This window comes from Puccinia triticina, chromosome 15A (genome assembly GCF_026914185.1).
Source record: "Puccinia triticina chromosome 15A, complete sequence".
In the NCBI taxonomy this organism is placed as follows: Eukaryota; Fungi; Basidiomycota; class Pucciniomycetes; order Pucciniales; family Pucciniaceae; genus Puccinia; species Puccinia triticina.
In genome coordinates this window covers 3,616,410-3,757,250 of record NC_070572.1, presented here as the reverse complement: position 1 = coordinate 3,757,250, position 140,841 = coordinate 3,616,410, and the positions used below count along the sequence as shown (strand labels likewise).

The 140,841-nt window shown below is 47.1% G+C and overlaps 21 protein-coding genes across 21 annotated transcripts; 12 read left to right on the top strand and 9 right to left on the bottom strand.

Moving 5' to 3' along the window:
• Window positions 1-11,516: 11,516 nt before the first annotated feature.
• PtA15_15A371 (uncharacterized protein) lies at window positions 11,517-14,030 on the bottom strand (the record flags this gene model as incomplete). Its single annotated transcript, XM_053163571.1, has 2 exons — window positions 11,517-13,887; window positions 13,969-14,030. 2 exons carry the CDS (start codon window positions 14,028-14,030, stop codon window positions 11,517-11,519), a joined length of 2,433 nt encoding a protein of 810 aa, XP_053027533.1.
• Window positions 14,031-14,492: 462 nt separating this feature from the next.
• Window positions 14,493-15,313, top strand: PtA15_15A370 (uncharacterized protein; the record flags this gene model as incomplete). Its single annotated transcript, XM_053163570.1, has 5 exons — window positions 14,493-14,691; window positions 14,766-14,840; window positions 14,935-15,045; window positions 15,112-15,186; window positions 15,249-15,313. The coding sequence occupies 5 exons, from the start codon at window positions 14,493-14,495 to the stop codon at window positions 15,311-15,313; spliced, it is 525 nt and encodes a 174-aa protein (XP_053027532.1).
• A 4,253-nt stretch (window positions 15,314-19,566) lies between these two features.
• On the top strand, window positions 19,567-22,940 carry PtA15_15A369 (uncharacterized protein; the record flags this gene model as incomplete). The annotated part of the gene is made up of 6 exons (XM_053163568.1): window positions 19,567-20,184; window positions 20,264-20,338; window positions 20,407-20,478; window positions 20,555-20,614; window positions 20,676-20,868; window positions 20,956-22,940. The coding sequence occupies 6 exons, from the start codon at window positions 19,567-19,569 to the stop codon at window positions 22,938-22,940; spliced, it is 3,003 nt and encodes a 1,000-aa protein (XP_053027531.1).
• A 2,590-nt stretch (window positions 22,941-25,530) lies between these two features.
• On the top strand, window positions 25,531-26,511 carry PtA15_15A368 (uncharacterized protein; the record flags this gene model as incomplete). The annotated part of the gene is made up of 1 exon (XM_053163567.1): window positions 25,531-26,511. The coding sequence occupies one exon, from the start codon at window positions 25,531-25,533 to the stop codon at window positions 26,509-26,511; it is 981 nt and encodes a 326-aa protein (XP_053027530.1).
• Window positions 26,512-34,390: 7,879 nt separating this feature from the next.
• On the top strand, window positions 34,391-39,044 carry PtA15_15A367 (uncharacterized protein; the record flags this gene model as incomplete). The annotated part of the gene is made up of 6 exons (XM_053163566.1): window positions 34,391-35,006; window positions 35,072-35,175; window positions 36,158-36,525; window positions 36,594-38,153; window positions 38,255-38,659; window positions 38,732-39,044. The coding sequence occupies 6 exons, from the start codon at window positions 34,391-34,393 to the stop codon at window positions 39,042-39,044; spliced, it is 3,366 nt and encodes a 1,121-aa protein (XP_053027529.1).
• A 2,220-nt stretch (window positions 39,045-41,264) lies between these two features.
• PtA15_15A366 (uncharacterized protein) lies at window positions 41,265-44,709 on the top strand (the record flags this gene model as incomplete). Its single annotated transcript, XM_053163565.1, has 9 exons — window positions 41,265-41,446; window positions 41,519-41,948; window positions 42,029-42,439; window positions 42,509-43,099; window positions 43,212-43,493; window positions 43,569-43,919; window positions 44,014-44,277; window positions 44,381-44,569; window positions 44,704-44,709. The coding sequence occupies 9 exons, from the start codon at window positions 41,265-41,267 to the stop codon at window positions 44,707-44,709; spliced, it is 2,706 nt and encodes a 901-aa protein (XP_053027528.1).
• A 928-nt stretch (window positions 44,710-45,637) lies between these two features.
• Window positions 45,638-54,274, top strand: PtA15_15A365 (uncharacterized protein; the record flags this gene model as incomplete). Its single annotated transcript, XM_053163564.1, has 7 exons — window positions 45,638-45,654; window positions 45,720-46,015; window positions 46,107-47,765; window positions 47,852-49,697; window positions 49,819-49,963; window positions 50,038-50,570; window positions 54,160-54,274. The coding sequence occupies 7 exons, from the start codon at window positions 45,638-45,640 to the stop codon at window positions 54,272-54,274; spliced, it is 4,611 nt and encodes a 1,536-aa protein (XP_053027527.1).
• A 2,103-nt stretch (window positions 54,275-56,377) lies between these two features.
• On the top strand, window positions 56,378-60,057 carry PtA15_15A364 (uncharacterized protein; the record flags this gene model as incomplete). Its single annotated transcript, XM_053163563.1, has 6 exons — window positions 56,378-57,995; window positions 58,087-59,095; window positions 59,171-59,315; window positions 59,427-59,738; window positions 59,828-59,889; window positions 60,027-60,057. The coding sequence occupies 6 exons, from the start codon at window positions 56,378-56,380 to the stop codon at window positions 60,055-60,057; spliced, it is 3,177 nt and encodes a 1,058-aa protein (XP_053027526.1).
• A 2,542-nt stretch (window positions 60,058-62,599) lies between these two features.
• PtA15_15A363 (uncharacterized protein) lies at window positions 62,600-65,967 on the bottom strand (the record flags this gene model as incomplete). Its single annotated transcript, XM_053163562.1, has 3 exons — window positions 62,600-62,614; window positions 65,323-65,664; window positions 65,791-65,967. The coding sequence occupies 3 exons, from the start codon at window positions 65,965-65,967 to the stop codon at window positions 62,600-62,602; spliced, it is 534 nt and encodes a 177-aa protein (XP_053027525.1).
• A 76-nt stretch (window positions 65,968-66,043) lies between these two features.
• PtA15_15A362 (uncharacterized protein) lies at window positions 66,044-66,385 on the bottom strand (the record flags this gene model as incomplete). Its single annotated transcript, XM_053163561.1, has 2 exons — window positions 66,044-66,172; window positions 66,236-66,385. 2 exons carry the CDS (start codon window positions 66,383-66,385, stop codon window positions 66,044-66,046), a joined length of 279 nt encoding a protein of 92 aa, XP_053027524.1.
• Window positions 66,386-74,133: 7,748 nt separating this feature from the next.
• PtA15_15A361 (uncharacterized protein) lies at window positions 74,134-75,888 on the top strand (the record flags this gene model as incomplete). The annotated part of the gene is made up of 4 exons (XM_053163560.1): window positions 74,134-74,382; window positions 74,452-74,497; window positions 74,654-74,807; window positions 74,901-75,888. 4 exons carry the CDS (start codon window positions 74,134-74,136, stop codon window positions 75,886-75,888), a joined length of 1,437 nt encoding a protein of 478 aa, XP_053027523.1.
• Window positions 75,889-84,144: 8,256 nt separating this feature from the next.
• On the bottom strand, window positions 84,145-84,429 carry PtA15_15A360 (uncharacterized protein; the record flags this gene model as incomplete). The annotated part of the gene is made up of 1 exon (XM_053163559.1): window positions 84,145-84,429. One exon carries the CDS (start codon window positions 84,427-84,429, stop codon window positions 84,145-84,147), a length of 285 nt encoding a protein of 94 aa, XP_053027522.1.
• Window positions 84,430-86,457: 2,028 nt separating this feature from the next.
• On the top strand, window positions 86,458-86,973 carry PtA15_15A359 (uncharacterized protein; the record flags this gene model as incomplete). The annotated part of the gene is made up of 1 exon (XM_053163557.1): window positions 86,458-86,973. One exon carries the CDS (start codon window positions 86,458-86,460, stop codon window positions 86,971-86,973), a length of 516 nt encoding a protein of 171 aa, XP_053027521.1.
• A 169-nt stretch (window positions 86,974-87,142) lies between these two features.
• Window positions 87,143-87,571, top strand: PtA15_15A358 (uncharacterized protein; the record flags this gene model as incomplete). The annotated part of the gene is made up of 2 exons (XM_053163556.1): window positions 87,143-87,177; window positions 87,271-87,571. The coding sequence occupies 2 exons, from the start codon at window positions 87,143-87,145 to the stop codon at window positions 87,569-87,571; spliced, it is 336 nt and encodes a 111-aa protein (XP_053027520.1).
• A 7,538-nt stretch (window positions 87,572-95,109) lies between these two features.
• PtA15_15A357 (uncharacterized protein) lies at window positions 95,110-96,515 on the bottom strand (the record flags this gene model as incomplete). The annotated part of the gene is made up of 3 exons (XM_053163555.1): window positions 95,110-95,124; window positions 95,484-96,205; window positions 96,305-96,515. The coding sequence occupies 3 exons, from the start codon at window positions 96,513-96,515 to the stop codon at window positions 95,110-95,112; spliced, it is 948 nt and encodes a 315-aa protein (XP_053027519.1).
• An 832-nt stretch (window positions 96,516-97,347) lies between these two features.
• On the bottom strand, window positions 97,348-102,045 carry PtA15_15A356 (uncharacterized protein; the record flags this gene model as incomplete). The annotated part of the gene is made up of 6 exons (XM_053163554.1): window positions 97,348-99,219; window positions 99,323-101,043; window positions 101,129-101,190; window positions 101,259-101,714; window positions 101,783-101,947; window positions 102,041-102,045. The coding sequence occupies 6 exons, from the start codon at window positions 102,043-102,045 to the stop codon at window positions 97,348-97,350; spliced, it is 4,281 nt and encodes a 1,426-aa protein (XP_053027518.1).
• A 2,312-nt stretch (window positions 102,046-104,357) lies between these two features.
• Window positions 104,358-104,723, bottom strand: PtA15_15A355 (uncharacterized protein; the record flags this gene model as incomplete). Its single annotated transcript, XM_053163553.1, has 1 exon — window positions 104,358-104,723. The coding sequence occupies one exon, from the start codon at window positions 104,721-104,723 to the stop codon at window positions 104,358-104,360; it is 366 nt and encodes a 121-aa protein (XP_053027517.1).
• A 315-nt stretch (window positions 104,724-105,038) lies between these two features.
• On the bottom strand, window positions 105,039-107,658 carry PtA15_15A354 (uncharacterized protein; the record flags this gene model as incomplete). The annotated part of the gene is made up of 7 exons (XM_053163552.1): window positions 105,039-105,218; window positions 105,414-105,556; window positions 105,625-105,783; window positions 105,859-106,482; window positions 106,780-107,135; window positions 107,206-107,535; window positions 107,606-107,658. 7 exons carry the CDS (start codon window positions 107,656-107,658, stop codon window positions 105,039-105,041), a joined length of 1,845 nt encoding a protein of 614 aa, XP_053027516.1.
• A 1,795-nt stretch (window positions 107,659-109,453) lies between these two features.
• Window positions 109,454-111,165, top strand: PtA15_15A353 (uncharacterized protein; the record flags this gene model as incomplete). Its single annotated transcript, XM_053163551.1, has 2 exons — window positions 109,454-109,723; window positions 110,824-111,165. 2 exons carry the CDS (start codon window positions 109,454-109,456, stop codon window positions 111,163-111,165), a joined length of 612 nt encoding a protein of 203 aa, XP_053027515.1.
• Window positions 111,166-129,315: 18,150 nt separating this feature from the next.
• On the top strand, window positions 129,316-130,750 carry PtA15_15A352 (uncharacterized protein; the record flags this gene model as incomplete). Its single annotated transcript, XM_053163550.1, has 6 exons — window positions 129,316-129,464; window positions 129,628-129,668; window positions 129,747-130,028; window positions 130,216-130,357; window positions 130,454-130,570; window positions 130,723-130,750. 6 exons carry the CDS (start codon window positions 129,316-129,318, stop codon window positions 130,748-130,750), a joined length of 759 nt encoding a protein of 252 aa, XP_053027514.1.
• A 2,473-nt stretch (window positions 130,751-133,223) lies between these two features.
• Window positions 133,224-136,736, bottom strand: PtA15_15A351 (uncharacterized protein; the record flags this gene model as incomplete). The annotated part of the gene is made up of 10 exons (XM_053163549.1): window positions 133,224-133,595; window positions 133,682-134,004; window positions 134,079-134,211; window positions 134,294-134,595; window positions 134,692-135,171; window positions 135,252-135,397; window positions 135,492-135,711; window positions 135,802-135,907; window positions 135,998-136,102; window positions 136,200-136,736. 10 exons carry the CDS (start codon window positions 136,734-136,736, stop codon window positions 133,224-133,226), a joined length of 2,724 nt encoding a protein of 907 aa, XP_053027513.1.
• Window positions 136,737-140,841: the final 4,105 nt, after the last annotated feature.

The following is a 140,841-nucleotide window of genomic DNA, read 5'->3' as shown; positions in this document are numbered from 1 at the left end:
GATGCACCTCGCAGAGCTGGCCAAATACCTGCGCGGGCCCAACGGCATTCAAGCCGGTTCCCCACCTCCCCTCCGCTCAATCGACGCGATATTTAACTTTGGAGAAAAACAGACTTTTTGGAGGCCGCGCAGCTAAGGTTCCGATCCGGTGCCCCGGAGCCGGATATCACACATCCCGCACCCTGACCCTGGTCTTATCCGGAATCCGGCCGGATTTTCCCGGATCTGAAAGCAAGGGGCATTTCCCAAAAAAAGTGCCAATTTGATTGGGAATGCCGGGGATTCCCCGGTAGAGATCCCGACTCATGCGGGTTTGACGACTATTCCCCGAGAAAAACCCGTATTTTCGGGTGTTTTCTGAGGTTTACCCGCATAAATCTCGCTTTTGGAGCGCTTTTCACTATCCGACCGGATTCCGGATCTCTCGAGCTCAGACCCAAACCCTGATCCGGCCTGCGGGGTTTCCGGATTTCTCCGGATCTGCGGGGTCCGGATTGGAACCTTACGCGCAGCCTTCCAAGTAGCGCTGGATCCCGCGGGGTACCTGATGATTTCATTCCCGCCCGTCAGCATACCCGCGGGTATTCCCGCTGCTTGGGTACCATTGCGCGGGTATCGGGTATGGGACACGGGTATTTTTTGTACCACGCGGGGTCATACAGGACACGGGTATACCCTGCCATCCCGGGGGTATACCCGGCAAAAACCTGTGAATGTGTCTTGCAAACGACTTGGAGGCAGAGATCCATCAGTACATTGCCGAGGTCAACAAAAGGCCAACCTGTGGCATTGCGTATTACTGGTCCCGCCAACAGTAATTATAACCATCTCTGACAATGATGGAATCCCAGCAACAAGTGCTCCTTCCAAGCGTGTTTCTTCTCAATCAAAAACCATTGTTGGATCTAAGCGGCAACGTCTCAGCGGCACTTCAATTGAGCACTTTTTGTGCAGCTCAGCAACTCAAAAATGTGAGAGGCTACAGCGGCAATGGTGAAGATGATGATGGGAATGACAACAGCAACATCAATTCCAGCTAACTATGTATTCAATCCACACATTCTGTTTCTCTTTCTTGTTTTTTCTTCATTTTTCCACATGTCCGTCCAATACACAAGAGAGGCTATTTTCTTGAACAGAAAGTCTCAGATAAATCCGGAGATAATTGCTGCTCTCCCTGCCCTGGCCTTTGAGGCTTCATGTAAAAGGATAATCCAGAAAAAAACATGTTTTTTTGTGCTTCTTTCCATGTAAGGAAAAAAGCTACACATTTGAGACATTACAAAAAAAAAACTTGACAAATTTGCAAGGTATAAAACACTGAGGATAATTGGAATCATGTGGATTTGGGTTGATTTGTGGCAGGGAAAGTGTGTTGAATTTTAGATTTGATCACTAAGAAACCAGAACCTGACTAACAGAGACAATGTTAGATAATCAACAAGGATAGAGTGAAGAATAAGAGAGAGAGTTTACCACATTAGAAAGAAATATAATCTTGACAATGACAAGTCTGAGGAAGAAAGAGAACACAAAGGAGACAAATTGGTGATATCACTGATAAACTGTTGTTGATGAGGAGAGGAAGCTTGGAGCATCAACAAAGTCAATTGTTGAGGTGAAGTTTGGGCAGAGAGCTTTAGCAATGGGAGTGAGGGTGAGGATGGAGAACAAGAGAGGTAAGATAACAGCCAGGATTATTTGAGTCCTAGCCGTTTCAAAATAAAAGTGTGTCGCCTGATAAGATAAGGTGCTCTGCCTCTTTTGTAGATGAACTCTGGTTTTGAATGGTTACCACCACCAGTGCTGGGCTTCTGCAACATACATATCTCTTCAGAGCTCCGCTATGAGCCTGATATGATCTGCCTGGTCTACACAAGGTCCAACCTCTCCGCTTCTGCACAGTAAACTCCGCAGTGAAGTAAGAATTTGGGTGGTAAAAACTCTCTGCAATGTATTAATACACAAAATTCAAGTAATAATAGCAGTACCTACAATAATATCATAAAGTGTGTAGTACATAGAATGATAGAATCCTAAGATCAACGGTGGGTAGTTATGTTACCAATAACGGTAACATAATGGTTTTTAAGCCGTTATTGTTACAGTTACTCTTGAAGGTGGTGCACTACGTTATTGCACCATTGCTTGGACCATTTTTTCTGTTTGTTACATTATCCAGGCCTGCAGCACACCAGATAACAAGCTGATTGCAGCACCAAAACGGCGCTTGAGGGCTTGTTATCACATTATCCAAGCAATAATGTAGCGTAACAGCGTTGGAAAAAGACCTGTTACGCTATCCATATGCCACTCAGACGGCCTGTTACTTGTAATGTAACGGGGTGCAGTGGATAACGCAGGTAGTTACGTTACACAAATAGCGCAGATAACACAATGTAACATAACTACCCACTGCTGATAAGATGAGTCAGAGAAAAGCCGCCCCCAAGTCCCTTTTCCTCCACTCCCTCCTCCAGCGTACCTCTGCTCCCAGCCAATGTTGCCCACGTCTGTTCTTTCCCACACTCGCCATAACTCTGCATGCATTGCTTGCCAGCCTAGTACCTCTCTGACACTTGTTCTCCCGCACCCTTTGACTAGCCTCCAACCCCAGTCTCTACCTGGTGCTTCTGCCCCAGCTTCATCTGCTTCTGCTGCCACCAGCTCACCTGGTGCTGATCCACACTATTCAGTCTGCCCAAAAGTCCCGCTGTAGTCCTACTCTGACTGATCCACTAAGTCCCCGCATCTGGAACGTGGCTCAAACCCTGGTTCCCTTGCACCCATGTTGAGTCCCTGGTCTCTCAGCTTGCCCCGTTTGCTGACTTTCCACATGCTTTTGTAAGTGGTACATTCAAGGTTTTCCTCAGTCTACATATGGAACACATAAGCACACCTGCTTATTGTTTGTTTGAATATGTAGAATGAGCATTTGCTCAGCCGCCCCACTGCATTTCCCCCTGTGCTGCGGTGAGCAGACATTCCACGCCGCTTGCCTAAATAAACCACCATAGCAAGTACTGGCAAGGAGTGAGCCGCAGATGACACAGTATCACAGAGACGTCACATCACACGTTGGACAGCAACACACGGGCTGTGCTCAGTCCCGCAGTTGGGCGTGCTCCATGGTGTAAGAATGTGGGATCCAGAAATATCTGCCCATATCCGCAGGTTTCGGAACCTCAGGTCTCAGATATCTAGTGTGATCCACGGTCCCTTACCAGAAATCCGGTCAGATTGGGCTCAGGCTCACCACAAGTATTTCATCAACTTACTCTGATATATTCTTGATCTTCTGCAATGTGGGGACTACTCCGTGGGATAGAGATAGCTGTGGAGGGGATGAGTGGGTGAAAAGGCTCCCCTCCAGGTGAAATGGAGTAGAGGACACTAATAGAGTAATGAAACTCAAGAAAAGGTGTGGCGCAGAAGATCAAGAAGATATCAGAGTAAGGTGATGAAATGGCAAAGTAAGTAATGCTCTCACACAGAATGGTTACTGGATGTTGAGCAGGGAAGATGATATGATTGTCAAGGCAGAATGGCTGCTGTAATTGACTATAAGGTAACTATGAGACTATATAACTATTGACCGACTACTGTCTGATGAGCTGATGGGGGACAAAAGTGTGGACAAAGGGACAGTTTATATAGACAATCTGGGGGTGGTTGACTTGTGTTTGTGGTAAATATGAAACAGTGAAAAACTTCAATCAAGGAGAAGTGTAAGAAAAATGAACAAAAGTGATGAGGCACATGAAGATGAGACAAGTACTAATCCCAAAGTAGGTGCATTAGTGTGAAACTAAAAGACAAGAAAAGGGCTGTTTAGTTGATGACCAATGTGGATTGATGTTTGATGCATGTCTGGACTTGGCAATGATGGAGTGTTTGATGTTGAGGCGCCTGGGTCCTGTGTCTGGTGTTCTGTGTTGTTGTCCTAAGTGGTTGGTTGCCTTGAGAGTTGATTCCTAGAGCCTGCGGAGAGTAAAGGTGCTTTTGATGAGGCTCACCACATCCACCCCCAAATTTGATGATGTCCCCATCATCCAAAGGGAGAATGAGACGGTCTTCATATAGTGGATGATGAGAAAAGAAGAAAAGAAAAAAAGAGGGAAGAAGAAGCAAGGGAAATGAGAAGGAAAGAGAAAGAGAAGAAGATGGGGCCTGGCTGGTCCACTTTGACTGTTGCTCTCACCTGGTACTTGCTGCGAGTTACTGCGTAGCGGCCCCCCGCAGCAAGTGCGGGAATAGAGGTAGTAAAGGTCTTTTACTGTCCTCAACCAGGGAAGAGAAGGAAGTCTAGTGGTTTCTACTCCCGGCAAACATCGGAACGTGAGGGTTCAGGCGCAAGCCCAAGCCCCCTCAAACTTTCCAACGGGCGGGTGGGTGGTGTCTGAAAAAGTGCTTGCAACTCTGCAGCAAGTGGCACTTGTGATCTGTGGTGGAGGGGAGGAGTCTGTAGCGGAGTGCTCTATGGCTCCTCTCCTCTTGGGGTTCATATATGGACCTCGGCATCATGCGCATAGCGCGAAGCGTCGGCCCAATCACACAGGTGCCACACGCTTAGCCGGATCCATGGACAGGGGGGAACTCGTTGGTTCCCTCCTTGATCCCCTGCAATACTATTTTTTTTAGGATTTTATATTATGCAGAGAATTTTCTTAAGTATTGTTAATATTTTCATATGTTTTATATGTCTTTTATAATTTTTATGCTGCTTTATAGCTTTGTATTAAAGGCAACTTAGATTATGATTTTTCCTTGGCTTAATCTCAATGAAGAGTTGCCATTTCCGCACTGGGTTGGTTTCAGGAGATTCGTGACAAGAGGGATTGTGTGACAGGTACCTCCGCAGCGTTAGATCCGACGTCCTGCACTGCGCCATCCGTAGTAGTAATTTGGGCTTGGGTCTTATTTGCTTTGAGTTCCACGACCAGTATCTGTCTGTCGGCCACCGCGCCGTCCATTTCGCGTATTGCATGCGCGGCTTGCGCTTCAGATTCAAAAAGGATCAAAGCTGATACTTGTAGCAGCTGTCCGTGGTAGCGCTGCTTGAGGACACAGTCTAATATTTTGCCAAAGTCGCTAAAAGCGGCTATTACATCATCCAGGCTGGTGAAGGGCGCAAGATTCCGCACTCGGATGGTAGTAAGAGTGCGCTTTGGGGCCTGACTGATTCTTTTGAGAACATCTGGTGTCATAGTTTCCATTCTGGGGTCGTGTTTTCTTGTTTTGGTTTCGGTCCTAAAGCAGGAAATGAAGGAAAATTTTAATGGAAAGATCTAGAATCAAAAAGGAAAGGTTACAAGGGGAGCTGAGTTTCCATTCGCCAGTGCGCTCGGGGTGGGCGCTGATGCTTGCAGAGTAAAGAACAGGTAAGGAACATGTCCCTTTCAGGCGAGGTACCAAAGAAACGGATTCGGGTACGGCGGCGACTCCTTGTTTCATAGTATCCAAGCCAGGCAAGGACGCCGAACTCATTTCATGGGTCCTCCATTGGTCGGGAGGCTTAGATCCGTTTATGTAGTGTTTCAGGAGGGTTCAAGCCGGGCGCAAAAGTCGCCGACATCTCGTTTCAAGTGTACCGATCCGTTGAGCAGGCAAGGAAGCCCCTTGCCTATTCGTGTTTCATTTGATTCCCAAATTAGTCAAAGCTCTCGGCTGGGCGTCTTCCTACTAAAAGCTCTAGAAGCTGGGCCGAGCTGTGGTTCCATCCGTTGATTCCAGGTCTATAAAGACGGCACTTCGAGCCGGTCCCATAGCATCTTCATCCGCTAGTCTTTCGCGTCCATAGCAGTATATTCAACCCATAGTCCTATTAGAAAACATACTCTATTTTCATTATGTTGATGCCTGGCGAAGTTGCACTGTTTCAGCCCCGCCAAATAGTGACCTCTAATGATTCTCTGCGCGATCCATCCGCCAATTTTAATTCTTCCTCAGACATAGATGGCCAAGTTATTAATGTTCCAAGTAAATCCGACGCGCAAGATCCTGCGCCGCCTAGTCCTTTATTCATCCCTAACAATTCCCCAAACGAATTCCCAAACCCTGGAAGCCCAACCTGGCCACGTATAGATAGTCCCATTCATGATCCTTATGACTTCTATGCTGCCGAGGCTGATGAAGAGGCCGACAAAGACGAGTGGATGCCGCCAAACGGCTCCCAAGCCAATCCCTTTTGCATACTTTCTGAAATAGCAGACAATTTCCCTACTACTCCTACTGAGTACGGCCCTGAAGCCTTTTCTATCATCCGGGCGTCCAGCGTCGAATTTGTTATGGGGCATAGCAGCAACAAATTCAACCAGATAATCCATCCAAATCAGTCCCAAAACCGCGCCTTCCACAAAAACCGTGCCGCCTTTGTTTCACTGATCAAACCTTTTGTACTATCCCAATGACCGCCGTCAAGCGCATAATTATGGGAATGTTGCGTCAACTGGTGGAACCAACACTGCAAGAGCTACGCTTCGCTACGAAAAGCGGCGCTTTTGCGTAGCGAAGCGGAAACACACTACTCTGGATCCAGAATAGCGTTAGCGCTAGCGGAAAATCGCTACTTTGAGCGGTAGCGAAGCGCCAGAACCGCTACTGCAGTTTTGGCCTGCGCGTAGCGAAGCGCTTTTTTTTGCCGCTTTGCTACAGTATAGCGCAGCGGAAAAATTGACGCTTTTTGGCGCTTTTTGGCGCTAATAGCGCTTTTTAGCGCCAAAAGCGTAGCGAACCGGGTCGCTTTTGTGTCAAAAGCGTAGCGGGCATCTCTGCCTTTTGGTGGAAAATGCCAGAAATAGTACACAAACATCAATCCTCCATCATTTTATGATGTGCAGTATTGATGTTTGAATGGTGCTATGGTAGCGCAGCAAAATCGCTACGGTAGCGTTTTTTCCGCTACTATAGCGAGAAGCGTAGCGAATTGCCGCTACTCTGCGCTAAAAAAAGCGCGCTATTTTCTTTAATTTTTTCCCCTTAAAAAATTTAGCAAATAGCGAAGCGCCAAGTCCGCTACAAAAAGCTTAGCGAAGCGAGGCTAAAACCGCTACGCTTTTGCTACGCTGCCGCTTTTTGTAGCGTAGCTCTTGCACTGTTGGTGGAACAGGAATCAATCCAGGCAGAGGTGAACTGTATCTAAGTTGTAAGCCTTGATTTTATGAGTTTTAAAGGAAAATGAGTGATAGAATGATATCCAAAAGAGAAATATGACTGCCAAACTAATCCCCATCTCTTGTTTTTTTTTTTTTTTTGTAAGCAGGACTTAGATACGGTTCACCTCTGCCCGGATTGATTCCTGTTCCACCATTTGGAACAACATTCCCGTAATTATGTGCTTGACGGCGGTCATTGGGATAGTACAAAAGGTTTGATCAGTGAAAGGAAGGCAGCGCGGTTTTGGGACTGATTTGTGTGGATTATCTGGTTGAATGTGTTGCTGATATGCCCCATAACAAATTTGACACTGGACGCCCGGATGATAGAACAAACTTCAGGGCCGTACTCAGTAGGAGTAGTAGGGAAATTGTCTGCCGTTTCAGAAAGTATGCAAAAGGGATTGGCTTGAGAGCCGTTTGGCGGCATCCACTTGTCTTTGTCGGTCTCTTCATCAGCCTTGGCAGCATAAAAATCACAAGGATCATGAATGGGACTATCTATACGTGGCCAGGTTTTTGGCCAGGAGGGTTGCACTTGAAGAAAGCCAGTGCATTGTTGAGCTCACAAAAAGATTAGGGTGGATAATAATCACAAGACAGCCTCAGAACATCTGCATGTCAAATTATCCAAACAATCATTTGGATTTGTCTTGCACTTCTGGGAAACCCATTGCCACTCAGTGTGCATATAAGCTGCCCTGAATTTTGAAAAAAATAAAACTTTTGAAAAATTGAAAAGGACAGGAACTTGCAAGAGCAGGGAGAATGAGATCACCAAGAAGTTTGACCATATATTATGGCAAACTTAACTAAGTCCCTACCTGAGGCTTTGCCGGAGGGACTTATGACTTATCAGGAATTCCTGCGTGAGAGAACCATATCTTTCAGTTCTCATGTTGTTACATCCACCATATCTCATGTAATTCTCAACCATCATTCACAAGAGCAACTTTTGATACATCACATGCTTTTTCTCATATTTTACATATTTTTCAGATTCTCTATTTCTTCCCTCAAAGTTTTTGATACCACTGCTGCTCATCAGTGACATCATTCAACTCATCTTGACCGAGGCTATGTAAGTCATCTTCTTCCCCATTCAAAGACTATGTACAAAGTCAAAACTGTAACCCTGGTTCTATCCCAAATGCACAGGAGCAGATTGTGTCAGCCACTAATACAATTGTCCTTGTGTCTACAATGACAACTATAATTCATGTAACCCACACTGCGGTCAAACAGGTGACGCTGCGGCCTGCAGCAACAGCTGAGGTAAGGGTCCCCCATTTGGGTTAGGTGACATTGCGCGCGGGAGCAACACCTATTTGCCTGCAGTGCTAATGGCTAAAGGCTACCTTGAGATTATCATGATCTTGTGTATGGTGTTGCAAGCGCATCTGGGCACATACCCAACTCCCGCTTGGCCAAGTGCCTCCGGGGGTTGGGTATGTGCCCAGCGGGCTTGATTGGGCTGGTTGCGCGGGGGGCAGAGCTTGGCACACAGCCAAGTCCCGCTTGGCCGAGATCAAGCTCTGGGCCAATGGGATCTGTGGCTTGGCATGCAACACGCCGGTCATCAGACGCCGGCCCTTGTCTCTGCCTTGAAAGGCAAGAACAACATGCCCTCAAGGAGGGGAAACGTTCTCCCTTCTCGACATTGCACATCGGACATCAACAAGGGAGCTTTTCCTTCTCAATGGCCGGTCTGTAGGCTGGTCATTGGGGAGGAAAGACTCCCTTCGCGGGGGGTGATACTTGTATTGATCATCAAGAAGGGAGTCTTCCCTTCTTGATGACCTGTTTGTAGACCGACCATTGAGGAGGGAAACTTCTCTCCTTGAAGGCCGGTGTGGTGGTCAGTTTGGTGGTAAATTTCAGATTCAGTTTTCCGCCCTCCAACGGCATCAGACCTCAAGATCCATAGCTTCAAGAAACCTCAAGACTCAAGTTTCTCAGACTCTCCCTTCTTCTCGTCCCTTATTCCTCATTCTCCTCTTTATTCTCTCCTCCTTCCCTTTCTTGGTCCTAACACAGCTTGTGCTGTGGGTTTTATTTCTTTGTCTTTGGTTTCTGATCTATTTCTCTTATTTCTTTGTCTGGTTTGTGTCATTTCTCCCTCATTTCTTATGCCGTGGCTTTCCCTTCTTTCTACTCTATTTCTATCCTGCTGAGCTCTGCTGTCCTGTTCTGTTTTGATTCTGTTTTCTGTTTCCTTTTTGTGTTCTTGTCTATTTGTGTTGTGTTGTGTGCGCGCGCACGGCGCGCAAGGAGATGATGAAATGTATGTGACATGTTGCCTCCCCAAGTCCAAGTTCGCAGAACTTGGAGGAGGGGAGCGGCATGGCATTCTGATCCGCCATCACGAGTCTAGAGAATCCAGAGTCCAGAGTCCGAGTCCCAAGAATCCCTTTCCCTTCAACAAATCCCTCAACCATCTCAGAATCCTCAACAAAAACCGCCGCCGAGAATCCAACCCTTGGCGAACTCTCAAAACCACCCAACCACAAGCTATCATTTCGAATTCGTACGACTCCTTCTGGACCGATCCGAGAGGGCAGCCTCCAGGCATTCTTTTCCCCTCCCAGCGCTGCCACCGGCCTAGCACCGGACGGAGCTCCATACCGGCACAGCGCTTGGCGTGCCTGGAACCCTTGCTTGAAATCGGCCCAGCGTGGCTTTGTGCCAAACCCCGCCCACTTTGCAATATGCCATGAGGATTGGCCAAGCGGGCTTTAGGGTCGGCCACGCGCGCTTGGCCTTTTTTGGGCCAAACTTTGGTGAGTGCCCAGACAGGCTTGCAACACCATAAGATCCTGTTTTCAAGTCCTCCTGTTGTCTTATAGTATTACTTTTGTTGCAATCATTACTTTATATGTACTAAACTATATGATTTCACACCTATTATGTATTTACCTTGATTGAGAATAATAATGTACTAATGGAGTATATCTCTCTATGGATTTACCATAAATAGAGAGATTACATAATTATTCATGTAACTCCTCTTCTGAATTCTGTGGACCTCTTCCCCTCCTTGGAGTTAAGGACCCCTCTGGGGCCTTGACTCAAAGCAGGATGAGGTCCCTGTAATATAAAAGGGGGGTGATCTTTCCTCTGGAGAGATCTTTCCCCCAGATTATTACATACAAACCCGTGCACCTTACTACAAGGGTGAAAGTGCTGCGCTTCAATAAGCGCAGCGCAGCGTGAAGCGCAGCGGTTTTGGTGGCCGCTGCGCTGCGCTGAAAGTAGCGGCCCCGCCCGCTGCGCTACCGCTTTTTGGGTCTGGCAAGAAGTGGGGACCTACTACTTTCAGCGGTAGCGCAGCGGAACCATTGCTGCGCTGCGGCTTTTTGAGCTGGCCGCGTAGCGCTCCCCCGCTGCCAGCCAAACAAGCGCAGCGCAGCTTTTTTGGTGGCCGCTGCGCGGCACTGAAAGGAGAGGCCCCACCCGCTGCGCTACTGCTTTTTGGGTCAAGGAAAAAGCGGGGCCCCACTATTTGCAGCGTTAGCGCAGCGGGACTGGCGCTGCGCTACCGCTTTTTGGGCTGACCGCGCAGTGGTTCCCCGCTGCGCTGCACTAAAAGACTGCTTTTTTGTAGCGCAGCGCAGCATTTCAGCCTTGCTTACTAGAATTGTAGTGAGTGGGGTTTTCCAATAATCTACTAACCTTTTCCTTTACAGCTTTCTGTCTCCTTTGTGTAATTTCCTAGGTACAGGTGGGTGTCATAACACCTGTATCCTAGAAGAACAAGAAGCTCGTTCCTTGTTTTGAGCAGCGGCGCCAGGCTTGATTTTGCGGCGTCCCCTTACTTAAGTAAGAGTGCTAGCCCCTCCCCTTCCTAGCGTTGAGGTGAGGTTTCTTCCCACTGGCCTAAAAGGCTATAGTGTGGCCCAAAAATCCCATCAATTCCATTTCACATAAGAGACCAGAGCTGGACTGTCTGGTGTTGTGGAATGATTCTTGTTGTGTTGAAATGTCACATTTTGGACTGGATTGGATGGATCCCAGCATTGTTGCCGGCCAACTTGACCAATGAAAAGGCCCATGGATGAGAGGTCGACTTTCATAAACAGGGAGTGATTAGCAGGCCCCATCATCACAGGCCATACCCGGTAGAGCAAATATCTTCAATTTTTGTTCAATAATAAAAATATAATTCTGCATTTGATCTCATATCTTGCGTTATTCTAATTTTATTTATGTAATCAAACAATGGAGGCGTTGCATGGATAAGATACGGGTATGATGATTGTACAAAAAGAAACATGCTGCTTTTGACGAACAAGAGGGCAAAAAAACAGAATACAAGCAAAGGTGGATAAAGATGATGATGGGCAGCAGAGGAAAGACGGATGATCAAGAATGGGATTTGATGAGGTCGATGACTTGGGAAATCTTCTTGAAATCTTTATTCTCGGCCACTTGACTATCGCAGTTCTCAACCTCGACTCCCGAACAGATATCGAGAATGAATGGATCAAAAGTCTCGATGCACTTGGTGACGTTTTGAGCGTTCAATCCGCCAGCGATCACCAGGTTATGGTGGGCGGTTGTGGAGGAAGCCAGGTGGGTTTTGACTGAGTCCCAGTTGAAGGTTTGGCCGGTCCCTCCGCATTGGCTGAGGTTGGCGCTGTCCAGTATGGAGAATGCGTGCATGCCGGGCTCGTTGATCATCGACAAGGTTTTCTGGAATCCTGATTGGAAAGACTCTTCACACTCGTTAATACTTCTCCCCTTTTCGACATCGATGTGGAAGGCTTTGATGACCGGTTTGGATAGAAACTTGGCCATCCGAACGTCTTCCGAGCCGTGTAATTGGATCAAGTCGATCGCATCTCCCAGTTGGTTGACGATCTTCTCGATCTCACTGAGGCTCGAGTTTTGGAACACGCCAACGATCAATGGTCTTCCCTGAGTCCTGCGTTTTTGAAGCAGCCGAGATAATTGCAAACTGAACCAATCGGTGGTGTCCAATTCGCTCTCTTCCGATTCTAGGGATGGTTTCGGGGATTCTTCACTTGACTTGCGGACTGCCTTGATAATCGCATCGGCTTGTTGCGGCGTAACGTAGCGTTTACTCTTCGGAACAAAGATCAAGCCGAGAAGGTCGGCTCCAGCCTTGGTTGCGTGAAGAGCTGCCTCGACAGTTTTGATCCCGCAGATCTTGACGAGTGGTTTCCGCTTGGTGAGTTTCGGGGCAGGTTTGATGCCTAGTAGCTCGTGGACGAAGCTAACTTTATCTTCGGCCTTCATCAGCGCCTCGCCAACCAATACAGCACCAACACCCTCTGCAGCGTATCTTTCAACATCAGCCCGGCCTGAGATTCCACTGAGAGCGCACATGATGATCTCGTCGGAGTTTCCGTTCTGAGTAGAGTTTCGCGCGTTTAGTTCATCCAACATCTTCGAGGTTGTATTCATGTCGACCCGGAAATCGTGCAAGTTCCGATTGTTGACACCAATCACTCGGGGCTTAATCTGGAGTGCCACTTCGAGTTCGGCGGCATTGGCGACTTCGACGAGGGGCTCCATGCCGAGTGATTTGGCGTGGTTGTAGAGGAGCCTCAGTTGATCAAGACTGAGGCAGGCGACAATCAACAAGATCGTATCAGCCCCATAACATCTAGCCTCGTCAATTTGATAAGGATCGATGATAAAATCTTTGCGTAGTATTGCTGGTCGGTTGGGCACGTTTTCGACTGACAGGCGGACTTCAAGCATGTCTAACAGGGTACCCTTGAACCACTTGGGCTCGGTCAAGACTGAGATGACGGATGCACCAGCGGCGGCATACGAGACGGCGATCGCGGGTGAGCTTGGCGTGGTTGGAGTCATGAAAGAGCCTTTTGAAGGAGATGCACGTTTGATCTCGGCCATCAAGGCTACCTTGCCGGTCGTGGTTTGGCGAATGCGTTCATAGAAGTCGATTTGGACCGGAGGGACATTGGCAGCAAGCTTGCGCTTGAGGTCGGTGGGGGATGAGCCGGGAATACACTTGGCCTCAATGAGATCCTTTGCTCTTTGCGCGCAGATTTTTTCCAATATTGTTTGTTGATTTGATGATTCGGCGGGTGCGGTGGGCTTGAACTTGGGAGTGGGAGACACTTGAAAGTCGGGATTTTCGGACCAGTGGCCGCCTCGAAGATTCAAAAAATTCAGTAGGAAGGGTTTGCCCTCTTCAGAAAGGATGCTCTCGGGGTGGTATTGAACTGATTCGATAGTCAGCAGCTTATGTCTGACGCCCATGATGATCGAGGATGTGTCGTCAAACGGAGCAGGATCGTTGGCCAGCTGGGCATTGGAATTGGTCCAGCAGGTCACCTCTAGCTCGGAGGGCAGGGTGCCGAATCGACCGGCAAGGCTGTGGTATCGGGTGCACTGGATGTGCGGAGGGAGGGCTTTGAAGAGACCTTTTGCGTCATGTGAGACGAGCGAAGTCTTTCCGTGGACGATCTCCCCAACTTTGGAGACTTGGCCGCCGAAGGCCGAGTAGATACATTGAAGACCCATGCAGATCCCAAGAATCGGAATCTTGCCAGCATAATGATGGATAGCTGGGATCGAGATTCCCGAGTCGGTAGAAGGATGACCGGGACCGGGTGAGATGACGAGATGGGTGAGGTTGGGGTAGGAAGCTGTGAGTTCATCCAGGGTACAGGCTTGAGAACGGATGACGGAGACAGATGCGCCGAGTAGACACAAGTATTGATAAAGGTTCCAGGTGAAACTGTGAGATGGCAGGAAAGCAAGTTAGTCAGGCTGGGTATTCATTGACTAGGATTCAGGTACTTTGATCGAAGAAGCTTGCCTGTCATAGTTGTCAATAATCAGCACCTTGACTTCACCGGCCGGCAACGATGTTTTGGTCATTGTGGTCTTGGAGGGTTTTCTGGGATCTCAATCGGCCAGAGCTGGGACAGTTGGGCTATTTGGGGGTCCGGGGAACGACTGCACTCGTGCGGAGCCGGAAGGGGCGGCGTTGGGCTGCGCTCAGCAGTGGCACCGGGACATCGACATGCGCTCTGGAACGGCCGCAGGGGCGGTGCGTCCTGGAGTCGTGCCAAAAAAAACGAACCGCCCCGGCGGTGTAACCAACTGAAAAGAATGGACGGCGGCTCGTTCCGTAGCAACACTCCATCCCAACCCGTATGTGGGCTTATCCTCAGGGAAATGGCGTGGCGGATAATATTCGTTGCACGGCAAGTCATACATATGTAGCAGCGCTGGCGTACTGCCTTGTCCGAAAACCAAGTGGTTCCTTCTCTTGGTGCACCCACGTAAAACGTCTCCGGATTTTCTCATTTGGTCAACGACTTAATCACTTCCTCAATCATGTTCAGCTTCAAGATCAGTGAAACACTTTTTTTCTTAGCTATTCTAGGACCCCTTGTCACCAGCATTGATGGCCAAGCAGAGTTCACCCTTCCCAAGAATGTGATACCGCCGCCAACGGGTCCTGTTCGTCATGCCACCGTCGACATCCAATGCGGGAACAACTACGGCACGTACCCAATGGGCAAAGGTTGGGTCTGTGAGCCTCCGGTAATTTCCATCTGGGCAGTCTTTCTACATCTTGACTGACCAAATCCCTATCTTTGCTTGCAGCATGCACAAATTATGGCGCATGGCAATACAGGTGTAAGGAAGCATCGTGTTACGTTGGACAAGAACGAAATAAATGTAAGACCTTCCTCAGTATTCCCTGAGCAATATCGTATACCACACACAAAAAAGTAACATTCATACGGTGAATTTTATGATTGAAATCATCTAGTGGCCACCAAGGAGCTCTACTTCTACGACTGTCAACGGCTAGGTATTGAAGAACTTCTTCCAAGGATACTGGCTGTGAGATACAAAGCGGTAAATCTGGCCGGTGCCATAGGTCAGTCATTCAGAACCACTGTGAGGATTCTACGCGATCATTTATACCGTAACACTTCTCACATAGAAATTATGGATACAAATGGCCAGGAATATAGCTGCCGATGGGTAAAGCCTACAGATCCGGGGAACGTCAGAGCTTGTAAGTAGAGGACTTTATTTGGTGTTTTGCAGGAAATTGACTGGTTGAATTTCTTCTTGCAGCATGCTCACAATGTGAGGAGCACCATTTCCTCCTTCCAATTCCTCCTCAAAGGAGCGAACTGTAAGGAAAATCCCAAGGAAATGATGTATCAAGATGTATATTAAGCCAATGTCTGGGATTAATCTTTGTGAGGACATCTTTGCAAGCACCTACTGGGAAGCTTGGCAATTTTTTGTCAATGTTGGTCTGGTCTGGCAAGGAATTGGAACTAGAAAGAAACAGCAACTACATTTCTCATACGCGCTTGGAATGTCTGGCAATTCACAATCAAATCAGACCACCAAGTAATTTTCATCAAGAAGCACCATCCAGGAAAGCTGGAAGCCGTAAATTGAGACTCATTAAAAATTTGTAAATAAAAATATGTAGACAATGCAATCCTGGAACATTTTGAATTTTTAAGCAACAGGAATATTGGTACACATTGAGTTAAGCAGCGGAAATATTGGAAGCATCAGAAGATAGCAATTTGTCATACAATGTCTAGTGTCAAGTGGTTGTATTTACGGCGGTGTTTGCTATTTTTGTGCTGATGCTTTGCGTTTTCAACTGACGAGTTCATCTTCTGGTATCCAGAGAAAGAGGATCAAGAAGGAAACATGTGGTTGGAGCAACCACTATCGAGAAGAATCATGATTTCTTGCGCCTTGCGAGATGAAAGAAAAGCTTTGCCAGCACAAAAGAAAACCCCATGTTGACTGGCAATCCTTTCGTTGTTGGAGTCCTCAATTTGTGCCTTGACCGTTTTTGCTTTTTGTTGTTCTTTGAAGCCTTCGGGCATATTGCTAGGGTGGAGATTATAACAGTTATCTTCCAAATGCCTGGTTTTTGGTTTATGCTTGCCGCCTGAACAATATTGAGTTAGGGAACATTGAGATGCTGCCTTCATCACCGATTCCAATTTGATCGCAGGAACGGAAGATGATTCAGAATTTACGCTTCTCTCTTTGAGTTGACTTCAAACAGTCTCCAATGTGAGAGGATGTTTAAGAAAGATGAGCTCCTTGGTGGTGTCAAAAGAGGCAGGAAGCTTGTCAAAAATTTGTTTGGCTAACAGAGTCTCATTGATGTTGGGTTCACGCCTACTGACCGCATGTTTGTAATACTGTTGTCAATTTGGACAAGGAAGTCAGGGAGAGTTGTCTTGAGACTGATTTTTAGGAATTTTTGATACACCTCAGCCTGATTCTGGGGTGTATTAGATTCCAAGTGTGCTCGCAGAGTCTCCCAGAGAATATGAGGTTCAAATTGGTTATCATCAGTGACAAAGCGTGCCTCGATGTCATCGCTGATGTTGCTGAGTATGACTCCGGCCGCTTGTTTCTTGCGTTTGTACCAAGATCTTTGACCGCATCCGTAGCTGCTGCCGCTTTGTTTGAGAGAACAAAATCGTCCGTGTTTTTTCATGGAATAGGCCACGATTTTCCTTTTCCAGGGACTGTAATTTCCTTCCTTGAGAGTTGGAAGAAGAGAAGTGGTTGACATGGTGCATGCGTGAGTGATGTTTCAAAGAAACGGAGAACGATTATTTATGTAAAAAAAAAATCCAGGGACGCTTTAGCGGCCAACTGGGCTCATAACCTATAAGACGAAAAGCTTTTAGGGGTTTGAGATGCTCGTGAGCAAGCAGGCAACGGGCGGCGGCGACAAGAGCACAAGACAATCCGTTTAGGGGTTTGGGATGCTCGTGATGAGCATCGTTGGGCGCTATCTCCGACCAAGCCCAAGGCATTCCCCTTTCTATGTAACTCACTCCTACTTACACAATCTCCCTTTGTTTTTAGAGAAGGAAGCGACGCAGGAACGAGCGCAATAAAGCCCGCGAGCATCCCCGCCATCGAGACTGGGAAAGAATCACCTCGGCCATCGAGGCTATAAATTCTTCATGGCCTAGAGGCTCCGGCCACAGACACCGTGCAGTCTCGATGGCCGTGGCGGCACTCGCGGGCGGTACCCGGGTTCCGCACCGCCAAAATCAACGTACCGCACCCGGCACCACCGCGCGGGCGGTGCCCGGCGGGTGCGAGCGGTACCCGCCAAGCGGTGCCGGATATCCCCAACGAGTACAGGTCGACATTCTCTACAGGACATTTTCTACTTTTTTCGAAAGTGTAGAGTTGATTTGACATACCCCACTAAAAGAAGGTAGATTAAGCTACATTAAGCATAAATACTTCCATGGGACCAGCCGCTGCAACCTGTTTCAACTCTACTTAAACACAGATGTTTGCCGATTTTACACACGCAAGTTTATTTCTATGTTATAAATACACACATTTCTCAAACTTTCCTCTACTACGTTAATTGTATCTACTTGCAAAAAATCTAGTAAACGACACGCTCGCTCAAACTTCACGCGACGCGTCAAAAACAGACTCGCGCGCTTTCTTGTTATAAACAGTTTCACTCCTTTCCTAGTTTATTCCCCATGCGATTTACCATTTCATCAAAAAAAATCTTCTCGTCGTAATTAAACCGTCAAGACATATACATCTGTGCACAGTGCCAGAACCGCCTCACCGCTCCGACTCCCGTGTTCTTTACAACGAGTTTCTTAAGGTGATGCCTAGGCGCTCAACCAACCCTGAAAACTTCCAGATTTAGCTCTTATATGGTATCAACCAAAGCATTATCTCTTATACCTGGCCCGATGTCGGAGCACGCGTGATGGACCTCCAGACCCTTTGTCCGATCGGGTATATGCGCCAGATTTACCGTCACCGGTTGGTATCCTATGGCGGTGTGATGTGATAATTGATTACCAAACCTCAAATATATTATAAATATTAGCTTCACGTCGGACTGTCTCGTCAACAAAAGCTCAACTCACTATTGCAAACACTCCATGGGTCCACAACTGCATGACTTAAATATGTGCACATTCCCTTTCAGATCAAATTACCCCTGATGAGGCTAGTCACACATCTCAAAAGCAACTGGACTCCACTTGATACATCTTTTGTGTAGCCATCAAGCAGACAGGTGGGGGGTCTCCGAATGTGTATATCATAGAGCGAACAGAATTTCATCAAAGTTATTCAGCTGCTAGCTCCTGGGTTGAGGGTAAGATGGAAGTTTGAACCGGCAGCTGGACCGGCAGCTATGTGTATAAAGCTTCGAAACGAGCGCAGTTAGTAAGAAGATTAAATGTTACCTTTTTAGAATGCGACCTCGCTGGTGGTGTGTTTGCAAGACATCTAAGGCGGGTTCTCCTCTTGATATTACAATTCAGCAGCCGGGGATCGGTCGCAGTATTATCAGTTTTGGAGTGTTGGAATGGACCTGAATGAACCCAAAAAGGACTACAATTGCACTACGGTAGGCCTGTATCAACCGGTGCCAACCGCTCCGGCAAGATGACGGGAATGCCGAGATAAATATGTAGGGAAGGGCAGGATCTTCCAACTCCAGAAAAAAAAAATCCAGGTGACTTCAGCTGGGCCATCTCGGATGCACTTTGTTCCGGTCTGTATGATATCCTGGCTAGCGGCAACTATCATCAAAAGGTTGTTGTCTGAGGAGTGGGCCTAGTTGGGCATATTTATATCCCAGGATGATGGATCGCTGGATTGCGCCGCAAGCAGAAAGAACAAAGGAGCAACCCATTTTGAATAAAGCGTCCATATGACTTCCTTTTAAAGGAGCCCTCGGGTCCTCTAGAAAATATCCTCACGGTCTGCCAACCCAAAGTGAGAACTTTAATAAGCTCCCATACTCTCAATCTCCCAGGTCCAAACCGGATAACCCATGTTTATACCGTGGTCCATGGTTCGTATCGTTCTACGCAACATACAACATACACACCGCACCAGCGCACCATAGCAGCTCACTGGTGACACTTTGTTTGGGGAGCCTCTCCAAGTCCCCAAAGTTCAAGGCCTCTGGGAGCTCCATCGCCCGTACAACACATCTCGGTCGTCTCCATCGAAACCCCCACCTTATGTACAAAGTTGCGAAACATTTACCTACGATTGGTGTTCATTCAGGCCAATACATACCTGCCTGAATGCCTTGAGGACGTTATCTATTCACCATCCCCAATCCCATCCGTCCCTCGGTGCGAATACAGTATTTTAGAATCTTCTGTTGCCTGTTCCGATTTTTTTTTTTCGACGACACCACATAAACTTATTTTTTCCAGTACCCACCCGCTCGATCACCGCTTCTTCCAAAATCCCTTGAAAGTTTGGTCCTCGACAGTTAGCCAACTATATTCGCAGATCGCCGTCAAGTTTCCTAATCAATCCATCGACGGCCCACAATTTGTAAAAATTAAGATCGAACACAGGGAGTTCTCGTCCGATTTATCCTTCCCATATGGAGTGTCCTTCTTTAAGCAGACGCGTCAGTACGCGAGCTGGTGTCTTCTCGGCAGTCCACCGCCACCTTCCAACTTCAAATGCATCGTGCCTACCTTCATCTTCTCGCCCCACAACGCCGATCGTCATCTCGCCAGAAGTGTTATGCACCGGAGCTAAACCGATATCCGACCCGCGGCTTTCCAGCCTGATGACCTCCGCCTTGCACTCATCCCCAAGCTCGTCACTCTGCCCCGCCCTCTCGTCGGCTCAAATTGCAAATGTTGGAGACGGCCAATTTTCTGATGCTGGCAGTGAGGAGGAAGAAGCTGCCAACAACCCTCACAGGAAGAAGAGGGTGAAATTGACCTCATCCCACTCGGCGCAAGACAATCTTTCCCTACCGACGAAGTGCAATACTCCAGCAGCGGCCTCATCAAGAGGCTTCACATCTAGTAATGTCGCAGACGCATTTGAAGATCAGGACACTTCAGACGTAGAAGTTGTTGGTGGTGGACCATCCGTACCATACAACACGACAAGTGCAAGTCTCGGCAAAGGTCTCCGAAGTACAAGACCTACGAAATCCAACACAACGACGGTCGCTAAGCAAACTTCACTTACTCATGACCGTAAAGTGAGTGTTGGAAATTCTTCGGTTAAGTATCTGGTGTTCAATTCTCGATCTCTTTTTGCTTGCTTCGACCCCCACTCAGGCTCAACTCCCTATGGCTACCCGGAGATTGGCTATGTTGGCGGGCATCCCTGAATCCTCGCAAGCCATCATTCAGGTGACGCTTACTCTTTAAACTTGTCGCGATTCCGATTCGAGAAGGCTAACGAGCTCTCAATCAATCAGAGTACCCTCTTCCCCCCCTCCAGACGCCCGAATCTCAGCAAGAGTCCTTCGTATGCTGCTAGTACTACACCTGTGGGTCTTCCAGTATCCTAGATCGCGCATTTCTCCGCAATTCATTGAGCGTGTCTCTTTCTCCCTTGAAACTCAGCGAGCCGGTACCAACTCCCAAGCCACGACGAGCCTTCCCACTTCGGACAGTTTGAATTGCGTCAGTCAACCTCTAACGCCATACGCAGTTTTACTATGAGTCTGATCCCAAAGTCATGTAGTCTCTTGTTTCCTCCTCGGCTCCCAACGAGAGCGCCTCCCGATATCCCAAGCCACCCTCTTCGACAAGTGCAGCTTGTAGCTCCCCAAGGGATTCTTCGAATCGGGGGAATACTGCCACCCTACGGCATGTCCCAGCACGGAGGTCCGCGTCAACCTGTCACGCAGACCCCGCTCTTACGGCAATGACGACAGGTCTGTCCTTCACTGGGTCTAGCCACGCGTCGATTCATGTTATATTTAATTTATTAAGAAGTCGTCACTTTTATCTGTTGCTAGTAGGCATTGGATCCCAGCAAGCGCCGCATGTCCCTCTAAGTGAATCGATTTGCGACGCGCGAGAGGTAAATCGCGATGGTAGCACGGAACTGCCTGCTCCGCGTTATGGTCGTCCATCAGATTGTGCCGGTGCTTTCACCATGCCCGCACCTGGCAGTTTCTCCATTCGTGCACCTCCTTCCACACAGCTGCTACGAGCTTACGATCCTTCGTTGTGCCCCGAGGCTTCCGAATTAGCGAGTCGCCCAGGAAGTCAGTTGGAAAGTTTTGAAGAAAGTTCCGAACTCGATACTTCTAGCCAGCCCCCGAGTACATGCCCTCCTCATAGTCCTAGTGCAAGCTCTTCGCATACTGTCATGGCGTCAGTACTTCCGTCACGTGCTCCTGGAAATCGTGGGAAGCGTAAGGCTGGCCAATCACAAGCGACATCACAAACGAGTGGAAGTGATAATGGGCGGTCCGAACTTGGATTCGTGAAACCGCCTCCAACGATCAATGGCAAAGTCTCACACAGTCGCAAGGTACCATCGGGATACATCAAGCGGACCCCAAACTCGTTCTTGATGTTTCGGTCTCATGTCATCGCCAACAAGTTACTACCGCCTGGGGTCGAGGGCGACAACCGGCAAATCTCTCGAGTCGTGTCAGGCCTTTGGGCCGGGCTGAGTGAAGAGGATCTGCAATCGTGGCAGACGGCTTCGAGAGAATTGAAGGCAGCCTCGCGCGCCATGAATCCGGGTATGAAGCATGCTCCGAATCAAAAGAGGAAGGAGGTGGTCCGGCGCCGCCGAAATGGCCAACTCCCAGGTGAAACACCCGAACAGCGAGTAGAGCGAGAAAAGGCAACTGCGGTCGCACTTGCCAAAGTGATCATCGATACTCGCGGAGAGAAACTTGGCAGGGATGCGATGGCACAATCGCCGGCTTCGGTACAGCGCTCCACTCCCAAGGCGCAAACGATTCCTCTTCGTGATTCAACGCGTGAAACAAATCGGACAGAATTCCGTGCCCCAGTCTACTATGGTGGCCAAGCATCGACTCCCCGGTCAGAGTACCCACGCTCCGAGTACGCCGAGTCTACCCTCACGACTTCTCCGGCGGGCGAGGCCCGTCGATCGCTGTCTGCTATAGAAGAGTCTCCAGTGCGACCCAGAACTTCCCTCCCAGGAATGTCGTCCGCGAGATACCTATTACCACCCGAGCGGTCTCACATGGTCAATCAAGCGGCTCAACAATCCATTGGGCTACCCCAGAGTACTATCCGACAGGATTTCGTGTCCCCAGTTTCTGCTTCCACTCAGTCTGCCAACAATCAGACCGAGCCCCCATTCAATCAGCCGGGTAACGAATCATACTCAGGCTTATTCTCAAATGTGGGCACTGGGCTTGATGCTTCAGCAAGTTTCACCGAGACGTTTTCCAATGAGATGTTGCGATCACTAGGCTTGACAGCCTCGGACCTAAACCTGACTCAGCCCGCATCAAGCTCTCTGCCACAGACCACGACAGGTGCGATGAATGACAGTATCTTTCAGGGGAAAAGCTTCGCAATGAGAGAGGGTGTTCAGGATCAGAGCTCTAGTATTTGGTCCCAAGAGACTGGATACAACAACCTGGTAAATTCCAGCTCGACCGAATATCCCTTCCGCGACACGACTGGCTCACAGCAAAACTCCCAGACCACTGCGCCAGGAATCGCACAGAGTTCATACCCCTCATCTTCTCAGCTGTCTCAAGCCGACACTTCTCAGCCGCTCGAATTTAGTGCATTGATCGACGATTCCTCCTTTACCGACCCGCTGAAGTCCGACGTATTCAACTTCGACTCGATGTATCTCAACTATCAGTCGAATCCGATATCGAACAAAGCTTTGGAAGAAGCTTGCCAATCACTTACCACTAACAGGAGTGAGAGCGCTCTGGGCAGCACAACTGGGGAGCCTACACCTAACCAAGGTTGCTCGAAAAGTTTTTGGTCAAATTTGTAGGATTTGAGAGATTATTCGAGGGCTGTGTCCTTCATCACCCTACTCCGATCGTATTCATTTACTGATCAGCACCTCGCGCATCTGAGACATCGATACCTTTGAACCCCACTTTGAGCCGCTCAAGATTATCTCCCCCGAACACTCATCCCGATTATCTCCTTCATCAATCATCCTTTCTGAAGCTCCAAAAGCTGTTCATTCAAAACACTCATTCAAGCTCTCAACTCTCATTGTCGCTTTCAATCGATCAGGCCTCCTCGCCCCACCTGCCCACATCAAATGAATTCAGAAATTTCTTGAAATTCTTGCATCATTGAATAAGAGCAATCTCACCAAAAGTCGAAAAAAGTAACTAATCACTTTTCTTCCTTCGCAAGCCCTGCAAGTTGTATGTTTATTTTGTTGTTTATTCATCTTTGATTCGTTAGACTTATCAATTTCTTCACATCATTCCAATCTATTTTGCTTACAAAATTGCACTAGTAAGCCGTACTTGCAAAATCGTTAGCTTTCAATGACTAGATATGAACTTCGTTAGCTTTCAATGACTACATATGACCTCCTTACGAAATTTCTCATGCGGCCTTTGGTGATCGTCAACTCTTGTGTAATTGTCTGTTTATCCTGCTTGATTGTTACCTTCCTTGTATGAAGAATAGCTTGTTATATTCGCATGTGATTGTTATCTGTTTTACTAGAACCTGATCTACTTAAAGTTGCTCTTTGTTTCTTATGTCTCGCTTGGGACAACCACCCACCAAACCAGTCCTCTTTTCCTCGTCTTTTTGGTTCTAGTACTTCTTCCTTCATCAATAAATATCTTGAAAAGTGTCTAGAAGACAGAGCCCGCTCCACACCCCGCTGTGTTTTGAATTGTGAACCGATTGTTTTGCATGACATAGCAATAAAAAACCGCTTGCCTTCTTTGATATGGGTCTACACCTCGGTCGTACTTCGACATGGGCCTCCCGCAGAAATCCACGAAATTTCCACTGATCATGGCCTTCTGGAAGGGTTGGACCGTCCGGTTCGACTGACCCACGTGGGCATCACCATGACCTTAAACAGGTGGTATCCACATAGAACCTGTAAGTCAAATCTGTAGCTGCTGGTAAAGGAGGGTTCCTCCAGTGGATCCAAATGCCAAACCCACAAGCGGCTTGGACAAAGAACTACCAAAAAAGACCCAGGGGAACATCGGACTTGATTTAGTTGGGGAAATCCACACCCTGACAATGGTTGGGGGGGGGGGGGGGGGGATGGAACAGCATGGAAACATTGTCCCTTGGATCTCAACCCACAAATCGGGCTGGGTTGTCATCCCAGGCAGAAGTAAATCTCAAAGTTTCACTTAAAGTTGGGTGATGATTTTTGTGTGCATGTGCTGAAAAAACCTTGAATGCAAGGTTTGCCTAAAGTTTGGTACAAACTGTGCTTTTAGGTTAAGTGCACAACAAAAGCAGAATTTTTGGAAAAAAAATCCAAGCATTCTAGAAAAGACAATATCTTGGGAGTCAGATTCCAATTGACCATCTGAGGATTCTTGTCAGATTTCTCCCAAACTGCAGTTACTATTTATATCCAACTCACAAGTAAAAACAAATAGTTGCCTGAGCACAGGTGATATTGAGCAAGCATGATTTCTGTTTCTACTTTTTTTGTGCTCCCAGTGAGCTATGATGGCCCATATATGTATGTACTCAGGGGGTTGTAATCAATCATCATGGGATAGGTTAGCAGGCTGAACTTGGACTGATGCTCACACTCTTTTTCCCCCTGCCATGGGCAATTTCCAAATCTCATCAAGTGTCTTTCTTTTCTTCCCCTGGAATTTTGGTCAAGCCAAAAGACTCCTTGTTGACCTGGCCATTGCTTTGGTTGAGGCCCATGAGGTCCTTTCCCCATTTGTGATGAGCTGAACTTCTGGCATTTGGGGTTTACATATTCTGATTTTTATTTTCTTGCCCTTGTGTTTGTGCTTGAGCAAGCCAGATGGATGAATGATGCTCATGTGGGTAGGTAGTTTTTGATGCTGAGCTTTGTGTCCCTTCGGTGCACTCAAGACTCTTCTTGAATCTCTCTTTACGTGTGTGTTTTAGAGTGTGTGAGAAGTTCCTGTCAGGTTTAGTTCTTGGCTGTTCTTGGAAGTGAGCTCACTCGACCCTTAATGAGGCTTGGACATTCCTGACTTCCGATTCTGCAGTTCTAGTGCACATCCACCGGCTCAGAGTCCGCTGGCCCCATCCAACAACTGGCTTCCCCCCATCGGTTCGTCTTTCCATCCTCGACAGGCCCATGCTTGGATTCCACAACTGATTTTCTGTCGCCATCGAAGCCCTCTCTGTCGCATAAGCAGCACAGCCCACGAAAATCAACACAAACAGGAAAAACCACACAGCCTCGGCCTTCGCTACATAGCTCCCTCCAGCCGCACACCGCCCTCAAGATCTCAGGCCGTTCGGCTGATCACTTCGCTTCGAAACTGCACGATACCATCCTCAAACAAGCCTGATTGCTTGCTCAGCCCGACTCGACCCCACTCTCAGCACGTCTCCTTCCTCCCCATCCTCAGGCGCGTCTCTCCTCGAGCATGTCGCATTGCACTGCGGCCGAAACGATGACCGCGATCAACTCGCGCATGAGACGGCCGATGAGCACGAGCATCATCCCCAGCCTCTCGCTCGACAGCCGCCCACCCCTCTCATCCTCCTCCAAACGCGCCTCAACCCCCTACCACATCCCCACGCCCAAGAGACCCTCGAGTACCTCCCAGGCCGCCCTAGCCAGCAGTCAGAGTCGTGTCGCGCTCAACCTCCTCAAACGGCTCTCCACCCAAAACTCCCTCCGCTCCTCAGACCCATCGCCCTGCCACTTCATCGTACGCGACTTTGCTTTCAAACAATCCGACCCGAGACATCTTGGCCTCCGCCTCGCAACTCCTGCCAATCATCACAGAAACGGGACCGATGATTCGTCTACCAAGTTTCACGAACTCAACAACCATCTTGCCGACCTCCAACAGTGTCCGAGCAAGCCGACCTTCTGGAACATCTGTGCCAGTCCGACCGGGCCAGGCTCGACGGCCGACTCGGAGTTCGAAAGAGACCAAGAGGAAGCAGAACAGTCGATGGAGATCGACAAGCTCATCCACAAGCATCGCCAGGACTCCTCCGACTCATCCACCGCCTCCACGACCTCTGTCGCCGACCCATCCGCCCAGAAGCAGCAGCTCATCCTCGGCGAAAACGGCGGCGAACAGATCCTCACAAGACTCACCGCCAAGTGCGAGAACCTTTACGTATCCCTGTACGACTTCGTGGCCGAGGGCGAGTCGGAGATGAACCTGGCCAAGGGCGAGATCGTCTGCGTACTCGAAATCATCTGTGACGGCTGGGTCGTCGCCCGTAAAACTAAACTGCTCATCGACGACGACGGCAAACTATTCACTCCTGAACTCTCACCCGTACTCCTCGACGATCTCAACGAATTCGTCCTGCCTACCTCTGACGATCATCATAATCTGTCTCTCACCGGCTTGTGTCCTGAAAACTATCTACTCAAGATCTCTTAACCTATCTCCTTCTTCTTCTTCTCTCTCTCTCTCTCTCTCCCTCTCTCTCTCTCTTCTATTTTCTGTCTCCTTCCTATCCCCTTCTGTTTTCTCAGTCTCTCTCCCTACACGTATCTTTCTTCCCCTTTGATTTATTTATCAGCTTTTATACCTTCAGGTTGTATGGATTTTTGCTTCCCTTTTCTTTCTGCTTTGACAGAACACCTTCTTGTTAGTTTTTTCAAATATCTTCTTTCTTATTCAACACATGCAGATCATGCACTTTTTTCCACCCTCCATCTAGAATTTTTCTTAAAAAAACAAAGCACCTTGACAAGAAGAGCTGGACAATTCTTATCTATCTATTTGTTTATCTGATTCTAATGACTGTTGATCTCTTATTTATTTGTTCAGTTAGACAAGCAATTCACTGAAAGCCAAACTGCCAGTCCTTTGTTTGGATATCTGCATGAGAATTGGTGAAGCCGCTATATACCAAGAAACAGGGCCTTTTATTCTTGTAGGTGGGGGTGTGCAGGAACTAGAACCTGTGCATCCTTGTATGTACAGTATCTTTGGTAATAGCACACCTCAAACACTTCAGAAGTTTGCTTGTCAAGTTGGGTATGTACAATATCTTTGGTAATAGCACACCTCAAGTAAACACTTCAGAAGTTGTCAAGTTGGTATATTTCAGGATGCAAGTGGGTTGGGTCATGGGGGTGAGGGTGTTGGGAGAGACAAAGAAGAAACAACCTCATGAGGGGGGTTCACATTTGGAATTTTTCAGCAACACAAAAATTTCAAATCAGCAGAGAAATTAGGGTTTTCACTTGCAACTTTCCAAGCCAGTTTGGCTGGGAGTTATGTAATTTCCAAGATCAGCAAGCAGTGCAGCATAAGCAAACCAGCAGTGCTCATGGAGAAATATCTTGATTCCATTATCTCTTTCTTCAATTATCATCCTCTTTTATTAGAGCCTCATTGTCATTGTATCTTCATCCCCCCTGGCACAGGGAGCAGAATCCAATTCCAGATACTGATGAGCAGCCCTAGTACAGATATGCACCAGGTAACTATCAATACTATTTGGGAATGAGTATTCCCAATCAAAGTTGATATTCCCTAAAGGAATATCTGCCCCAAGTGTAGATTTACGCAAGTAAAATGCTTAAAAGCCAGTGGTCCTCCCTTCCAGGAGGATCCACAGATTTTTACAAGTCAAATATGTAGACTCAAGATCTCTATCAAGCTTTCACTTCCTTGAGTATAGCTGTGAACCTACCAAGCCCAAGTTATTACAACATGCATGTTGTGATTGGGGCCTTTCTATCCCTTCTTCCTCTTCTCTTTCTATCCTGAAAGAATTCAGATGACTAAGATTTACATTTCTAGTCGGAACTCTGAATTTGTTAATTACAATTTTATAGTGATATTATAACACAGGGAATAGTTTTTTACCTAAGAGCAAGTGATAGGCCTCTGTCTACTGATGAGAATAAAGAAATATGGGAGAGTGAGAATGAATTTCTTCTCCTTTTTTGGGTATCTCAATCTGCAGTAGGTTGTTCTTCATCAGCATATGTGATGTGAGTGTGATCTATATAAAGAATATTTTGTTCCTTACTTGGATGGAGCTATGAGCTCTTTTTATCCAACTTCTTTGGCTTGTGAGAAACAACAGAGAAGTGCAGCCACATGATCTAATTCAACAATAAACATCCGCCTTCTTTTAGTCTTTTGTTTCTTAAATGCAGCTAGGCTAGGGACAGGACTTACCAATTGGTTCTCCTCATCTCTGGATGTAATTGGTGAATTCCGTCTGATCCTGGTTGACAATGTCTAAGGAGTTTGATGGGGCATTATATCTTCATCTAACTAGTCAAGACAGATAGAAGAACTCAGCCACTTACCTTTGGTGCTTGCTGAAGTAATTCTTTCTGTGAATGACTGGTGTATGGGATTTTCCTCAAGGCTAACCTTCCTGCTTGCATGGTTGATACCTGTATTCATCCAAGAGATGCAAACAGTTTTTTCATCCCTGCTGCAGCAGTTTTGAACTGTGGGACATGGTTTGATTTGCTTACCTGTATCCACAGCTATTTGAGATCCCAGCCTCTTTCTCAATTTATGAGATTGATGCCGTTCACCTAGGTGTGTAAATTTATTGATTCCATTAACTCTTTCTTTGATTACCATCCTCTTTTATTAGAACCTCATTATCATTGCAGCAAGGTCAGCCAGGGTCAAAAAATATAATATTGGTCTCCCAGAGAAATCTTTTGTTGGCAGGGCCCACCAATACATTACAACAAAGTGATAATTGTGAGGTATTGGTGGTCTCTGCCCACATAAGTATGGTCAGGGAGACCAATATTATATGGGTAGCCACCAGTTAACCTACTGGTGGGGGGTTGTAACCAATATATACAACCCACTTGGCAGTGACCTGGGCCATCAAAGTTTTCCCCTGATAAACTGTGGCTCAATTTGAGATACTCTCATTCACCTGCTTATCTTCCCACCAGTATCTAAGCCAGTTGAATATTATATACAGTTTCTCCAAGTTGGAAAAATATCTCTGGCACATATTTCAATATCTTAAGTTTGTTTTGAATGTAAGTCACACCTACTTACTCTTTGTGCTGTCAAGTTTGATATGAGGATATACAAATCCCTCTACATAACAAGGAAAGTTATGTAGCATAATCACGGAAAATGTGATTTCAAATTGTATAAAGTTTGGCAACTTCATGTTTCATGAAAGTGAAGTATCTACAGGGCGTTTGGCAATTTATTCAATTTTTTCATCAATCCCATGTTTCAAAATATTTTTAAAAGAAGGTAATCTGGATTTCACACAAGTCACATCAAAATTCCCCGTTTCATCTTGAAACTAATTCCTGAATCCATTTCCTATAAATTGTGACCAGATCGGCAGATTCCTAGTGGCACACCAGTGACATCACTCTATAACCAACCACCACCACTTGCCTTGTGATAAATTGGACTATTGGGTATCCCAAGTTCCCCATACAATTCATATTGTTATCCTCAAACATTCTTTGAATTTCACCATACAATATCCTATCTCCAAATCAATAACTGCAATGAAATTCTCTTTGGGTTTTCAACATGTAGTCCTGTTTTCAATTTGGCTCTTCTCTGAAGGAATTCAAACCATGAACTCCCTGGGTGATTACTTTCAATTGATTCCACTTCTCCAACTTATTGGAGAAAAGATAACTCAACCTGATTGCCATGGTTGATGTTTATTACCAAACTGATTTCCCTATTTTGAAATAGCAGGGAAATTCCACAATAGTGACATAAGGGGGAAATTGGGAATTTCAGATCCAGGCATTGGAATTCCAGATTGGATTCAAAATCCTCCAGAAAAGTTAACCTATACCTCTCAAACTGAAGAACAAAAAATCATGGAGTTTGTAGCAGGTGTCCCTCAGTTTGATAAACAAGATGGTACTTTTCCAGAAATCTGTAAGCAAAATATTGGATTGATTTCAACCTGTCTCTCAAAGTTCTAACCCCCCCGGCTTGTGATGGTCCTGAAAACTTTTCACAAACAAAACTTACTCTCTCTCCAGATCATCAGAACTCATTCAGGGATGATCTTGATTTCATCAAGGCAAGTCTGAAAAAAACAAGATCTGAATACATAAAAAGCATGGGCACAAATAATGAAGAAAGCTCAGAGTATAAGCTTGGCAGACCCATATGGAAGAAAAAATCTGCAGAGACTAGAATTGGATTGTTGAAACAGATCCATGAGCTGGAAGATCTCCATAAAGAAATTTCTAAGAAAGTTGACTCAAGGGAGCCAACCTTGCACAATGACCTGGGCCTTTATGGTAAGAAGTTTGATTTGGAACAAGAAAGTAATCAGAACAAGAATAGCTTCATTCACAATTCTGAAAATCTCTACACTTCCCAAGAGGTAGATCATAAAATTGGTTTAGATGATGAGATGGGGAAGTTGAACAAACTTTTGCAAACAATTGATTCATTCAGAAATAAAAAAAAGCAAGATAAAAATCTTTCATGCAAAGACAAGCAAGAAGAAATTACACTGAAACTTCAACACAATTTGTTTGAAACAGTTGATTATATTTACAGGCAAAAATTGACAACTGAGGAGGCTATGAGGAATTTCTATCAAGAAAAGAACACAAGGAATATTGCTGCATTATGCATGGTCAAAAACTTTCAATTTAAATATGGAAAATTTTCATCATGTTTTGATCAAACATGGTTTTATACCACAAATGGAATTCTCAAAAACTGGAACTCCTTCCCTTATAGGAGTGCATTGGGAGGTAAGATATTGCTAGTAAAATCTCTATCCCACTGTTCTGGAGAGCAGAGCTAATATTTATTTTCAGTGCTTAAGGGAAAAGGCTTCAGACATCTTCAATATTCATTCCTTAGGGAGTCGTTGGAGATATTTCAATTTGAATATCCCAGTACTACTAGTTCTGATGATAAATTTTTTGAATTATTTCAAAATGATATGCTATTTGAGATACTGGAAAAGTATACTCAGATCAAGTCAAACTTGCCAACTAGAATTGAAGAATCAAAGAAGAAAGATAGAAAATACATTTCAACAAGAAAAAATGCTCAATATCTAGTGCACCAATTCCTTTGACAGTCTTTTAGTCCAGAAGTCCAGGTGTTCAAGATGGATAGGAAAAAAATGAATTGTTTTTCTGTTCTGGAGTTTATTGGAGAAAATTATGGAAAAGATATCCTAGACATTTGCCCAGATCAGTCTTTGGAAGCAGTTTTCCAAAAAGAGATGCACTTTATGCAATCTAGCTTAAACTTGATTAATGACTCAAGAAATATTATGGAATATATACACAGCAGAGACTATTCAAGAGTAGAACACTGGCCCGAGACAGAGTGGGAAAAACTGTGCAGCCGTCAAGAGAATGAAATTGAGAAGTCCCGTGCAGAGACAAAAATGATTCCAAAATATCATGAATTTATTCTATCTAAAAATCAGGAGTTTTTATCTATGTTGAAGGAGGATCATTCAGATTATTGGGCAATTGAACCATTGGAAAAATTGGGGGAAGCTATCAAAACTGATGGTTTCCAACTAAATCTTCATATCCTGGATTTAATCCAGAAGAAGTATCCCTCCTATCTGGCCTGGCCTGGAGTCAATATAATATTTGAGTAGCCATGACCCTGATGAAATTGAATGGTGGTACTTAGTTCCAGTAGACTGTGAAAATGATCAAGATTTGTCCTTTTATTTTCAGTTTGATCAGCAAACTTCTGGTGCACTCTTCTGAATACAGAAAAAAATTGATCTCCTATCTCTGCTAGTCTAACTTCTGTTTCCTCTTTCCTTTGTTCACAATTCTTCTTATTCAATATCCGTACTTCTCAAGTTATCCATTCTACTCCTGTTCCCTCTATTTACCCTTTCTCAGTTGTTGGGTATATCTTCTGCTTGCCTTCTTGCTTTCTTTAACTTCTCAGCCCTTTTGTCTTGATTGAATCCAGAGCCTGTCCAGCCATGATCCAAAGGGTAAGTTGCTCATCCTGAGCGTGCTGTTTTTGGGTGAGTTTATGTATTTTGGTGAGAGTCCCCAGTTGGTTGGTTTCCACCGCCAAGTGCCAGAAAAAGTTGAACCTTAAACCAGAAAGGCTTTATCCCCCATGGCCAGCAACCAGCTCCCCTTCCCCTCTGCCTCTGCCTCTTCCCCCCCAGCCAAAGACCCACCCAGCTTGGCAAGAAAAATATACTATTGGTCTCCCAGAGCAATCTTTATGTTGGCAGGGCCCGCCAATACATTACAAAAAAAAAGGGATAATTGTGATGTATTGGTGGTCCCCGCCCAGCTTGGGAGACCATTATGATATTTAGAGAATCTGCCGTTGGACCCGGGTGCCAGCGGCACCCGGGTGCCGCACCCGTTTTACCTGAAAAATAGGCACCCGCACTCGTACCCGGCACCTGCCGGCGGGTGCCGCGGGGATACCGGCGGTGTACCGGCGGGTGCCGCCGGAAAGGATCCCTTCCGGGAGACGAGGCTGTTGTAGCCTCGTCCTCTACCAGGGATCCGGACGACGAGGCTACAACAGCCTCGTCTCACTGAAGGGATCCCTCCCGGACGACGAGGCTACAACAGCCTCGTCTCCCGGAAGGGATTCCTCCCAGACGACGAGGCTACAACAGCCTCGTCTCCCGGAAGGGATTCCTCCCGGACGACGAGGCTATGCTGTAGCCTCTTCGTCTGGACGACCCAAACTCCCCCGCATCCGGGGGAGCTGGGGCGGTACCTGGGCAGGTACCCGGGTGCCGCACCCGTTTTACCCAAAAAACAGGCACCCGTAGTACCCGCACCCGGCACCCGCGCGCGGGTGCGGGGCGGGTGCCGGAGGTACCTGCCAACGGGTGCCGGGTACCTGCCGCGAGTCCAACGGCAGATTCTCTAATGATATTGGCTGCCCCCAATAAACCTTATAGTGGGGGGTTATAACCAAGACAACCCCATTGGCAGTGACCTGGGCCATAAACAATTGCCCCTGATTGCCAAACTGTGGCTCCATTGGAGATACTCTCATGCACCACATCATTTTTCCAGAGGTATCTAACCCAGTTGAACAGTCTATACAGCTTCTCCAACTGGGAAAAATCTCTCTGGCATGTATTTACATATCTTAAATTCTCAAAATGTAATTTTACACCTGCTTACTCTTTGTGCTGTCAAGTTTGATATGGGGATGTACAATTTCCTCTACATAGCAAGGAAATTATGTAGCATAATCACGTAAGCTGTGGTTCCAACTTTGATAGGTTTTGGGAACTTCCTGTTTCATTAAAGTCATGTTTCTACAGGAATTTTTATTTTTGCATCAATCCCATGTTTCAAAAGTTTTTTTACCAGTAATCTAGATATCACACAAGTCAAATAACAATTCTGCATATCAACTTGAAACTGATTCCTGAATCCATTCCCTATAAATAGTGACCAGATTCCCAGTGGTAAATCAGTCACCTCACTCTATAACCAACCACAGCCACTTGCATTGTTATAAATCGGATTATTGGGTAGTACACAAGTCCTCCATCTACATCACCCCATCCATTTATTTCCTGACACATTCTTTGAATTCCACCTTACCATATCTTATCTCTGAATCAACAACTGAAATGGAATTCTCTTTGGGTTTTCAACACATAGTCTTGTTTTCAATTTGGCTCTTCTCTCAAGGAGGTCAAACCATGAACTCACTGAGTGATTAATTTCAATTCATTTCACTTCTCCTGCTTTTTTTTAGCAAATATAACTCAACCTGATTACCATGGCTGATGTTTTGTTCCAAACTGATTTCCCTATTTTGAAATGGCAGGCAAATTCCACAATGGTGACATGAGGCAATTGGGAATCTCAGATCCAGGCATTGGGATTTCAGATTTGATTCCAAATCCCCCAGATCAGTTATCTGATCCCCCTCAAACTGAAGAAACAAAAAACATGGAGTGTCTAGCAGATATAATACAGAAATTTTGAATCTTAGATTCAGGTATTGAAATTCCAGATTTGCATCCAAGTCCTCCAGCTGTTTTATACACTCAGGCTGAGGAGCAAAGAGTCAGGGAGTATGTAGCTAGTGTCCATAAGTTAAGCCAACTAGATGGCACATTCCCCAAAAAGGGTAAGCAAAGTGTGGAATTGATTCTGATCAATATATATTTCTCAATTGACTTCTTATGCTGAAATTTATTTTCTTTTTTCCTGAAAATTACTCTCCAGATCAACAGAAATCACTTTGGGATGATCTTGTTACTCTTAGTGAAAGTCTGGAAAAAACAAAGTCTGAATACATGCAAAGCATATCTACAGACACAAAATCAAGTCCAATGTTTTTAAATATAATGAAAATATGGAAGGGAAAAGACCCAGATGCTGAAATTGGATTGTTGGGACAGATTCAAAAGCTAGAAGGTCTCCAGAAACACATTGCTAATAGAATTAAATCAAGAGAGCCAAAATCCCACAATACCCCTGGCCCTGACCAGGAGTTTGATTTGGAACAAAGTAGCAAGAAAAGGCATAGCCTCATTGCCAATTCTGGAAATCTCTCTACTTTACATGAAGAAGACCAGCCACTTGATTCAAAGGATGAGATGGTCAAGTTGAATGACCTGTTAAAAATCATTGATTCATTTAGAGTTAGAAATAGGAAAGATCATAATCTTCCCAGCAAAGACAAGCAAGAAGAAATTGCATTGAGACTTCAGTACCATGTGTTTGAAACAGCTGATTACATGTACCGACAGCAATTGACAACTCGGGAGGCTTTGAAGAAGTTTTATCAATCAAAGGGCACAAAGGATATTGCTGCATTCTGTATGGTCAAAAACTTTGAATTTAAATATGGAGACTCAGCATTAGATTATGATGGTACCTGGCTTTATACCACCAAAGGAATTCTCAGAAATGAGAACTCCCTGTCTTACAGGAGTGCATTAGAAGGTAAGCTATTTCTGAAAATTACACATTTTACTGGTTTATGCAGCATTACTAACATTCATTTTCAGTGCTTGAGGGAAAGGAGCTTAGATATCTCAGTTATGCATTCTGTCGGGAGCTCCTAAGGATAATCCATCGTGCTTTATGGATCCATGATCCTGATCAAAAATTTGTTCAATTGTTCAAAAATGATATGTTATTTGAGATACTGGAAAAATATAATCCAATCAATTCCAACTCACCAAATACAATCAACAAATCAAAGAAGAAAGATAAAAGATACATTCTGACAAGAAACAATACTCAAAATTTGTTGAACAAATTCCTTAAACCAACTGGTCCCCCACAAGAATGGTTTACATTTCGGTCAAAGACTCAAAAAATGAAGTGTTTTGAGGTTCTGGAGTTTATGGAAGAAAATTATAAGAATGATATCTTAGATCTTTTCTCAACAGATCTTCATTTATCAAATGTTTTTGATTGGGAGATGGCAAGAATGAAATCTAGCCTGAAGTTGATTGAGGAGTCCAACAATATTATTGAATATTTAAAGAGCAAGATGAATTCAAGGATTGAAGATTGGCCTGAGGTAGAATGGGAAAAGCTGGGCAAACATGAAGAGAATGAAATTGAGAAGTCCCGTCAAGAATACATAATGATTTTGAAATTCCGTAAAATGATTATATCAAAGAATAAGGAGTTTTTATCTGGGTTGAAGCAGCATTATCCTTTTGAACTATTGGAAAAGTTATGGAAAGCTGTTGAAACTGCTGCTGGTGAATATAATCAGCATATGTTGGATCTAATTTACAAGAAATACCCTGGCTACTTGAGCTGGGATGGTGTGAGAATGTGATTATGCTTGTACTTAGCATCTCCATCCTTAAGAGTTCATGAGTGGGTCATATCAGTTTTGCCAGATTTGATTTCATGAGTAGAAAGTGAAAATGGTCAACCTGTTGTTCTTCTCAGTTAAAGTGTAATCCTCCACCTTCTGATCATGCAGTCTTCCGCAAAAAAAAGGTTCTCCCAGCAGTTAGCATGTTTTGAAGTGGTCCACTTTGCTCCTTTTGCTTCCCCCCACCTTTGTCTGTCAGTTTTTCATTTGATTGTGTATGCTTTCTTTCTCTTGAATGGTGATCTCTTCTGTCCAGCTGCATATATGCTCCAAAGGGCAAGTTGCGCGTGCTGTTTCTGGGGTGTTTTATGTGAGTGTGGTAGTCGAGGGCTGGTTTCCGCCTTCGAGTGCCAGCAGTCGAACCTTAAACTCGACCATCCCCATGGCCAGCAGCAACCAGCTCCCCTTCCCCTCTGCCGCCGCCGCTTCCCCCCCAGCCAGCTCGGCAGCAATGGCCAGCCAGGCCTCCGACCCCCCCAGCCGGCCCAGGATGCCCTACTACACCCCAGCCAACCCCCGCCAGTTCTCCAGCTCCGCCGCCAAGCGCGAGTCCGTCATGGCCCTCGGCTCCATCGCCCATCTCCAGCACTACTTCGTCCGCAATGGCCTCGCCACAAAGAACAGGTCCAGTCATCCCTCTTCCCGCGCAGCCAGTCTGGTGCTCATCGGTCTCTTCCTTGTTGCGCACACAGGTCTGCGAGCCACAAGAACATGATTCTTGCCGTCCCGGGCCGCGACCCCAGCCAGCTCTCGGAGGAGGACGAGGAGGCCCTCCAGAACCTGCCCCCGGAGCCGGCGCCTCCCCCACCCAAGCCCAGCCAGCCCCAGTTCCCCGCAGGACGAGCCCTGCCCAATCTCACCGACCTCGAGGCGGCCCGGCAGGAGGTCATGGCCCAGCTGGACCAGGTCTGCCAGGCCTGGGGGCTCGTCCAGCTTGCCGCAACCAGGGCGCCCTCGGTGGCCTCGAACCGGTCGGCCGACGACGAGCTCAGCCAGTCCCTCCCCCCCTCCTCGCCCGGCTTGCAAAACCTGCAGCTCGCCCAGTTCTCAGCCTTCCCGGCCGATCACCCCCTTCTTCTTCAGGACAACGAGGGCTTCATCATCAACCTCATCTCACTCACCACCCGTGCCGTCCGCTCCGTCCAAAAGTTCATCCTCACCATCCCCGACCCCGACATCTTCAGCCCTGCCAACATCTCCAACCTCGGCGGCGACCTCCAGCGAAGAATGTCCCACCTCGAACTCTCAACCGCCGCCCGGCCTCGCATCTCCCGTTCCACCTTCCTCAGCGGCTCCTCCCGCACATCCTCCCCCTCGCGGCCCGAGTCGGCCGCCGCACTCATGTCTCGCCGAGCGACTGCCGGCTTCGATCCGTTCGCGCTATTCAAAAAGCGGGCCGTCTCGGGCCCGATGATGGCCTTTGCAACCTCGCAAGCCCAGACGACCAAGGATGACCCGCTGGCAATCCTACGAAAGATGTCCTTGGAAGTCTTGTCATGCCTGAAGAATATCGAACACAAGTTCAGGATCCCAGGTTCATCAACCCCCATGGACAACCAAGAGTTTTCGATCCTTCAATCCTCCGATCAGTCCCAAAAGGACAGTCCCCCGCGACAATACCAGGTTGAAGCGAAGAATGTCGAACAGCAAGACGAAGATAACTCAGAAGGCTCTCTCGTCCTGCCCAGTATGAGCTGGGAGTACCGACAGGATGTCAGTCTGGAAGAAGTACGCGAAGAGGCCCTGGTCGTCAAAGAGTGGCTGGAATGTGTGGATGGGATCCTGGAGGGAATGAAGATCATCACTGGAAGTCGACGGAAGAAGAGCCATTTGGAGGTCACCAATAACCCGGCGATCAGGAAGAAGAAATCCACCCCGGCAAAAGACCGGAACGTGTTCAAGAAGATCATCAAGTCGTCCAAGTTCTCGTCGAGTCATCCGCAGAACCACGAGCTCAAAGTGCCCGACATCTCGCTCGACGACGGGACGACGACGGAGGATGAGGCGTTCTCCGAAGTCGAGGACGAGGAAGAGAGCGAAGAGCTCTTGCCTAATTGGGCCCGCAACGATCGCTTCCTGCTCAAGGCTCCCAGACCGGACGACCCGGGCACTCTGGTCGATGGCCATGAGAATGATCCGTTCGGCCGACTCTTCAGCTGCTTGGTCAGCCATCTGCCCCCCGAACTCCTCTCTCATCTTGTCCCTCCCCACGGCGAATATGGATCTAGAATCGGCTTCCTGGACTCCTTGTCGTAAGTATTGAATTTTGATTGCATGCACCGTACAGAAGAGAAAAAAAAAAAAAACAATTAAGACTATCCTCCTGTTTTTTTGTTTTTTTTTGTCAAAAAAGGGATGGGACATTACTATGTCTAGCGTACAATGCAGTTCTCCGAAAGTCGCAACGGCCGTGGGGCTTCATCCCGGTCGAGAGTATCCACAACCTAGTCGGTATAGGAGGCGGGATGAGGTCGCCGGAGGGCATGAGTGAGCGGTCGTTGCGGAAGTCGAGTCTGGGGGCGATCGACGAGCACGAGGGGGGCGATGGCGACGGCCTCCGGAGCCCGGCCTCCGTCGGCTTTCATTCACGATTCCCCACCGCCGGCTCCGACTCCGCCGCGCCCTCGCCCTTCTTCTCGCCCTCCATCTCCGCCGAATCCGTCGCTTCCTCCTCCCTCACCGCCACTCACTCTAACCCCAACCATCTCAAGGTCGGCCTGACCTTCCGCAGGATGGAGAATATCAAAGTCTGGGCTGCGTGAGTCTCCCGCCCCTTGTTCTGCTTCAACTTTGTTTTGCGGCTCTCAGACGTCTTCCTTTGTTGTTGCAGGGCCTTGAAATTACGCTACTTGATCAAAGGCGACATCCCGACCCCGAAGCCGACCACCCACGCGAGTCCGCCGCCCAGCCACCCAGCACGCGACCCGTCCAGTCCGCCCCCGCGCACCATCCCTTCTCCCACCACCAACAACCCGGCCCACGAGTCTTCGTCCCATCAACCACCGACCAGTCATCGCAAATTCGACCCGCGCTCGATCGCCAAGAAATCCGACGGCTGGGACCTCGCTTTGGGCTTCATGGTCTCCAAATGGCTCGATTCTGTCAAAGCTGAGAAACGCGAAGAAGTCCTCTTTTCGAAATAGCTCTTCTCCCTCTATCGCTTCTTTTTCATATTCGTTTTTTTTTTTTTTTTGGCTGGCTGTCTGTTTGTTTTTTTTGTGGTTCTGTTACACTTTCTTATCTTTCTTCCTGGTATTTCCTAGACATCCTATGGGTCTAAAATACACTCTCCTCTCATGGCTCCGTTCGTTCCTCCGTCGTCTCTCTATCCCACCCTTCCTCTCTTTCCCTGATCAGGTGATGCACAACATATAGAAAGTACATTTAGAAAGGTCCGGATAAATATAAACTCGTTGGTGAAAGATATAAGACTAGAACCTGTACATAGTTTGTGCATTTATGTAGATGTGGATGTATTCTATGTACTTATTTTTCTTTCTTTTTTTGGCTTTGCATGGATCCTCTTTGATACTTCACTCGACCTATCCATCAACAATCCACTTGAATGTTTTCTCTCATTGTTTTTACTGCTCATTCTTCTTTTAAAAAGTACAATATATGCATTACTCTCCAGAATAGCAAAGCAGGAATCGGGTGATGTTTGGCCTCCTGGTTTGAACCCTGGAACTGGTGATCTTGGGCATGGGTTTTGCCTGGCCGGATGGACAATCGCATGGTTTGTTTAGGATTGTGTAGAATTGTTATCCGAGAGAGGATGCAGAAACTCAATGACAAGAGAGAAAGAGTGGATAAAAAGCAAGGCCCTTGGGCTGAATTTGCAAACATGCACTGGCCGTTATCGGACTCTGTGCTAGGCAGAGCGCACCGGTGTGGGCAGCTTGGAGTATGAAACGTTGGCGGAATTCAGTAATTGGCAAAGTACTATCACTGTGCTGAAAGGTTAACCACGCAAGAAGAATCTTGAGCCTTTCAGCCTGCAGGCAAGGACCTGATCCCTTCAATATCTTTATCAGATTGAAATGATTTGACCATTTTCAGCACCATAAAAGCAATATTACACTGTAAATTTGTCAAGAGTATTGCTATTATGGCACTGAAGATAGGCAATAATCTTGAATCTGATTGAAATATTGAGGAAATCAGTGGTTCAACTTGCATGGCAAAACATTAATTAGGTACCACATTTTGAATAGTTTGTTTTTTATCTATTTGTCCAATGTATACACCAGGGAGGAAAGTGTTGCACACTCTAGAGAGTGCCAGGCCGTAATTTGTGTGTCATGTGGTCTGATGTGCGTACAATGTTTATAAATTTAACTCTTTGTTCACTTTCTTCCCATACAAGTGTAACTGTGGCTCAAGTTTTTGTAAAATGATCTGTCACTCAATTGCCAACACACAAGCATCTCTCTGCAGAAATATGGTGTTTGTTTCACCAAGATCATGCACAATTGCAGAAGTGAGCTTCATTGCACATAAACTTTGCCAAGAATGTTCCTATCTTTATCCTCAAATATATCCTTAGCCAAGTGCCAGGGAATATTTTGAATTGCAGAATTTTTTTCATTCAAATCCCGCACAAAAGCACATTATGGAACATACGTGTAAGATATAGCCACTTCAGAGGATCAGCCAACTGGTGGATAAATCCTTGTGGCATATTTCTGACATGCTAATTCTCTTATCAAATTAGGAGTAAAGTGGGTTGACATAAGATTTCTATTCTTCCAGTATCAAACCTTGTCAAAGCTAAGAAAACCTGTGTAACTTGCAATTGTACTCCAAGCAATATGAAATGTGAAAATATCAGATTCAGTTTTCCTTACTATTTTTACCAAGGGATGAACCATAGAAAATTGTTAACATTTTAAGTGTCAATAGCTGTTCATTTTGGAATATGCATCTTGTCTAGCACATCATGACTACAACTTGTACAACTTAGTAAATTTAACTACAACTGACTGAAAAATGCAGTCTCTTTTTAACCATTTGGAAGAATGTTGTCACAGACCCAGAGTATTAAGTAATTGTCTGTCACAGTTGCAGTGTCTTTTGCAAGTTTCAATTGTGAACTGCCCTCTTGGATCCGCACTTGTTTGAGGCTCAACAAACCGGCTGATCTGGTCAATGGCCCTGGGTCCTGGGAATGATTTGTTTGGGAGACTCTTGAGCTATTTGGTGATGTAAATATGAGCATCCAATTGGTTATGTGTAATTGGGTGAAGGGGGATTCCCTTTCTTGGGCTTGCAGCGTGTCGCCGGGGGTCACCCGCTGCCTATAAATACTCAGCCCACTCCAACCCCGGCGTTCGCAGCCTCCACCATCTCCAGAATCAGAAAACATGATGGCATCCAACAAACGGAACCTCCACCACCAAACCATCCACAGCACCACCAGCCGGTCATCAAAAGTCAAGCCAACAAAACGGCATGGCGAACCGGCAGTCGACACCTGGTCAAGACTCTCAAAGGCAATCACCGAAATCCTCAACCACAACGCATCCAAGCTGTCTTTCGAAGAACAGTTGAGTAAAAACAAAAAAAGCATCATCAGCTCAGCAATCTCCCTGACCATACCTTCCTTACACCCAAACAGCTATCGATATGCCTACAACATGGTACTCTACAAGCAGGGAACAAAACTATTCGTGGGCGTTCGCGACCTGGTCGCACTCCATCTAGACGAACAAGCCACCCGACAGATCGAACCCAACTTCCCCTCACGAGCAAATCCTACCACAAATCTCCTCACCCGAACACCACCACGAACGACCTCGAGCAGCTCGAAGGGGAAAGAGAAAGCAACAGAAGACTCATCCCTACCCATCACCTCCGATCTATCATCATTGCCATCACTGTCATCTCCATCAAACCTTACCGCCCATCAGCTCCCTCTCGTCAATGGCTCTGCTTCTGAAAGACTCACTGTCATCCAATCCCAAGAGCGCTTCTTGAAAGCCGTCCGAGCAGTCTGGGATGACCATGTAGCATGCATGAAAAAGCTGCGTGATGTACTCAAGTACATGGTATGTTTCATCTAGTAATTAATCCTAAAAAAAAAAAAAAAGGAACAGGCCTAATGATATTTTGTTTTTCATCCATACAGGATAAAGTTTATACGACCTCACCTGGTAATGGTTATGATTCAATGCCGACGGTCTGGGACCTGGGCCTGTACATTTTTCTGACCCACATCATCCGCTCACCGAAATACCCGATCTCGTCCCTCCTGATCAGTGGGATCATCACCCTGATCACTTCCGACCGACTCGGCGATACCATCAACTCATCTGTCATCCGCTCGGCCACCGAGATGCTCACCGACCTTACAAACCATTCCCCTGAGATCATCAAACGGATCGACGACCAGAACGGCGGTAACGGCGGGGGTGAAGTGGGCCAGAGTATCTATAAGACTGACTTCGAGCCCGTCTTCCTCGTACACAGTCGTGAATTCTATCGCGAGGAGGGAAACCGATTGTTAAGCAGTGGTGATGCTGCCCAGTATCTCTTAAAGGTAAGCATTCTTCTCTTGTGTTGTCTTTAATTCCCTCAACTGACTTTGTGCAACCCTCATCTCACCAAGGTCGAAAAGCGGCTGATCGAAGAAGATATTCGGTCTCAATCCTATCTCCATGAAACAACCGAAAACAAACTAACACTGATATTGAATGAAGAACTCATCAAATCACACGTCCAAGATATTCTTCATCACTCTTCGTGCGGCTTGAAGGAACTGATTCACAACGACTGTCGAAGTGATCTGAAGCGGCTCTACACACTGTTCTGCCGTTTGGACGTGGAAGATGGACTTCAGCTCTTGAAAGAAGGGATCCGCGACTGGATCAAGGAGCGCGGCCAGCAGATCAATGATGGCACTGCCCCGCCAGCCTTGTTCTCACAAGCCGGGGGCGGCCCGGCTACGAGTGCCAATCCGAGCACCGATACCGTCTCCACCGGCGCCACACCTGGAAACAGTGCCGCTCTTCAATGGGTCACTAATGTTATCCAGCTCCGCGACAAGTTTATCGGCCTCCTCAGCGAAAGCTTTGACTCCCACATCCTCCTCCAGACATGTATCGATGAAGGCTTCAGTGGGTTCATCAACTCTAATAAGCGCTCAGCCGAATTCATCAGCTTGTTCATCGATGACAAACTCAAGAAAGGTCTCAAAGGAGTCAGTTCCCATCTGTCTTCTTCTCTCACTCAATCTTTCTTCACGCAGAAAATGTCTTTCACTATTATTAACCTCTCCCTTTTTGCATTTATTTGTGTGGAAAAATAAGTAGAAGACTGAGGAAGAAATTGAAGAACAGCTGGACAAGACAATTGCCTTGTATAGACATCTGAATGAAAAGGATATGTTCGAGAAGTATTACAAAAACCATCTCGCCAAGCGGTTGTTGTTCGGCAAGTCGGTCTCCGAGGATACCGAGCGGAACATGCTGGGTAAGTTGAAGATCGAGTCCGGTAGTGCGTTCACTCGAGACTCGGAGGGCATGTTGAAAGATCTGAAGATGTCAAACGAGATGGCGAAGATTTTCAAGGATTGGTGCCAAAAGAACCATCCGGTTTGTATCATCTCTCGCTCATTTCAGACCATTCCTTGTTACTGATCAAATTAACTCATTTTGGGGGTCGCACAGGGGATTCAACTCGATCTGGCGGTGACTGTTGGTTCCTCATCGATGTGGCCGATGTCTCAAGCGAACCAGATGAACCACCAGCCGTCCGATGGCTCTTCCTCGTTGAACAATCTGGGGAACCGGTCGGCGTGCATTATCCCCAAGGTGCTCGAGGATGCCATCAAGGTCTACGAACGCTTCTACGCCACCCGCCATTCTGGTAGGCGGCTCAATTGGCACACCGAACTGGGTAATATGGAGATCAAAATCAGGTTCAAGAAGTCGACCCATGAACTCTCTGTGTCCACTTTTGCTGGCATCATTCTCTTGCTATTTGACGGCCAGGAAGAGAATCGGAAATTCAGCTATGAAGTCAGTCTCCCACCCTCGATCCTATTTCTCCGATCGGACGAGGTAAATGATCTGACTCCGCAGCTGATGTATTTGGTTTGGTGGGAATGTGCAGGAGATCAAGACGGCGACGATGATCACGGACCAGGAGCTGAAACGGACACTGCAATCGCTCGCATGCGCGAAGTACAAGATCCTCGTCAAGGAGCCCCGGTCGAAGGAGATCAACGAGAAGCTTGATACGTTCCGGTTCAACGACGGGTTCACAAACCCGATGAGCCGGATCAAGATCCAGACGGTCACAAACAAGGTGGAAAACAAAGTCGAGCTGAAGGAGACTAGTGACCGAGTTGAGGAGGACCGCCGGCTGCACACCGAGGTCTGTCTTCTGCCCCCCCCCCCCCCCCCCCCCCAAAAAAAAAAAAAAAAAAGAATTGACAGCTTGATGGATCCTGACATGTTCTTATGTATCTTGCATACAGGCTTGTATCGTCAGAGTCATGAAAACCCGCCAGAGACTCGCCTACGTGGAGCTTAATGTAGAGGTCGTCAGTCAACTCAGTCGACGGTTCAAGCCGACTCCTATGGTCATCAAGACCTCGATCGAGAAACTGATCGAGAAGGAGTATCTGATGAGAGACCCGCAGGATCGTAAAGTGATCATTTACTTGGTCCGTCTTCCCCTCCTTCCACCGTTTTCCTTCGCCCTGTTGTTTATTGATTCATTTGTTTTTCATGTTTCCTTTTTTTCTTTGATGGGCTGGTCTGGTCTTTTCTGGGACGTGCGCATGGTTGACGGATATAGGCTTAGTGAAGCATGCAAACCCAACTGGATTGATGTTTTTAGTTCTTTTTCTGTCTTTTGTTGGTCTTGTGTGTCATGTTGTACGTAACCTTACACACCATAATATCAGCACATACTACAGACTCTTGTGTTAAAGATTTTGCATGGAAATATTTATATAGACATGGGCAGATGTATGGATTTCCTAAGGAGCTTTTAAGTCATGATTTTATCAATTTCCAGAGATTCATATTAAAAGGTGCACATCCTTGTAGGCCAGTGTGGTGTAACAACTGTAATAAAATATCACAGATCTGTCAAATCGGGAAAGAAAAATGTAGAAGGAATAACAACCTGATCCCATTCCGCGCCTCGCGAGAACAAATGAACTTGTGATGAAGTTCGAAGAATAATGTCCGAGATATGTAAGTCAAATGTTTTTTCATGATTGGTTTTGAGGCCTCTTGTACTTGGGTGCGTCAAGACCGTCGAAGGAAACACATTCTAGAAAACAGCAAGTATGCAGCCGAACCATTCAACAAAAGCACCTAAAAGCTGGTTGCTTGATTTTCAAGGAAGGATTTCATCAACGAAGTTTGTTATGTTAATCAAGGATTCCATCAACTGCTGTTGTTAATGAGCGCTTGGCTTGGGAAATTTGGGAAATAGGTTTTCTTCAGCTAGTAGTAGTAGCTGTCTTTTTTTTTGTTTAATCGCCCCCCTTCGGTCACCAGGTGATGGGCTGTTGCTTGTTGTTCATGCAATGGCTCGAGGAGTCTTTCGTCGTTGGTATCATGAGCCATTTCCTGATACACGTGCTGGTATCATGAGGATACTAGCCTGATAATTACGAGCCTTGATTCATTTCTGCTCTAGCTGAAGCTCAGTGATTTTTTGGTAATCTTCACCGGCCTTTCCCAATTTCCTCCCCTCACCGAGGAAGTCCAGTCAACAGATGGCCGCCAACTGCAGGTATATCAGTGTTCTTTCCTTGATATTTTAACTGCTAAACTAACTGGCCATACCATCGCCCCTAGGAAATCGGATACACGGCCAAAAGCTACCCAGGACTCAGAATTTCATGCAGGCCACCAGGTTCCACAAAATAAAATCTCTAAATTCCTATCATCCGTTCATAATCACACACTGGTCCACGCTGAGAGGCTCTTGAATCTCGAACATGGAGAATCTGCTAATCCAAATAAGGCTGAAGGCCCCCGATTGCCATCTAAACGGGCTCCCAAACATGCTTATGATGCGCTAGATTCCGCCAACCCCACATCAAGGCTCAAGCGACAGTTATCTGAATGTTCGAAAGCTAGGAGACCTCTAGGTTGAGTCCTTTGTCTCTTCATGTGCGCCTCTCAAGTAGGATAACACTGAAGGAAAAAGGTGCTTTTGATTTTTGTTACTCCACCTAACAGATGCAACGCCCCTTGGACGCACAGAAAGCTATGAGGAAGCCAAGCTGAATCTCCAGAGATTAGCATCCAGTCACTCGTCGAATAATTTCCATCCAAGAGCTTTCACCTCCAAAAGGGCCACAGCTTCTTTACCTTGTGTGACCCACCTGGTCCCGAGAAGCATCTTAACTGAAAGCCTTCCGCAGAAACCAGCTGAGAATTATTTGTTCAAAGCTCTCCCAAGGCCACCAACTGAGGGACAAGTTATCCAATCAGGTTGGACAACTGACTTGGGCCGGTCATCGTCGGCCCCTACACGAGTACGATTCGCCGACCCTATGGTCCATTACAGCCCCACTCCGTCCGCGCCTGAATCTTGCCAGTTTTCTCCACTTGAGCCCTTCAAGCATACTCCCACAAGGCAGAAAACCGAGCCCACAGTCCCTAAAAGCTGCATCAAGTCCACGGGCAAACCTCACTTTGCGCGAGGAAACCACTCTCATTCCGCGGTGTATACCCATAGCTTGCCGCCCTTAATGCTTTGCGATTCCCCACTACAAGAAGAATTCTGCGCAAGCATCAGTTTTATGGCTGATTTGATTTTTCCCAAGGAACTTGATCACCAAGATGGCAACGAACCTTCGGGAGGTGGCGGGGCTGGCCGCGCCGAACGCACGAGTTTGAACGCCGGTCCATCGTCCATCAGTAGCAACGTTGGGAAAGAAGTTCACTCAAGATCTACTATTGGCCATAAACTTGATCTCAGTAAACCCAGGGAATTGCAGGAAAGCAGCAGAAAGAAACCAAGTGACCCAGCTCGTAGCGCATTGCCTGTCCCCACAGCATTGTCTAAATCACCACCCGCGCCTTCCACATCCTCAATCCAAGACTCTCATTCTCATCAACCAAAGCAAGAGAAGCTGCTGAGTGTACCACCCCGTCAACTGGAGAAGGACTGCAGCCAATACGCAAACGACTATCGTGAAAAAACAACCCCGAAATTCTCCATGTCACCCAAAATCAAAAGAGTCGAGGTGACCACGAATCTACAAGGTACGGCTGTCCAACTCCAACAGGGAAAGAAAATCGGGAAGGTAGTAACGGGAGAAAGCTCGCGTCACCAGGGGTCAAAGGGCTTGGTGCCGAATTCACCGAGCCAGCCACCAGGAAATCGAAAGTTGGACGCCATCGCCGACTTGCCAAGCCCGATTGTTGATGATGAACACCGGTCGGCAGTGATGCTTCAAGTTCAGGTAGAGGAAACCACAAACTTAGGCAAGAGATCTTTCAGAGAAAGGACAGACAGGAGCCCGACCGTTTCGCCTCGGCTAGCTTCACCTTTAACGTTGCCGCCCCGAGAATCGAGAAAGGAGTCGATTATCTGTTCTGATTCACCGCCTCACCAAGGCCATTCGTCACCCAAACGTTTGAAGGTTCTTCGAAGTCGTCGATCCAGCTCGGCAAAGATCAGTCCTCGTCTCGACTCCAAGGTTCTAATCTTGGAGACTGAAGTATCTCCAGAAGATACAAACGCAGAGGCTCAACTCTCAAGCTCACCCTCCATATCCTCTGAAGCTCCAAGTACCTCTAGTCGCATCGAATTTTCACCCGTACCTTCCCCGCAAGCTCAAGTTGCGACAACACTAGATTCATGGAATGATCATGCTCTGGATGATTTTGGTCAGTTTTTGATTAATCCATCAACACGAAGCTGAATATTTTCGCAACATTTAATGAAATTATATTGCACAACTATTTCTCTACAGATGATGCTTGCAATCAGAATCACCAACCGGAAGCAAGAAGCCCATGTGCGATAGACGGTCGCGATGAGCCGAGTCCATGTAAAACTCCATTCCAATGCGTAATTGTCTCCGAACCCGAAGTGTTACTTCCAAGAGCTTTAGGAGACTTTAACTGTGAAGCCAAGACTCCCCTCGAAATTGAATCTGTAAGATTTCTCGACCGGCCAAATAATCAATCAGAACCTGAGCCGGTTCCTCGCGAGTTATTGGGAATTTTTGGCGAGGAAAAAGAAGATCGGGTAGTGGAGAGGCCTGAAGAAACGGAGACCCCAGGGACAAGACGAGAACAAGATATTATCGAAGCCGGTACCGATCAATCGAAAGCCTCCGCCACGATCAGACCTCAATGTTTCTGCAAATGCTCCAAAAGATGGGAAAATTGGAATTTATATCTAAGGGATAAGGAGGAGGAGCCAATGAAGTGCTACTCGCAAAGCTCGGCCTCTAGTGCCGGCCGGTCTTCGATTTCAATTCATACTGATAACTCGTTCCTGTGGGACTCAGCTCCCCAGATTGCTATTATCAAGCCAGATGATTGTCTTTTTTCCGAACTGAAATCCCCGCCGATTTATTCCGAAGGGCTGAGATATTCAGCAATTGTGACGGCCGAGGACGCTGATGGTCAATACGTCGGGAAAACAATAGGGATTGAAAATGAACGGAAATTCAGGTTGGATGTCGAGGACCCTCATGAAGCAGCCCAAGTTGCACGCTATGACAATCTGCCCTCTGAAGATCAAAACCAAGTGCATATATCCAGTCAGGAGCTCCGGGACGGCCAGCCTCAGGACCAATCAACTAGTTCGAATTTGACTACAATAATTGTGAAACCGCCAGTTGTGAAGAAGCGTTCCTTGGCATACCAACGAATAGAAACGCACGATATACCAAAAACACCAAGCATACACCGACGCAGGCGTGACAATCATACAGGTACAGCCAGCGGGAAGGGATCTGACGCTCGAACTCGTTTGTCCTCTCCGGAAATCTCGAGCTCATTGGCATTGAAGGCAGCCAAAACCACGTCCGTATCTCCAACCAGTCCATTTGAACTGATCAAAGGAGACCGCACTATTGTAACGAAGTTCGAGCTCTCAATTTTGAGGTTTCCTCAGATCCTATATCGCATACTCGTTCAATTGGATTATCAGGACTTTTTCAGGCTCAATCAAGTTTCCCGTGTCTTGAGAATGGGCTTCGGTCGTGAAGAAGTAAAAGAGACGGTCCTCAAAGTCTTCCTGAGTGATCTCGGATACTGCGATTCTCTACCACCCGACTTCCAAACCTATATTATTCGCCGCCGATTTCGAAGCCCAAGTCCGATGGCTGAGCTGAATAGGGAAGATCTTGCTCCAGGAGCTAAGTCCCTGTCAAAACCTTCGTTACGTACCGATATAAATTCCACCAACTTGGCAGGGGGAGCCATGTCTGAATTGTTACCAAGAAAGAGAAAGATGGACTCCTCAAACCCGCTTGATATCGATCTAAAAGAGCTTCACGCTTTTCATTATTTTCGACAGCCGGGACAGAAGGGCTTTTTTGACTTGGCTAATCAACCTACCAGCCATCGACTGCTGAACAATCTATCGATCACTCAAGCCTACTGCAGTCTTCACAATAAACTTGTAATTCGAGCTCGATTACAATTCGAAGATTCATCCAACTCAGTTCACCAATTCCGTGACAGGGGATTTCATTCCGAAATTTTCTCCCCCGGCAGAGTAGTCGTGTTTCGATTGTGGATGCCAAGTGTAAAGAAGTCTATGTCGAAGGCCGACTTGCTGAAATGCGAGGTTGAAATGTTGAGGTCAACTTTCATCTTGCTTGACCTTCATTTTTACCGCGGTTTTCATTCCATGCGTAGAGGAAAGCTTTAATCCTAAGCAGAAATAGATAGCTGACGGTGACCTCTTTGCTTTTGGCTGTAGGTCGGGACTTAATCCTTTCGTTAGAAAAGGCGATATATTTTGGAATGCCGCTTTGGGCAGTTCTGACAATGTCGGTCGACTCATTTACGATGGTCAGCATCTCCAGGAGCTACAAGATTTGTGGGACCCAGTTGGACATCTTCCAGTCAGTAGCTCTAATTGTCACAAAATAATATACGGCAGCGGTTGGTTGATCCCTTTTGATTTTCTTTCTTGTAGGACTGGCTCAACATGTTTCTTTTTCCTCCATCATTTTATCACCATACGATCAAGTCCTCAAATTTGAATCCAATATTTTACCTCGACTTGACCGACTTCAAGGAACAACTGATCAGCAGCTTGAGCTTAGTTGAATCTCACGAATCTCTTGAGACCTCCCAGGATCCAAGCCAGCAGGGAATGCTCAATTACCTTGGTTTGGTCGAAATCCGAGCTGGAATGAAGACAGGCGTGATAGAAGGAATCGAATGTTTTCGAGATACTAGTGACAGCTACATGCTGCAAGAATTTATCCATCCCGATTGGGTTGGCAAGTTAATGATTGAGATCCAAGTCAGTTCGATAGAAAGACTTCAACAGCTCTTCTCCAAGTTTGATAAGGCCAAGCTCGAAGATTTGCTGAACATGGGCGTTGATCAGTCCTGCTCTTCTAATCAAACTCGCGATCGAGCGCTTTCTCATTTGAAATCCGCCCAACTCTCTCCATGGAGAATCATTCGCCAAAAAAGCTCTCCAGGTATGGTCTGGATCAGGTCAGTCTTTCTTGCCAGATTCTACTTTGCTCTAATTCAACTCGTTTGAAGCTCCATCAATGAACAAAAATCAACTCGGTAATGCTTGGCAAGTTTGCTGATATTTGATCATGTTTTGACTCCAATATAGTTTACCCATTCGCTCTTGAACCTGGACTTTCTCCCAATCAAACTACAACGAAGTAATCATGTTTATATTTTGAAAATTCATCCAGCACAACACCATTTGACTCATGACAAATCTACCCATTGATAATCTTAAAAGCTCTCTTCTGTTCCGTCATATTGTTCCTCTTATTACATGCATGTTGGTAGTACTCTTCTAACATATGTTTTTCTCCGTAGATTTTTGGCTATAACTTGAGGGCATTTCCCCCTAATTTCCGGGTATAATAAGCGATGTAAAATAACGATTGAACTCCTGGTACGATAAACGCTGTAAAACGATGACTAACTCAGCGATTCAAGTGTGTTATGGTTAGATATTTCACTCTCCAGTAACTCTTCAGAATGTATGGTTTGTAGCAGCTGCCTGATGGTCAATAGTGAAAAAAAAAACTTGAACAACATGCTCACGGAGATAGCCATCCCTCTGTCTCTGAGAAAATAGATATGCAAAGAGGCGCTGTGGCATAAATTTGTGATTGTTATGGCTGGAGTTGATTATCCAGGTGACTGTGTAATGACAGGACCCAGGAAACCCCTTATAAATGACCGTAACCTAAAATCCAGAATTTTGACAAAGTTCATACATTTTTTGACCTCATTCATACACGTTTTGTGCGTACGCTTTGAGGATTTCCCAAATTTTCATACATTTTCAATGCCTACCATTCCTGCCGAGGGGGGGGGGGGGTGCAAAAAAAAACAACCTGGGGTGTGCTGCCAAGGTGGGGCACTGGGGTAACAAAAATAAGCCAAGCTGTGCTGCTGAGGGGGGGAGGGCTACAGGTTTTTCTGGTGCACTCTCAGGAATTTCATACATCTTAGTTACTACCCTCTTGTACCCAAGAAAAATTTCATACACTTGAAGTGCTTACCATTGAGGCCAAAAAAGCCCATTCATACCATTTTTGTGCCTACCATTTTGGGTTTTTGCCAAAAAATTCATACATTTTTGTTACGGTCATTTACAGGGGGTTTCCTGGGTCCTGTAATGACTTGCGCAAATATGCACCTCAGTCCCTAATAAGCAAGGGGGGCAACTTAGCATTATGATCCAAGGGAAGCTGCCAGCTTCCAGGCTAGGCTGCTAGCGATCTTAACAAAGCCTCACTCTGAGAGCTCCGAAGGGGTAGCCCCACAGGATCTCTGTCCTTCTGTCTCACAAAGAAGTACGACCTCCCTGACGCGAGGTTTCGTGCGAGGCGCTTCGCGCCGCGCCCCCGGCAGGCGAGGGACTTGTGCTAAGTTCGGGCTGCTACCCTCTCTAATTGCATTAAAGTCCAGACTCCAGGGCGACCATTAGGCCACCAAGCGCGTATACATATGCATATCATGACATTCCGATGGAAGACGTTTTAAGCTGTCGCACATACAACGCGAGCAAACTTCCCGCCCGCTGGCGGCGAGGCTGCTTTTACCGCAGGGAGGGACTCTCACCAGCTGAACTCATCACAGTCCCACCAGCTGTTCACTCAACTGGGGTTAGGCCCCTGGGCGTCAGTCTAAATCACAGCCTCAATGGAGGACTTTCTGTCAGCTAAATAGCTGGCTTAAGAAGGACATTCTGGAACCTGTTTTTTGGTGGAAACTGGATCTCAATTAATTTTCACTAGCGAGTAAGGAGGCCTTCCTTCTTGATTAACAACTTCAGTCTTCAGACGATCAGAAGTGCTCTATTCCCAATGATACTTCTAAGATCAAGAACATTGGCTGTTGTTCAGTACATAGTGGGGTCCGGGGGCCTCCGCCCGGAGGGGCCGTTTCGCGGCCAGCCACAGTGAGCCTCCCACCAGGGGGGACTTGTGTTAAGTGGGTCAATTTGCTAATTCTGTAGGGCCACGGGGTTGACTTCATCCAAGTCCCCGAACTTAACTAAGTCCCCCTCTTGCCTGAGGCTTTACCGGGAAGCCTCAGGCAAGAGAGGGACTAATAAAGAAGGACTTCATACTTGAGTTCGCCAAATCGCACATTTCGAGGATCCCTGCGGCAGGGCATCCCCCTCGGTTGTAATTGTATGATCACACAATTGGATTGTTGTGGCAGGCCGCAGAACTCTGGAATGCTACAGCAGCCAATGGCAGCATGCTCATGTACCCTTATACCCTTGCATGCCCGCCGAGCGCCCAAGTAAATAGGTGAATCTTGCCGCCTCATACCCTGCTCCGCCCCACATCGATGATGTGCTGTCCTTGTCCAAGAACGGATGTTTTCCGGTGCATTCTTCTCCCTCATGAGTTCATTAAACCCCTTTATCTCATCTACAGAGTCCGTTGTTTCTCCGTTGCTTCGAGGTTGGTGCCACCTGTCTGCTGTTCGAACAAGCTTGATCTTCCAGTTTTACAAATTCTAGAAATTTTGTGTTGCATGGTTCTTAAAGCCTTGGTGTGCCTTTTAGTCTAGGCTTGATGAATCATCATTTCCATACTTGATAGACATTTCTTCGTTCTTCTTGGGATCGATCTGAAAGTGGTGGAGGGGTGAAGCAGCAAGTAAGGTACGGGACAATCCATCAAAAAGAAAGTTCTTTTATAAACGGACTTACTTCGCGCACTGCGAAAAGCTCTTCGCGCACTGTGCACAGTGCGCGAAGAGCTTTTCGCAGTGCGCGAAGTAAGTCCGTTTATAAATACCTGTTTATGGACCTCCTGAGTTGAAGCATGTCCGATTATACATAAGCTTTGATCACTAGGCCGAGGGTAAACAGGCAGAAATACATAGGCCTGCTTGATTGGCTTACCCACTGATTGTTGAAGTTCGCTAAGGCACCTTGAAAATATTACCAGTACGATTGTGTCCAAAAAGCGGCTCGCCCTGAGGCCCGAGGAGCACACTATTGTGTCGCTTGCTGTTTTCACCCCAGGAAACCTAACGCGCTGATAAGTATGACTAAGCTCAGCACAGGTGGAGGCCATTCAAATCACAACATTTGAGAGGGTTTGAATATTTTCTGATGAACCAGCATTCTACACGCCGCTACGCGAGCCTTGCTGTTCATGGCACAAACACAGTCATCATCTCAGACTCCGGTGAGGCAGGGTGAAGCGTGATCGCTCCCGGATTCCAGGTGAAGTTAAAAAAGGGAGAAAAGGAGACTGTATTGCTGGCGTCCACCTGTGAGTCGTGATGGATAGGGCGTGATGTGATGTTACCAACGTGTGATTTGAATTGTGTATTGGCAATTTGGCACTGCATCAACATCACGTGATGCCATGATGCCCACGAGTGATGGACTGGGGGTGTGCTGACCCCGAGAAGAAATTGCAGATTAATCTTCAGAAGTTCAGAGCCCTCGTTTCCCCAGAGTCTGAGACCAAAGAGCGAGGCCTTTTCTTGGATTCCCAAATACGCGCTGGCCCGTCTGAAATGTAAGTCAGCTCATCTCATCCAGACGATCTTATCTCATCACCGGGCACGATTAATGCAGAAGGGACTCGGAGAAGACTTTCGGTTTTGAAAATTCGGCGTCGTACTCGCCGTCGGTCATATTCAAACGACCTTCGGCCCCGTTGCTTCACTCAGGCGTGATCAGCGGCAGGTGAATCGGCCGCAACTTCTTTACATACTTTCGACCACACTCACGATAAACCATCGCTCTGGCAAGGTCGGCTGCAACTTTCTGCACGTTATGCACCTCCCGACACGCTTGGAAAAGAAACTCACCAAGCTGAAACGGTCGATGAAAATTGCCTGAAAACAACCTCAGTGCTCCTCACAACCCTTCACAACCCCGGCTGTCCCCGACAAAAGCTAAACGACCTGACTTTCATATCGATAAACCATCAGCCATTAGCTCAGAGGTAGAGTTGCCCATCATCTTTTCCGCATGTAGCTGGCTTGACATCATCATGTTTCTCTCTTATCTTCAAGATTGGCAGACCCCTTTCTTTTTATACTGTCTTTCTACGCACAAATATCCATCTCTCTAGCTGGCTGAAGTCAGTGGATATCGCATTTCCACGAGCATACGTATGCCGTCGGGAGCTGCCGGGTGCACATAATTCTATGTATTCCTTCATCCCAATTTCTCTTGATTGAAGCAAGGGTTGAGTTTCCATACATTACGCCGTGCGCTTTGCTCGCCCATCTTCACTCATTTAGAAATCTTTGGTGAAAGCGCTCTGAGATTTCATCAGATAGCACAATGCAGTCAGCCTGCCTTCCAGCCCAAGCTGGTGCAACCCAATTTTCATTCTTACATATCGATGCTCTCGTTGTCTCGATCAGCATAAACACGGCCGGGATCAAGTGACCGGGTTCACGAGCCATGCATGCAAATAAATACATAGGGTGCTGCACCCAGCCTCCAAGCGAGATTAACTTTTGGATCATCAAGCCTTCCACCTCCTCCGTAATTGCCCAGGCTTGCCCAGCCGCCCAGCCCTGGCATCTCAGGTACGATTTGTAATTCTCGAGCTGTTCATCTGCGCGTAGAACAACCGTCAGCTGCCGCCAGAGTTGGTCTCCAACGGCGGTCCTTCCCGAGTCGAATCACATCACATCACCATCACCCTGATACAAATATGGGCAATCTTCCGCTTATCAAAATCATCTGCAGTGTCTCAAAGAGCTCAATAGGGCAGGCCTCAGCTGGGCAAAGACTGTGACCCCCAACTTCGCCAACGGCCCATCCTCTCCTCCGAGTTCGACGCGACATGATGAAATAGTACGTATTTATGCTCATGTCGCCTTGCCTACTCTTGTAAAGGTCATTCATAGCTCGAAGGTTTTTCCACGCTCGATATTTATCCTATTTGCCCGAGTCGTGTCTGGCGATCATGAGCCTTGCCTTGACACCCTCCTGATTGCTGAGCTCCCTGAGATCTGATGTGCCTCTGCAATTAACCAGATTCAGCATTCCAGTCACGCTATCCCCCAACTCATCACGACCTATCCTGCTGAACACTTTACATAAAAGCATACATACGCGTGTACATATCCTAACTTTCCGCTAGGCTGCGTTTTGCTTGGAAGAACGTTTTCTTGCAAATACATACACGGCCTTGCATATTTCCATCGTTCCCACCTCTTATCAGTTGAAGGCCCCCATCAGCTTCTTCCTCGCAATCTCTACTCCTGCAGCAGCAGAGGTGTTATATCACTCGCCAGTACTTCGGTCACTCACAAGGCGTATCCTGTGCGCTTTTTTGCCCCCGTGTCTAAACCTAACATGTGGGTTCTCGCCTGTCTCGCTTGTCATTTGCCTGCCATGGATGGCGTTACCAATTATTCTTGCATCTTGAGAAGAGAAGCAACATACCTCCAATTGCCTGATGATTGCCTCATCGGCTAATTAATTCTTTCAGGCGTCTACCTAACAATCGGAGTTATTCTCACTCCAGAACCCGGGCTGATATGCTTTGCTTTGCTCAGCTCTTGCTAGAAGATACGCACCAGGAATCCACCCACGTCCGCGGCCATCGACCTCTCCAGCCGTTTGCTTGTCCGCCACTTCGATCAACGAGTCTATTCCATCTGAATCGTTCTACATCTACCCGTCCTTGTGTTGGATGGAGAAATAAACCGCCAGCAGCATTCATCTCCTCGGATTCCTTGCCAACATCCCATTTCCAGCCATTCGCCTCTCTCCCTCTGTCTCGCTTAATTAAACTCCTGTCAACTTGCTCTTTCAAGCCGATCCCACGATGTCTCTCAAGCCATCTAAAAAAAACTTATCCGGCAAACGACCGGCTGCCTCTGCCGCCTCAAATGATAAGGCAACCGGCCCACCTTTGGCCTCACCTGCTGAGGATACGCCCGATCGCCCGCGAAAATCTTTCTTCTCCTTTAAAGCCTCAAGCAAGCGCTCTACTTCTCGACCAGCAGTTAATCATGAGCGGCCAGATAATTCTGCCGCCATTCAGTTTCCTTCAGCTGGCGAACAGAGAACCCCTTCTGCACTGCCTTCAGCCAACCCTCCGTATAAGCTAGAAATCCCAGTCCGTAACCTGAGGACCTCGATGCTCTTCAGTCAGCAATTTGATCTGAAGAAGCTCGGAAATCCCGACGAGCCTCTCCATCGCGATCCCTCGCCGACTCCACTGTTGTCCGACACCTCATCTAGGCCTACCCGCTCCTCTACTCGACCCGCAAGTTGGATGATGCTGAACGACGGGACATATGCTCCTCCTGCCAAAGCGCAAATACAATCTCGCTCCAAAAGTAACCAACACAGTCCAGAGACATTTTACAATGGCTCTCGTGTCCCGAACCGATTCGAGAGTAGTGACGAAGATAGTCCTCCGCATGGCTCGGCTGCAGGTTGGAATCGTTTGGCAGCTATGCCACAGCCGCAGCAATCGGCAAAGCTGATGGGTGTTTTGGCCGGGTATCAAATGCAACCCACTCCTGTCCCCGTTGCAGCCGCCCAGGCCGCCCCGGGCCGGTTGCAGCCTCCTATCTCGATCCTCGCTCAGTCGGATCCTCGGCCAGCTGTACCGCCCAGCTCATCCCGCCCGGCTGTTCCACCCCTCAACCCATCCCGCTTGGCTGGTCCGCCTGCCAGCCCATCCCGCTCGGCTGGTCCGCCTGCCAGCCCGTCCCGCTCGGCTGGCCCACCTACCAGCCCTTCCCGCTCGGCTGTTTCACCCACCAGCCCTCAGTCTACTTATTCTCCCCTCGCTGCTTTCTTGGGTCACGCTAAATCCAAAGTCCCTGTAGTTTTGAATAACCCTTCTGTTTCTCCTGCAGCTCAGAATGTATCAAAGCCCCCACCCTCTAGCAGTCTTTTGTCTGCCTTCTTGGGCAGCCAATCAACTGCAGAAGAAAAATCGCAGCTGTCCGATGAGCAACCCGCAGCGCCTCCCATCACTCGGCCATCCCCAAAGCCTTCCACATCGCACCCCAACGCTCTGTCAAGTGAAGGGACCTCACTTGCTCCTCTGAACGTCCAGTCGGCTGAATTATCTCCCATCTCAGCCCCAACTCGGGCATCCGAGCAATCCTCTCTGGCGAAACGATCGGCGAATGAAGTCGCTTCAGAGCCGCAAACAAAGTCGCTTCCCTCCGGTTCGCCTGTCGGCAAACCTGAATTGCCCATTCCCAAGACTCCCGAGGCGACCTATGCGAGTAGCGAACCTTCGCCGCCAGAACATGTCCAAGCTGCAAAGCTCGAGACGACCATTCCGTTGGATACACCTGACACACCCGCCTCTAGTTCTTCGTGGCCAACCCCATCTTATTCAAGCTCTATGCGCAGCGAATCCGTCCTTGATTCACCTCAACCATCTACCACTCGCACCAGTCCCATGGTGGCAGACTCGGGTGAGTAGTAATAGCCACATGTCTCCCGTGCATTTCCTTTCCTGCCTGCTGGTTTACTGACTGATTCGGATTATGATATTACCCTTCAAAGCATTACAACCCGCTCCGGTCAAACCCCCACGTTCAGCCAAGCGTGCTGGGTCCCGGAAGAGATCGGTCGAGAAGGTTTATCTGGATTCGTGCTCTCAACATTCTTCTTCAAGTAGTGACAACTATTCCTCAGTCGGCGATCTGGGCGCTGCCAAAGATCGCAACCGCAAAGGCAGCTCTGACCTGTCGGGGGCAGTCACTGACCCATCTTCGGCATGCTCACATTCGAGCTCCCCTTCCGCGAGGAAATCCGAAGAACACAAACGTCGCAACCGCGAGGAGAGCGTGAGTGGACAGAAGGGGCTCTCGCAGGGTGAGTCGAAGTCTGAGGTACATGCACCAGCGAACGAGCTTAAGGCCAATGAAGGTGATGATATCGATGAGGTTTCAGATGCGGTGGACGAGGAGGTCGAGGTGGAGGACGAGACCACTCGATTGCCGAAGATCAACTTTCAACAATTGGTCTGTCATCCTGATATCTTCCGCAAGATCATTGTCCACCTGGACTACTTGGATTTTTTCTCACTCAGTCAGATGAGCCATGAGTTCCAAGAAGAACTTGAAGATGATCCGAGGTTGCGGGAAATTATCTTGAAAAGATATTTATCCGCCTATGGATATCGAAGTCTATCGCTCCAATTCAAGATAGGACATGGACAACGAGAACTAGTGACGATCGGCTTGAAGGATTTGGCCAACTTCTATGCTGGCCTTGAATTCGAGTCGCTCGAGTTAATCGGATTCGCCAAGCAAGCACTCAAGCCTAGAGGACTAGACTACCGCACCGCCAAGATGATTCGATCCTCAACCAGGGCCCACAACAAGCTGGTTGCTTACGTTAGAGCTGTTGAGGAGCTCGATCCAGTCCCAGCCACTTATCGACATGTCGGACGTTGGGATGAACCTGTTTACCGCCCGGGCAAAGCGGCTCTTTTCAAGGTTTGGGTGCCTTGTGTCGACCATTGGATGTCGAACGAAGAGCTTGCGGAATGCGAGCGGGAGCTATGGAGGTACGAAACATGAATTGTTCCTCGCTCATTTATAATGTTATGACAAGTTTCTCATTCTCACTCGGAATTCTTCAGATCACAAATCTGGTCGTACCTCAAAAAAGGGGACGTGTGTTGGAACCTGGCGAATGGTGATTTCGGTAACGAAGGTAAACTACTGTTCGATGGCAGGTTCCTGAGAGATCTGTTGTTTGAATTCGATGATGTTGGTCATCTACCAGTACGTTAATTATAGCCTCTTCCGTACCCAGCTCATCTCCCTTCCAGCAAGATAGCTTTGCAGTCGGTGAAAACTAACCTAGGATGATATCCCGAATTTCGCGGCCAAAAGTCATGGCTAAACATGCTAGACTTCCCACCATCATACTTCCACAAGATTATCTCCAGTTCGACTTCATCGCCCATATTCTATTTAGACCTATCGAGTTTCAAAGAAGAGGTCAAAAGAACTTTGCAATTAAGCCAGGACAAGATTGAAGTGGCCTCCCCGCAAGCACGATACCACGTGCAGAGATGGGTCTATCGATCTGTCATCAAGATTCCTCGCGGACAATGGCAAGGTCATGTGGTGATTGAAGTTGACGGTACGAGCGAACACGCCAAAGATTTACTCAGGAGGTGCTGCGTTGGTAATGACGGCTCGGTAGGTCATACCACCAATTCGTCTTTTTCTTCGGAAAATTCAAACCAATGCCTCTGACCAACCGTCTTCGTTATCATTACCATTACTAGAAAAAAGCAACTCCGTGGCGAATCATCAGAGAAAAAAGTAGGCCAGGAAAATTATGGATAAGGTTTGTTCCTCTCGAGTCTCCCTTCTCCTGAGACTATTGCTTCACGGGATGGTAATCACGGACATCACAATTGGAACGAACATAGACGCTTATGACTTTGTTTCTGTGATTTTTCTTCCATCTTGTTTCTTTTCTAGACCGGTCAATCAAGAGGAAAGAAAGGCTTGAAAACTGCGATCGGTCTCGCGTATCCCAGAAAATTCGAAAAAATAATAATCTCAAAGCCGTTGCGAGCAGAAATGAAGTAAACATTGTTCTAGTATATGCCTTCCGCTTCATAAAAATCTTCCGATGTAATGGTTGAAGAACCGTCCTTTTGTTAGCGTTGCGTTGTCGTTTGATCGTTGTTTTTGTGATGATATGGCTGTGTTCTCTTTATTGCAAAACTTAATAAGCAGCCCGTAGTATTAGAATCACTAACAAAACAATCATGAGCTAAAGTCTGAGAGAATAAAACACCATTAAATAAGAATACCAACAGTAACATTTTAGACCTTCTTCTTTAGAACTGAACTCAATAACGAAAAACGTGCAACAAAAGACAACTGGCTGAGGATAATAGAGACAGAAGAGATTAAGTATATCAGCACTGAAATGACATGAAATAGGTAGAAACACACTATTTTCAAACTCCTAATATTGTTGATGTTGACTCCTCCTGAATGTGAACTCTTCTGACCCTTCGAACTGGCTGAGCTTTTCAGATGTGTTGATGACCTGAGTAATTTATGGTGTTCAAAGTTGATTTATGCATGCATAAATCATAAATTCATAAAGCCTTCTTTGCAGGGGATAATTGTTATTGCAGATTCAGATTCCTCACCAGAAATTAAGCGGGGTCACCCACTCAAAGTAGCCCTCTATTCCTACTCCTTCATGTACATGTTGTATAATTAAGGATCAGCCACAAAATGTACCCAAAAAAGGATTACATACAAAAAATTAGTAAAATAAATGAAGTACGTAAAATTGAATAACATTACCCAAAAGAGCAATATTACTTGTGTAAAAATACTCTGTGACACTATTGTATAGTTTCACATGACAATTGTTTATAAACATGTCATGCGACAGAGTCAGGGAGATTAGACTATTGTAATTAGGGTGTTCAAAGTTAACTTGCATAAAATCATAACACCATAAAATCATAAAATTCTGAGCTGAAAAAAATATGTACCACCCAACCACTCAAATTAAAGCAACATTTCTAGAATGGTGCATATGAAATCATCACTTGAAAGTTTTATGATTTTATGATTTCATGTATTGAAAATTTTATGATTTCAACTTTGAACACCTTAAATTATGAATAAAATACCCACAGCCAAGCCTTGGTCACACCTACACACCAGGATACTCCCAGAGGGAGAGAAGGACTCAGTGAGTGGGCCCACAGAGGTACCCTCCATAAATAGAGGCCTATTTGGCCCTTCTATAAATAGAGGCCTATTTGGCCCTCTGGAAAAGATGTCCCAGACCATTCACCGCCCATAAACCGTAATTTTGCCGTGAATATTCTCTCCTGCTACTATTGTAGCCCGTTTTCCTTATAAACAACCCTTTGCACGCATAATCCACTGGATTAAACCTTTAAAATATCCAAAATCCCTTATTAGCATATTTCAAAGCTTTATCCTTATAGTAGCTGTAAGACCACCACCTCTGTCAAGCAGCTAATCACTTTAAGCGCTTACCTCCTAATTTTTACACCAAATTTATTCCCTGTAATCAATAATTATATAATAAATGCCAGCCTCAAGTGCATGAAATAACAACACCCATGCGCCATAAGGCAACTATAGACCACCTGGTGCAGCAAGGTATGGCCTTCCTGCACCAGAAGGAGCGCAAAGCAGGCATGGCATCTGAAGAGGACTCCATAACCTGTAGCAGGCTTACTGCCTTAATAGATACTAGCTCTATTAAGACTAGTAAATATCCCTAAAGGGAATAATTATTCCCTGAAGGACAAATAGCATTCCTTATTAGAATATAAAAGGCCCAAGCATAGCAAACACGCAAGGGAGCACTTAAAAGCTAGGGGACCTCGCCACTAAGAGGATACCCCAGATTATACATAACTAAAGATTCAAAAGTTAGATTGCCTCGGACCTACCAAGTCCCTTGTCTGTTACAGAAAGTTTAAACCCTTTTACATAGTGGTCATATTTGCCATGTAACAAGTTTGGTAATTTAAATTACCAGTGTTTATTATCAGCACAGTTATAGTGCTAGGGCCCAAAACCCTTATTTTGACGGGTTTTTAGCCTTAAGCTCCATGAACAGAGCTGTCAAAAGTTGTTTCAAGGGTGACAAAGGCATGTAGTCCGCCACTGATTTGGTCTGCTTCAGCACCCGCAGGGCCCGCTCTGCCTTGGCCTGCTTCTCCAAATCAAAGTACATGGCACAGAAATGTGTCTGGTAGTCCAAATAGATTATGGGTGGTTCATGGTCCTGGCCATCCTGGCCAAGGATTGGTGGCAATGTACAGTCCTACTTGGTTACTGGAGGACTTCCCATTCACTAAAATGCATCTAGAGGGACAGGCCAAACCTTACCGGCTGGTGAAACTTGATTGATACCAAGTTTTCACTAGAAAACAAGGTTTAGTGGCCTCCTCTAAATCAAGCCTTTAAGTATGTCTGCGCCTTCCTGCCTCGGTTTTGGTCAAACTTTTTGGGCACCCCCATCTTTGGTCCTCTTATTTGGGTTATTGGAGACAGAACTGTGTTTGTGTCCTCCAGCTTGGCCTCTGCCTGTTGGCATCAGATTTTTTCATTTTTGGCCTTCTTTGTCATGTTGGCCAGTTGTTGTTGGAGTAGATTCATTGGGAGGGTTAAGTTCTCTCAAGGACCAGTCTGTGCTGGCCATTGAGAGGTTTAATTCCTCTTGATGAGTGGTACAGTCCCATTCATTGAGAGGGTTGAGTCATCTCCATGAATGGTGTCAGCCATATGCTATTCCAGACAGCGCAGATACCTACACCTGCTAGCTGCTAAAAAGGATAGTGGACCTTGTGCCAAAAACAGGGCTTCCTCTTCTGTCTGAAATGTTACTGTTCTTGAGTGAGCACATTCCTTGTACGGGCACTCCCCCGGTTCCTGCTCTTGAGTGAGCAATTTCATTATGCATTCTCTACGCGGTGTAAGACTCAAAAGTGGTTGTGAAACCCCTTTGCTGAATGGAGAAGGGGATGATGGAGGTGCAAACTCTGCCCTTCTATACTATCAGATAACAAGACCCACCAAGCTAAGCTTGGCAAGTTTTAATCAAGTGATAGGTCTGGTCTAGTTCCAGATGAAGTTGTTCGATGAAAGGTATGTGAGAGTTGAGAGGATTTATGATGATGGAAAGGGTGAAAGTTGACTTGATGTTTCCGGTGGGGGTTGAACACAGGTCCTTGAGAGGGTGATATAAGAAGTTGAGAAGAGTGTCTGGACTGAGAAGGGTATATGTCTTAGTCGGGAGTTGAACCAGGAACCGGGTAACTCGTGACAGGTGCGTGATATGCAACCAGTGATATGAGAGTATGAGAATATGAGAGTGAGCTCAGTGGTTATTGCAGATAAGAGGGATGATATGGTATGTTATAAAAGTGTAAGGGTGATGATAATGGCTAATGGGTGATATCTGTATAACTGGTGGGTACTGAACTGAGGGAAAAACAACTGGGGGGAGAGAGCTCCTTATATAGACAAATGTGAGGGATTTTAGCTACAAGGGGGACCCTGGATGAGGGATTTTAGCTGGTGTGCTGCGTACAAGTGGTGTCAGAAGATACTAAATACAGGCAGAAAGTGGGGTGAGAAATGAAAGATGATGTCATACTGATGCAAGGACCACATAAACAAAGCGGGGAAATGTCAAATACAGAGGTACTTCATGCAAGGGGTGCATGAGTGGTGTCAGACTAATGCAAGGAGTGCAGAAATGGGGTCAGAAGACTGCATGCAGCTGCAAGGGGTGCATAAATGAGGCGGGGACATGTCAAATACAGAAGAAATGGGGTTGGTCCCCTGCATATGCAGTGAAGATAAGAGGGATGGAAAAGAGTATGTGTTTGGCTGGGGCTGAGTATGTGTATACCTGCGAAAGGTGACTTGAGGGGTGTGAAAGTTTGATGACTGGGGCTGGCCGTGTCCCTGAGGGTCCAAGAGGGTGTAACTTCCAATCCAGCGGGGTTCCAGTGATGCTTCCAGTGGTGCCTAGGCACTGCCAGAAAAACTCTAGAAACTGCTTTCAGTTGAGATGCAAGAGCTCCAACCAAACCCCCGCTCAAGCTTTACCCAAGCACTGGTTTTTGTGATCAGGAATTTCAAGTGGTGGCACATCCTGATTGAGCACTAAGGCAACTCAATGCCTGTGTGGCCCTGTGCACCATGACTCAGAATGCTGATCCCTCTGCTGAGGATAAGCCAGCCTCCCTCGAAAAACCTTGATGACAGGCATTCTTCCTGGCCAACAAAGGCTACACAATCTGGATGTCCATGAGGCACTCCTCCTGGCCACAAGAGCTGGCACACGATGGCCAGCAACACATACATAGCGGCTGTCGAACGACGTAGGCTGGTGACGCGATGGCCAATACATATCGGCCATCAAATCAAGCCAGCTCCACCTGATGGCGTTCGTACAGACCGGCCTCACGCAATGGGCGGCACATACCAGCCATCAAGTTGGGCACACATCACGTGATCAGGCCATCGAGGGCCAGCAGGCACCAGCCTACCGGCCATTGAGTAGAGCACACACCACGCAATGGCCGATACATATTGGCCATCAAGTGGAGTACACACCACGCGATGGCCATCAAGGCAATGGTGGGCCGCTACGCTACACCAAAAAATGAGCTAACAGCGGATTACGCGGCCCTTTCCACAGCATTGAACCACTTAAACTGGTGAGAATATTCTAGGAGCCTCTCTGATCAAAATGGTACAGCAGGACCATTGCATCAGGGAGTCAGGACATCCTGGTTACCAGATGCAGAGCCAAAATTCTATCTGGAGTACAGTTCAGCTAACATGGTCTGTTTTGCAGCATTCAACTGCTTGCCTTGCGTGGATTGAACTATAAGCCTCCCTGAAGGATCAGTCAATTAGGACTGCAAAATTCAGGGAGTTTGGAAAATCCTGTTGCCAGCTGCGCTGCTGTAATTGGCAGTTAGCTGATTTCTAGCGCAGCGTAGCGGCCCACCGTTGATCAAGGGGAGCACACACCACGCGATGGCTGATACATATTGGCCATCAAATCAAGCCAGCTCCACCTGATGGCCGGTACAGTCCGGCCATCTAGTGGAGCACAAATGGCCGGTATTATAGCCGGGTACATAGAGGCATAATCTGCAAGACAAACATTTCTATGAAGGCCGACAACGGGCTCTATTACCAAACCACCATTGTACGAGAAAATCACACTGGACAGAAGATCGACTTGATGCTGCGGAATCGTCCCTTGCCCGTCATCATCAACGGTCTTGTTCAAGTGGGCCGATGTAGTCAATCCAACCCCCCAATCGCGCAGGATTGGGTGTAACACCAAGAGTTTGGGTGCGTGGCTGATATCCCAAATACCTTTCGGCCCTAGGTTCAAAAGGATGGGCTGATGTTGCGTAAGATCGGGTCGGAGGACACCCACCAGGTTGATAGTGCGCAGCAACAGGCTGATGAGGTCACGTGATCTCTGGAACTGTTGCAAGAGGTCGATGACGGCGAGCATGCCATGGGAGCGGACGAAATGGGTGCGGATCTCGGGGGTGTCTTCGAACAGCCCAATCTATCGATCCCCACATCCCCACCCGCCCAAAAAATTCAGCATTGTCCTCGTCTCCCAACTATCTTGCAGACAAACCTCAGCACTCCAATCATTAAAAGGAAATGAGGGGGGGGAGGAATTGCTTACCCAGGATTTGCTGGACATGTTGGACAGTCGGGTTTGCAGTTTCAACGTCTCCGAGGACGCAAATGGACGGTTGTTGGTCTGTTGTGGCTGGGGCTTGCCAAATAGGTCCTTGTAGTTCTCGCCTGCCTGTTCGGAGAACCGGTTGAGAGTGGCGTCGGTGGACTGGACCCGGGCCATTCCGGAGGAAGACGTGCCTTCAGAGCGAGTGAAGGAGGGCGCGGGGGACTCTGCGCGTTGCAAGCTCGACGACGAGTCAGAGGTACCGGGCTCCAGCAATGCTTGAGAGGCGCGTCTTCAGGCCAGGCACGGCATCAACTCCCGTCGCTGAAGCAGGCAGACTGATGTCCCTTGGGTGCAGGATCTTCTGTTGTTGGTTGAGTACCTGTATGGGGAATGAATGGTCAGTTCCAGTCAGTTCGGATGGGGCAAGAGGTGGGGAATGGACCTTGAGGCTGGCGACTTTGCCCTCAAAAGGGTCGCGCTGATCATCGGCCACCATTGAGGGAGCGATTTGGAGAGTGGTCGCGGAGGACCAGCGAGGGTAACTGGACGGTGCTAGGACTCGGCTGGAGTGCGTGCTGTTCCGCGCGTTCATGATGCAGATCGATTGCAACGTTTGTCTTGCAGATTATGCCTCTATGTACCCGGCTATAATACCGGCCATTTGTGCTCCACTAGATGGCCGGTCTGTACCGGCCATCAGGTGGAGCTGGCTTGATTTGATGGCCGATATGTATCGGCCATTGCGTGGTGTGTGCTCCCCTTGATGGCCGATATGTATTGGCCATCACGTGGTGTGTGCTCTACTCGATGGCCGGTAGGCTGGTGCCTGCCGTCCCTCGATGGCCGGATCACGTGATGTGTGCTCAACTTGATGGCTGGTATGTGCCGCCCATCGCGTGAGGCCGGTCTGTACAAACGCCATCAGGTGGAGCTGGCTTTATTTGATGGCCGATATGTATTGGCCATCGCGTCACCAGCCTACGTCGTTCGACAGCCGTTATGTATTGTGTTTTGAATAATTCTTGGACATTTGGTTAATCCCCCCCTCCATCACAAAAACACCAACTTCACTTGATGTACGCCAAAAATGGGGTTCACTCACAGATTCTACTCATATCCAGCTACCAGTGCCTCCCAGACCCCATAAGTGTAGCTTTTGGACTTTCCGGTGCAGAACTGATTTTGGAAAAGTGTCCAAGTTTTTTTCAAAACACAAGATGTGTTGCTGGCCATCGTGTGCCAGCTCTTGTGGCCAGGAGGAGTGGATGACTTCCCGTGGGATCTGGCACCCTCCCAGATGCCGCTTTAGACCAAGTCTAGATTTTTGCAGGGAAATCTAGCTTTTTGGGCTTTAGATTGTTTCTGGGAGACTCCCAGATCTTGATGGGAAGTCATCCAGTGCCTCATGGACATCCAGATTGTGTAGCCTTTGTTGGCCAGGAAGAATGCCTGTCATCAAGGTTTTTCGAGGGAGGCTGGCTTATCCTCAGCAGAGGGATCAGCATTCTGAGTCATGGTGCACAGGGCCGCACAGGCATTGAGTTGCCTTAGTGCTCAATCAGGATGTTCCACCACTTGGAACCCCTGAGCACAAAAACCAGTGCTTGGGTAAAGCTTGAGCGGGGGTTTGATTTGAGCTTGCTGCATCTCAACTGCAAGCAGTTTCTAGAGTTTTTCTGGCAGTGTAGGGGTAACATTGGCCATAGAGTCCATTTATGAGGTCCATTTGGTGGTATCTTGAGGCGTATTGTGAGTAAATATTTAGCGCAGAAAAAAAAACTTTTGATTTTTCACTTTTCCGTCTACCACAGCGGCTCCCAGATTGTCCCTGAGCCATGAGATGACAATCCAGCCCATCTACAGCTAGGGTATAATTCACTGTGAAAGAAAACTAGAGAAACTGCTGCCAGTTGACATGCAATATTACAAAGGCGCCTTTGTAATGTTGCATGTCAACTGGCAGCAGTTTCTTAAGTTTTTTTCACAGTGAGTACAAGGGAACTTTTCCCCAAGAAAATTTACCACAGATTATGAAGATGACCAAGCCCACCATCCTTGTCCAACACACAACCAGGGCTTTTATCTTTTAGATCTCATTTAATTTCCCTTTTCATCAAACCACTTTGCTGCACTTTCTGCAGCGCAGCGGTTACAACATTGAATACATGCTGCTCCATCATCTGAGTTTGTGTGGAACTCAGACTCCTGAATTGTGACATCTTGCGGGAAATGTCAATGTCATCATACATCCGCCCAGGTTCACACTACATACATGAGAAAACAAAACAAAACAAAACACAATGACATAATGAAGAAAGAAACCGGAGGAGAGGAGCAGTGGTGGCCAAGAGGATCAAAACCCCGTAACCTTGACTATCTGGAAGTCCGTTGCCTTGATCGTGCAAACCACGAAACATCTTGAGGTCAAACACGGACATCATGAATACTGAGGCGGAGCACAACCATCATGACTGAAACCTGTAACCATGAGTGTAGAATAGCACACCACAACACCCCTCTAGATGTTGTTTCCCCCTCATAAATTTTCTATCCAATATAGAGATGCCCACGGGGACCCGGGTACCCGTGGTGTGTACGGGTACCCGCCGCAATGTTGTAAAATTGTGGGTACCACTACCCGGACTTGCCGTCAACACCTGCGGACAGGTACTGCCGGTACCCGCGGCAAGTGCCCCGGTTACCCTCACTATGTTTGACACAAATTCAGCCTTTTTTTCAATTCCAAAGCAATTATTTGTTAGTTAAATGTTTTTTTGTAAAAAGCTTTGTTGATTGTATGTACAAGATCTGTTTGTAGATGAATTTTTTAAAGAAAATTGGGTTGCATGATGACACTTCATCTTTACCTTTTCTCTTTGATTTATCCTTTTTTCTTTTGGAGCCCATCCTTCCACTTGCTGAGCATACCGGGGGGATCAAGTGGGTTTTGAGTAAAAAGCAACTGAAATCCCCCTGCTGATAGAAACCGGACTGAGAAAGTGTCTTCTTTTGGATACATAATCCCCTCCGAACAAGAAAGCCTGCTCAAAATCTACGGAAGTGGCTAGATTGAAGAACAATCAGATGTGCAGGCAAAAATTATGACAATTTAGAATGACTTACCTGGGCAACTGAGGACATTGAGGGCCATTTGGATGAGCCCACTGTGGGTATTTCAAGCACGCTTTTGTTGGATCCACAACTTAAGTGCATTGATTGGGGAGCCGTTGTCTAAAATGAGCCCAGAAGAGAGCCAGAGTGCGAGTGGATCATTTGAGGATTGACCCAATTGGGAAGCCAATGCAAGCTGAGCAATATGTCCAGTTTTGGGCTGAAATCATCAGTTGTCAGCCAAGCAAGTCAGGAGTGCATTTGATTATCTAAATGAGCCCACCTTGCTTGATTTTGTTGATTTACTGGAGGGGAGAGCTTTTGAGTGGAGGCTTGTAGAATGTATTTAACATATCTTGTGTCAGCCAAAGGGCTTCATTGATCCAATTCTTTTCCCAGCTAGCAATCACAAAGTACTGGTCTTTGAAGGATGGGTGGAGTACTGTTCAAAAGGTAAGCAGATAGGTTTTGGTTGGCATATTCAGATGGGATTTAGACAGAAGGAAGACAAACCCATGGCAATGCAATACAAAGGCAAGCAGTCAGTAAGTGTATAATATTTATTGTTAAGCTGAAGGCTGAGTTGGCACACGTTTTGGAGTACAGGTGGGTTTTTTTTGTCGTCTCCCTTGATCACATTTGAAAGATGTTTGGTTATCTCATCTATGAAGACAATGACATGTGTCAGTCAAGCAGATCCAGACACAGAAATTTGGAGTGTTTGTTTGTAGAATATCTGCAAGATGGCAAGAAGGTCGTGTGCCAATTTTATATTGACCTTGCCAATGTGATAGTGTCAAGGAATCCCAAATTTGTAGTCCTTTTGCCAGATGAAGCTGCCCTGCAGATTATGATCAGAGTTTGTGATGAATTCATCAGAGATGTGATCCGTTACCCACATTGCTTTCTCACATTGGATCATTCCTTCCTTTCCTGGATACACAATCATGTGCCGTCCCTTTTTGTTGAGATGTGTTGAAATTTCTGGTTTGTGGTAGCTGGAATAGGCAGCACTGATTGCCATCGAGGCAATTTTCTGAGCTCAAGCTTTCAGGAAAGATATCAGATGCCAAAGTCAGCAAGATGAATGAGGTCTAAGAGGACAAAAAAAGCTTACCAAGCTCTTCAGGATCGGAGAGTTCCAGACTGGTACTAGGCTGGCTGGTCCAAGGGGCTTTTTTACAAGAGCTAGTCAAGGTATCTGTGACATCATCATTCACAACTGGGATATCTGTATCAACAACATCAGTTTGATTTGCTTTGGTCTGACCATCTGATGGTCCTGGAGGCAAGGAAGTTGGTGAATTCAAGGTCTGGCGTGGTCTCTTTCTTGACTGTGTCATGGTGTATGTGGTTGAGGTCAGAGGTCTTCTCTGTGTTGTTGCTCTCCAGGATTGGAGAAATCAGTCAGTGGCCGGTGCCTGAACGGGTACCTGTGTTGGACACCAATAGTCACTATTTTTCAGGCATATTTCATAGACCTGTACCCGTACACGGCACCCGCAGGGGGGGGGGGGGTACTCAAGGACAGGGAGGGGTACCCGCCTGTGGGTGCCGGGTACTGCCAGATGGGTACCCGTGGCCATCTCTAATCCAATCCACCCTGTATGTCCCTTTTATCACACACTTGATCCATCTTCATCTGTATAAACATTTCACCCCACAATTACATAACACTTTCAGGCACCCCTCTTATGAGCTTTCACACTACAGAAATATATTCTCCTTCATATATAATTCAAATTTTCAAATCACTCTTTTCACCACTACTCCTCCTTCTGTCCTCCAGGTACAAGTATTAAGCTCATAGACCCTAGTCAGTATAAGATCAAAGTAGAAATAGCCCAAGCTTAACTAGGCTTCAAAGGGCGGGAGCAGGATCAAGCAGTGGATATATCCACACCAGTGGAGGCCTATGCTTTATTTCAACATTCCTGCATGATTAGTTTTTGGATTTGGGACAAAAACCTTGTTTTTTGTATTCCTCCTCCTGTAGCTGCTTTCTTGACTTTATAACCTGAACAAGGGTGAAATCGCTGCGCTTCAAAAAGCGCAGCGCAGCGTGAAGCGCAGCGGTTTTGGTGGCCGCTGCGCTGCGCTGAAAGTAGCGGCCCCGCACGCTGCGCTACCGCTTTTTGGGTCTGGCAAGAAGCGGGGACCCGCTACTTTCAGCGGTAGCGCAGCGGAACCATCGCTGCGCTACCGCTTTTTGACCTGGCCGCGTAGCGCTCCCCCGCTGCCAGCCAAAAAAGCGCAGCGCAGCGCAAAGCGCAGCTGTTTTGGTGGCCGCTGCGCGGCGCTGAAAGGAGCGGCCCCGTCCGCTGCGCTACCGCTTTTTGCGTCGGGGAAAAAGCGGGCCCCCGCTATTTTCAGCGGTAGCGCAGCGGGACTGGCGCTGCGCTACCGCTTTTTGGGATGACCGCGCAGCGGTTCCCCGCTGCGCTGCGCTAAAAGACCGCTTTTTAGTAGCGCAGCGCAGTGTTTCAGCCTTGACCTGAATTCCCTTCCAAGGCCATAAATGCCTGCTTCTTGTATTTCTTTTGGACCTTGGTGGTCTGTAGTTTTCTCATTAATCCTCATTAATAATGATTTTTGTAAAAGTATGACTTTTCAGTGTTTCATGAGGACTTGTTTTGATGTGTGTGGGTTGCTTGAAACATTATTTTTAGTTTAAAAATCAGTTCAACCTTAGATTTTAGAAAATAAGTATAAAGTCACAAGTTTATGTACTCCTTCTGAGTTTGGGTTGGATGAACAGGAAGATGCAGCTCTTTCAGAACCCCTGAACAAACATCCTCAAAGTTTCAAGGAGACTGTGAGATTGCACGGTGAAGTTTTCTCCCACCAAAAGGGTGGAACCTCATCAACCCAGTTTGCTGTGCTAAGGCACAAGTCTCCACTGCGGGGAGTTTGCTTTGTGGACTGAACAGCCATGCTTTGCTGGCTGGTGCCCCCCACAGCAATTTGTGTTAAGTTTGGAAACAGCCACACATTTATTATTTTTTTATTAGTGTCACACTCATCCCCAGAAGTATTATTCAGGAAGGCACCTCTCATATCAGCATCCTTGGCATAGCTTACATGAGTACTAGTGTATTTAACCATTTCCCTTCCAATCTCTATTCACCACTTTGAGTAGTTCCGCACCACCTCAAAGCGGAACCTCTTTAGTTTTGACGGTTCCACATCCAAAATGGTGTGTGAGATTTACCTGACCCCAGATGAAGAAACTTGACCCTCAAGATTGATTATCATCACCCAACTGAAAGAAACCTACAAAATCATCCTTTGCATGCCGTGGATTCACAGACACATACAAAGCATTTTGAACACCCAAACATTATAATTGAACCCTTCCATAATTGCAACTGCTGTGGTAATTTTGTCAATTCCAAAAAAACACCCTAAGGAAAGGCAGGGCAAATGAGGAAATATGACAAGGGGGGGTGTGCTATTGCCATGTTACCACCCGGAAATGTGAATCCAACAACATTCCCCCCACCACATTCTCCAAAATGGCTGGCAATCTTGTTTATCCTGTAGATAGTACTCCACACCCCAACTGAAAACCCAATGATGGCATTGCTACTGCTATGGTGGTATTTTCCACTCTGAAAAATTCCCAACAGGAAAGCTAGGAAAAGTGATGAGGGATTGCATTTTATAGAAACACTAGAGGGCAAGGCGGCTTTGCTGCTGCACTCTCAAGGGATATAGTGTTGCAGCCCATTGCAGATTATGGTACCACAAATAAACCAAAGGTGTAGGTTTTTCAAAATTAAGGAATTAACTCTGACTGCAGATTAAAAGAGATCCCCATGAAGAGAGCATGAATCATGAGGCCAAGAGCAATATTACCTTTTTTTCAGCATGCATATCTTTTGGATACCAAGCATCACCATGAAAAAATTGATGTGAATAGGTTTCAGGTGACATTCAGTAAGATATGCTGAAATTCCAGCATTATATTAAATTGCTCATAAAAAAGGGGTGATTTCCTTTACAGCTGAGGAGGTATATATGTAAGAGGAAGAAAATCATGAGAGACAGTCATTCTTCCAAACACCAAGCATCTCCATAAAATGATATGGTGTGGTGTAAAGTTGAATGCTAATTACAGATGAAAGATAAATAGAGATAAGAAAGGAACAATTTAGACAATTGTGGTGGGGCCAGGGCCTCCAAATCACAGTTGGCAAGGGCCATGCATAGCTTCACAAAGACCCCTAGGGAACCATGTAAATGCTGAGGTCCTGCTGCAGATCACAGTTGATGCTCGTCCAGAGCTGCTTGAAGAGGGTCCGGAAGGTCTTGATGTCCAACTCCCGGTCATCTTTGGGCACAAATCTTTTATGAAAAGGCCCTGAGACAAGCCGGTCCAGGAGCGGGTGAGCATCAGTGATGGCCAGCGGGAAGCCCCTCCTGTAGGAGGCCGGGTCGAGGGACGCACCTGCGCTGACAAATTGTCCATTCCTCCAGAACAACCCAATCCTCCGCCAGCAACAGCTTTGTCTAGAAGTATGGTCAGTGATGCTGGAATCACACTGGTGGAGAGTTTTGGGGGGAAAAGAAAGACTGACTGATTTCCAACTGGGGAATTTGCGGTGATCAAATTGCGGACGGTCTCATGGCGGCGATCGAACCTGTTGACATTGGTTCTTGTGCCACCGATATCAAGTATGATGACGAGGAAGTTTTTGATGAGCTCAAAGGTGGTGCAGGAATAGCCGATAAAGCCACTGGCGGGGCCGAACAGGACCTAGTGGAGGACGCAGGAGTGCGCCATATCTGTTGGACCGCTGTCCAAGTGCATCAACTCCTCCCGCGTCTTCCGCCGCTGTCCACCTGTTGGTCTTGCTTGGCAATGCATGGAGACTTCTGACAAAGCTGGCAAAGAAGCCTTTGAGACAACGACAGAACTTCGGCGTACGTGGTCAAGAGCATTCGGCACACGACCAGCTTGATCATCGGCATGAATGCAGACGAAAGCAACATGTCCGCAAATCCCAGTTCCTGGACAGCCTGCCAGACTATGATTTGTTTAGGGTTAGGGGTGAAGCCAAGAAGAGTGAGCCAGCCTTCAAGATGGGTGTTTGTCAAGATCAAAATGGACAACTTTTGCTGAATTGCGGCCCAAATTGAGGGATCGCGCGGGGTGCCCTGGACCCCCCGTTCGACGGGCCGTGTTAATTAGGAAGAAAACAGCAAAAGATGTGAAGCCGACAAACCATGCCGTCGCCTCCACCGCACAGTCCAGTCACAACAAAACCAACAACCGCAACAACGTCAGCAGCGACTGCACCGACCGCGGCGATATCTCAGTTTGTTCCTAGACCAACCACCACAACTCAAACCTTCCTGCCAGAATTCTGGAGTCACATCATCCGAAATGCCGAAGAATATCAGTCTGACTTCAAGGATGGTCAACTGCCCCTGGCACGGATCAAGAAGCTAGTCAAATCTGATCCCGATATCAAAGTATGTCCCATCGAACCGTACATGCATTCATCTCTTGCACCATGTCTAACTCTGACCGTATTCTTTCAGATGATCGCCAATGAGGTCACGGTCTTGTTGGATAAAGCATGTGAAAGTGGGTTCTTCTTTTAACCTGCTCTGTATGATTCTTCATGCTAGTCGACGTGTATCAATGTGCCTGTCTGAGAAAACGCTTTTGAAATTTGCACTGAAACTGTCCAGAAGATGATCGCACGCTAACCTTTTGCCTTTTGATTCTGTTCTGAACTAGTTTTTATCAACGAGATCACCGTTCGCGCCTTTTTGGTAGCCAATTCGCTGAATCGAAGAACGGTTAATACATCAGATGTTGCGATGGCCATCAGTCAAAGTGATATGTTTGATTTTTTGATTGATATCGTTCCAACTGAACAACTTCCACCCGAGTGAGCAATAGAAGTTTCATTCCTCGTTTCTCTTTCTGATATGCTTCAGCGGTCGATTAAAGATTTTAATGCATAGTTTATTTTTGAAAAAAGAGGGGATTCAGCAGCCAATTTGCCACCATGTTCGTCGTCCTTCACATCACCCACAACAGCGACTAAAAACCCTACGGCAACTAGAAAAAGACGAGCAACTGTGCCAGAAATTCCAGAGGATGCAAACCAAACGGAACCAATAGTTTCAACCCCACTGCCATCAGTACCTCCACCGTTGCCCCCCAAGAAAAAGTCGAAAAGCAACAGAGTAAATAGAAACTTGTTACCTGAAGAAGTCGCGGTACCAATACCAGATACAGAATTAATCAAGAAGGAGCAATCACCCGAGATTCCTCCTCCAAGACCCCCGAATGGAAGATCACTAGCTATACCAATTCCAGATTCTGAGTCGATCCCTCCAAGAACATCAGACCGAACTTGGGAATTGGCGGTTCCGATCACATCCAATGATCAACAACCTTCAAATCTGCCATCGACTTCCGCAAAGACCTGGGAGATGGCTGTACCGATCTCAGATTCATCATCACATCGGACGAGGTCTCGAAATTGGGAGATGGCAGTTCCGATCCCTAACGATCTGAGTCGACCGTCGCACCCTCCAATCAACAAAGGGAAAAGAAACTGGGACTTGGCTATGCCGATCGTGGATGAAACTCGAGAAGATTCCCGACATACCGGTCTCGCAAAGACGCCGCCAGTCTCAAAAAGAGATTCGCTGCAGTCTCCTGGACTTGTCTATGATGATAATCAGAGCTCATCGAACCATGGGATGGTGGCCAACGATCAAAGAAATTGGGATCTTGCAGTGCCCATCGTCGATCATCAGCCCGGTCCAAGCCGGCAAGAAGGCCAGATGATGCCGGCAATCCCTAATTCAAATCAGTCTGCCGGGCTGGCGACAGTTCCGATAGATCCTGCGCTCTTCGATATGGCACCTTCCGTGAAACTCACTTCAGACTTGATCAATCCACATCTTCTACCTTATCGTGATGACCTTCCAAATATCCCGATCAAACAAGAAGAATAATCCTACCCGTCCTCATTTGTACGCCCGATGCAATTTCCATACTTTTCCGTAAAGCATCGGATGCGATTCAAAAGTGGGCATAGAGAAGTTTGAGAGGAGAATCAATAAGGTTGCTCGTATCTTCGAACTTAATCAGTCCTCCCTTCTGAGTTAGCCTCCGAAGCAGGGACTTCCTGGGACTTCGGAGTGAGCGCCGGATCTTGGTGTGGAAGCTGAGGACCCGCTTCTCACGTTTGGCTGGTGTCCGACCCTGACACCCTATTACTAAGGCCCCGTTTGGAGCCAATATAAATATAGGTGATATAATCACTTGTAAATTCAATAAAAAATACAAAACTCAACATAAAGAATCCAATTTTTTTTGTAGGAAACCTACAGTACTGGTCTCATCAACCATGAAGTCAGATTTAACTGATTCAGCCATTTTCAGCACCATAATACCATTATATTGCTTTGTTTTGGTCAAAAGCAATATAATGGTACTACAGTACTGAATATGGCTGAATCAGTTAAATCTGACTTCATAATTGAAGAGACCAGTATTGTAGGTTGCCTAGAAAAAATATTTGGAGGCTTTATGTTGAATTTTGTAGTTTTCATTGAATTAACCAATGATTATATCACCTATATTTATATTGGCTCCAAACAAAGCCTTAAACATGTGCAATTCTAAATTCAGGATGGATGCATAATATTTATACTGCTATGCTTGATATACAGAAGTTGAAAAAAACCTCCATTTGTTAGAGTGAGCCCAGCAGGGATTCTGCAAGGATGTCCAGTAGCCATCTGGGGTAGCGCTGGAACCCGTACCCGGGCAGCCGGGGCATACCCGCGCAGCATACCCTGCGGGACTTGCTTCGGGACACCTCCTTTAAAAGGTGGACCGTTCCAAACTTAACACAAGTCCCTCCTTGTGCTCGCGGGGCGCGAGTACCCTCCCGCTTGCAGGAGGGACTTGTGCCTAATGTCCGAAATTTGGCTTGAGGCTGCTCAGCCATTTGTCCAAAATTCCCTTCAAACCAACCTATCACCGTATACCCTTCTGATTTCTTCACAGCCTTGAGTACCATTAGAATCAGCTTTCATTTCTACATAATATCATGTATTCAGCACAATACCTACCCCCATCCCCTCGAAGAGAAATTGATGTAAAAAACCCCACTTTAGAGCCTATCCGGCCTGGTGTAGACCAGATAGCGCGTCCGGCCTAAACACATGAAAATAAGGTTGGACATCTCTACCGCAAGCTGCCTGCATGGGATGGCACTCTTTGAGAGACCAGTCATTTTTAAGTTAATACCAAACAAACCCGTGAGAGCATGTCCAACGGCGACCTTTGGATGATCCAATGGCTTGTTCACATTGCTCAAGAAGAGCCCTTTCAAGAATGGCCGCTGAGCGGTCAGTGATGAATGGATTTACTTGAAAAAACTTGTACAAGATAGCTAAGATCAAGGCCTACAAACTGGCACATGAGGCATGGAAATTGAAGCCGAAAGAGGGGAGTAAAAAGAGATGTAATTTCAAAAAACACGATTTTCTCTGTAAAACCCCGTCAGCCTCAGGCCAAGCATGGGAATTTAGTCATAAGCCTCTCCTTCGGAGACGCTTTGCGCCTCCTTGGAGAGGCTTAGTTAAGCTTGGGACCGTTCCCGGCCTGCGGTCCGGGTACAGTCTAGGACCCGTACTTGGACCGCCAGGGCATACCCGCGGGAATGCCAAGCCTACCCTGCGGGAAGGTGAAACATACCCCACGGGGAGGTGAAACGTACCCCGCGGTACAGCAGGGATTGTGAATGGGGAAGAGGCACCCCCAAGGATTGCAAATGGGGAATACATTTTTCTTTACGTGTATGCAATGGAGAAAAAACAAGAGAATGGCAGGAGAGTCAGTCGGAATCAATATCACTGTCATCTTCAACATCCTCTTCACTGATTTTGTCGTTATCGTCGACTTGAGGATGTGAGTTGTGAACACCTGACGATTCAAGCATTTTGTCAAATTTTTGGTACCATTCCTTCACACAAAGGAGGTGCTCAATCGCACCACCGCTGAGACTGTGTCTTTGCGATCCAACAATCGTTTTTGATCAAGAGAAAACACGCTCGGAAGGAGCGCTGGTTGCCAGGATTCCGAGGAAGCATCTGGCCATCAAGGCCAGGGACGGATATAACTTCTGGCGTTGGGACCAGTAATAAAGGATATCGCAGGTGTGGTATTCATTGACTTCGGCTATGTACTGGTTAATCTCTGCCTCCAAGTCGTTGGCAACTGTGGCCTTGCCAAAAATATTGGCCTCAATCGCCGTCAATCGTTTTTTTGTGGTCTTGGCCTTGTCTTGGGAAGGTGTTGATTGGGTTTGGGCAGGAGTTGAAATAGATGAATCCATTCTAGACGGACTTTGATCAAATTTCTTTGCCTTGGTCTTGAAGATTTTCAATGCGGACTCGGGTGTAATTGTAGAGATGGTGTGTACGTCGAAGAATGCACGATTCCTGTCAAAGTAGCTCAGCTTGACGCAAGGATCGAGTATCATTGCACAAATTCCAGCAGGCTTGTTCAAGGCGAGGGTCAGATATTTCAATAATTTTTTGATCATCTCGTCGGCAGCTGGAATGAGCTGAGAAGAGTTGTACATTTGTCGGACACCAAGTATACTTTTGATAAGTGATATGTATATGGGTAGTGCGACCGTTAATGTTGGATATTTTGAGCGACATAGAATTTTTGTCACATCGTTGAGTGGCTCCAAGAATTTGGCCATCTGTTTGACTTTTTGCCACTCAACCTCGCTGAGTGAATACTTGGAGACCTTGGGGTTGGTGCTGCAGTATGTCTGGAAGACTTGCTTCAGCTTAAGAGCTTGCTTCAGCATTAGAAATGTGGAGTTCCAACGGGTGCGAACATCCCTTATGAGAGTTATATCATTAACGGGATGACGGGTTGAAGATTGACTGTTTACAAAGTTGATTGCAACTTGAAAAGCCTCGCGGCGCTGAGGCAAATATCAAGCATAAGTGGCGAGTCCGTGAATACAAGAAATGACAGTTTGAAGATTGATGTCGGCTCCATCCGGTCGATCAACAAGACTGTTGATATCCATCTGGTCAACGGTAATTTCCTTCTCTGTATTGTCATATCTGCAGTCGCCAAAGACCTTAAGGCCATCTTGCGCGGCTAGGTTGATGACATGGGCCATGCAGCCCAAGAGTTGAGTGTCTGCATCAAAAATTCCGACCAGCTTCTGTTCAACTCGCGTCACAAGGGTTGAGTTGTTAGACGCATTGTTGGCCGTAATACAGCAAAGAGCATTGGTAATCTTCATATCGTCTAAACGATCCACAAAGATTTCACCAAAATTGGCACCGGTGTGGCGTCCTAAGAGAGGAGATAATTTTAGAACATCACACCACAAATCTACAGATTTTTTTGAGTACTTGCCATGTACTGTAGGCATCCCAACAAGTACATCCAACACCTTCCAATCGGAGGTGATTCCATGAACAGTGATGGCCATGAAAGCCTTCAAATTGGGGGAGGTCCAAGCGTTGACAGTGTAAGAAAGGTACTTCATGCCACTGAGCATCTTCTGGAGATGGTTCCTATGAGCCAAAAATAGCATGTAAACCTCTTTTGCAATTGTTTTCCGGCCAAACTCCATGTTCAGGGTTGCCGGATTGAGAAGCTTGAGTAGATATCTGAATGATTTCTGCTCGACTATTGAGTAGGGTAGGTCCCCCTCAGCGACTAAATATGTGATGGCCTGCAGTAAGAACGGGCTGAAGGATGTATTGTAAGCAAAAAGGCACTTATGGTTTAGAAAGTCCAAGAACGTACCCGCTGCTCAACACGCTGGCGTTTCAATAAATTGGGAAAAACGGCCTGATTTGGTGGCAGAACATTGTGGATCCTCCTCAGGTGTTCAGTCATTGATTTTGTGCTACCAGTGGGGTCTTGTTGGAGTATTTTATCACAAGTAGATCCGGCCTTCTTCTTGCTTGCAACTTGACACTGGACTCGGTGTTGTTGCAAACTTTTGAAGTGCATCCAGACCCAGCTCTTCTTTGTCGGACTTGTGGATGTGGCTGCACTTGAATCAGGGGGATGAGACTGAGTTGAGCCTCACTGATCAACCGGTTTGACTTGAACATCCATGTCTTCCATCTTCTTCTGGCACAGGCAGGGTATGCTTGCGTAGCGCAGGTCAGCAGGGTATTCCCGTGTCCCGCGAACAGGGTATTCCCGGTCCCGCGGGTCAGCAGGGTATTCCCATTGTCCCGGATGATCCCGCGGGATGGTACCCGCCGGGATTTTGATGGGAGGGAATAAATTTGGCTGGTACCCCGTGGGTTCCAGCGCTAATCTGGGGGGATAAAAAGCTGATTAGTAGATGGCTGCCTGCGCAAGAAGCTAGCCTACAAGGCTGCATCACTCATGTCCCTTTTGGACAAAAAATGGATGTGACATAGTGGATTGAAGGGAAAATGGGGGTTGGTCTGGTCCAAGGCCTGTCAGCTTCCACACCAGAATTTGCCACTTGAGGGCAAGCCTCTCTGTGAGACAGAGACCCTGCAGGGATCTCCTCCAGAGAGGCTGTGTTGAGCTTGTTGTATCTTAGGCATGTTAAAGAGACTTGAGTGCCTGAAATGAATAAAAAGCATATTGTGACAGCTCTGTTTATGAAGCTTAGGGCAAAAACCCGTCAAAATTAGGGGTTTTGGGCCCTAGCACTATAACTGTGCTGATGTAAACACTAGTAATGTAAATTACTAAACTTGCTACGTGGTAAATATGGCCACTACAAGGGTTTTAAACACTCTTTAAAAGATGAGGATTTGTTATGTAATTAATAATATACTAGAGGCCAAAGCGGCTACGCCGCTGCAGGATACAAGATCCTCATTGCCGTATTCCCCTTTTTCTGCAGAATGGTCCTGCCTGAACCCTGTTGAGCCACACTTGCCAAACAGTGATTGTAAGGCCTCTATTATGATCTACCGCACTGCACAAACATAAAACTAAGGCCAAGCCTACCCCTATACCTGGTGCTCCCAAGGTCATCTGTGGTTACTACCAAAGTATCACCTCCTCCACCCCATCCCCCCCCCCCCAATTGATTTGGTTGCACCCCAGCAAGGCAAGGGGAGTGGGTGTTGTGTTTGGGGTGAGGTTCAGTTGCAACCAGAAAAAAGTGTTGTATCATTGCTAATTAGGTTTTGATTTTGTGCACTCTAGTCTCTATATAAATATGGCTACAGTGAATTTTCAGAACTACTTAATTTGTTAAGCAATTATGTGCCAGTGTACCCCCAAAAAAAAAGAAAAGATGAGAAAAACAGTCAATAACTACTTGACTTGTTGTGTGTCAGTGTCTGCCTGACTAAATTATTATACATGTCCCATGTCACTGTTCCCAAAAACAGTTCATCTGAGGTTTTGTGGTCATGTTGCAAATCATGACAGATATAGGCATGCAATGAACTGCCAGGATTACATGACAGGTTGTCATATAGCTATCATGAGAGTGAAAGCTCTATGAACCCCTCTGCACAAGACTGAAAAGCTGCGCTACGCTGCAGAAAGCGGCGATTTTAGCGCAGCGCAGCGGGCGCCGCTAACCCTCCAGCCCAAAAAGCTGAAGCGGTAGCGTCCCCGCGCTGCGCTACCGCTTTCTGCAGCGAAACACCGCTATTTCCTTGGATGAAATAGCGTAAGCGCAGCCAAAAAAGCGGCGCTTTCGCTGCGGGAAAGTGCAGCGATAGCGGTGTGCGCTTTCAACCACTACTGGGGCGCTTTTGCGCGCTGCACCGCTTTTTAGCTGATACTTCTTCCGCACTTTTGGCGCTGCGCAGTTAATTCAGCTCAAAAAGCAAGCGCAATTATCTTGCTTGCGCAGCTAGCTCAGCAACGGTGGAGCGCACCTTCTCAGCTGCCGCTGATGTTTGTTCATCAGGGCGGGCCGGACTTGCGATACAATCAATTGAACGTGCTATCAGCAGCCACTTGTGGTTACGCGGCGGGGTCAAGTTGGGTGGGGTTTTTGAAGATTGTCAGGCTGTTCTGACCGCTGCCGAAAAAAACCCCAAGTTATCTTCTCCGTCCAACATCAAGAAGACTAAACAGCCAAAAAAATCAACCAAGACTCAGGGGGTATAGGTCACTTTTTTAGTTTCTGTTTCTTTTTGAGTATATTTTCTCTCTATCGCGGCAAAAATGCAGTAATATTAGCTATGCTGCACTAATAAAGCGTGAAAAGCGGAAAAGCGCGCAAAGCGAGAACCCAGATTATAAAAGCGGGATTTGCCGCTGCAAATCCCGCTTTTCTAGCAAAGTGCCGCTGCGCTGCGCTACCACGCAGCGGTTTTGCGCTTCTGAGGCGCTTTTGTGGTCCGCTAAAAAAAGAGGAATTTTCCCTCCATTTTCAAAAAGCTGAAGCGTTAGCGGAAAATCACTATAAAAAAGTGCAGCGCAGCGAGCCCATTTCCGCTGCGCTTTGCGCTGCGCTGCACTACTTTTAGTGCAGCGGTTTCAGCCTTGCTCTGCACAGTCACTGTATAAGTGACATGTACCCCATTTTGCTTACCTGTGAAATTACAGGTCCTCTATGTCATTACAGGCAGGTGTAACATGTCCTAGATTCATGAATTATTTTTGCATGCAGTGTGTGCAGCCTCCCTGAAAGCCCCCCCCCCCCCCCCCTTCAGAATGAAAAAACACTCTACTTGACAGGGTGGTACAGTCCTTGGATGATTGTAGATTGATGAATGACAGCACCAGATCACAATTTTGACAAATCAACAGTGAGCACCAACCTCAACAAACATCCCAGATGAAATTGCAGATTAAGAAAACATGGAAGATATGTGGATATGAAAAAAATAGTGAGTCATGATAAGATCAAGAGAGGACTGATCATATTGATAGCTCCAAAGATGAAACCTCCTTGATGGGTAGCATTCTTTTTGGGGTGAGGGTGGCCAACCAGAATCTCATAGACTCTTAGCCACAGCTCAAAGATAGTGATTTGGATAAAGTTGGTCTTGGACTGCTTGATCTTTCTGGTCAGCACATTTTGTTCAACCAGTGAGGAGGATGAGGATGTCAAGGGTACTGATGATTTTTTGTGTAAGGTTTAAAATTCCCATAGGGGCTGTAAGTGGCAGGTGTACATTACAAGGGTCAACAAGGCCATAAATCTATCCAGCAGGTTTGGAATAAAATTGACTTGCATTCATATTCCGAACAAGTGATCAACCTGAAGCAACATACGCTAGTCTATCAGCTTCAAGAGTTCTCTTCTTGGGGAATTGATTAGCCTTAACATGATATTTCACCCTTCAAATTGACTCTTGAAGAACTCTTGGCAAGCCTTCAAGAGAGCTTGAGTGCACTGGAACATTTCCTTGGATTTGGATTTCTTGTTTGGTTCCTTTTGTCGCGCGTTTGGCTGGATTATTGACTTGAGGGTTGGAAGGAGGAGGATCAAGAGAGGCAGGCTGAGGAGGATTTCGATGAAGTGATAAGATCTCATTCGTCGTCTCATTGGGTTTTTTGTGCCCAGTTCATCTGGAGAGGGAGAGGGGGGCTCTTGCAAGCAGGAAGTTGCCGGCAAACGTTGAGCTTGCTGTCCAACTTGCGCGGGACGGAGGGGGTCTTCCCTGCGGCTCTTGGCCTGGTTGATGACGTCAAAATAGAGCAGGGAGATGGGGATGAGCTCGGCGATCTCGGCGAGCCGGCATTGGGTGGGTAGTATTGGGCCGGCTCTGGGAAGCAAGGACAATAATGACGGTTCTGGCTGTGTGGGGCTGGTGTTGTTGAGGACGTGGCTAGGAGAGATTGGCTTGTCAAGGCTGACTGGCGGCAACGGGAGACGGGTGGCAGCGGCTGGCGGAGGGGGCGGACCCCCGGGCGACGGAGAGGACGACGAGGGGCCGGAGATGCTTGCCCTGCTGAGGCGAGGCAAGGAAGTCAATTGCAATTGAGTTGAGCTGTTGGTGGACCAAGCCGACGAGTGCCCGAATGCTCTGCTTCATCTGGCCGAGCCCGGCCTGCAGGAGTGCAAGAGTTTGCATCGTTTATTACAAAGACAAGGCCCTGCAGATGGGATGTGATTCGGACTTGCACGTTGTTGAGGTCCTGCACCAGGAGAGCAGCCTCCATTGCAGTCACAGGTGTGCCATCAATCTGATGCTGTAGTGAGGGCTGGTCACCGAGCCAAATGTTTCGAAAATCTGACGGTAGAGGGCGATTTATCAGTACAAACAAAAGAGGTTTTGGTGAATATTCAACCAGCAGCAGCTCACTTTACCAACCACCAGACCGTCCTTCTGACAAACCAAAGTGCCCTCATCCAGCACGCAATCGTATCCTAGTCCAGCGGTACCTTGGATAACAAGGACATTTCCGATCTGCGAAGTGACCGAGCCAAAAGGACTGATCGACCTTAGTTTGTCGTCGTCCGAAACCCGCATGAAAGGCACCTCGACCACCTCAGGCGGGGGCTCTTTGAGTTCGTTGGCCATGTTTGGCCCCGCCATGGGCGCGTTGGTTTCTCCGCCTTCGTCCTCCGATTCATCTCCAGATTCGCCGGGCCCCGCCACACGTTTCTTGGGCGGAGGATTCTTCTTGGGTTTGGCTACCTGCGGCTTGCCGAGGGGGCTACAAGTGGGACAAAGATGTTAGGCAATAGATTCTGCAGGTGACCCAATAACTCATCAACGCACTTAGACCTTGGCTGAGCCGGTTCCACTTGGGCTGCAGGTACAGTTGACGGTAGCGGTTCTCCTTTCGGACAAGTGGGCGCAGGGGGCACGGTCGTTCTAATTGGTGCATTCAAACTGTTGATGTCAAAAACTGCAGTCATGAAGGCTTGCGGTGATAAGGATTGGACAATCATGAAATTAGCTGATCAATGACTGGAACAAAACTGTGTCAGACTAATTACCTCCTTACCTTGACAACATCAGCCGGGTTTTGAGAGTTACATCCAATTCCTTCACTAAAACAGTAAGATGTTGCTTACTTCGGGCCGGTCCAACCAACGGTACTGACGAGAGCTTTGAACTAAATCAACAAATCGGAGGTCAGGTTGGGTGGTATTGCTTTGGAATTGAATTGAAACAGTAAACCTTGTCCAGTCAGCTGCGACAAACATTGTACATGGGGGTGGCAGTTTACATGGTGATAAAGCTAGTTCCTGAAAACCAGTAGCGCGGCCTGGAAGGGTAGTTGTTGACGCTGCGTGGCTTGGCTGAGGATGAAGCAGTGGCTTGAGGTTGTGCCGAGGCAGCGGCTGAATGAGGGGGGCTGATGGGTACTTAAGGAGGGCTTCAAATTGAGTGTCCCCCCAGGGGATCCGGTTTTGTCCGCCCCCTCCCTGGAAGCCCCCTAGTTGCTTGATTAGGCCCCTCCTTGACAGCTCTTTCACAGAGTCTTTCACAACCGGCCCTTTTTTGCTTGTTGCTCTGGCACAGCTGGAGGGTCATCCATAGGGCCTTTGGGTCTTTGGGGATATTTTCAACTGTTGTGTGTATTGTCCAAATTGTGTGCTTTTCTGTTGTGTTCTTTTTAAATTACAAATACACCAAAACTTAGATCTAGGTTTCCACGTTTGTGTGGATTTAAGAAACTTGGATAATTATTAATTACAGGGAATAAATTTGGCGTAAAAATTAGGTGGTAAGCGCTTAAACTGATTTGATGCTTGACAGAGGCGGTGGTCTTACGGCAACTACTTACAAGGATGAAGCTTTAAACATGCTAATAAGGGATTTTTGATAATTTAAAGGGTTTAATCCAGTGGATTTTGCGTGCTGGGGATGGTTTAAAGGGAAAAGGGGCTACAGTAGTAGCAGAGGAGAATATTCACGGCAAACTTACAGTTTCTGGGCGGTGAATGGTCTGGGGTATCTTTTCCTGAGGGCCAGATAGGCCTCTATTTATAGAGGGGACTTTAGTGAGCGCAATCACTAAGTCCTTTTCTCCCTATGGGGGTATCCTGGGGGGTGGACATGAACAAGGCTTGGCTGTGGGCAATTTAATCCAAGTATATTAAAGCCTCAGGTTTGTAGAAAAAAAATTCAAGGGTTTCCCCTTACAAAAGACCAAAATTACAAAAAAAACAAAATCAAAGGTTTTCCCTTTTTTAATACAACAAGCCAAAAAACTGCGGTTTTGCCTACAAAAAACATGCACACACCAAAAAAACAGTCTACAAGCAAAAAAATACTCGCAACCCACAACCAGCCACCCAGCCAACGCCCATCCCTGTCTAGCAGGGTCAAAAAGCATTGGGAAGAAGACCTCCAGCCCGGAAGCACAGGGGGGTCCACAAATATCCCCCGCCGGACTGCGCAAATGCAACAGCGGACGGGGGTGAGACAACCCTCAAGCTGGAAGTACAGCCCAAGAGTCGCCTGAGGAAATATTTTGGCCTCCAACTCTCTTCCTTTTATAATTGTCTGGCACCCCACCCCCTAACAAATTCAGACCACACCCATCTGCCAACATCCTTGCTACAGGCAACAAACTCTACCTGACCCACGCCATCAACACCACCTTCATGTATGTACATACCGCAAACCAACACCACGCAAAGCAAACTCAATGTAAATACCGTCCAGAGTTGCTTATCCATCAATACCACCAGCTCAGGTGGCTCGCAATGGTTGTGGAAGAAGCTCCTCCGCATCAGCTTGAGATCCACCAACAACAACGACTGCAGCAACAACAGGGATGACGACGACTCCATTGCCGCCAACAAGACGCCCCAGCCAACCGAGCACCACAACCATATCCCACTCCCCTCTCCCTCCTCCAAGTACAACCCCAACCTGCCAGCGATCAACAATGATCCGCATCCCGACAAGCTGCGTGGCGACCAGGGAAGAGGCCCGAACCTGGGCCACCGGCTGTTGATCTATGTCCTTGCTCCCGTCATGCAACGACAGGAAGATGGAGGACCTGAAGCAAAAGGAGCGCTATGCCTCTTGCTCCCCGCTGCTCTTCAGCACCCCAAGCTTGTCCCAGCTGCCTTCGCCAGTGGCCAAGCACCAATTGAGAGCTCCAGCGAGCCCCGCTAACTGACCTTTGACTCCGCCCAACAGCAAGAGCAAAAACAAAAACAACAGACCAAGCTGATCTCATCATTCTGCTTTGACTTAGGCTCCAATTGTGTTGAAGAAAAATGGAGGAAAAAATTCTGCTGATTCCACTGAATCTTCCAATGAGGAAGAGGAAGCTATCAAGCAAATGACCAGTGAAGACACTTACTGGTTTCCAGTCTTGTAAGTCATTTTGCACATCCCAGGCTATCCACTCCTTCCACCCATCCAGCTTATTTCCTGTATATCTATTTACATCTGAAATTCGATGATCAGAGGATCAGGAGCATTATTAGGATTGTATCTTGTGTTCAAGTACCTGAACAAAGACTTCATCAATGCCCTGTTTGCCGGATATTTCTTGCTGGTGGGTTCGGGAGCGCTAGCAACAATGTTGGTGACGATCACCAAGACAAATCTTGGCCCGACGACCTGGGCAAAACAGACAAAATACAAGTTCAGATTGACCCGGAACACAGCGGATGTCTTGTTCAGTCTCCGGTTCACCAACTGGCACATCGGCTTCATTGCCATCTCTGTAATCCTCTCCGCGGTCAAGTGGTACACCAAACAATAGATGCTTTCCAACTTGTTCACTCTCAGCTTTGCCTTCAACGCTATCACGCTATTGAAGCTTGATAGCTTCAAGACTGGTACCGTCTTACTTGCTGGTCTGTTCATGTCAGTCATTTCCCCCTTTTTTTTCTGAGTCAAGCATGCAACTAACTAGATATGATGTTTGGTGGGTCTTTGGATCATCCCATGCTTTCGGTGAAAGCGTCATGGTTAGCGTTGCCAAGAACTTTGGTAAGTTTCACCCTTTTCAAACAAGACTAGCAGTGGGTGCATGGTATTCCCTCAAGCTTGGTGCCGGAAGCGGGAAGTTTTGTGAGTCGCTTAGCTCGCCAATTGATTTGCTGCAATCAGCTGCGGGCTGGATGTATGTATGCTCACTCCTCAAGTGACTCAACCACCCCGCCTTACATCTCCCCACTCGACTCCGGTGCCCATCCCGTGACCCAGCTCTTTTAAATGTTTTTCTCCCAGACGCTGCTATCCTAAAGCTGCACACCCAGTCATCCTCCTCTTTCTCTGCAAAGCTGCAGGGAGTGCTGCCCACTGGCCATCAAAGATTCACTGAATTCTCTCCCATCCCATCAATCCCCATTGGGGGTGGGTCCCAGTGCATCGTAATGTATGTTTGGCAGCCTTTCGTCACACACATAATTTGTTCAGACCGGAGGCGGCCTTCCAGATTTAGAAACTTGCTGATAAGCTGTTGATGGCATTGCCAATCATGCTTCCCTATATTAAGAAGAACAAAAACATTTCAATTTTTTTGTTGTGCTGTGTTGTTTGAAAATGGACCAGATTTCTTTTTGGCTGATTCTTCTTTGTGATTACCAGTAGAGATGGCAATTGGTACCCGGGTACCCGCCGCGTGTCCGGGTACCACCTGCTTTTTTGGCCCAAAACAGATACCCGTACCCGTACTTGGCACCCGCGGCGCGGCGGTACCCGGGTATTTTTGGCGGGTACCGGCAGTACCTGCCAAGTTATTTTTTGTAGGTATTGTATTTAATGAAAAGCTTGCACCTCTTTTGCCTCAACTTGGTATACATAAGAAATACAGTTGTTTTTTCTCCGGGGTTTTATCCTGACATCTGTCAGACAAGGCCAACGCCGGAAATTACCCTCGGAGCCACCATTCTCCAGTAGATGATGTTGGAGTAGAGCCAGTGAAAATCCAAGCTCATATTCAGAACCAGGGAAGTTTGTAGACCCTGGGACCCATCCCTCAGCTTTCCGACTCATCACCCTCTGCTCCAACAGACACCAGGAAAAAAGAATGATCACTTGCCAACAAGTGACATAGCAAAGTAAAAAGGGGCCTTTGTACTTTTTGATGTCACTTGCAGACAAGTGACATAGCAAAGTAAAAAGGGGCCTTTGTACTTTTTGATGTCACTTGCAGACAAGTGATCATTGTTTTTTCCTGGTGAGAGGGGCCAACCAAGAACCCAGCCGCTTTCCGACCTGACAGGGAACATGAAGGCCGTGAGACATCCAAGGCAGAAACACAATGTCAAGTTTTTAAATCCTCTTGCATAAATCCATAAAAAAAGAGCGCCGGGTCCAAGATTAACGGGAAAGACAATATGTACCTGCTCACCAAGAGGAATCCCTCTTGGGCCTCGGCGAGCTGGTATCCGTATACCTGCCGCCAAGAGGGGATTCATCTCGGTGAGCAAGTATACATACCAGCTCGCCAAGAGAGATTCCTCTTGGCGAGCACTGGTATACACAACACCAGTTCGCCAAGAGGGATTCCTCTCGGCGAGCACTGGTATACACACACCAGCTCGCCAAGAGGGATTCCTCTTGGCGAGCACTGGTATACACAACACCAGTTCGCCAAGAGGGATTCCTCTCGGCGAGCACTGGTATACACACACCAGCTCGCCAAGAGGGATTCCTCTTGGCAAGCAGGTATACACGCACCAGCTCGCCAAGAGGGATTCCTCTTGGCAAGCAGGTTACATATACCAGCTCGCCGGTGCCCAAGAGGGATCCCTCTTGGCAAGCAGGTACATTCACTAGCTTGCCCAGAGGGATTTTTCTTGGGGGCTGCGAGCTGGTATATGTATACCTGCTTGCCAAGAGGGATCCCTCTTGGGCACCGGCGAGCTGGTATATGTATATCTGCTCGCCGAGAGGAATCCCTCTCGGCGAGCTGGTGTGTGTATACCTGCTCGCCGAGAGGGATTCCTCCCGGCGAGCTGGTGTGTGAATACCTGCTTGCCAAGAGGAATCCCTCTTGGCGAGCTGGTGTGTGCATACTAGTTTTCCCTCTTGGCAAGCATGTGTACATGTATTTACAAGCTCGCCAAGAGGCTGGGCTGATATACATGCACCAGCTCTCCAAGAGGGATCTCTCTCGGCCAGCTGGTGGAGCCGCAGCCGGGGATATCACACAGGACAGGGGGGCGGGGACATCCACAGCGGGAAAAAGGTAGCATTATTGGAGGGTATCAAACGGCGGTACCCGGGTACCCACCTAAAAATTGCACAATAACAGACACCCGTACCCGTACTTGGCACCCGCGGCGGCGGTACCCGCCACCCTGATGAGTACCCGCCGGCGGGTGCCGGGTACCGCCGCGCGGGTACCCGTTTGCCATCTCTAATTACCAGCTTTTGAATTGTTCATTATTCAGCACAGTGGAGGACTTCCTAGACCGTCTGATACCCTTGAAGATGTTAAATTAGACCCACATAAATGAAAATGTCAAATTTATAATACCTATCAGCCATAGATGTGATCTGATGGTATTCTGATTTTTTATAAATATATCTACATGGTTTTTATTTATAAAGTTAAATCATGGGAAGATAATTCCCAAAATCACCAAGTGATCTATCATTCTAATGGATTTCCATATTTTATTTTTGAGGGATCCAAACAAGAAACACTAATGAAACAAGACTACATGCCACAGTTTGAAAAAATGGATTCATATTTCAATACATTAATTTAGGATCTGTGGAAGTATAAGTAAAGAGAGTTTTGATATGGCACTACCATGCCAAGGTGAGTGGGCCTGATGAGCACTGCAAAAAATGACAGCAATTGTGATGTATTGGCTTGTATCTTTCTACCTTTCAGCACATTGACAAAAATTCTTTTGCAATCAATCATAGTGTGATTCTATTAGTGGCCTCAAAGAAATAAATCTGTTTTTGGAAAAGTATGTTGATACACCTCCTTTTGGACGTAAGGGGTATGCATTTTATGTTCAGTGGTGGAGCAGCCTTGTGAGTAGATTGAAAGTTTTAAGATGATGACTGGAATAACTTGTGATGATGTGTAGCTTGAAGTGATTCCAATGAGAAATGTGCCAGTTTTTGTCACTCCAGTGTGATTACTAAAAGTAAAGCCAACGTTTTCATGATTTTTTGAGGATGTGGTGGTCATTGGGCGCGATTTTGTGCCTTTTCCCCCTGCAGCGGCGCAGCCTCCTTGGCCTCTAGTTGTATTATAATAGACTAATTTTCCTGACTCTGTCACATGACATATTTATAACCAATTGTCATGTGAAAGAGCTTCAGTAGAAGTCTACATAATGCTTTCACGGGGGTATTATTACACAATTAATATTACTCATTAATGTACAATAGTTTAATTTTATGTAATTTGTTTATTTTACTAATTTTTTGTATGTAATACCTTTTTTGGGCGCTTTCTGAGGCCAATTCTTAATTATACAATTAGTACATGAAGGGATAGGAATAAGGGGTTACTTTGAGTGGGTGACCCCCCTTAATTTATGATGAGGAATCTGATTCTGCAATGATAATTCACTAATTATTATTATTTACTAAGTTATTGCAGTCTTTTGCATACTTGATGTATCTCTAAGGCTGACATATTAGGGGGTTTCAAAGTTAAAAATCAGGTTGCGCAGGTCCCAGGAATCAGGAAAAAAATGGACCTGGAACCTCTCCTGCGGACCTTATTTCCTTCTTCAAAAAAGGCTCCAGGAGATCAGGTCCAGGAGCAGGAAAAAGGTCAGAAACACCCCCTCAAGGGTGTTTTCACCTATCCCCCTTTTGGGGGCTTGTACAATTTGTCTTTTGATGAACAGCAGCAATTGAAACTCTATATTGATGAAAATTCGAAAAAGGGATTTATCCATGTTTCCTCCTCTAGCGCAGTTGTTCCAATTTTCTTTGTCCGAGTTCCTGGTAAGAAGCCCCGGCCGTGTGTCAATTACCGCGGTCTCAAAATGATGAAAGTCCATTCCAGCTATCCCATCCCGATCTTCGGGCATTTATTGAATCAGTTACAAGGTCATAATTCTTTTACAAAAATCAAACTTAAGGCTGCATTCAATCTGCTTAGGGTAGCTGCCACAGACAAGTGGAAGACCGAGTTCCGCACGTTGTGGGGCTTATTTGAGTATTTGGTCATGCCGTTTGGGCTTGCCAATGCTCCTGCTTGTTTCCAGCATTTCATTCAATTTGTTTTGAGAGAATTACTGAATGTGTCTTTTTTTGTGTACATTGATGACATCCTCATTTTTTGAAAGACCAGGGAAGAACATCAGCGGCACATTGTGCAGGTTTTGGAAAGGCTGCAGGCTCATTTTTTATACGCTTCACCCAAAAAATGTTCTTTCTATGCTGATCAGGTAAATTTCTTAGGTTTTGGGATATTGGCGTACAGGGTTCAAATGGAATCTGAAAAGCTAAGTACTGTAGCGGATTGGCCTTACCCCAAGAATTTACAACAATTGAATAGATTATTGGGTTATGTTAATGTTTACAGGAAATTCATTGCAAAATTCTCTGCCATCGCGGCAATGGTGGGCCGCTATGCTACACTACGCTACAGGGCCACTTAGCATTAGCGTAGCGGCGAAAAGCACCCGCCCATTTTGAGTAGCGTTAGCGCGCTGTTAGCGCTGCTACGCTGCGCTATGTTTCAGCGGTGCTAACAGCGCGCCAATTGTTTTTTAGTGTTAGCGCGCCGCTACAGTCACTACGCTACAGCGCTTTTAGCGGAAAAAAAGGCCTTTTTTCAGCTAAAAGCACTGTGGCGCACCGTAGCGCGCGCTCTTTTGCTCCCTGCGTGTGTAGCGTTAGCGCAATTGCGCGCATCTGCGCTAACGCTACGCTAACAGCTAAATTAGCTGCGCACCCTTTGCGCGTAGCGTTAGCGCAGAGAAGGCGCAATTCCGCTAACGCTTAGCGTAATTCTGCTACGCTACGCCACGCTAACGCTACAGTTAGCGTAGCTGGCCCACCGTTGATTGTGGCACCGCTCACCTCGCTCACAAAGGAGAACGTGGACGTAACAGCTGGGTTAGATTTAGCTGAGTCCTGACTGGCTTTTCAAACCCTGAAGGGTTGTTTCACCACAGCCCTGTGCTTGCAACATTTTGATCTTGTTGCATGTCTACAGGTCAAAATACACGCTTTCAGCAGTCTTAACTATGAAAAAAACTCAAGAAGGTGCTGTCAGTTGACATGCAGCATACCTGAGTTCATTCCTAGTTGAGACCAGGCCCATACAAATGAATCCCAGGGTGGTACACCCTGGAAAGTTTGGAATTTCCTCAGCTTAAGTCCATAGTGCAAAATGCACTAGACTGAGGTACAGGAAGCTTGGTCTGAGGTGCACAGACTCAGTCCTGAGGCAAATGCTCAGCTGCCCCTGACTCATCCAAAGTCCCCCGCATTGGAGGTCACGGGTACATGCTTGAGCTCCCAATCCCTCCGGGTCAACAAGAGTAAGCGCCCTTGTTGACAAAGAGGAATCCCACCCGGTCAAAAGCTATATACAACAACTTTGACTGGGAGGAATCCCTCCCGGTCAATAACATTACCTGGAGGAGTCCCTCCCGGTCGACTGCCATATTGAGCAGTCCACCGGGAGCAGTCCCTCCCGTTCACAGCAGTCCACCAGGAGGAGTCCCTCCCAGTCGACTGCCATATCAAGCAGTCGACTGGGAGGAGTCCCTCCAAGTCAACTGCCATATCGAGCAGTCAACTGGGAGGAGTCCCTCCCGGTCAACTGCCATATCAAGCAGTCGATTGGGAGGAGTCCCTCCCGGTCGACTGCCATATCAAGCAATTGACTGGGAGGAGTCCCTCCCGGTCGGCTGCCATATCAAGCAGTTGACTGGGAGGAGTTCCTCCCGGTCGACTGCCATATTGAGCAGTCGATTGGGAGGAGTCCCTCCCGGTCAACTGCCATACACAGCAGTCCACCGGGAGGAGTCCCTCCCGGCCGACTGCCATATTGAGAAGTCCACCGGGAGGAGTCCCTCCCGGTCAACTGCCATATCAAGCAGTCCACCAGGAGCAGTCCCTCCCGTTTGACTGCCATATACAGCAGTCCACCGGGAGGAGTCCCTCCCGGTCGGCTGCCATACACAGCAGCCGACTGGGAGGAGTCCCTCCCGGTTGACTGCCATATCAAGCAGCCGACTGGGAGGAGTCCCTCCCGGTTGACTGCCATATCGAGCAGCCGACTGGGAGGAGTCCCTCCCGGTCGACTGCCATATCAAGCAGTCCACTGGGAGGAGGGGGGGAGTCCCTCCCGGTCGACTGCCATACACAGCAGTTGACTGGGAGGAGTCCCTCCCGGTCAACTGCTGTATATAGTTGTTGACCAGGAGGGACTCCTCCCGGTCAACAGTCACATATATCAGTCGATCGGGAGGGACTCCTCCCGGTTGACTGCTTGATATGGCTGTCAACCGGGAGGGACTCCTCCCGGTCAGCTGGTTCATATTGGGGTCGACCGGGAGGGACTCCTCCCAATTGACTGATATATGTGACTGTTGACTGGGAGGAGTTTCTCCCGGTCAACCGCAATATAAACCTGTTGACCGGGGGATTCCCTCACGGTCGACAGCTATATACAGCAGTCAACCAAGAGGGACTCCTCCCGGTCAACAGGTTGTATTGTGTTTGTGACCGGGAGGGCTTCCTCCCGGTTGACACGGTTGTGTTTGTTGTGTTGTTGACCGGCAGGGCTTCCTCCCACTCAACACATGTGTTGATGACCAGGAGGGCTTCCTCCCGGTTGACACTGTTGTGTTTGTTGTGTTGTTGACCGGGAGGGATTGACAAGCGTTAAGGTATGCCCTTGTCAACCAGGGGGGATTCCTCCTAGTTGACAGGGGCGCATATTCTTGCCAACATGGGGGGCATTCTTCCCAGGGGGCTGTTGACAAGCCAGTATGGATTTGTATGGATTTGTATGGATGACCAGTCAGCACCAGTACTGTGCAGGTGTTGAGGTGTATGGCTCAGGACACACTTAGCACATGCAAATACTGTGCTAAGTCCAAAGCTGAGCTACAGATCTTCTTAATTTGACGCTGAGCTAACCTGTGATTAAACTTGGAATGACCATGGATGTACTTGAAGTTTCAACCTGGAATGTGCATGTCAACTGACAGCACTTTCTCAAGTTTTTTTCACAGTGCTTGAAGGATGCAAAGGGGGTGTATTGACCAGTCTTGTTTTTGACCAAGAAATGGAGTGATAAGGAGTTGTCCTGGCAGTGTCATGATCAGGAGCTAGGTGCAATCGTCCAGGCGTTTATAGAATGGCGCGCTGAGGTGATACGCGAGAGCTCGGGTTGGCTTTTCCAGTCCACCATCTTCAACAAGGTATTCTGAGCAAAGCAGGAGGACCTATGTTGATTTTAGTGCATCAAAAATTAGGAAAGATCCACAGCTTTCAGATTATCAAAAAATATTGATGGGTTCATGGCAGGTTGCAGAGCTATAGCAACATTTGTGGGGCATGGTGGTTTTGGGCATTGCTCTCAGTCCTAAATCACCGATACCGCACAAGTCCCTCCGGTGGAGGCGCCGAAGCGCCTCCACCTTTGGACTTAGTTAAGTTTGAGTCGACATGTGATCGATGACATCTTTGAAGCAAGCCAATCGTTGGAAAGCTTGTAAGTGAACCTGCTGATCTGCCAAAAGAAATGGAAAACTTGTCGGGGGGTGTCTGCCTGTACGGTCGCTACTACCCTCGAGTAAAAATGAGTATTCCTTGTCGTCGACCTCGTTACCCAAACCTTGAGCTTTCAGTTGAGCCAACAGCATAGCCAACAGCAAATGATCACGATGGAGGAGTGCCCTGGAAGTGCGTTTGAAAGTGACCACAAAGATATCTTTCAAAAGGACCGCCAGTCGTTCCTTTGGGTCCTGGGCTTGTAACAGATTTGGATTATGTAACAAGACAAACTCGAAGATGTCCAAGAAATATTGGAGAGAGAATTGGTAGAAATGATTGAGGACATTGAGCTGTTCAAGAACAAAGAATATTGAACTGGATGCTTGAGCCAGTGGAAGGTATTCGGCTGTTACTTGATCGAATCCTTGCATGACAATATCTGTCTCTTCTACCTTCTTTGCCACGTTGGCTGCTTCCCGTTCAAGGGTCTCTAGGGTAACAATCACTTTATCATCGTCCAAGATGTTACCGATTGACTCGCTGAGGGCCTGCAAGAGTGATTTCTCGAGGTGTCTCAATTGAAGCTTGAACTCGCCTTGTAATTTAATCAGATCTGTTCTTTTCTTGTCGGTATCTGGGCGCTCAGCTCGCAAAACTTGATTCAAAAATTGTGATTGTAGACTGCTTCTGGTCATTGTGAAGTTGACAAATGTCACTCGACTGCAGATATCTGGCGAGAATTCGACGGATGGGTCACACGTCGATAAGAACATGGTGAAGGAAGGTGAAAAGTCAATCTCTTGATTGCCAAGTCGGATCAAAACTCAACCATCAGCTCGTCGGAGTTCCTTATTTAAGAAGGCATTCAAGATCGGGTGCAAATGCTCAACATCCTGGATCAATAACGGAGTTCCAAGCCGCAAGGCACTTTCCAGACTTTTAACAAATGCTTCGTCCAAGAAGCTGGTCACGGTCATCTTCCGATCGCAATATTTGTTAATGAGGAAGTTAGTTGCTTGACCAGATGGATCAATGATCATGTCAGGGTTTGAAACCTGTGTCAGAGCTCTTCCTAAACTGTACGTTGTCCAATCAAGAGATCACGCGCTGTTGACAACGCAACAAACCAGCCGTAATCCAAAAACTAACCATGTACAACAAAATACTTTTATACCGCAGCCCTAGCCAGCGATGTTTCAGCCCTTAACCCTGACAAATGGCCATGTGCGGTGCCAATTGTTCCTGAACCCTGAAAACCTCAGCGAGAAAGGAATCCCGCTTCGGCGGGCCCACAACCTGTTAGTACAGTGACCCTTGGCTATAAAAGAAGCTATTGCTCCGCCGGGAAACTGACTCATTCATCTTCATCTCTTACAAAAGTTACTCTTGTGCAACTCCACAGCAAGTCTCTTCGACACTACACCCGTCTACCTAATTCTGACATAGTCGCTGTTCTTTTTCTACTAACTCATCAAACATTAAAATTACTCAAAAAAAAAAAATCTCGTACTTCTCTTTAATCTCTTAAGCAGACACAAAAGCATTAAAAATCATTTAATAAAAACAACGACCAATTGTGTGATCAAAGTCTTTTTTCTATTGGCCGCTCTCACTTAGCCGATTCTCTTTCCTTTTTCAATAAGCCTAAAAATTCCTAGAAACATTCTCTAGTCTTCCTACCCTTGCTCTTAGGTAAGAGCAATCGTTGTTTTTCCTTCTTCTAAAAATTCATTGTCAGACCAAACGAGTTGCACATAAGTCCTAACAAGAAATAAATTGCTCTTAGTTTTCCATATTCTCACAGATCAGAGGGTACTGGTTGAAGCGATGCAGCATGATCGCGTTCTTGGTACACAAATCATCTGCTGGTAGTCATTTTGATTGCCAGTCGATTCTGTCGTTGGCAGTGGATAAGTATTCGGTCAGGGACAATTTGGTGTTGTACTTCAAATTAGCTTGGTTCAGATGATCAACCCATCCTTGCCACATCGATTGGCGATAGGATTGGTCAAAGAATCCACCATAGGTAATGAAGGCCGCCGACAAGAGCACATCACCAGCAATGGTGCTCATTTGGGTGTCAAAGGTAGCACTCCCGGCCCCCCATCGAGTCTTTTCAGATCCTAAGCTTTCTAGGAAAGTCATACTGCGCTCTACTTTGGACTTGACCCGATTCATCTCCCGCTTGATTGCTTCAGTTTCACTGATCAACGTAGCGTATTCAGGTTTGTATCTCGCAATACTACCCTCAAGCTCTGCAATCATTGTCACGACAGTTGCCGCTTTTTCTTGAGTGGTAGCCGCCTGTTCTTCCAACGAATTGACTTCATGACGAAGTAGGCCAACTTTATGTAAGATTTTGGAGAACTTGACCTGGGCGATGACCCATTTGCATAACGGGCCACAAGCCTTACTTGCTTGGTTAACGGTATCGAAATTAAACATAGTTCTGGACAGGAAGTCGGCTTTCATCTTCTCACGGAGTTGGTGAGTCATTTTCTCTTTAGCATCAAACTTCATGATGCTCTCAATGAAGCCTGAGTTCTTGACGATTCCTCGAACAGATTTCCATTCACCGAGACGGTGTCCTAAGATCGTGCAAACAGATTTCATGGCTAACTTGACGGCCTCAGGGGGGTTGGCCATTGACCTGACTTCGATCAAGTGCTGCTTCTTGATTTTACTGACGGCGGCTTGGGCCTCTTTGACCGCTGTTTCAGCATCTGCCAAGTCCGCCATGACAACAGATTGACGTTCCGCGATATCCTTATTCTGTTGCTCAAGGGCAGCCTGGATTTGAATCAAAGCTTGTCTCCTGGATTCAGCTTCCTTTTGATCAGCCAGCATCTGAGCCAACTTCGATTCAGCTTCCTTTTCCTTTTTGGCCAGTTGCGTTCGTTTAATGGCCAAACTCTGTCGCATCTCTTCTACCTGAACCACTGTATTGCGCAGCTTTTCCAGTCCAATATTCAAGTGGCGCTGTTGTTCCTCCAGATTGTCTTGTTTCTCATTAAACAGGTTGACATAATTATTGATAAAATCGAGATAATGTCGAGGGGTAGCGTAATTAAACCGTGCTTGTCGGCGGGCCAAGCAGCGATTGGTTTTGTACATTGACATGTGAACAGCAACCAAGGCGTTTATAATGGCAGTTCGATGGACTGGAGGAAGTGATAGCTGTTGATAGACGACTGGGAAGTTCGCCGGTGGTACGTATTGGCTGGTATCGAGATCCAAACTGCTCGTGAATTCCATTCCAACCTGGTAAAACGCTTGATCGGACCAGTCTCCAAACCAATCCAACACGCAGCGGTTAAACAAAGCTGGGGAGGTGGCCGCTTGTGAGGCCAGACCATTTTCCGGTGGGTTCATGGTAAACACCACGTGTAGGTTTTTGGCAACCTGTTGAGTAAACCATCGGTAGAGCTCGTCAGGAGAGTCCAGCACAACACCATCACGCTGGGCCCCTTCTTTACAAGCCGTCATCAGCGCGGCGTGTTCATCGCCTTCGAATAAACCGGGCACTTCCGCATTGGCCAAAAGAGTATTCATGCGTTCGAGGAATCCAGAGTTGAGTACGTTAGATTTGTCCATGATGAAACATATCTTCTCAGCTTCGCAACCAGACCGGCGCAAAACGTTCCTCAAATCATCGTCCAAGTCATCGGCGGTGTATTTGTTGTGCACTTTGATTTGAAACACACTCGAGCCGTTCATCCACGCAACAAATCGAGATAGAGTAGTCTGGATAAAGCCAAAAGATGAGTAAGTTTTGTTTGATTGCAGCTATTGATTAAGAGTAGAAATGTGACACGGTTGTGTGAATTACTTTTCCGCTCCCGCTTACACCGATCAAAAGTAGATGACCTTGAACTTGGTGGAATACACGATTGATTCTCAAGACATGATTGAGTACATCGTTGAATAAGACCAATGGCACATCAAGTTCCTCTTCATAAAACACCCGTAGCCTTGCCTTCAAGCAATCACGCAATTGATCTCGATCAACGCTGATGCAGTGCTTAGAGGTCCAGTTAGAAAAGAGGATTGGCCGAGCAAGCACCTCAGACTGATCAATACTGGGGAAATGTTGGATGGCTATCGCATCAATTTGTTTGTCTGTCCACCGCTTCTCATCCTCTGAGACCAATCGGTCTGAAAACAAGCGGAGTGCTTTGTGGGCCCAAACTTGAACAAGGCCTTCCAAGGAGAGTGTTTCCCAAGGTTTGATGGATTGATGGATACCTTGAGTCCATCGGGTCAACTCACGAGGACTGTAGATGTAATGTGCTTGATTGTTGGACGTAAAACACTTTTGGGAAGCCAGATAAAACTTGACCATAGCTGATGTGAGGGGCTCTGCATGGCCTCGCAAGTTGGGGACGACTTTCAAGGCGGCTCTGTTGAAGGTACCGTAGATCTGTTTCAATGACGCTTCTCCAGGATAATCGACCATTACCAGGGGTGCATGTCGCAAAAAATGTTGAGGGAGAACGACTCGACCGGGATTGGTGGGAGGGTTACAAGCACCAACAAATTGAATTCGTTTGAGCCTGATCCAGGCTTTATCTGATGGCCTCCAAAATCCGCTGCCCTCAACCAACTGTCTCAACAACAAGATCACCTTCTGAGTGCCGTATTTGTCGGCAGCTGGCAGGTTGATCTCATCGCAGAAGACAACAATCCACTTGCCAATCTGTACTGGGGCTAGCACAACTCCATTCGGCGTCTTCTTGTACTTGCAATGCTGATTGAATGTCTTGAGGACCAATTCAGGTGTTGTAGCGCTCGAGAAGTTGAGCCCGACGACGTCCATATCCGGCAGTTTCCGTAGTGCACTGAATAGTGTCATGGTCTTTCCAGATCCAGGGGGGCCGCAGAGCATCAAGGGCTTGTGTTCAGAGAGCCACAAGTAGAGCACATCTTCATGCCTGACAGTATCTAAAGTCGGAATGACGACTTCGGAAGAGGTAACTTGGTGAGTATCGATATCAACAACGGAGACTGCGTTTTTCCACGGCTCCCAATCACCGGAGGCCACTGGAACATCGTAGTCGATTAGCGAAGCCTCGGGGCCATTCAATGGAGGCATGTCCAGACCCAAGTAATCGCGCAAAAAGTTGCCCATCCAGGCCCGTGTATCAAGTTTTGAATCACCCGTGAATGCCCAGACGATAGCGACCAAGAGACGCTTTTGAGAATATGTGCGGACTTTGTCCATCGGCAGAGGAGAGTCGTTGTGACGGGCATTATAATCCAATACATTCCGGATGGTTTTGTTGATCAAGGAGAAGAGAGTCGAGACCACTCGAGCCACGGTGAATTCCGTAATGTGATCAACTCCAGCAGCAAATTCGAGAGCGCAAGTAACAAGTCCGTCAGGTTGGAAGTACACCGATAAGACATTGATGATCGAGCGCTGAGTGATTAAATTATCTGGAACCTCTCCAGAATTATCCTGTTTGCGCGTTGGAGCATCCATTAACATGTCGTCCGCAATGGCATCCAGAGCCACGTCGTGAGTAGTCTTCAGATAATTCTCGTAGAACATGTCTGGCGTGACGGCGTCTTTGTTGAACCAGACCATTCCACAACGACTGACGGTGGCTAAAGTAGCATGTTTCAAAGATTCGACCTCAAACATTATTCGGACATTGCTCGGCAGATTGAGTCGTTCTCCGTTGGGAGGTCAGCAACTTGTTATCGTCCAAAACACTAAAAAAAATGATAATCACAAATCAATCAGTGTGGTCTCTGATTGTCTTTTTCGTAAAAAAAGTTACCTGTTTAAGTTTTCGACCCATTCCGGATCCACGTCGCCGTCAAAAATAATCCATTGCCTTTTGGCATCTTCACCACGGACGTAATTGATGATCCTTCTGAGGATGTTAGTAAACAGCCCATTGTTCCATTCACGCGTAGTCGGATTGAGGGTACCATAGAGTGAATCTTTAGAGATTGCTTTGGGATCGATGACATAGGAGACTCCTTTGCGGCCTTCGAGTCGTTGGAGCGCCGCAAGCAGAACCTTCCAGGCTTGGGTCTTCCCCGTAGCCAACGGCCCGACCATCATCAGGCCGTGTTGGATGTTTTGGATTTGGTAGAGTTGGAGGACCTTTTGGAACCACACATCACCGACAACCAAATGCTGTTCAGCAGCAACAGCACGGATGTGCGCCTTGAGCTTATCCAAATTACTCGGGCTGTATTCAATGCCCGGGAAAACGTCGGCCAGTAAACTAAGGTACAAGTCTATTAGTTCACATTATTGAGCAGTACGAGCATTTCACGAGAAAATCCAACGGACCTGGTGAGTAAAGGCACATCATCCGCCACCAACTTAGGAACTGTAGTTTCAGTGACACTTTGGACCAAAATTTCTTGTTCCGCGCGACTATCGGACAAATCAGAGAGACTATTGGCAGCCAAAGAGCTACTGATTTGAAGTTGGGAGCGCTTGAGATGGCCGGCACTTGTGAGGGTTAATAACTGGTTGGTATACAATGCCCATTAAGTTGAAAAAAATTGTACTTACTAATTTGATCTGAGTTCGAAGCAAACCCACCTCATCCTGCTCCACTTGCACAGAGATGGGGGGTAGGAACAAGCTGCTGGTGGATTTGGTTCTTATCTCCAAACTTGGAGCCGGCTGTTGGTGAGGTTTAGGCCTTTTGCCAATGGATCTCTTGGTTCTGATGAGGTCCCAGCTGGTTTCATCGGTTTGGTCAAGATCCCCAGGCTGATGATCCCAAAAGTCGTGCTGGATTCTGATTGCCTTTGTGACACTGCCTTTTGGACCAATGTGGGTAAAGCAATGCTCATTGAACCGCTTCATGAGGGTCTTGAAGGTCATGCCAGGAAAGTTGGCCTGGAAGGATGTTGAGTTTACTAGGTCCAACCTGTCAGGCACCACCAGTCTGTTTGGTGTTGCTGGGTCATTGGACCATGAGATAGGGCAGTCGGGATCTTTGACAAGTAACTTCAACCCGGGAATAAATACGATGTTAGGCATTGGAGGGTTTGGCAGAGGGAGTGGGGGTTGACCGGTTTGGCAGAGGATGAAGCTAGGCAGGTGGGAGGTTGGTGGTGCTAGGCAGGGGCTGGTTCAGAAGGAAGTGGCAGCTGGTTGAGTGGGTAGGCTTGGTTTGGGTTGTCTGGGCGATGGCTGGCCAGAGGAGCGAGGGCTTGCCAATGTGCAATCATTTTGAGCAAGGAAGCTGAGGGGACGGAGGATAGAGATCGCCCGTGGGTACCCATGGGGGGTACCCGGTATCCGTAGAGGGGTACCCGCCCGTAGGTGCCGTGTGTGGGTCCGGGTATGTAAATTTTGGATGGCAGGTACACGTCCAGGTACCCGCTGCAAAAGGTCTGGAGACAAGCAGTTGCAGACAACCTTTTGCAGCGCGATCATGGCCCCCGCTAACCTAACCCTCTTGGTGTCCAGCACATGCTGGACGCCAAGAGGGCATACACTCCTGATGTCCGGCACAGAGCGGACATCAGGAGGGTGTATGTATGCCCTCTTGATGTCTGATATGTGCTGGACACTGAGAGGGCATCGACTCTCAATGTCCGGCCCAGACCGGACATCGAGAATTCACACGCAGACATACCCTCTCAATATCCGGCCCAGACCGGGCACCAAGAGGGTATATACACCCTTGATGACGGTCTATGCCGGCTTTGAGGGTGGTGTAAACTCTTGATGACCGGCTAAGACCGGACATTGGGAGGGTATGCACACACCCTCTCAATGTCCGGTCTGTGCCGGTCATCAAGACTGTATGCCCTCTCGGTGTCCAGCACAGACCGGACATCGAGAGGGTATACATACACCCTCTCAATACCCGGCCCAGGTCAGGCATTGAGAGGGTATATACACCCTTGATGACCGGTCTGTGTTGGTCATCAAGAGGTTACACCACCCTTGAAGCCAGCATAGACCGGCTAGAGGGTTGAATCGTAGGCGGTATCCGTGATACCCGCCACGGGTACCGCTGGTATCCGCCCTACGGGTGCTGGGTCCAAGTCCGGGTATCTAAATATGCCCAAAATGACCGCAGGTACCTGCACCCGCCACGGGTGGTACCCAGGTCCACTCGGCAATTTCTAACGGAGGAGCACGGGCTTGCCCATGTGCGACAATTAGTTGGATGGGTATACCCTATTATCCAGCTTGGTGTAGTCGGTGATCTCCAGGTTATTGGGAGATTGATCACATTTTTGAGCGAGGGAGCTGAGGGGACGGAGGAGCACGGGCTTGCCCATGTGCAACAATTAGCCGGGTGGATATACCCTATTATCCAACTTGGTGTAGTTGGTGATCTCCAGGTTATCGGGAGATTGATCACATGAAGATTAATCTGCCATCTGGTACCTACCAGTGGAAGATCATTCTTCATGTGATCAATCTCCAGATAACCTGGAGATGGTCGAGCCCACATAAATGAGTGGAGGAAAATCATCAACTGGTAAGGTACCCCTTTACCAGTGCAATGATTTTCCCCCTGTGCCTCATCGGCTCCCAGCCCAACACCACTGGGCCTCTTGCCCTGGTGGTGGGGGCTGGAAACCTCCACACCTCAAGTCTGTCAGGGTCGCAGAACATGGTGCTGGAGGTGATATTCAAGTCCATCAACACTCTCTTAAGTTCGTATATTCGAGTCCATCAACCATGATGAGGTATTGAAGTAGAATGAGCTCACACCACTCATACCTTGCTTATTCCGGGCTGCCTTTTCAGCTTCAAGAGTTTTGATCCGTTCATCCAACTTAGCTATTTTGACCTACGACTGAGTTATTTCTGGACTGACAAATCAAATCAAACAATTTGTTTTGCGTGTTGTTTTTTTTGAAGAGTTGGTAGATACAAGAGCACTGCCTCATAAGTAAGACTCCTGTGAAAGGGCCTCGGTGGCGTCCAAAGCCATCGCCGGAAGCGCACCGTTTTGCCACCAGTTCTGCGTGCATTTGCCGGCGCCCCCGTTCTCGAAACACGCCCCGCCATTGGCCCAGTCGCTGTTCTCGTGCGTCGAGAACTTGTGGAACAACGGCTGATCTGGGGCGCACGCGGCGTCGCTGCTCGCGCCTCCGTCCATGCTTGCCGCCATGAGGTCGCTGCTGAACGACGAGCGCAGAGTGGGCGCGAAGCTGTATCCGCAGCTGGCCGCCTGACTGAGGGAGTCCACGTCCTCCAAAACGCTTCGTCCCGGTCGTCCGGGCCTCTTGGGTTGGCGAGTGGCTGCCATGCTTAGGTGGAAAGCATTGGGATTCATTGGCCAGGAATACCCGCTGTGAGATCCAGCAAAAGGAAGAGTCAACGACGACGACAAGCAAGGTGAAAAAAATGGATTGTGATCGAGAGAGGAGGGGGAACGGGGGGTCACTGGAGCGGGGCGTCGAGACTGTCCGCAACGCCGCTGTCTTGAGGAGCAGCAGCAGCAACAGTATCAGAGCGGGTAGGGGTAGTAGCGGCGGGAAAGAAGCCGGGAGGCAAGCTGTCTCTGGGCCCTTTGCTGAAGACCGAACGGGGGGACGCGCGGTCGGGAGAGACCAGGAGGGGGTTATCGAGATTGGCAAGGTTGTCTCGGGGGGGGCTGAGAAGGGGGTGGAGGGGGGGCGAAGAAGTCGGTCTTGGCGGCGACGGCAAGCGAGCGGACTCTGAAGCAATGGGAGCAGTCGAGGTTGAGCGAGTACAATTTGGTGGGCGGGGAACGGGCGCGGAGCAGGGATGTTGGGAGGGGCTTTTGGCCGAAGGAGTAAGCCGCGAAGGCTTCGCCGTGGCCTCCCTCCTCCTCCTCCGCTTCCTCCGCCTGGTGCTGGTTCTGTTGATGGTCGGGATGGGGGCGTGGGGAGTGGGGGTCGATGCGTTTCGGCGACAGGACGCTGGCAGAGACGGAGGTGGAGGTGGAGGAAGAGGACGGGTAATGGTGGGAGACCAAGCGCGCGCTCTTTAGGTGGCCTAGAAGCCCGCTTTCGCCTGGTCGGATACTGTTGGCTCGGTGGGGTCCGAGGACGGAGTGTGTCTTGGGCATCAGCTCGCGCTGCTCAAAGCTCATCAACTCGGCCAAAAACCCGATATCTAGATTGCGCCCATCTCGTCAGTACTCTCCTTTTGTTTTCCTCCTGTGGGTACAGAAAAACACTCACTCGGACAGATCCCCGCCCGCCGTTCAGACACATGCGCATACACTTTCTTCAGGCTCCACCGGTAGCGATGGATCAGATATGCAAGGACAATAGTCACCGAGCGCGATTTGCCGGCCTTACAACGCACATAAGTCGGGGCCGAATGCAGGAAGGCGTCGTCTGTTTGCGTGTACGAAAAAAAAAATCAGAAACTTCTTTTTATGTGTAATCAAGAGCAAGAAATGTGGACGAAACTGAGGACGCGATTAGCCTGGTCGATGCCCTTTTGGACCCCGGTTTCTTCGACAAAGTCTCGCAGCGGGATCTGGAAGTATTTACGAATGAACGGGTAGCGGGTCCGGATGAGCTCCTCCTCGTCGACGCATTCGAGTGCAGTGTTGAGGATGCGCTGGATGCCGAGCCGGTCGAGCTCTGCGAAGTCGGTCTCCTTGGATGGTTCGGGGCCAAGGTAGAGGAAGGAGGGGATGATCGTTGAGACTTTGAAGTGGATCTCTGGGTTGGTACTCGGCGAGCCAGGCGAGTGGTCGTAAGAAGAGTGGCCGGGTCTGTTTGGTGGTTGTGGCTGATCATGGGTAGGATCATGGTGGTCGTCGGAGAACTTGACGTGCGGTCTGCAAGTAGTCGGTTCGGCGGATGGACTTTCCTCAGGAGGATGGGAGGAGCTGAGCTTGGAGAGGGGCGAGGGGCTGTGATGGGAGGTAGGCGAGCAGGCGATGGAGAGATGGTCGATCTTGAGTTGGCCGAGGGAGTGCTTGGAGCTGAGGGCGAGACTGGCGGTGGAGCGGGGGGCGCTGAGGAGCGATTCGGAGGTGTCAATCCGCCGCAGCTTGGGCGGTTTCGTCCTCGACGGAAGCGGGCCTACGGATGTCGATAGGCCGGGCGAGCAAAGCGGGCCAGGCTGCTGCTGCTGCTGCTGCTGCTGCTGTGGTTGGTGCTGAGTAGGTTCTCCATTGCTCTGGTCAACAGATGGTAGAGATCTCACCGGGGCACTGGGTCGTAAACGCAAGAGTCCCTGTGGCCCAGATGCTGATGTTGATGTTGTCGTTGTAGTTGCAGTTGATGACGATGTATTTAGGATGGTTTGGGAGAGATGGGGGGGATGGGTAGGATTGGTGCTCTCTCCTTGTGATGCTTGCTGAGGTCGCTGGGGTTCGCCAAGGAGCAGAGAGTGTTGGGCGGCCGGGTTGTGGCTGAGGTTTTCGAACTTTTCGTTGAGGAAGTAGAGCCCCGAGGAGCGTTGGTGCTGGGCAAAGAGCTTGGCGAGAAGGTCGAGGAATACGCTTCCGAGTGAGTTTGAGGTCTGCTTGGGTAGTTCGTCCACCAGCTGGTCGTCGATCACACATATGTCGAGCTGGGCGAGTACTGAGGATGACGATGAGGACTGGAGGGTGTTTTCGAGTTTTGAGTAGTAGCGTTTGCCGGCCTCGGTGGTGATGAATGGGTTGAGTTGGAAGTGGTTGGGCACGCCTTTTCGGAATCGTTTGATGAGCAGTGATGGGAAGTTGAGGTTGCTAGATTGCAGACTCACAAGGTCAGAGTTTTTTTTTTTTTTTTTGTTCTGTGGGGATTCTGGTTGCTCACATGGATCCCTTGAGCCGTCCGTTGGGTCCGAGGTAGGTGTTGAGGCATCTAAGATCGATGACGAGGAGGGGTGGCTGTGCTTGGTTTGAGATGAGCTGGAGGAGCTGATCGGATGAGATCGGCTGTGGCTTGATGTTGTGGGAGGTGGGGGTGGTTTTGAGCGACTTGCGTCTGTTGATGGACGTCCTCCGGGAAGATGCTACTCGGTGGATGTTCTGTGAGCTGGATCGGCTGAGGGTGCTGTTGGTGTGCTGTGGGGATTGGGGTGGGTCGATGAACTTGACTCCGAGCTGTTCGATCTCGCTGATCTCTGCCTGGGTGAGTGTGTTTCTGAGTCTCTGTTTGCTGAGCCGTCTGTTGGTTGGGGAGTGTGCTGGGGGCGAGGGTAGGCTGTTGGTACTCCAGGTGGGCGTTTCGAGTGCGATGAGATCTGTGATATAAACAGTTAGTCATGATAATAGTCTTCTGGCTGGCTGTGTGTTGCTTACCCTTTGGGCTGATGATCACTGAGCTGGTTCGGTGGCTGCTGAGTGCTGCTGATAGGCGGTGGGTGTTTGTTTGGGTTGGTGAGTCCACTTCGGCTGTCGCTTTCCACCTGGTACTTGCTGCGGGATGCAGCGGTGCGGTGCGGCTTCCCGCAGCAAGTGTGGGAGGAGAGGTACACGGCGGGGGTGCTTCCTGGCCTAACTTAACTAAGGCTTCGTTTGGAGCCGATATAAACATAGGTGATATAATCATTGGTTAATTCAATGAAAACTACAAAATTCAACATAAAGCCTCCAAATATTTCTTCTAGGCAACCTACAATACTGGTCTCTTCAATTATGAAGTCAGATTCAACTGATTCAGCCATATTCAGTACTGTAGTACCATTATATTGCTTTTGACCAAAACAAAGCAATATAATGGTATTATGGTGCTGAAGATGGCTGAATCAGTTAAATCTGACTTCATAGTTGATGAGACCAGTACTGTAGGTTTCCTACAAAAAAAATTGGATTCTTTATGTTGAGTTTTGTATTTTTTATTGAATTTACAAATGATTATATCACCTATATTTATATTGGCTCCAAACGGGGCCTAAGTCTCACCCTCCTACAGGTGGAGTGGTAAAACACTGGTCGCATTGCGCCGACCGGAGGGAGGGACTTACGCGCTAAACGGACTTACAGGCTGACAGCATTTGGTTTTTTGGTGGGGACTTTTTTAAAACTGCTGTCACCCATCCATTTCCTGTCCAATTTCATTATTGTTTGGATTTCCATGATGACCAAAGTCTTCTTTATCCATGTACTATACCCACCTATCCCCAACCTGTCTTCTTGATGTGCAATGTCCCTTGTAACATCATGAGTTTTGGATTCTGTACAGTGTGAACTTTGTAATATAGGATGAAGCAGACGACAGATAGTCACAAGAAATAGATCTGAGGGATTCTGAAGGCCTCAAAAAATTCAGAAAAATTTGGAGAAATTCTCCTTGATCTTGGGAATCTTTTGTTCCCCCAAACCTTTGCTGCCCAATGGGAAAGGGTGAAGCCAGAAACGTTTGAAAAACAACATAATTCTGATTCTGTCAGCCCAAACTTGGACATTGGGTGTAAGTCCCTCCTGACAGCGCCCCCCCTCAAATAGAGGGACTTTGTTAAGTTAGCTTCCTGGCCCGCGCGTTTGTGGAGACAACGGGATCACCGGCTCTGTGAAATCCACGTGGAATTCACTGCTCCCCCCGTTGTCTCCACCCTCCCGTGGAAAATGCGTGGAGACAACGGGCTTTCCCGTCGTCTCCACCCGCCTGGGATTTCCACGTCAAGAATCACAAGGATTCCACGGCCGCCTGTGGGATCGCGGTGGATCCCACGAGAACACAACATGCAGGGGCAGCCGTGGATTCCCCGTCGTTCTCAACAACGGGGAACCCACAGCTGCCCCTGCATTGCCGGTGGAACCGACACGAACGCAGCTCATCGGGATATTAGGGCTATATAGGGCTGATTTGATGACAACCGCCCCGGCTCGAACTTCTGGTCCGGCTTGATTATGTACTCTGGATGACCCAGGGCAACAAGGGACTTGTGCCAGTGCCAGCAGTTCTACACAATTATCCCCCTAACCTGTTTGATCAAAAGATATTGACCATCAATGCTTTCTTCTTGTTCACAGTCATCAAGACCAAGGCCCCGGTAACCTGCCACAAGTATGGTGATCAATACTGTCTCTTGGGCCCCTTGGCTTACAAGTCGGCCCCAATGGAAGTAGAAGCCATCAAACCTGACACGCCCAAGATGAGAGACTCGCTCCAGTCGATGAAGGATTGTGGGGTCAAGTATCTCTACGGACGTTGGTTGATTGAAGGCGGTCCCCAAGTCTTGCTCTTCGACACCGGCTCCATGATGTCTTGCTTGGACAAATGGAAGACCAACTTGTGGAACCTGGCCGGGATCCCGGCGCCCCCAAAAAATAGCGAAACTAACAATGCAATTGTCTTTGGCTACTTGGTGGCCTGGTTTTTGGGCGCAGTACGTCGCATGTTGTTTTTCTCCCCCTCTGGATACGTTCAACTTGAAGCACTCAACCCCTCGGGGGCAGCACAACAAACTGGACAACTCTCCCCCCTCGAGCACTGACAGCTCTGTTTATGAAGCTTAGGGCAAAAACCCGTCAAAAATAAGGGTTTTTAGCCCTAGCACTATAACTGTGCTGATGTAAACACTGGTAATTTAAATTACCAAGCTTGTTACGTGGCAAATATGGCCACTACAAGGGTTTTAACACTCTGTAACAGAGGAGGAATTAATTATGTAATTAATAATATGTAATTATTAATTACAGGGAATTAATTTTGGCGTAAAAGTAGGTGGTAAGAGCTTAAACTAATTGGCTGCTTGACAGAGGCGGTGGTCTTACTGCAACTACTTATAAGGATAAAGCTTTGTATACACTAATAAGGGATTTTTGATGATTTAAAGGGTTTAATCCAGTGGATTTTACGTGCTGGGGATGGTTTATAAGGAAAAGTGGCTACAAATGTAGCAGAGGAGAATATTCACGGCAAACTTACAGTTTATGGGCGGTGAATGGTCTGGGGGATCTTTTCCTGAGGGCCAAATAGGCCTCTATTTATAGAGGGGACTTCAGTGGGCGTAAACACTGAGTCCTTTTCTCCCTATGGGAGTATCCAGGGGTGTAGCCGTGAAAAGGGCTTGGCTGTGGGTAATTTAATTGTATTGTAATAGACTAATTTCCCTGACTCTGTCACATGACATGTTTATAACCAATTGTCATGTGAAAGAGCTTCAGTAGAAGTCTACATAATACTTTCACGGGGTATTTTTACACGAGTAATATTACTCATTAATGTACAACAGTTTAATTTTATGTACATTGTTTGTTTTACTAAATTTATGTATGTAATATTATTTTTGGGCGCTTTCTGTGGCCAATTCTTATTTATACAATTAGTACAGGAAGGAATAGGAATAAGGGGGTACTTTAAGTGGGTGACCCCCCTTAGTTTATGATGAGGAATCTGATTCTGCAATAATAATTTAATAATTATTATTATTTACTAAGTTATTGCAGTCTTTTGGATACTTGATGTATCTCTAAGGCTGACAAGCACCAAGGCAAAGGAGCTGGTATGTTCCCTCAGCCTGTCTTCAACAAGCCCATTCACGCACTGAACTCATCTCCACCACCTCAGTCCGCCTCTTGGGATGCCTACACCGATCTGCAATCGCCCTTTGCCTGTTTCGCACCCAGAACAACGACCTGGTCGTACGCTCAGCCATCAGACCAGGGACCAGGCTTGCCGAAAGAAGGTTTGAACCTACATGCACGTGCATTGGCCCCTCCCAAGCTCAAAAGCCAGCTCTGCCTGTGCCGACAACGGCAAGACCGACAAGCCCCCCTCCTCCACAAGATCCCCAGCCAACCCCTCACCGCAACCACAACAGCCTAGCAGACAATCTCTGGGCTTCTGCGGTGGCATCACATGTTGTCACGCCGCAGACACCGTCTGATTCCCCCGTTTCTCATTTCTCTTGCTTTTCTCTCATTTCTCTTGCTTTTCTTTTACTCCTTGTTCCTCTTTGTGATTTTTTCTTTATCAATCACTTTTTTTGTATGTTTTGACGATGGTTACTTGATGTGCAATGCAGCGTGTGGTACCCTGGTGGTACCACATTGTGCAATATTACCCGTGGTTTTGATCCGCTCCGCCCCCCCCCCCCCCCCCCCCCCCCGGGTTACCTGGCTGAACCACATCTCGTGGGTATCACAGCAATTCCTCGGGGAGCCCACGGTTAAAGGACCCGTGATCCACCCGTGGGCCCAACCTTCACGTCGTGATCACAGGGAATCCACGGGGATTCCACGCGGAGCCAAAAGCTGCCGTGGAATCCACGGGTGATCCTCCCGGTGGTGAACCCGTGATTCCCTGGACCAAAAGCCGCTGGTCCAACCTCGCGCGCGGCTACCACGTGGAGTCCTTGTGGATTCCCCGTGATTTCCCCGTGGATTAACTCCCCGGGTGTAGTAAAGGGTGAATCCCTTTACCCAAGCTTAACAAAGCCTCACTGTGAGAGCCCCGCAGGGTCTCTGTCTCACGGAGATGACGGGAGGTCGCACTTTGTGCGAGGCGCTTCGCGCCCCTGCCCCCTGGCAGGCGAGGGACTTGTGCTAAGTTCTCTCTTTACCGACCTCGACCAGGGAAGAGAAAAGTGACGCTAGTTTGTTTCTATTCCCGGCAAACACCAGAAAGTGGGTGTTCAGGCGTAAGCCCTCAAAACTCAGGTTTTTTGGGAGAGCCTGAGCCACGCGTGAACACCCAACACTCTTGGAAAAAGCCACAGAAAAACAAATCTAACATGGTACTGATGAACAAAATGGCACCAGTTCCTTCACTCCAAATCTTCCCCGTCGCGAGCCACATTCAACAGAATTGTCTTCGACCGGCGTGTGTCATCCACACTATATGGGCGGATGTACAACTTGTAGCAAGCGGAGCTCCACCACCCTAAACTGCATATGTCGCCAGCCGACATTCCTAAGGCAGCACGGAGGGAGGCTCCACCGACCCGGAAGCTATGCCCTAGAACGTGGTTGTGGCCGCCTGCCGTCACCGCTTGTTGGATTTGTGAGACCACGTTGCGCCTCGTCAGGTGAACCCGTTGGCCGTCCGCTTGGTAGCCAATAGGGAAGTCCTGGCCTCGCCTACTTCCGCCAACCTTCTTTTGACCGCTTTCACCGGACAAAGGATGCCGTGCTGTTGCAACAACACAATCAGCTGGGGGTTCCCCGGGGAAGCCGTCTTCGCCAACCGGATTGTCAGCGTTGCCACTTCTCCTAAGGATGGGTCACAACAACGGTGGGTCGCTACTTTACGGTTATCGATATCGTAACGTTATCGTAGCGATTTTTGGTCCCTTTACGCTAACCGGACCGGTAGCAATGGGGAAATGTGGTGCGATATCGATATCGCACCGGGCGGGTGTATTTTTTTCAAGGCCGCTGCGATATCTATGGGCAGCGCAGCAGGTATTTATCAACATATTGAGCAAGAAAAGGCCATTTCAGGGCTGATTTGGCCTTTCACTGCTCAATAAAGGGTTTCTCTGCTTGATAAGGGCCAATTTGACCCTTAATTGCTTAATAAAATGTTAATTTTCTCGATAACACGTTACTTTACTAGTAACGGCTGTACAAAAAAAGGCCATTTACGATAACCGTGACGCGGCGATCCGCGCGCTAGCGTTAACAATAACTGTAAAAATGTTAGGCGCAGCTCGCTACTTTACTCTACAGCCCCGGTTATCGTAGAGTAAAGTAGCGACCCACTGTTGGTCACAAGAGAAAGCCACGTCCAAAGATAATAGTGAGGTACCGTAGGGTAGAGGGCCAGATTTCGTGTCGTACGTCAGCTTGGCTATACGAGCAAGGCCCCAGAAGGCAACTATGGCCAGGTCTGCAACTGCCCTATCAAAATTGTTCCCTCCAAAACGCACATTCGCAATTGTGATTAGTTGCCATAGCATTACCGCGGGTTTTGGGATTCTGTGAGCCACGGATGCGTCGATACGGGCGCAAGACTTGAGCATTAGGTCGAGCCTGTCCTTGTTTTCTGTGGGAAAACGTGCAGAGTGAAACGTGTGCCACGCCTTAAGACCGCACAAGTATTTCTTGAGCGTCAATGCGTTGATCTTGCCGCCATTGGACGAGTACGCGTTTCAGCCGGCCCACACGCAAAAACTTTCCAGGGCAGCGGCGGTGATCGGCAGCGCAGTAAAAGGCTCCCTAGTTTGTAGGCAGAAAGCGTTGAATTTCTTGACGGAGCAATTGTAGCTTTTCAGGGTGGATAGTTTCCAACCGCCTAGTAACACGAGGTCTGCCAAGGATGGCGGTCTCTCGGCCGTGCCGTCTGTGAAGAAATCTTTGAAATTCACCCATAATGTGGGTGGTTCCATTGGTAAGACATCCATTGCGCAGAAACTAGGGCGCCAAGTGAAGAAAAGCTAATGGACGGTTTCGTTGTGGGGGAAGGATGAAAGTGAATACAACAAAGATATGCTAAAGAGCCTGCCCTTAAGAACATGGAGACTAAGGGGGAGAGCAAGAGGAACCGAGCTACGCGTGAAACAAAAGCGGGGAGAGGTCTTCAGGGATGCAGAACCAGACCCTGTTAGATACATGGTGGGCGCCACGTACGCCACGCGAGAGACCATCCGCGGTGTTTTCCTTGGATACCACCCGTTTAGGGGTTACATCTAACTGGACCTCTCTGAGTAGGCTCTGTATGACCTTCCATTCCTTGTTTACATGGATATTGCGTGACTTCCGGGCAACCAGGACGCTTTCCGTAGTGGTGTTGTCCATCCAGACTACGAAATTCGTCCATTTCACTGCCCAGGCGAGCTCCTGGAGCATCAGGATGCCTATCCGGATGGCGTTGGGTTTGGGTCCTTCCCAGTCCTCTTTAAACCGCAACTGTGACCAACGGTCGCCAATGAGGACGCCAATTCCGAAGCTCGTGGAGGCGTCTCCCACCCAGTTGATTTCCACTTTGTCTGGGATTGGGACGAGCCTGGTGTGTTTAAAACTCGTGAGTGTCTTCAGCCAGAAACCTAAATCCGTCCCTACGTCCACTGGCAGCGTCCTCGCGACCCAAAAACGTTTCCATTGGTTCAACCAGCGGTACAGACTCCGCAGGTAACACCGAAGTTGTGGGAGCACGTAAGAGATGTGGTTGAGCCAACCAGCTAGCACTTCCACATCATTGTACCTGAACGTTGCCTTGGGGACCAGGAATGTTTTTACTTGAGCAATACGTTCTGCCAGCTTGGCGTCCGGCAAGCGTACAGAGCTGTCAATGCCATTCCATACGAACCCAATGTATTTCTGCTCTGCCGCGAACTCTGAGCACTTATCTTTATTCGTCGCCACACCGATGTGGTAGACGGAAAAGTGGAAAAATAAAAAGTTTTTTCTATGCCACATAATTACTCATACTAGGCCTCAAGATACCATCAAATGGACCCCATAAATGGATTCTACGGCCAATTTTACCCCTAGTCACCACTGGAGGCGTCACTGGAGCCCCTCTGGATTGGAACCTACACTTCCTTGGACACTGGACACCCATCACACGTTCAACATACCCAGTCACCAGCCTGTCACAAGCCTCAAGTCAAGGATCACAGTATCATGCTTAAACACATCACAGGATACAAGCATACATCTCCCCATCAGACTATCGTCATCACATAGTATCAAGTACTCTTCTATTTCCATATTATGATGTCATCCCGCACTGACCCTGCAGCCTCAGACTTCATTTAGGCACCCCCTGCATCCACCTGTCAACTAATGCAGTCTACTGTCACTTTACGTAGCCTTCATGCAGCCCTACTGCATTCTTATGACATCATTTATGTACCCCTGACACATTATGACATCATTTGTATCTACTCTCACCAGCTAAAATCCCTCACCCTGTTGTCCAGATCAGCTGAAACCCTAACCCACAAGCCCTCTGGTGCTCCACTTCTGTCTATATAAGGAGCTCTCTCCTCCCCAGTTGTCAGCTCCTCAGTTCATCACTGACCAATCACAGTCACCCCAATATTTACCCTTACCAATTATAACTAACCCTTATATAAATCATCAGCTCTATACATTGTCAATCAAACAACTGATCTTGAGCCAACCTACCCTATCACTTGATTAAAACTTGCCAAGCATAGCTTGGTGGGTCTTGTTCACTGATAGCATAGAAGGGCAGAGTTTGCACCTCCATCATCCCCTTCTCCATTCAGCAAAAGGTTCTCAGGAACACTTTTGAGTCTTACACCGAGAGCCAAGGAACGGGCCACGACATCTGAAATAGCGCACAGGGAACTTGGGTGTTTGATAAACAAATTATTGTTTACCCAGCGGAAAACTCTAACCACGTCAAACTCCGCCTCCATGATTCTTTTCCAAGCGTCCGCCGGCCTGCAAAAGACCCGCACCTGGCAACCCTGCCAAATGTGATTTGATTATCTAGATATAGGTCGCCTTTTAGGTCCTTTACCATGAGGAAAGGCCACTGCGCGGGATCTGTCGGGATCTGCCGGTAGGCTTTTTCCCAATCAAAAATTGCCAGGTGGAAAGGCCCTTGGTGCGTTTTGAAGAAGTGGGCCACGACTTTGAAATTGTCCCAGGCCGTCTTGAACAAGTTCTTGTTGACGAAAGAATTAACAGACGGGATCTCTGTGTCGTTTTGCGGGAAAGATAGGTCGTTTATCGGCCTCATTTTGCCGTCTGCGTTGACGACTGAACCTAACGGACTCGTCCTGAAGAAAGGAAAAATCCTGGACACTTCCTCGTGAGAGAAGGGACCAAACATCCGCTTAGCAGTAACTTCTTCAGCTATAGATTTCTGGATCTTTTCTTCTGCCTCCTTTGCCGAGCTATGATTCTCTGGTGTGTACCAAGCCAGATCACCTATTCTGTGAGCTGGTATGCCTTGGTCAAAACCCCTTTTGAAACCGGTGATTATTTCATCTAGTTCAGGTAAAAATCCAGCTTTACTCAAGGCTAACTTCCATTCTTGAACGTTCATCTTGCACAAGACTGTTAATGGCCAATGTGTCCTTTCCATTGGCAATACATGCACCGAGAGCAAAAACAGGAGGAGACAAAAATGACAAAAGAAGAAAAACAACTGTAAGCGCCAGATTACAAACCTTGCATTTAGCGTTGTCAAGAAGGAAACGTCTCTATTTATTTGAAAGAAAAAATATAGCTGTCCCAACGTCTGAACTATAAAGTCCTTTAACGTCCACAAAGGAGGGTACCTAGACTATCTCGGAACAAAATGGATTTAAAGAAAAAAGGCCTTGAAAAACGCAACCTACTTCTTCGAGACGGAGGCAGCACCTTGTGGGTAGTTGGGCGTCTGAGCTCCTTGATTATTGTAACTTGCGGCTTTAGTATGGCGCTTGTCGACGTATCCGTCTATGAAATTCGAACCTTGATAGCCCCTTATTCTTTTCTTTTGATCTCCATTGTAGGGCATAGTCAGGGCGATTGGTGAGTAGTTTGGCCCAAACCTCACATAAACCAACATGAAACCCCTTTGCCTCCCTTGAGGACCTGGTCTCTTGAAGCCTTGAAATTGAGACGCGTTGGAAGGGTAACCAGAATTGTGTTGGTAATGTTGGTTTGCCCCGTAAAACGGAGTATGGTGATTCTCGAAACCTTCAAAAACAACTGGTCACCCTTGATTTCTAGCTAAACTTGCGAAAACACCTATCTCTGGATCAGCGTGAGCGTATTCTTGACCTGGAGCGTATCAATTTTCTTTCCAGCCTGCTTCCCCAAAGGTTCGTACGGTGACATAAAGTTCTTCTATGAGAGTTTGTTGACGAATCGATATATCTTGGATTGCAGACCCTTCCTCTGACGCGATACGGTGAGTGAATGCGGTCATTCTAATGGCCATGTCGTAACCAAGAGCTGTCATAAAACTGTAGCCGCCTGCCGCTATTGCATTGCAGTGCTCTTTGTGCACCAACAATCTAGCGGCGAAGAATTCCATACCATACACATCTCTGAGCGTTAAATAAAAATTTCGATGGTTATTGGTTCAATCTGAATGAGTCTGAGTCCATTCTGATGGATACGCCAAGCCCTTATAAGCTTTGTCCGATTCAACCAATCTAGAGGACTTCATATTTATGTGGGCGTGGATAGCCCTCTTCTTCCATTCTAAATGAACGACATGTCGTCAGATACCGAAATGTTACTATCCAAAAATCAAATCAAAATTTACCATTGTTGAATATAGTTAGGGGCAAGGGTGCCCTCAACGCTTTCATGTTCTTGTCAAAGAACGGAGTGAATCCTACGTCATGGTGGCTTGATACCGCACCTATCGCATGGACCAAACCCAACTCCTTCTCTGCTTTAACTGATTGCGTGAACATTCTCAGTTTGACCGTCAAAAGCACTGGAGTAGCTGACACGGCCCTTGCTATTGCTGGTTTAGTTTTAACAGGATCAATTAAACCGGACGCGTTCATCAAGTACTTGACCAGAATATCATTGCCGGCCTGTTGCGCTTCCTTAATTTTCCCCCAGATATGGGCTCGTTCTTTTTCTACCTCGTCTGATAATTCAATTGTTGGAGGGGGCACGTTGGTTGTATTTAATATAGCCTCAATAGTAGCCTTGGGTAACTTTGGGACCGAGGTAATCACATCCAAATCTAACACCTCTGTCGGCCCTGCTGTCATAAATTGATAGCCAGTCAGAATCGTAAACCATGGGAAAGGAAATCCTCCGGCTCTCAAAACATGAAAATATTCTCACTCTTGGCAAGTTCATTGCTACCTTCCGGAGTCATAAAATTGTCCTCTAAATTAGGATCTACTGCGCGTTGTGGAGCATCATTTGGTTTTGGGATGTTTGAGGTCAACAAATCCGCCACAACAGCTTCATCTCGTCTTGCTACTGTGTTGTTCTGCTTGGCAGCAACCGCTCTAGTCACATTTTTCTCAACCATTATATCCTGTTTTATAAACGAGAGATCAATTATTTATTTGGTGCATCAAGCAATGCGGCCAATTGATGCTCACAATTATGTTTGAATTATCTAGCTGCCAGTTACGGTATGATCAAAAAACAAAGCGACTTGTCTTTGATTCTTTTGGTTATGGAACCTATATTTCACAATGAATCTTAGTCAGGTTCTGAGTATGCCTTTGGACTAGACGTCTCATGGTCAATAATGCTCACAGAAATGATAATCCTAAACCAAAGTAGGACTAAAAACGCGATCCTTTCTAGTGACTATTGACTGAACGCCTGTTGTCTTCGCGACTTGTTGTAATCTGATGAAAGACTAAAAGACAATCATTTTAATATATTCAATATCAGTTTTTTTTTTTCTTGACTAAAATGGCTCAAGACCTGATGAATTTGCAAGTCAAATACTGGATCACAAAACTGATCTGACCTTTAATTTCTGAACGCCTTGGGGCAGAACGCCTTCTGACTAATTGAAAATCGCCTCTATTGGTTTGAACTGTCTCGGGGCCAAACCCTTGTGACTAAATTGTAAACTGTCTATTGACCAATAAGTCTGATGACACGTTTATGAGATCTACTAGCCTTGATGTCTCACAAGTCGGAAGGAAGAGTTATATGCCGTGAAAAACTATAGCGGGCTGCGTGTCTGTCGCAACCTTCGGAAGGAAGAGTTATATGCCGTGAAAAACTATAGCGGGATGCGTGTCTGTTGCAACCTTGTGGATCAATTGATGAAAAATGGGCTGAGCTTGTGGAATAATTAACGGGAGATGGGCCAAATAAAAGGTGGACCAAGGAGAATGTGATAAGGAATCGAGAAGAAGGAGAATGTGATAAAGGAATCGAGAAGAGTCTTCTAACGAAAATCGTGTTTAAATGATAAAAGAATTGAGAAGGGATTCCAATCTAATTAAGAGCACTTAACCTTGTAGACTAATTGTCTGAAAATGATGAAGCAAATCTGAAGCAAGAGGCTTTGGTGATTGTCTGGGGAGAAGTCTGCAGCGGTATGCTTGCAGCTCCCCCTCTGCCATGGGGGGTCATATATGAACCCCGCCTTGAGGCTGACGAAGTCTGCGCATGACTCAGAGCTTCGTCTCGATCACCCAGGCGCCCCCTGCTTAGTCGCCTCCATGGACAGGGGGGAACTCGTCCGTTCCATCCTTGATCCCCTGCAATTCACCAGGGGAGATATGTTCCCACTCCCCAGGGAGTGCCACTGCTGAATTTTATGTGAGTTTTGGTTGGATGTCAGCCGGATGGGAATAGTAACTTATCCCTACATGATCACAAACTTGGTCATAAGTGAGTCAGATATGATTTGAACCTCATTCAGAAGTGATTCACAATTGATGCATCAGTAAGGTTAAAAAATGAGATTGTTTTGGGTCTCAAGACAGCCATAAAACTATTGGGATTTAATACAATTCTATGTAGAACTCTTTGATTTCCTGTGGGTAAATTTTGGTCAACTGATTATACATTGAGACATTAATCAACTACATTTGACCGGTAAATCCAGTTGAATTTGTGTGGAACACCAGATCAACTCAATCATAACTCCAGAAACGATTTTCATTGTGACCTGCCCTGGTGAAAAAGATTGCTGTGATCCACTTCAAAACCCATTCCACTGTGACAGACAGGCACGATGAATGTGACTTCTTCCAAGGCTGTGTTATATTGGAAAATCATGCTACTTGAAAAATGAAAAGAGCCATAAGACTAACTAGATGGGTATGCAAGATGAACTTCACTGCATGTTTCATTCATGTGAGGTACGTATGCTTTTGGGGAAATGTTATATTTTGCAGTTGCAAATGTGACATGAATCCAAAACAACTATATCACACATATTGGATGTTACACTGTAGAATTTAACAGGCACAAACAATGATTACCGATATCCTTGCCTGTAAGATTACATAAACATTGAATATTCAAGAAGGGGACAGGGGATATGATCTCATGTTGATGATATGTTGAGGTCAACCTGCATGCTCTTGTCATCAAGTAGCCATTTGCAACACCCTAACCCAAATCTCAGAGCTGAGGAGCCCAAATGTTAGTGCCAAACAAACTCAGGCTAGATTTTTGGATATCATCATGGCCAGTAATAACCCCAGTGGATCATTGCTAGAACGTTTCAAAAGGAACACACTGTCACCCCTATCTTTCTCAGTTCCCATTTTCACAACACAAAAAAAAACAAATTACCCATCCCTTTTGCCAAAATGTCTTCAACCTTCTGTGTTGGCCAGTTTATCATCTCCTTAACTTCCACTAGAACTGTAACCCTGCCTTGTGATGTCCCTCAGGTAGCTTTTCTTCAACAAGGCCGACACCTAGTTCACATATACTGTGCACCACATAATTGTTTTGGAGATCTCAGTCAAAAGCAGAGTGAATATCTCGGTCCATTATAAGGGCCAGTTTCTAGCTGTTCAACTCCACCCAACAAACGAGACATCTCTCCTAATGATGTAGCCCTTGTCAAGTTGCGTGCCTTTCTTGTGACAAAGAATTGTATACAGCCTCAGCTGAGGGGCTGTGTTTTCGGTCGCTCTGAAAACATATCTCAAATTCAACTAGCCTTTGAAGCTGCCGAAGTGGAACTCAGCCCAATCTGGAACTATAGCCCAGATGTTTTCTTTTCAGTTCCGCACTTCATGTCTGAAACCACTAGAGACTACAACTACAGACTACCTGCTTGGATTTCAACATCGCTTCAAAAGTGCAAGACAAACATGAAACCCCATCAGATATCTGCCCTAAAATTCCTCCTTGAGAATGAAGATGCTCAGAAGAACAAGCCAGAATCCTTGTGGTACCACCATGACAATGCCTGGCTTCACAGTTACTTTGAAGAAGATTCGAATTCTAGCGCGGAGGAACGGAATGACAACAGGTCTCAGGGATCAATACTAGCTGACGATATGGGATTAGGAAAGACGTTGACAACCCTTGCGTTTATTCTGGCAACAAGTAACAACGGAAGAAGTTTCTGACAAGCTGATCCCAACAAACAATCTGCAGCTACACTAGTCATCTGCCCTCTTGCAACCCTTTCAAATTGGAAAAACGAAATTGATCTCCATTTCAGAGATCACGCAATCCCTTACGAGGTTTTCCATGGAGACGATCGGAAGAGCCTTTCTAGAGAAGACCTGCAGTCGACAATGCTGATTTTGACAACTTACGAAATGATTGGAACGAGTGGTAACAAGAAACACCCCAACCAGCACAAAATTGGATCTCTAGATCTGTTCTGGTTCAGGATAGTATTGGACGAAGCCCAGTAAGTGAATTGAATGATGTGGAAAATTGGCATACATGGTGCTGATTTATTTTTATGATGATAGCTTGATAAGGAATGCAGCAACAAACCGAACCCAGAGCATTCAAAATCTTCAGTGCCAGTTTGTTCTTTGCTTGACAGGAACACCTGTCCAAAACCGATTGACCGACTTGCAAAGCTTGATTACCCTGTTGAAAATACATCCATGGGACCAAGAGTGGATCTGGAGGAGCTGTCTGGTCCCTCGAATGAACATGGGTGCACGAGAGGCAATCAAGACCTTAAATCAACTCATGGATGCTGTTTGCTTGAGAAGAACAAAGGACGTCTTGTTGAATCTTCCCGAGAAAGTGGATAAATTTATACTTGTCAAAATCAGCTCAGAGTGGGAGGAGATTTCAAAAGATCTGCACCAGACATTTATTGAGCTTTTTGGAAGGCTACGAACTGCGGGGGAGCGATGGGATTCTTTGGAGTTTTTCAGACAGTTGACAATGCTTCGTCAATTTTGCAACCATCCATTATTTGCACGGTCAGAGATACAGCATCAACCAAAATGGCGATGGCAGGATTCAGGAAAGATTGTCCACCTAGTCGAGAACCTGAAGATCTTCTTGAGTGGGGTTCAAGGGATTGAGAGGACAAAGGCAGTGGTATTTTCCAGTTTCACTGGCTTTCTGGGGATGTAAGTTATTTGTCATTTTGATCATGGAAATGATATATGTGTTGATTCTGATTCAACCTGATAGTATTGAGCGAGCACTACAGGAGAATGGTATCAGATTGACATGGCTCACTGGGGACCAGACCATCAGAAAGCGTGATGAAAACCTCAAACAATTTCGAACCGACAAACAGTGCAATGTTCTCTTGGCCTCAATCCAAGCTGCTGGGGTGGGCATTGATTTGTGTTGCGCTCAGAATGTATATATGATGGTAAGCCATCATATATTTTGTTACAGGGGGAGAGGAGAAACCTAATAATGATACATGATTCAGGAACTGGGTTGGAACCCTGCAGCAGAAGTCCAAGCTGTTGATTGACTTTACCGTCTGGGACAGGTTCATCCAGTTCATGTAATCGATACTATCTAAAAGGAAGTCTGGAAATGAACATATATCAGGTACAGAAAAGGGAGGGAGAGCTTGCAGTGTGCGTGATTTCTCTATAATTTCATGTTTGCACTTACTGAATCAAGAATGGGTTGTAATTATAATAGGCTTAGTGTACCATTGGGGGGAAATGAGCAATATGAATGTGCATAGCTACTCATGAACAATATGATAGGTTAAGAGGTTCGTGAAAATACTTACTCTGGAAGGAGAGCCTTATCCGACTGTTAGCAATTCTGATATGTTGATGGGCGCTTGTGGATTTAGAAGATTTCTCTGGGACTCCGAAAGCGTCAACAAGTATTCCGACGAGTAGCAGTTCAACGGAAGATTACGAGGAACGTCCTTGAAGCCAGCTGGAGGAGATGTGATTGAAGTCTGCCTGCGAGCCTCCAAGACAAAATCGTGTACAAATTGGCGTCCTTTTGTGCTGGTCTTCTTCTGAATAAAAATCTGATCCAATTCTTGCGCAAATTTCAAAAACTCTTCTGACCTCCAGAGCAAAGGAATTTTGAACAGAGAGCGAGGGGGATTTATCTCAGTTTCAGAGGTAGCCTTGATGTTATTGAATAAAGATTTTGTGTTAGGGCTCAATGCTCTCAGTGAATTGAATTAAAGTTGGCTAAACCCTGTGAATACTTGATATTCATGCTTCCATATGCATATGCAATATTCAATTTCATAATTGTTATGCATTAATCATTATCTATGATGCATGACAAACATACATGATTTGCATATGCAATATTCATAGTTTGTTCATGGTGCATGAAGCAAGGGGGTGTGTTGGAATATATGCTTCAAGCTCCATTTGAGGGGCCAAGCTATATGATCTAATATCCAAATATCACCAGTAAGACCAACTGTGTGTTTAGCTCAGTGGTATAAGAGCAGCTCTCATGAATGTAGAAGATCGTGGGTTCAAATCCCACAACACACAATTCTTTTCACCTGAGTAATTTCAACAGATCCAATTGAAATAAATTCCGCGGCGCATGTGGAAGTCGCCACGACCTTCTGTCGTTGAGAACCCCATGCAATGGGACTGCCAAGAAATGTGATTATGAAACCCAATGTCGAACGCTGATACTCGCCTCCCCAGCTTGCATCTGACCATGTAATCAAGCTATCATCCGTACATTCCAATTTCAGTCTTTTGTCCTTTGTGGTTGCCAAATATTGGACCAAGTGCTTGAGACCGTTCCAATGAGTCTTGTCCGGATTTGAGCTGAAGCGCGCGAGGTAGTTCACAGCATAACTTAAGTCTGGTCGTGATCCGAGAGCAATGTAATTTAGAGAACCAATTAACAATTGATATAATGTCGCATTTACCGGCTCCTTGGTTGACGTCGTCAGATTGTTGTCCACGAGAGGTGTGTAATTCGGAACGATATTAGGCTGTACTAGTTCTTGAAACTTCGCAACCGTTTGACCCGTCAAAAATGGTTGACTCAGAAAAATGGCTTCATCTTCGTAATCCAACTTGATCCCAACCAGCTTATCTGGCTTGTTGTCCCACTTCACCCGCAAGCTATTCTCCATGTTGCTTTGTAACATTCCAAGAGCTGATGAGTCATTGCTGAATACGATCCCGTCATCAATGTGAATCCAGATGATGATGATCGAGTCGCCTTTTCGGTATCTGTAAAGACACTCCTCCACTTCATCACAGTCAAACCCCCATCCCTGCAATAAGCCCTTGAAATGTTTCCACCAGCACCTGCTGGCCTGCTGTGTTCCATAGAGCGCCTTCTTGATTTTCAAAACCTTTCCGGCAAGGTGAGGGAAAAGTTCAATCGGTGGATCAACATATATCGTCTCATCAATAGGGCTATGGACAAAAGCTCCTGTGATTTCAAATGAATTGATGTGCCATTTGTTCTTGATGGCTAGAGTGATAAGCATCCTGAGTGTCGTAAGCAAAGCTGTAGGTGCAAAGGTTGATTTTACATCTTGGCCAAGTCTTTGCTTGAAACCCCTGACCACAAACCGTGCTTTCAGTTTCTCAATTGTACTGTCCAATTGGCGCTTAATGTCGAAAACAAAACGTGTGCCGATGGAGTGTTTCCGCGCCTTGTCTTCAATTTCAAAGGTGTCGATTTCAACCAGCTGGTCCCATTCAGATATGCATGCAGATCGCCAGCGGTCGCTTGCAGAACCACGCAGGGCTTGGCGCAAGTTGAATGGGATTTCTGCATCGGAAATCACCTGGATGTTGTCGATTTTGTCGTCTTGAGCATCACATATTTCCTTTGTTTTTTCTTGGCCCAGGACAAGAGTCCTACGAACGGAATAAATGTCAGCAGGCTGATTGGGCCCATTGATCAGTGTTTTTCCCTGATAGTCAAGCAACTCAGCACACTCTGAGTTAATAAACTTCTTTGTCGTTGGGTTCCAAAAAAACCAGCCCCTCTCATCATCCTGGTATCCCACCAAGTACCCCGTCCAACCCCAGATGTCCATCTTCTGGCGACGTTCTTTGGGAATGTGCACACATGCCTTTGTACCAAAGGGATAAAAACAGTTTGCCGAAGGTTTTCTGTTTGACCAGAGCTCGAGAGGGCTTGTCCTGCACCGTGTGTTGGGTAACCAGTTGATCAGGAAACAAGCACATCTGCATGCGTAAGACCACAGCGTTTCAGGCATTTGCGAATGCCTCAGAGTCGTCCAAGCAATGTCACCTAGTGTACGATTTAGGCGCTCCGCTTCGCCATTCTGCTCGGGTGTGTAGGGTGAAGTGAATATGACCGATGTGCCGACTGACAATAGATAATTGTGGAAGGATTGTGTCGTGTATTCCTTTGCATTATCGCATCGGATGAATTTCGGGGCTGAATTAAAATGAGAGATGATCTTTTTTACAAGAGAGATGATGATAGTCGGGACTTCAGATTGGGATTTCATGGTAAATACAAAAGAGAAAGTGGTCGCGTGATCCCTGACCGTCAACAGGAATTGATTGCCGTGTATATCCGCATCAAGTGGGCCCAGGACATCCGTGACCATAAGATCCAGCCTGGAATCCATGGGAATGACTTCCGTTAAATGATGGTGTCATCTTTCGCTTTTGCATTGTTTGCACGATTCACATATAAAAGGCGTCCAGGCTTTGAGATTGAAAGCGGGTACGAACCGCTTGAGGAAATCCTTGACGATTGAATCCAAAACATGCCCAAGGCGACAGTGCCAGTCAAAAGATGGAGATGAAGAAAGAGAAGATGAAACACTCCTAACTAGAACGGAACTAGGACAAAAAGATTCGGGAAAAACCAGCCAAGATTGGTTTTGGTAAAAAGCCGTGAAGGTTAAGAACAATGATGTCAATTGTATGTTGTTATTTGGGAGGAAAGTCGGCTTGAAACCTGATTCAATGAGTTGACCGAGGCTAAGAAGAGTGCCGGTCATTTCTGGGCTGTACAAAACCTTGGGGATCGCTAGTGTACCAGCCCCACTGGTTATCCTGAGGTGTCCACTATGTGTTGCCGTCATATATCCCGTCGAAGACGCAAGATTCAGTCTCATGGACGGTTGAAGTGCTGTTAAAAAAGAAAAATCATGGAGAGATCCGCTCACGTGGTGGGTCGCCCCAGAATCCAAAACCGTGCCAACGCCAGCTGTGCCTGTCGCATCCGCACCCACCGCCAATCAAACCGCCACATTCTCTTTGGGATGGGTGGGTGGGTCATTCGGAGGCGCAGCTTGACGGGCGAAACCGGAAGCGGGGCGACCAAGTACGGGGGTATTGGGCAACTGCAGGCCGGCGTCCCTGCGGAGAGTCGGACAAGTTGATCTCCAATGGCCTGATACCCCACAGTAGAGGCATGGCCTGCCTGCGAGAAGATTGGGATCATTGGGGCCAGTGTTGCCCCGTCGAATGTTATTGATGGCCAAAGCGATGTCGTCGACAATGGTATTTCCCGGAGTACCAACATTTTGATTCCGTTGTTGAGTGAATTGCGGTCCAGGCGGTTGTTGTTGAGTTGGCGGATGTTGAGGCCTCGGTGGTTGTTGAGGTCAAACGTTGGGTTGTGTTGGAGCATTCCAGGTTGGGTTACTTCCAACCGGCTGATATGGCCAATTCCGGTAAACCAAAGGAACTGATACCGCTGATGAATCAAAGCGTACCGTTTCACCATACGCGGAGGTGATGATGGTTTGTATGTCTCTTGCCGTAACATCGGCCTTTGTGCCAAGTTGGAGAGAGATGTTTTGAAATAACTGTGAACGAGACATAGAAGCCGGAGGGGGAACAATCAATTGCAAAATGAGACTTTTGACGAGTGGAGATAGAGTCGCTCCAACTTTCTGGAGGTCGGAGAAGATGTTGAATAATTTGTTGAACAGCCCGGGAATCTGCAACGGATCAGTGGATGGCCCCAAAACCCGTAATTCCAACAACTTGTCCATGAGCTCCATTTGACGAAAGCGAATTGTCCCCTGAAAGTTAGTTTGAACTGCTTCATACGCCTCGGTTCCAGTCGTGAATCAATCAACAAGGGAAGACAGCTCGTCGTGTACCGTAATTTGGATGAGAAACAAAATACAGGTGTTCTCCTGTGTTGACAATTTGATGTAATTCTTGGCCTTATCGAAGAAATTTGCGTGGCCAAGCGTGAGTAAGACAACTCGCGTAAGCCCTTGCTTCCATCTGTTGAAGTTCGATCCATCCGGCAACAACTGGTCGACTTCTGATTTGTAGATACTCGGCTGTTGCAGGAATTTGTTCCTGGGCGATACATCTGAGGTCATCTGGGACATCGAAAACTGAGTGAGCCTCTGCACAAGGATGTCGTCGAAATCTGTCTGGTATTCAGCGGTCGGACTTGAAGGACTTGTCAAGGGTGGAGTGATTGGAGAATTGGGAGATGAGTTTGATGCGGTGGATTCCCGTTTACGGTTGTCTTGGGGTCAATACGCTGGCGGGAGGCAAATCGGTTCAAAAGGTCAATGGTGTTGAGTGAGATACTGAGAAAAGATGAAAGAAACGGTCGAAATAAATGGGGACGGAGGTCGTTTATCCGCAGCAGAAGGGAAGCTTTCAAGCGTCGGTGAAGGAGGTAAAGGTGGGAGTGCCAATAGTTCCTTATATGCCTTGGTTTGTTTGGGCCTTTTCACTCTTGTCAGTGGAGGTAGTAAGCCTGCTAGTTTTGGTTGGTCTCGTCTGGTCTCTACCATGCAATGGTCAAAGGTATTTAAGAGGCTAGCTAAGTTGAAGAGAAGTTGAATCTTAATCTGTTGTGGCTAAAAACCTTGATCTTCCATTGCTCCTCCCCGACCTCCTCTTGTCTCCAGATACTCCAAATGTGGAGTTTGTCCACCCCACACTACAACAGAAAGCAAAGCTGCATCATGTCACTTGCCATCAAGTGACTACTTTTTTTCCTGGTGAAACTGGATCTTGACACTGTGAGGGTGATATAGTGCACACCACCTACCAGGTACCACCCACACCCTTACCACACCCACCGCAGAGAAACATGAACCATATGGAGAGATATTTGGTGTACAACACTGTACAAATCTATTGGAATGACAGTGAAACACTGCTTTTTGCTTGCATCAGCTGAAAGGATTGGCAGAAAGCAACCTTATTTAGATTTTGACTCTTTGCCGGTGAGGAGAAAGAGAAGAGCTCTTGAGGGTGCTTGAGAAAAGGGGCGGTGATGGTGGATGGAACACTGGATGCGGGCAGATGCGGAGTGGAAAAAGAAGGAGAGACCAAGAGTTGATTACTCTGGACTAGGCTATGGTTATATAGACTATGTACATGGTATCAACTTGTGGGTGAGAATAAAATGAATAAAAAATTATAATGAATAAGAAACTTCTCAACTCATTGTAACATGTCAAAAGGTACATCAATATCCCCAGCAGAGAGTGCGCACACAAGAGGATAAGAAGGATTTGGGAAAGTTTGACAAACTAATCTAGGCAAGGAGCAAAGTCAACAAGGCTAGTACAGTGAGCAAACATGACCACTAAATACAAGCAGACCATAATATGTGGACTCATAAGTGTAGAATATCTTTGATCTGAAAACAAGCCCGTAGAGGAGGATAAATAGGGTGAAATGGTGGGAGGAGAAAGTGTAGGGATTTTAGGGATGAGTGGAAACAGGACTGAAATTCAACAAACCTTCTTTGAATCTAGCTCCAGCTCATGAAAGGAGTGCAGTGTGGACATGCATACCACTAATATGAAGAGGAAAAGCAGGCCTTTCAACGGTCTTGGGGAGGGGGGTCACATTCCTTGGGAAGTGGGGGTTTTGGGGGTGGCCACCTGCAAAAAGCAACTGTAAATGGGGCTCTGAGTCTGACAACAGAAGCCAGAGATTGCATCCAACGCCCCACCCTCCCCTGACGGGAGTCCGCACCTTGTGCGCGGGGCAGGCGAGGGACGCGTAGTAGGTGGCTTGGTAGCTGGGGCTCTCCGTCCTTCCTATCCCGTTTGATCCTTCCCACCTTGAAAGGTTTCACAGACTCTCACACACCGATTGGTCGACTTTCACACTCGAGATGCTCTAAGTCTAACCCCTTCCCGGCTCGCAGGAGGCGGCGGCGAGGCCAGGCGGGGGTTTGGACAAGGGCAGTCCTACGAAGCCGGAGCCGAACCACACGATAGGCGAAGAACATGACCAACTCAGACTCACTTCGCAGTCGTTTCGGGAAATCAGATGCGGACAGGGTCTATCAACTGGCTCACAGCTCAACGCCTACTCGGCTCTCCCTCCAGATTAAGCATGCACTCGAAATAATCGAACTGGCTATTGTCCGTTTTGGGTAAACTTACCGGGCCTCTGCCTAATCCTTCCTCTCTCCCTTCCACTCTAAAATAACAAGCGTGCTTCCAACAAAACATCAACATCACTCGTTAATTCCAACGTCCTGTGTTGTCCATTTCATCTACCTGCAATGTCCCCCTGGGCTTCCCTGACATAATCAGAGTTGATGGACTATCTATCAGCTTCAATGGTGGAAAAGATTGTAAGTTTAATGCAAAACATACCTGAAAACTCCGAGTGATTCGTCCTAACAAGAAGCTTATTTTTCCGTTATTATTAGCCACGGTTCTTGTGCATTTGTTTGCAGCAGCGTTGTATCGGAACGCCTCGATCTCAGCTTCATCTGAGCCGGACTCCAACTTGAAAATCTCGGGGCTCTATATTCGTTGTCAATCCCCCTTCGCAGAAGTTGACGAATTCGTGAATCAGTGTCAGGAAATTTATAATATTGATCTGATGACAGTGGATAACAGCTTGAAGAATGGACTCAGTGCCTTTCTTGCCGAACGTCCATCTATTCAAGCCATCTTGATTGGGACCAGGGCGACTGATCCCAATGGAGGTAAGTCATCGTCCCCTACTTGCAAAAGCGTACTGTTGACTGTTTCCAACTGCATCATTCTGGGTTCTTTGTTTCGTTTCATCTTTCATCTTCAGCATAATGATCGCTGTCGATGAAAAGAACAATCAAAGACACGCGCCTAGTGATGTCTTTAGTTGATTTATCTATCCTTCTCCTTCATCCACAGGCAGTTTGACTGATTTCGATCCAACCGATTCGGATTGGCCTTCGATCATCAGAGTTCATCCAATCCTAGACTGGGACTATGCACATATTTGGGAATTCTTGCAAAAACTTGAAGTTGACTGGTGCAAACTATACAACTCTGGGTCAGCATTTCCTCCGATTCAATCGCTCAAGCCCTATTATAATTGCCCACATCTACTTATTTTCCGCGTCGTGCTATGAGTCAATTTCCCTCTCAGATACACCTCATTAGGGTCCAGTTTCAACACCTTCAAAAATCCTCTTCTCAAAACTGACGATGGATGGAAAGCCGCATGGGAGTTGAGCGATGGGAGAAACGAAAGGGAAGGAAGAATGTGAGGTTACAGTTGCCATCCGTTATCTTCTTGTTTTATGTAATTCTGGAGAAGCGAAGAGGCGATCATGGGGAATGATAGGCCGGACTTTCTTCCTGTTTGCGTTGGTATGAAAGCTGATGTGATCTCACTCTGGCCATGATGTGAACTAGATCCGGGAGTGTTCATTCCGCCGCTTAGCAAACTTCGCCGTCTTCCTTTGTTCCGAAGCACTAGGGTCCATGAGCCCCGTCGCAGCCCTTCCTACTCTTACCCCCCTTGCCACTATCACCCGCCCCATACAGCATTGCCACATTCAATTCACTATGTAATACAAAGATAATTAACTGCTTGACATAGGATTTACTGATGTCCACTGCTCTTCACCTCCAGACACTCCCATGCAGAACGTAAAGTGCAGTCAAATTTGGGGGAAGTAAGGTGAGGGCCAGGAGGATAGAAAGCTACACCAATGTTATGTTCACTTGAGCTACCGGCCGGAAGTCGCGTGTCAGGACCTATTATTTGGAAGGGTGCTTTGTGCCAGCCTGAGGCCCATACCTGGCCATTTGAAGACAGCACTTTTGCTAAGATAGGCTCAAGCAGGGTGTTGGCCTCAAACCAGAAGCTGCTTGGACCCAAAGCCCACCCTACTTAGGATTTTGGAGTAATTTTCACAGGTTTAGATTGAGCAGAAACCTCAAGGCCTTTACCATAGTACAAAATTCATGTCTCTCAATATTTCTTCAGACTAAAAATGAGCATCACCAAAAGGTGGCCTTGAGCCCAAATATTTCAACAATTGAATCTTCCCCTAGTTTTCCTTTTTTCCGTAAAAAGTAGCAATTTTTCAAAATTGAAGCCCATGGTGCAGGACACTACAAACCTAGCTAGGTCACCCGAACCTAGCTATGTCCCTTGCCTTCAAAGGACGGACCTTTGTAGGAAAGAATGAAGTTTTTTGTCCTCACAGGTTTTTTGAATTTGGGAGAGAAGATTTAAAAATTGAATAACCTTTAAACCATACCAGTTATGTTGGCATGGAAAAGATGATGGCCTTGGTCTTACCTTTCTCCTTGTCAATTTTTGGTGATCACCCTTCACCATAGCATCCAAAGACCAGCATTTTGCCATTTTGTGTGGCCGCGTGGCTGCAGAATGCATGCCTTTGCGGGGGAAAAGCTGAAGCTCCCATCTCTTTTGGTTTTTTGTCAGAAATTAGTGGCTCAAAACATACAAGAATGTAGCTGAGTTTTTTGGCTACAATTTATATATTTCATGGATACATTTGGATGATTTTTGACAAAGATATAGCCTAACAAAAAAGCTGTGTTTGTGCATACCTGTCATGCCACACACCAAATCCTACATTGCTTCAAAGTCCCTCATTTGGAGGCAGGTGCTTCATGCCCAGGAGGGGATTATTGAATTTCAAGGCCACTGCCTTGAAGTTGTGGTGTTTTTTTTGAGATGCTCATTCAGCCTTTGAAGTCCTGGCCCCAGTACGGCGTTGGCACCGGCCACCTGATGATCAATCATCTTTGGCCCTGTCACAGCTGATGCTCAGCCTTGGCCCTGGCTCAGCTGATACTCAGCTTTGGCCCTAGCCTAGCTGTTTTTCAGCTCTGGTCCTGTCCAAGCTGATGCCCATCTTTGTCCCTGGCCTGGCTCAGCTGATACTCAGCAAGCTGAGCATCAGCTGGCCAGCTAGCCCAGGACTGGGTCATAGCTGAGCATCAGCTGGGCCAGGACTAGGAAAAGGCTGAGCAAGGACTGGTACAAAGCTGAGCATCAGCTGAGCCAGGACTAGTACAAAGCTGAGCATCAGTTGGGCAAGGACTGGTCAAAAGGCTTTATTCCAATGCTGAGAGTGAGCTGTGTGAAAAAGCTGAGTATGAGCTGGGCAAAAAAGATGAGAATGAGCTGGGTACAAAAGCTGATCATCAGTTGGACAATTTTCCTGGTGATGTAGTTGGGGTTCTCAAAGTTGCAACATAGCGGCATATGTCATGCAAAAATACAACTTTATTTGCAGGGGCTGTCAAACGCTTCCCTGCAAAAAAGGTGTGTATGGCAGTATGTCACATTTGTATGTTTTCAACTTTGAGAACCCTAAGTGTTCAAAGTTAAAATGGTGGATTTCTGTAACCATGAGCCCGCGCGAGCTCCTTCAGAACCAGTCCACAGTAGGTGGATCGGGCTAGTAATTATGAGGGGCAGTAAGCTAAAAATACACGGAAGGAAAGCTGAGATAGCAGGCTACAAGTCTGTCTAATCAGGTTTTTTTGAAACCACAAACTACAGTTTTTAAATCATTTTCAAAAAAATATATACTGTTTTTTACAAGATAAACTCGAGTCTGTAGGGCCAATGATGTGACATTAGAGGTAAGCCTCTCCGAGGAGGCGCGAAGGGTGCTCGCGCCCCGCGAGCACAGGGAGGGACTTTGTTAAGTTCAGTATAGAAGATGGCTCGAACTGAGTTCACAGATACAATTGATCATATTTCCACTTCCATTTGAACTAACACTTACGAAGTTCAACAAATTCAACATATAAAAAAAAGCGTGTAAAACAGGCAGAGGGGGAACAACAAACGATCATCCGAATGGAGGAAAACAAAAAGTGATGGCAAGGAAGACAAAGGTGGAAAACATTGAGATGGCTGAGAAAATTCAAAGGCTGCCTTTCAATATTTTTAACTCTTCCAATCGACCAACGAACTTGGAATCATCTGGTTGAAGCGGAGTAGAATCATCTATGTTACCATCATCGAGCGTGGAGGAATCTAAAGGTAGAGCTTGCTGATTTGAATGGTTGATTGATTGGATGCTTAGACCTTTCTCGTTAGCTAGATGAAGTAAACATATGAAACAGAACGATGTGCTGATCTCTTCCATCTTCTCTCGTGGGTACATCGACCTTAACCCGTTGATCACTTTAGTAAATGTTTTTGTCTTCTTTTTCTTTGTCGCTCCGTCGCCTTCTGAGTTTTCGGCTTCTTGTTCTAAAGAATCTTCAGTCTCTCCGTGATGATCATTTGCGTTCTGTTGAAATAATCCATTAAATGTGTTAGGTGAATGAGTAACATGTGCTCAGAAGATTCATCTATACAAGAAACTTGTGACTCAACAGCTTCAAGTTCCATTTCCGTGGTGAGCTCTTCGAGTTCTTTCCAGATGTTTTCCTTCAATTTCTTGACATCAACCCGCTTGGCTTTCTTAGCATAGTTAACGAACTCAGGTCTGGCGCGAACGTTAAGATTCTGAGTGGCAGCAATCAGATCATGTTCATCCTCGTTGGTCTTTGAAGCATCATTCATAGTGGTGTCGTCAGGATCAACAGAGAGGTTGACTGTCATTCCGACTGGATTATCAAACTCTTCTTCGAAATCAGGCTGATCATCCGGTTCATCCTGGAAAAACTGGGTCGCGAATGGGATCGCATCATTGGAATCTACTCAGAAATTTATGAATGCGCGCATCGATCAGCTTCTGAGAACTTATATACAGCAGAGAACTTCTGCGCACCTTCTTCTTGATTTGTCTGGTCTGGATTGTTTTGCGCTGCAGCTGCTGCCGCAGTGCGAGCCCAATAGTTTTCATCGATATCAGCACCAGGATGGTGAGCCAAGGAACCCGACGCTTTTACGCGCATATTGAACTGTAATTATATATTCACGCGAATGTTAATGCTATCCACCACATGCCAAGAATGTATGATAGAAAATGAGCGAAGAACGAACCGTAGTCTTCGGTTTCATGTCAAATCTCAATAGTTGGGAAGCATTAAAATGCATATCGTCTGGTAAGCAGTGCTGTTCCAACATCTGCTTGGATCCAATAGCGGCCTTGCTACCAACAATCCTTTTGATCATTCTCCGCTGTGACTTGGGCTTCGGCGGCTTGTATCCAGGCAAGGTCAAGCTCGCAGAACCAGCCTGGAAAATCGACTTGCGAGCATTTTCTAAAGGTTTTAGAAAATCAAATGAAAACGTCGATTTTTCTCGCTTGGTACGATTGACTGTCGTTGTGTTCTCGTCATCTCCTGAGTATCAATTTAAAGAAGTAAAGGGTTTTGTAAATTGTTAGTAATGCCAATATTAGCCGCTGGTATTGGGTCAACGTCGTTGGTGAGACTCACGGGATTTGAAAGCAACAGTCCGCCTCAACTTCCAATGCTCAGGACCAGCCCAGCTCTTCTTCATACTTTTATCAAAATAATCGAACATCCCGGTACTCTCTTGACCGAAGACGCTCTGTCCTCCTTCAGCGTGCTTCGAATTGTCATCAACGAGCGCCATGAAAAGGTCTCTTTGATTGGGAATACCACTCGGATTGAAAGCTTCACCCATATCTACTCCCTCATCATCTCCGTCTTCATGGTCTGGCATCTGAAAATTATCTTCGCCGAGGTTGGGTGACTCGTTTGTGTCGAAGAAGTCATTTCCCGCATCATGCGTATCATGAGCAACAGGTGGCTCCTCAGGTTTGTCCAGGATGTTGGCCAACGCGGCAAGACCTTCAAAGGATTGAGTTGAGTCCGATGTAGAAAATTTGAAATTCGACAGACAAGGGCATATCGACCGAGCCTGGAAGCCTTCAACTGAATCCAGGAACGCAGCTGTGATGAGAGGAGGATGGACAAGTCAATCACACTGGTATTGAAGGAAATCGCAAATCAGGCGCATCCCCATCACTGACATTTCAATTTGGAAACATCCAGCAGTGTTGGACGTTCTTCTGCTATATCCCGAGTCGCCTGATCCTCGTCAGAGTTTTGCGAAAATGGCTTTCCACTGGCGTCGAAAATGATAGTCATTGAACTGTCAACAGACAAATGACTCATTCTGTACGCATATGCCCATTGAACAAGAGAAGTGACGAAGGGGGTCGCGATATTAGCGGAACATCCACATCCAGGCGAGATCAGAATAGGCGCACAAAATACCACCGGATCCACCTTCGTCGAAGTCTGCACAAGTCTTTTTAAATAAGGGATCAACTGTGAATTCAAGTTCCAGTTCTTTGACTTTGATTTTCTCATTAAAGTCGACCAGTGAGGTTGAATTGGTTGCCCGAATTCGAGTTTTTTTGGGCGCTTTGAGTCCTGACACATCTCCGACATCCTCATCGTCTTCGCCATCAATCTGGTTGGAAATATCTGCAGTAGTTGCAGTTGCTGGTTGTTAGACACATCACGCCGAGGTGTTCTTTGACTGAGATCAAGAAAACAAGGAAGGGCATCCTCAACTGTTGGCTTCCTCCGCAAGGCCTGACAGTAGCTTTCCCGTCTCGGTAGCCACACTATCAACTCGAGAAGTCCAGATTTTGACGCAACCATCTAGAGTACAGGATGCCTATAACACGACTTGCTTCAACTTCCAAAAGCACAATTATCACCTCAAGCTGAGAATACGAAAAACAGAAAATCCGAAGTGGAGACCTACTTTTTGAAAGTTGATTCCGCCCTCTGCTTCTGGATTCCGCAAGAGGGACATGTCGTGGAAGTAATCGATCAAAGCAAACGACCACGTGTTATTGACGTTGATTTTCTACCCCAGGAATCGAAACCGAAATCATGAAAGTTCGATCAGCATTGTTGTCGAAATGGAAATAACTTGAGAAACGAGTTGCGGTTCTTATATTCACATTATCAGTGGCCATCTTCATCCATTCGTCATAGTTGTTATTCATGACCTCAGTACTGATCACCAAAGGATTGTCTTGGGCGATTCCAATGCTTTGACGCGCTTTTGCATGATTTTCCCTTGCTCGTGCGAGTGCGCCTACCCTTCCGTTACCGGGAACTCGGGCAGGGGATGAATGAACCGAAGGTTGTTCGAAATTCATGCTCTTCCGAACCATACCAAACTTTCCACTAAGCCTGCGCTTGGCGTGTTCGGCCAAGGTCGAATTTTTCTTCTTTTGAACCGAGGAACCTTCCTTCTGGTTCCAGTCTGTTGAGTTTTCTGGCTCGTCTTGAGCTTCGTCCGAAGATGATGGCGATGAGGATGTTTCGGAGGGAGCGTTGACCTTGTCGCGTGTGGCTGCTTTCTTTGTCCGCTTGGGTTCCCTCCGGTTATCCGAATCGGTAGATGACGATGATGAGGGTGACATTGGGAGTGATTCGCTGGCTTTGTCCCCGCCTCGATTATGATGTGCTGACCTGGGTCGTTTGATAGCCATGTGGTGGTTCTCTGCTCGGATCTTGTCTTGCAATATCTCCCCAGGAACTTCTCAGTCACGGCATGAGACCACCCGGGGGACATGAAGGCGGCCCCGGGGTCGGGTGACGGGTCCCTCCGAATTACAGCCCGGGACCGGATTCCTGTTTTTTTTTAAAAAAAAAGTGCTTCTGATTTGACATTACCCACTATCACTGCTAACTTAGCTAATTCCCTCCTCGGGGGGGCAAAAGAAAAAGTCCCGCAACTGCAAGTAGTTGACATGCAAGAGTGCTGGGGAAGGTTTTGGTGCTACTCAAGCCTTTGTCAAGAGCCAAGGCTTGTGTTGACCAAGCTTCAATGCACAGTCACTGTACATGATGCACAGTGACTGTGCAATAAAAGACTGTTGAGTGCGTGGGTGGAGCTAGAACAAAGGCTACACAAAAGTATCTTGCATGTCAACTGCTGTCAGTTGCGTGAGTTTTTCTTGGATGGTGATAATTATAGTAAATCCACACTTTTGTGGAAATTTAGATGAAGAGTTTCCCCAACAATTTTCTCCAAAAAGAAAAAAAAAAAACAGTGGCACAATCTATATACAGCTATATCAGAAAAGCTTGCTGCTTCCCCCATTTTTTTCATCTTTTTTGCTTTCCCCCCTCCCCCAAAATCTTTCTCACCCACCAAAGATCAGCGGGGAACGGCCAGTCCCCCTGCCTGCTATATCCAATTGGCCCAGCCAGTGATGAGCTTCAACCCATCCCTTTTCAATTGTTGTCTTTCATGGAATACTGGCCAAAACATGGCCAAAAGTTTTTCTATTTCCTCTTCTTACCACCTTTTCTCTGCCGCTTTGATGAACGCTCACTGCTGATATTATGATCTTTGGTTGGTTGCTAGACTACTTCACCCAGCCGGGTGATACACATGACTGGACCAAGGAAGCATTTGACAATATGCAAACCCACTCAGAATTTGTCAACGACAGCTCTCAAAATGGGTTGGAATACAACGAAGAAACCCCTGCTTGACAGCGCTCATTTCTCACCTCAACTGCTTGTGTCACCTCACTTGCCACCCCGGTTCCATCTATAAAAGATACTCTTCCTTCTCTGCCTGGCAGCCCCTCTGATGACGGATCAACCGGCAGCTCTATCCATATTGTTGTCCCTGCTTCAGCTCCGGTCCAACGCAAGCAATCCAAGAAAAACAAAGTGTGAATTCTCAATGATGCTGGCAAAACCAAAATCATGTTGAACTACGCCTTGTACATAGCTGCCAATGAAGAGAAAACCTCAACCTGTGGGTCGCATAAATGAAAGGTCTCTCCCAGTGCTTGGAATGCCAAGTATGACCACATTAAGTCTACTCCGGGCAAGATCTTTTTCTTCTGGGCTCTCAACAACAATAACCTAACTAGTTTCAAACAAGCAGCTTTCAGGGCAATTCATCAGCTCGATGCTCATGTGTTTTCCAGACGCGCTGAGATGCAAGATGCTGCAAGACGGCTTAGTTGGAATGCAAATGTTCCATGTTCGACTTCTTTCCAGATGACCGACCACGCCAACATCAACACAGAAGATCTATTCACTCAGTTTCTTGAAGAATCTGCTGATCCCAAGGCCTACAAATTCAATATATGCATCAACAAGATCAACCCAAAAACAGCGCAAAGGGTGCGCAGCTAATTTAGCTGTTAGCGTAGCGTTAGCGCAGATGCGCACATTTGCGCTAACGCTACACACGCAGGGCGCAAAAGAGCGCGCGCTACGGTGCACCACAGTGCTTTTAGCTGAAAAAGGGCCTTTTTTTCCGCTAAAAGCGCTGTAGCGCAGCGTAGCGTAGCGTAGTAACTGTAGCGGCGCGCTAACACTAACAAAAAATTGGCGCGCTGTTAGCGCCGCTGAAACGTAGCGCAGCGTAGCGGCGCTAACAGCGCGCTAATGCTACTCAAAATGGGCGGGCACTTTTTGCCGCTACGCTAACGCTAAGTGGCCCTGCAGCGAAGTGTAGCAAAGCGGCCCACCGTTGATACGGGCAGGCGCAGACGCAGTTGATTGGGAGCCCTTGGCTTGAGCTTCCCATTTGTCCAACATGTTTGATACAATTGCTATGATCAAATCAAAACACCCGCCAAAAGGACATCTTACGAGTTTCCATGATGTCTCCGCTTATATCAATCCAAAAAACTCAAAACAATTTATGATACTTGATCCGAATTGACTGACCGTCTGGGCCTAAGCTATTGTGGGGAATTTCCACTCTTTATCCTTGCAAACACAGTACTGATTATTCCACGCTTGAATATGACAGATGAAAAAAGGCTTGGTTGATCTCTACCATCCTCCGAATGTCCCTGGTTTTGATTGGGATAATTCAGCACCTGCTCAATTGTCCGCCGCAACTGCAACCTTGGCCCCAGAACCTATACCTATTCCAACTTCTGGTCTTCCAAAAACTCCAGCCACAATGCCAATTCAAAACGCGGATCAGTTACATGTGGCCTGGGACCCTTTGCTTGGGAAGATGATGGCCTACAAAGTTCATCATACAGCAAACCAAACTGGACCGGCAATGGTACATCTAATTGGCAAAGTTCAAATGAGTCATCAAGACGGCCTGGCTGGGAATCAACAAAGGGCTGGTCCTCCCAACGATTTGTCTCAAGCAATACCTAGACCACACTGTGGTGGGCCACCCAACCCTCTGGCCCCTCAACCCCCTTCGTCACCAGCTCCATTCAATGATGATGCCAGTCTCAACGAGTCACCTGTGGCACTGTAATTCTTTGGCTCTTAGCCAAAGAAAAATGTGCATTTTTCTTTGGCTAAAAGCCAAAGGAGCGCTGGAGCTGGCCGGGCTGGCGGAGCTGAGTTGGTAGGAACCTAGCCACAAAATCTGGGCAGCACAACCAATGGTTGTTAGCCTAGTGGTTTGCAGCTGCGGCCCCATTTGGGGGTTAGGGGGCGGGTTTTTGGAGGTTGGGTTTTAGGGGTTAGGGGTTAGGGGTTAGGGGTTAGGGGTTAGGGCAGTTTTTTTAAAAAAACTTGGCAAGGTGTATAGTACACTCACCAGGGGAGATATGTTCCCACTCCCCAGGGAGTGCCACCGCTGAATTTTATGTGAGTTTTGGTCGGATGTCAGCCGGATGGGAATAGTAACTTATCCCTACGTGATTGTGAACTTGGTCATAAGTGATTCAGATATGATTTGAACCTCATTCAGAAGTGATTCACAATTGATGCATCAGTAAGGTTAAAAAATGAGGTTGTTTTGGGTCTCAAGTCAGCCATAAAACTATTGGGATTTAATACAATTCTATGTAGAACTCTTTGATTTCCTGTGGGTAAATTGAGGTCAACTGATTATACATTGAGACATTAATCAACTACATTTGACCGGTAAATCCAGTTGAATTTGTGTGGAACACCAGATCAACTCAATCATAACTCCAGAAAAGATTTTCATTGTGACCTGCCCTGGTGAAAAAGATTGCTGTGCTCCACTTCAAAACCCATTCCACTGTGACAGACAGGCACGATGAATGTGACTTCTTCCAAGGCTGTGTTATATTGGAAAGTTATGCTACTTGAAAAATGAAAAGAGCCATAAGACTAACTAGATGGGTATGCAAGATGAACTTCACTGCATGTTTCATTCATGTGAGGTACGTATGCTTTTGGGGAAATGTTATATTTTGCAGTTGTGAATGTGACATGAATCCAAAACAACTATATCACACATATTGGATGTTACACTGTAGAATTTAAAAGGCACAAACAATGATTACCAATATCCTTGCCTGTGAGATTACATAAAGATTGAATATTCAAGAAGGGCACAGGGGAGATGATCTCATGTCGATGATATGTTGAGGTCAACCTGCATGCTCTTGTCATCAAGTAGCCATTTGCAACACCCTAACCCAAATCTCAGAGCTGAGGAGCCCAAATGTTAGTGCCAAACAAACTCAGGCTAGATTTTTGGATATCATCATGGCCAGTAATAACCCCAGTGGATCCTTGCTAGAACGTTTCAAAAGGAACACACTGTCCCCCTATCTTTCTCAGTTCCCATTTTCACAACACAAAAAAAAAGAAAATTACCCATCCCTTTCGCCAAAA